Source organism: Xenopus tropicalis, chromosome 5 (assembly GCF_000004195.4).
Source record: "Xenopus tropicalis strain Nigerian chromosome 5, UCB_Xtro_10.0, whole genome shotgun sequence".
NCBI classification, from domain to species: Eukaryota; Metazoa; Chordata; class Amphibia; order Anura; family Pipidae; genus Xenopus; species Xenopus tropicalis.
The window spans coordinates 78,376,999-78,502,065 of NC_030681.2; the positions used below are offsets into that span (position 1 = coordinate 78,376,999).

The following is a 125,067-nucleotide window of genomic DNA, read 5'->3' on the forward strand; positions in this document are numbered from 1 at the left end:
TCAGCCATGAAAACACAAACTTTTTTAAATACAAGATTATCAAGTTTCAGAAACAATACATAATTTATAATTGATTTTTCTGGTTGGCCAGAAGTTTCCCTTTTCCTGTAGAAAAGCTTTGAGTTTTTGATTGTTTCCAGACCTCACCACAGTAATTTTATCTATAGTAGTGGCTATGCACTATATGCCAATGGTCAGCACCACTCCTTAGCACAGGAAATTTTAAATTACGTCCTTAATTTAAAAAAATGCAGGCCATATGCATTACGTACAGCAGTGGCTGTGGCAGATAATTAACAGGTATGGGGTTTACTGATAAGGGATCTTTTCATAATTTCTGTAATATAGATCACTATACCTTTAGTCTTCTAAAAAGTCATTGAGATAAACATTAAATAAACCCAATAGGATTGTTTTGCCACCAACATGGATCCATGTAGCTTAGTTAGATATGAATTACAAGGTACTGTTTTATTTAATCATTCTTAAAAATCTCAATAATTTGATTAAAATGGAGTCTAAGGGAAATGGCCCTCTGTGAATTGGAGTTCTGGATAATTGGTTTCTGGATAACAGATCCCATATGTGTACCTCAAGTCAAGATCAAGCTGTATGTTAGGGGTCTGGTCATTTTAAAAATTACAACTCTTAAATCCAAAGGGGACACTTAAGAGCTGCATGCTGAGCCACATCTCATTGAAAATGCTGACTTCATATACAGTTTACTGTGGGAGCACTGACCCATCAGCTGTATCTCAGAATCTGCTCAATCTAGAACCAGAAACCTGGTTGAGCCACAGGAGGCTGCCAAGGTTTAGTCTTGAAATGAATGGTAATAACTTTGATCTCCATGTTTGCCTTCCTTGGCTCACACCTGTAATTTAAGTGCCATTGCAGGACATTACCCAAATAAGGACTTATTTAAATCTCTCTCTTTCTTCTACTGATGATGGAACACTAAAGCCTATTCCTTTGGTCTAGTATCTGAGTATTGAAGTAAGTGTGGTTCCTGCCTTGCCCTTACCCTCTTGTGGCTCTCCTGAAACTCTGTGCATCTTGTTCTACCTGCCTCCTGCCCAGAATTGTGCCTGTCTATGGATTGCTACCAGCACTACTGGTACTACCAGCCACATGCCATGACTGCTAGCCTGTTATATGGCCTGCACCCAGTATATCTGCTGTTCATTGTCATTTTCATTAAATCATTGAGCTGAAACCTCCTAATGTTTCCAGTTTTGATCATGCCGCTACCATGTATCCTTAAGGTTAAACAGAACATAGGCATGTGACTGACAGCAGAAGCCTGAGACATTTAAGCAGTAAAAAGCTGCTAATAATATGCCCAAAGAAAAAAAGTTTATTTTACTTCCTACTTCACTTTCACTTTGCACCCCCTTTAACATCTTAAACATTATATATAACCAGCAGCTTTATTTATTAAATGGTTAATAGACAAAACATTGTAAATATATGGTGTGTATTTAACATTTAAGGCTAATGCCAGACGAGGCGTAGGGCGTATATTTTCGGCAAGCATCTCGCGTTTTTATGTGTATTTCGGCTACATGTGCCTGCACCCGAGCGTATTCCATTCATTTGGGTGCAGGCACAAGAAGGAGGCGTAGGGCGGTATTTTCGGCAAGCGTTTTTCTGCTTGCCGAAAATATACGCTCTACGCCTCGTCTGGTGTTAGCCTTAAAGGAGATTTAAACTTTCCATAAAACAGTACACCTTGGGTGTAGTACTACATCTTGGGTGAAGACACACAGAGCTACTAGTAGCAGCTACTTTTTCATGGCTAATAAATGCCAGAAAATACCCTGCCATAGACAACACACACAGACATGGTTTACACTTCAGGTCCCATACACTAAGATACAAAGGTGAGAGGTGTAATTAAAGTGTTACAAACACACACACATTTTTGCAGTCAAGCAGGTTTGGGTGCTGCAAACACATGAAAGTTTAGCCTGCCTTCCTGATTATTAACTCTTCTAAAATGCAGAAATGCAAGAAGGCTGTTTGAGCAATCAAAGGATAATTGCAGCAATTTTGGCCAGATTAGCTGCACTTTATTTGCCTAAGATTAACACTCAGCGTGTTATAAACTGAAGTAGTTGCAGGAGTCACATTAACATTTTATTAACTGAAAAGCAGACTACTGGGGATCATCTCTATCCTAAGTATACAACATGTGCTACCCTAGGGTGGTTACTACTGGGGTACTACTTATAGTTTTTGGTAGAGTATTCTTACAGTCTTAAAGACTAGCTTATGCCCTTACTTAAATGCCCTGAAGGGAATCACCTGACAGACACCATAACTTAAGGTGCCCATACACTATAAGATCCGCTCGCTTGGCGATGTCGCCAAGCGAGCGGATCTTCACCCGATATCCCCACCTACGGGTGGGCGATATCGGGTAGCAAGTAGCTTAAAAAAAAATAATCCTATCGTTTGGCCCTGGGGCCAAATGATCGAATTACATTTGCGGCCATGGGGCAGTTGGTTCGGGAACTGCATCAACGAGCCGATGCGGTCCCCGATCTGACTGGATTTTCTAACCTGGCCGATCGAGATCTGGCAAGTTCAGCCCAGATATCGGTCGGCCAGGCCGCTCGGTTCTACCCATACACGGGGCGATTAGCTGCTGAATCGGTCCAAGGGACAGATATCGGCAGCTATAATCGGCCCGTGTATGCGGACCTTTAGTTGTCTAAGCTATTACTGTTTCTACTCTTGGTGAACACCCAAATAAAAGGTAGGTTCTACAACCCATATTTTGTATGATGCAGGTTCTTATATTGTTGGACTGGTGCTCTTACTGGGGGCCCAAACTGCCAGTGCCAGTTAGTTCCAGTTATTTCCTACAGCAGTTGTTCATATCTTCATAATTTTGGTGAAAGAAATGGATGAGGAGTAAAAACAACCAGATTATAAAAATTTACCCCACAAAACGTAATTCCATGTATCTGAAAAAGTTTTTTTAAAAGAGCCTAATAATTGGCTATGTAAATATAAGTATATCTGGTAGTAAGTGCTACTGCTAGACTATCAGTTAGGGCAACATAAGAAAGAATTTCAAATACTGAAAGAACTGTAAAATGTGGATAGAAACATGATAATTACAGCTCTCAATGAGATTAAATTAGATAAAGACTTCATTGTAGAAGGCTTATTAGATTCTTTCAAGCTAGAATATAAGTCTATAGCTTTGCCAGTGGCAGTTAGAAGATGTTTGTAGTTATGGTAATGGGAAGCAGATGCTCCTTCTCAGCACAACATTTGAAGGGGACATGCTATTGGTAGTAATCTGGACTCAGAGTGCTTTTTGTGCTTAAGAAAGAAAGCAGGAAGCCATCTTTATACAGCACTCAGTTTCTCTTTTGAGTAGGCATCACAAGTGATCTAATAATCAAAATCCAGCATGGAAAAGCGGACACGATAACCTCCCTGTGCAATAAAAGAAGAAATGTTGCTACAAGTAAATCCAAAGTAAATGAAGGGAGTCCAGCGGCTCAAAGTAGGAGGAAGACTTCAATTCTTCAAGGCTTTTGGTCTCAATCCATTCAAGATTCTTCAACTATTCAATAAAATAACAATAATCCCTTGTCAAAAACTGTTCAGAAACTCCAGCAAACCTTTCCTTGGAAGCTAGAGGCCTAGAGAAAAAGTTCTATCTTCAAAGAACTTTGATAAACAAAACAATAAAGAAAGTTCCTAAAGAAAGGTGAGGGAAGAGGTCTACTGTCTATCTTCTTTTACTACATAATCCAAGGTCTATGCCCCCAACTTTTCAGTTTATCCTTCTTACACCTGTAAGTGGTAGCTTTGATTCACTTCATAGAGGTTACAGATCTGAGAGGCACCAGAAGAATAGAGGTTCTTTCTCTACCAGTAGTCTACTGTTAAATAACCCGGTTGATGGAATTTCAGTCACTTTTTTCTCATCCTATATGAAAAAGACAGCACAGACAGTTGCAGCCCTACTTCATCATTGCATGTTTCTATATACTAATTCAGAGCAGAGAGAATTCTATAGAAAGAAGAGTGCAGTTAACTTGCGTTTTTTGTATTTATGAAAGCCATTGCATATTTTTTTGGCTTCCTTAATAATCTGTAAAAACCAACAGATGAAGTTTCACATGCTGTGTCCCCATCACAAATCCACAGAACAAAACTGACTGGGAACTAAATGGGTTATATTCTAGTTCCATGAATAAGCTGTGTGTATTTATCTACTTTCATCAGGTATTTGCAATACACTCAAAGGCACACCTGAAAATTGGCAACTCATACTGACATTTCTTCTTTTATTAGGTACATTTCAAGGTCTGAACATGTTTTACAAGCCAAGATAGAGATGTATTTGATAAGCAGTCCTAGGAGGACGTCTAGTGGCCAGTTTTGAGAAAGACATTTTTCTTGAAACAAGATTTTTTTAAACAATATCTGTGCTAATAATGTAGGACATTGTAAAAATTCCTAATTTTTTTCAATTGCCTCCAACCCCCAGACTCTTTCTGCAGAATCTGGACAATGGGAGCAGGTTGTATGAGATATTGGAAATGTAGTTCAACAGTAGCTAGTGTGGCACAATATGCAGTTCATGACAGATTGAAATGTGAGAAATATGAACATGGCAGGTAGTTCTATGGATGCAAAAGCATATATCTAGTGTAAATCTGGGGAATGATAAGAATTATAGTTCAGTAACATGAAAGGGACAGTGGAGTTTACCTTTACAGTGCACAGAATCCATTCGTCACATGGCAGGGACCCACACTTTGGACATTACACAGCCACGAACGACTAATACAACCTTTCCCAACACGTGACCCTTATTCTTTTCTACTTCAGTCCAGCCACACTCTCCTGCATCTCCAGTTCAATCATGGATGTGGTGATGCTAGAGATGGGCAGGCACTTGTTTTCATGATCACAGTAGGGGGCTGGGACAGGGAAGGTTAGAAGGGATGGCAGCAAGTCAGACCACCATTTCCCCCAAACCTTCTGCATTAGTGGACCTTAACCAACCTAACCTGCTTGTCCTGTGGGTTCCAGGCCAACCCCTGCACAATTTTTGTACAGCCATATGGCTAACTACAGATCATAGAAGAGCCTGAAGTTATTACGGGGAGCACGCCAGAAGAGCGTACTGAAACACACCAAACACAACTTCAGTTGCCACTCTTGCATTTCATCAGGTTCCAGGACTAAGCTGAGCCCTAAAAGTTGCATGAGGTCAGGTGAGCTCCACTCAGGCGAGAAGCTCTTCCTATATCACCAGTTTTTATAAAGGATTTCAGCCTTGGGGCTTTCCCATTCCATAGAAGGGAAGTCCTACCCAAGGACCCAAGCTTGGGGTTGCTGCCACCTACAAATAAAATTGTAAATCACACTGCAGCTTTTGCATTATTTCCAAAATGGACACCACTTTGCATCCTTGTTATTGCATTACCTAGAAGTTGAGTTGGATGCAACTTAGCACGTATCTGAAATTTACACAGGAATTCTGGGGGTAAACACTGTATGGTGGGTTGAAAACATGACAATTGGTATCCAAATTTACACTTTGCAGATATTGTTGGATTTAAAATTACCATTCATGTGATCAGCCCAGTTCTAACTGCATCCTGCTTTCTGTTTTTTATGTATGTCCAATGTATAAACCCACTTATTGTACAACATTGCAAAATATGTTGCTGCTTTATAAATACATGTTAAAAATATATATTCATTTGTTATAGGCACAGCTTGCCAAGACCAAATTTCAGGGCTCACATGGGTTACTAAAGTGAAAGTGTTTTTACTTGTATTAATATATTCATCACATGTGTATGTATTGATCATGTTTTTATATGATTAGAATGGCTTTGTTTGTTAAATAAATAATACAGCAGTATTAAAAGGTAGGTGAAACTAGCAATAGTCACATCAGTCTATTTGTCTGGCTTTCTGTCTATAGCAAAGCAACAGTGCATGCTCTTATACATCTCAAAACATTTTAGCAGGAAATAGTGGTCAGAAAAAAAGTGTTTAAAAAAAAAAATAAAGCTTACTAAAGCTGGCCATACATGCCTAGATTTCCAGGCAGTTTGGCCAACATCAACTGTACTATTCAATCATTTGGGCATGCGTGTCCATTTGAGGGGTTGTTCTAACAAATAATCCTGATGCTTTAAGAGGTATCCTATCATTTTTTTAAAATGTTATTATTACCTTATTATTACTACAGGTATGGGATCCCTTATCTGGAAAGTTATCAAGAAAGTTCCGAATTACGGAAAGGCCATCTCTCATAGACTCCATTATAAGCAAATAATTGCAATTTAAATTTTTTTTTTTCTTTGTAATAATAAAACAGTACCTGTACTTGATCCCAACTAAGATATAATTACCCCTTATTGGGGGCAGAACAGCCCTATTGGGTTTATTTAATGGTTAAATGATTCCCTTTTCTCTGTAATAATAAAACAGTACCTGTACTTGATCCCAACTAAAATATAATTAATCCTTATTGGAGGCAAAACAAGCCTATTGGGTTTATTTAATGTTTAAATAATCTTTTAGTAGACTTAAAATATGCAGATCCAAATTATGGAAAGATCCCTTATCCTATATCTGTACCTTGCGCATACATGGGGAGAATTTACAAACTCCTTGTAATCCCATGCTGGAAATGGATCTCATGTCCCCAGAACTGTAAGGCTGTAAACACTTATTACCTCAGCGACACTGTGTGGGAATGTAAACTTTTTTGTATTAAAACCTCTGTGAAAAACATCTATCTTCTCTTCCTTTTTTTTCCTGCGGCAGATTTGTAATTTACACTTTCAAACACTTGGTGGCACTAAATGTATGATAATAAGAAACAATGGCAAAATCAGAGGAGGAACAAAATATGGAAATGGACTTAAAATGCCCCCAAAAAATGGATTAAAAAAAAAAAAAAAAGGCAAAGTATGTTAAACATATACACACACTCTGTACAAAGTACAATGGGCCAAATTCAATTCAATGAGAAAAATGCATCTTCTAATTCAATTCCATTTAATTCAATTCTATTGAATTTCTTTATGGTATAAACCATGAAATAAGTTTTTTCTTATAGAATCAAATCTGGGCCAATAATTGGTAATATTTATTGCATTATGCAGAACCGGTAGCCCACAGAGCACGAAATTTCCTCCTTACTCCAGATTTGTGCTAAATCTTTTAGATACTTATGTTAAAGGTCCATCTAGTTACCCATGTGCTATATACATCACATAATTATGACATATGATTATGAGTTCCAAAACCTATTATAATTGCTTTCAGTGTACAATAATCCATCAACTGATAATATTACATGAGAACCAAGACTATTGGAAAAAAAAATTGTTGAGAATCGCCAGTTTATGTCCACAATTATGCTGCAATTTTAAGAAAAAGTGGCACTTTGCAATCGTTAAAAACTGCACTTTGCTTACTGCACTTGTGGACAGAAATGAGGCCTAATGTCTGCTGGGAGCAATGATCTGTAAAAAGAGTGCTGGCTCATGTTTCATGTTAAGTACCTTGCTCCATTGTGCGCAATGATCCATATACATTGGCGATTAGGAGCCAGCTGAAACATTTGGATATAGTATTTTGAGTCAAATCTGCATCCAAACCCCCTACTGCTGCTCCCATCAGCAATGTTATGCTCTGCCCACTTGCTTGGATTTTCAACCAATTACTTGTGCATTGTAGCACTTTAAATTTAAAAGGAATACTGTTAAGGGAAAACTTTTTTTTAATAATAATAAAAAAAAAAAAGCACTTCAGTTAATAGAGCTTCTCCAGCAGAATCCTGCATTGAAATCTGTTTTTCAAAAACACAAATGTTTTAATATTTAATTTTGAAATTTCAACATGGGGCTAGCCATATTCTTCATTTCCCAGGGTGCCACAGCCATGTGACCTGTGCTCTGATACACTTCAGTCACACTGCAAATTGGAGTGATATCACCCCCCTCCATTTCCCCAGCAGCCAATCAGCAAAACAATGGGAAGGTAGCAAGATAGCTGCTCCCAGTAGATATCAGAATAGCACTCAATAGTAAGAAATCCAAGTCCGGCTTGGGACTCCTCCATAGTTACACAGGGTTGAAAAAAGACCAGAGTCCATCAAGTTCAACCCTTCCAAGTAAACCCAGCACACAACCTATACTTACCAATCTATACACTCACATACATAAACTATATATACAACTGCTAATAATAAGGGGCACATTTCCTAAGCCACAAACGATTTTTTCTACACTTGCACAACATTTTCGACGCTTGCGCGACTTTTTCGTATTTTTAGCACGAAAAAATCATATCGATTTTGCCGCTGTTTACAATTGTTCGGTACAAAAATTTAGTGACTTTTGGATCGCCACTAATACGATTTTTTCGGAAGCATTTTCGTCATATTTGCGATCTTCAGGAATTTTGTTTCCAATCCGAATTTTTAAGTAGATATTAAGTGTAGATATTAGTATCACAATAGCCTTGGATATTCTGATTGTTCAAGAACTCATCCAGGCCCCTCTTAAAGGCATTAACAGAATCTGCCATTACAACATCACTAAAAAGTGCATTCCCCAACCTCACTTCCAATAGGAAGCAAAATATTAAGAAAGCAAAAAAGATACAAGCATAAGAAAAGTTCTGTCTTTTTGTCCCACACTTCTTCCTGTTACAGTTAGAGCACATGTTTTTATTGAAAAATTGGGATATATATATATTATTATATATAGCAAGACAATAAGCTGCACACGCCAGGACTTAGCAAAAAAAACAATAGATTTATTAAAGAAAAAAAAAAAAAAAAAAAAAAAATATATATATATACACATATAGGATTTTTTCAAATAAATTTTTTCACTAATCGCTAAGTCCTTGTGCGTGCGGCTCTCTGTATATATTATATATATATATATATATATATATATATATATATATATGTGTGTGTATATATATCAGTTTGGTAAGATTCTTTAAAGGGCACTTGATATGATATAAAGTACACTCTGTTGGCAAAGTACTATATCTTTATCCTGCTAATATTGTAGCAACAGCTCCACCCGCTGGTCTGTTTTGGATTGATCTGGTGTGCAGAACATGTCAGAAAATGTTAAAGGAACAGTAACACCAAAAAATGAAAGTGTTATAAAGTAATTGAAATATAATGTACTGTTGCCCAGCACTGGTAAAACTGGGGTGTTTGCGTCAGGAACACTACTATAGTTTATATAAATAAGCTGCTGTGTAGCCATGGGGGCAGCCATTCAAGCTGGAAAAAAGGCACAGGATACATAGCAGATAACAGATAAGACACCATTGTATTCTACAGGGTTTATCTGTTAGCTGCTATATAACCTGTGTTCTTTTGAATGGCTGCCCCCATGGCTACACACCAGGGTTTATATAAACTATAGTAGTGTTTCTGAAGCAAACACAAAACTTTTACCAGTGCAGGGCAGCAGTACATTGTAGTTTAATTTCTTTAAAATATATACATTTTTTGGTGTTACTGTTCCTTTAAGTTTCTGACGTATTTCCTAAAAAGAGCTACATCTGCACAGTCCTCTTCTTTTTTCTGACATGTTTCCCTGACTATGACAAATTCAGGTGGCAGGAAAATGGTGGAAAATGTTGTATTAAAAGTGGCAGAACCCAGGTCTAATCTGCTTTTTCCACAGTAACACATTTTTCCGCCACCATTTTGTGACAAGTGTGATTAGGTGTTCACATGAAATCACTGCACAGCTTTTCTACATGTGATTTTATAACAGACATAGTTGAAAGGAAAGTCACAAAAATGAAACCTTGGCAAACAATTGGGCAACACAGCCCCTTGTAAAATGCAGTATGATTTTCACTCAATACCCCCTGATGCTCTGCTTTAGATACACTTTTATTTAGGCTTGCACCCCCCATATAGTTGCCTCTGTCAGATGAGCTTGGGTGTTTGGAATATCTCCATTCCGATATACAAAACTGTGTAGACTCTGGAGCACTGGTTGAAGCCGGATGTGACATAAGCCAACTTTTGGGGAAAAGGTGAGTTATTGTAGCACTTCACAGACAATAGTGTATAACCCTCACCCCCCAGAGACATGAATATTATAGGCCCATTTTGCTAATTAAATGTGACATGAAACTATTTGCAAAAATATCAGCCACTAGATTACATACAATCAGATGGAATGTAATCCATATGGTCCAGACTGGCTTTATGGCCAAAAGCAAAAAAAAAGTTGTGCTCACTACAAAATTTTAAACCATTAGGCGGGGGCAGGGTCGGACTGGGGGGTGCAGGGCCCACCGGGGCTCCCGCCCCAGGGGCCCTGCAGGTGCCCCAGCCGCGTCCCCTAACCCCCCCCAGGGGCCCCCCTACCCCCCCCCCGACATCCTCCCCGAGCGCGTATAAATTGAACGCGTCGGGGAGGAACAGTCAGTAGGGGGAGCGCCGGCAAAGGTCGGACTGGGCCGCTGGGGCCCACCGGGATTTTTCCCGGTGTCCCGGCGGCCCAGTCCGACCCTGGGCGGGGGTGCAATTTTGTGACCACAAAATTTATATAGGCATAAAGAGGTCCTCTGCATATCCATTATCAATATATATATATAGGACATTAAGACATTCTGTGCATTAAGCTACCAAGCAATTGATTGTCCATATATTGCAATACACTTTAAGCTGGTCAACTACATCAGACATCCCCGGTCTGGCCAGTGCGACACTCACTTATCTGATTCATTAAGAATTCTACTGCTTCATTATACATTCTACAATGGGACTTAGTTTTACCTGCAACTTGATTGCTTCCAAGGTTAAAACCCCCAAATGGTTGCCCTTTTATTGGCTCATTGGGATCACCTGACTGTAGCTGAAAAAGGTGGGAGGTGAGACCAGGGATGACTTTGATGTAGGTGGCCAGCTTGAGGTGTTTTACAAAATATGGAGTCTCGAGAATTGCTTTAAGACAAATAAGGCAATAACCAGCTGGAACCAGCTGTTTCCCCCTTGGGATGCTTCTTGAAAAAGCTGCTCAATGACTTCCTCCCCAAGCAAAAATGTTTATTTGGCATGTGGATACCACAATAAATCTGAAGCAATATGGTGGTCATGGCTGGACCAAGCATCTCCAGCACACATGCTTTATTTATTAAATTAGGAATGACCTTACTCTTCCCTGGGCTCACCTTAGGCTCCTCCCTCTTTATCTCTTTCCCCCTCTGCTATTGTTTTTGAGTACAGTGAAGCAATTAGAATGTCTGTAGTTCATATTCTCTTAATTATATGTAGGGACCCATAGGGTTTAGCACTCCTATGGCTTTAATCCCCTACTATCTCTTTATATTATTGTTACTGGGTAGAATCCCATGTATTTAGCTGGCACTATGCCTTACACTTTATTGGTCGATAAAGGTAGTACACTCCCCCTACAGACTGATATAGTGTTTAGCAGGAGGGTGTGACTTCCTCTTTGGCTGCCAGTCTGCTCCCTAGTGCACCACTCCATTGAGCCTGGGTGCAGGAAACAGGCCCCAGTAAAGCCATACCATCTAAATAAAGTCGGGGACAGGGCCCCGTAACTGAGGTAAAGTAAGAACAGGTTAAATAATATCATAGCACTCTCTAGGAGAGTGAGTAGTCTCCTAACAGGCTTACTGGCCTTAGATTAGGGACACAGAAGTGCCAGGGACATAGGCCAGCAATTAACCCTGCCCAACCTCTTGATGAGAAGGGATAAACCGGAAGGCACCATACAACAACATCCTCCAGTAGTTTCTCCCATATAGCGGAGGCCCATCCTGATGCATGAGAGTCGCATGTAACCAATGCTCTATTACTAGCCTGGTTTTGGTCACCATATAGCCAAAATAGTGTTACATATATATAATAAATATATATAGTTAATAATCTACCTCCCTATTGTACAATATAAGCTTATTATAAGTCACCAAGGAGTCACATGACCTAAGGCAGAGTGCTTTTATACAGGTCATGGAACTTCAAGGTGACTTTTTGAAAAGAGGGTACATTATCAGTAATAATAACAATGATATACTACAACTATAAATACTATACTTATACATGTTATCTAAAATCACAAACAGTTTTACTGTACAAATGGCTTCGGTACCAATACAACTGACACTGGCACTGATTGTTGCTGATTTATTTTTACTTGTATTTACAGGAGAAATAGAATTGTTTGTTCTTTTATATAACATCAGGAAGTAGGTTTGGCAGATTAAATAAATACACAGCAATTCATAATGTATATAGTGAAACAAAGCACCATCATTTGATCACCAAAATGATTGAGAAGGTTGATGGCAAGTGCAAATTCTGGATTTTATTGCATTTCAGCTCTTTGCTTTAAGGGCCATGGCAGACGAGGAGATTAGTCGCCCGCTACAAATCTACCTTGTCGTGGGCGACTAATCTCCCCAATATATGCCTCCCACCGACTTGAATGTAAATCACCGGTGGGATGGCAAATGCGGTGCTGCGATTTCCCGAAATGACGGAAGTTGCCTTGAGAGGAAATTGCGGCGCCACATATGTCATCCCAAGCATTTCCTGCATTTAAAGGAGATAAATGGGCGCTAACCCTATTAAACATATGTTGCGCTAATAAATAATAATATGATATATATAATACAATTCAGTGTGTGCAATCCAGCATACCATATTGTCTGACAGGACAATACTAATACTTTGTATTTCTGACAATGCATCATTTATTAGCCTCCATTTTCTCCTACAATGACTGTATCTGAACCTGGCCGAGGACTTCATTTTGCTGCTTGGTGGTGGTGGTAAAAAACCCACTACTTGCTTTAATTTGAGGATGAAAAAATATGGCACTTAGCACCAAAGTAACACGTATGCATTAAAAGTATCGCTGTGCCATGTTAGATATACAGTATATACATACATAGCTTTAAATATACACATTGTTGCATAGTGAGAACATTTTGAGGCTTTTTATATAGCAGTTAGCAACGCATCTACAAAAATAAACAAGCAATTGTTATAGGTGTAGGATCCCTTATCCAGAAACCCATTATCAAGAAATCTCTGAATTACAGGAAGCCCATCTCCCATTATAAGGAAATAATTCTTATTTTTAAAAATGATCTCCTTTTTTCCCTGTAGTAATAAAACAGTACCTTGTACTTGAGTCCATCTTTATAACAAAACCATTCTATTGGGTTTAATTCATGTTTAAATGATTTTTTAAAGTGTTAGGTATGGAGATCAGAAAGATGCCTTATCTGGAAATTCCAGATAATAGATCCTAAACCTGTATACAAAGACATTTCTTTCAGTAAATAATACATTCTGCATAGTATGAGGACCATCTCTGGTATACAAAGGTTTAGTAAACGTTTCCTTGATTAAAACTATTGATGCACATGGGGTACAGTATCTCGTACAATATAAATGTGGTTGTAAAATAGAAAATATAAGTAGTAACCTTAGGGTAACATAAACACTAATATATATGTGATATGGTTTTTGTTCTTTGTGACTTCTTGTCATACATTCACAATGTTCAATTATAAAGCATAATATTCCCCAAATTCAAATGTTAAAAGTTGAATAGAAATCACCTCAGTGACCCATGGCCTCTACAGAAACATTCAGTCTGTGCTTTTTCTTTGTGCTAATGTACGAAATCAAGTAAAAATGTAAACAAATCTGATCAATGACATGCCTATTTAGCCAATTAATTTCTTCCCTCTCCCACCTTCTCTGTGCATTTAAGACAATGCACTGATTTATTAAAATGTTATATTTGATTGGACACATATATTTGAGAATGCTCCATACAGGGGCTTACACAGCCAGAGCAAACCTTGCAGCAGATATTACAACACGCTGGTTTATTTCCTGTATTGCACACCTGTAAACTATACAAGTATGGCATCTGTTATCCAGAATGCTCAGGACCTATGGTTTTCTGAAAAAGGGGTCTTTACATAATTTAGTTCGACATACCTTAAGTCTAGTAAATAAATAAACCCAATAGGTTTGTTTTGCACCCAATAAGGATTTCATTTTAGTTAAGATTAAGTACAAGGTACGGTTTTATTATTACATAGAAATATAAAAAATGAGTCTTATTGGAGATGGCCTCCAGAGATTTCTGGATACTGGGTTTCCAGATAACGGATCCCATACCTGTATAAAGAAATGTGAGACTAGTGGCCTTACCTGCCAAATACAGACTATTCCCTTTTTTGTTTTTGCTTTTTACAGGTTTTGGGGAGAGACGGATTAAATAAATGGTTTCTGAGTTCTCTGTTTATGAACAATGTGGCAATACTAATCCATTTACAGAATATGGAGAGTTTAAAATCGAAAAAAACCTAAAAGCTGCACATTGTAGAGATAAAGCAAATATTATTTAGACATTTTGCTCAGATCATCACCATGCCCACCCATACCCCTAATGTATGTTACACTGTGTGTAATAATAAAGTTCCATATGTAAAATCAAATTGACTAAAAACCAAATGAGCCAATAAAGGGAATTAGAATGTTTTGAGCAGAGAAGGACCAACCATGAAATCATAGTACAGTATGATGAATGCAAGTAGCCTGGCGTACAAGTAAATGATCACTGACGTTTCAACCATTTAATACTAGTAATATGGGAAGCACTTGCGTCTGCCAACTGCAGGCTGAATACCCACACTAAAGAGCTTTCAGGCAGCAACAGTCTTGTCCTGGATCAGAGCTTTTAGGTGCTGACTATCTTCTGGGAGTGTTGCCACAGTGGGAAAATTAGGCACAGGTAAAGCACCAGCAATCTGCCCTATGTGCCACAGGCCTCAAAGCTAAAATGGAACAAAAAGCAGTCAAGCACGTGCTCCTACTTTCGAATGAGCTTAAGGCTTGCAGTCTCTGGCTCTGCTATTGTGCTCAGTAGATTTGAATTGATCCTGGATTGGTCCTGAGATATGAGTGCAAAATGAAACACGAGAGGTACACTTCTTATTAATAAAATGCCTTTTCTATGAGATGTGTCTATCTGTCAGTCTCTCACTATATCGGACTTCTGTCTCCATCTCTCCAGTATTGTTCAGTCTGCATCTCTGTCAGTCGAGATAAGGTACGCTGGAACGCAAATACCTCCTCCTCCCCAGTAAATATAGAGAGGCCCCCAGATAACTCCTGTAAAGAAAGAAATCTACAAATCAGAAAAGCTGCCATACATTGTTTCCTGGATACATTGGGCTCATTTATCAACACCTGGCAAATCTGCACCTGGGCAGTAACCCTTGGCAACCAATCATATTTAATTCTATTGTTCTACCTGCAGCTGGCTGAGCAAACCTAATCATTAATTGGTTGCTATGGTTACTACCCATGTGCACATTTGCCCAGTGTTGCTAAATGAACCTAATTATACCTATTTTAACAGGACTTTTATTGTAAGGTCCTTGCATCAGTGTGATGGTTGCACTTGTAGTGCAGTAGTCAAAGTAGTAGTGGTGCAGGAGTCTGTGGGACTAGGCAAAGAAGGGGCAAGAGACATTAACATTACAAAAAGTAGGAAATTTGTACAGGTATAGGACCCATTATCCAGAATGCTTGGGACCAAAAGTATTCCGGATAAGGGGTCTTTCCGTTATTTGGATCTTCATAACTTAAGTCTACTAAAAAATCAATAAAACACTATACTTAATAGAATTATTCTGAATCCAATAAGGATTAATTATAACTTAGTTGGGATCAAATACAAAGCACTGTTTTATTTTTACAGAGAAAAAAGAAATCAATTTTTAAAAATCTGAATAATTTGATTAAAATTGACTCTATGGGAGACGGGCTCCATAATTCAGAGCTGTCTGGATATTGGGTTTCCGGATAACGGATCCCATTTCTGTAGTATCAATTTAAAGAACTGGCATTCCCCTGCCCCATTTGAAGGATCATGGGGAACCCCATTTAAGACACATTAAAATACACAACCTCCTTCCACTATCTATTAACTGTTTGATTCAGAAGGTAAAAACCAAAACAATCATTGGGGGTCCTAAAGTGTGGGGAAATTAAATACCTGGGTCTCAACAGCACAGGCAACCCACACTCTCAATAAGCATTATCAACCCTCAAATTTAGTTGACAACAAGTTAAGAATGATTTCACTGATTTCAATGATTTCTCTGTGTACTGAAACAGATTTAAGCACATTTCTGGAATACCTCATTCAGGCCCAGATCATCCAGCAGAATTTTGCTTTCTTCTTCTACTTTAGGAACTTTCTGAAGAAATAAACTCTGCAAAGGCCTGTCAGCAGAGCAGACAACCCGAACCTAGGAATATAAGAAGATGAAAAAAAAGACATATTGCCTATTGCAGGGGTCCCCAACCTTTTATACATGTGATCCACAGTCAAATGTAAAAGAACTGGGAAGTAACATAAGCATAAAAAATTCCTGCAGGTGCCAAATATGGCCCGTAATTGAGTATATGAGCCCTCTGGCTGCTGCTGACTTAATGATGTAACATAACAGCTATTGACTCCAGCACTGCCACTGCATATATACAAATTAACATGCATGCTTATTAACCACATGTTCAATTGCTTTCATAGAGACAATTTATTATTTTGCCTTGGCCCAAGACATACAAAATAAGTGGGTTACTTTGACATGATCTTTCCTTATAAACAAGCTGACTCCACGTAATAATGCTGTTGATCTTATTTTGAGGTTTTCTTAAGGATCATTGCAATTGGCAAAATATACTGAATTGTGCATTTTGGATAGCATTTATTGTCTCTTAATTGATAACATCATGTCACACAGATTCCATTCCCCTGTGGAGCATCTGCTGAAAATGTCTCCATAAAAGAGAATATAATTGTACATTTCTGAATTGCAGATGTCCACCCATGTTTGCAATGGCCAATTCTCTGTTAATTACACAACTATGCGTTTCTTGATATATCACAATAGGCACTCTTTGTTTTCCTTGACAATAAAACTCAGCTTATCTGGAACTGAACAATAAAGGTCACAAAGACGATCAGAAGCATTAAAGAGAGTCGCCAGGCAGCACACACAGCAGGTTTCCCCAAAGAATATGAAATTATATTCCTTACAGAATTATTCTGAGAGATGCATTCTGTATAAATTATATAATAACTATATAGAATGCAACTTCTTGTACATCTTAGTGGGAACAATATGACCGTGCTTCTCCTCTAAAGGGGTTCAGCGGCTTCTATTGAACTAACAGGCTGAACTGTATTGTTTCTATGCATGCTTGTATGCAGCCAGCAATGCTACTAATGAATGTGAAGATCAGATGACTATACTCCAATCAGTCCATAGGGTGCATACCATTTGCAGCAACAAAACCTTGGTGCTAGTACCAAAATAATGCACTGGAACAAGGACAGCACTCCTAGGATTTAAAGAATTGTGAGGAAAATGTAAATGCAAAAATATAATAGTTTATTACTCGATGTTTAAGTCTCACCTGGAGTGAAAAAATATATTAATTTACAGCAGAGCTTGAAAGTTTGTGAACCCTTTAAAATGTTCTATATTTTTATATGGATGTGACATAAAACATCATCTGATTTTCAAACAAGTCCTACATTAGAATAAAGTGAATGTTCTAGAATAACCAAGTCAATATCCTGACCCTAATCCAATTGAAATGTTGTGGAAAGACCCAAATTGAGTGGTTCATATAAGGAAACCCACTAACATCCATGACCTGAAGCTGTTCTGTATGGAGGAATGGGCTAAAATTTACAGAACTGATCAACAGTTACCGCAAACGTTTAGTTGCAGTCATTGCGGCACAAGGGGGTGACACCAAATACTGAGAGCACCATTCATTAACTTTTGCCAGACGCATTGTGTTATTGGACCATTTTTTTTCTTCAATAAATATACGACCAAATATAATAATAATTTTTGTTTCACTTGTTTCTTCATCTACGTTTAGATGATGATTTAGGTCAAATTTATATAAAAGTATAGGGAATTTTGATGGGTTCACAAACTTTCAAGAACCACTGTATATCTCTATCTATCTATCTACATGCAAAACTGGGTGGAACAGTGTACAGGTGCACTGGTATTCAGTTTGCTGCTACAAACACTTCAAAAAGAAAAGAAATCCCATTAGTTTGAAAAGTTACTTGTACACAGATGCAATGTTTTAAAGGAGCCATTTCATATCACCTTCATATTCAGTTATATGATTCATCTTTCTTCAATCTATGTAATCTTGCAGAAAAAAAACGATTTGAATGCATTTTACCTGCTAAAATCGTTTTTATATCAGAGCTGCAGAGAGATCTTCACTCCTCTGAAGCTAAACTGAAATGAGAGATGGGAGTGTCTCTTCATTCTCCCACAGGAAATGGTCACAGCACTGACTGACAGGCTGAACTGTGCTGTAGCAGGGAAAACCCCTCCCACCTCCCTGCCTGTGTATCTGTTACCAGTCTGCACATAGCTGTCCTGTGCTGCTGCCTGATCTTTACAAGTTGCAGGGAGTTGTTGCAGGAGAAAATACCAAAAAACAGCCAGTTTAGGTGTCAAAGTACAAGTTGCAGGGAGTTGTTGCAGGGGAAAATACCAAAAAACAGCCAGTTTAGGTGTCAAAGTACAAGTTGCAGGGAGTTGTTGCAGGGGAAAATACCAAAAAACAGCCAGTTTAGGTGTCAAAGTACAAGTTGCAGGGAGTTGTTGCAGGGGAAAATACCAAAAAACAGCCAGTTTAGGTGTCAAAGTACAAGTTGCAGGGAGTTGTTGCAGGGGAAAATACCAAAAAACGGCCAGTTTAGGTATCAAAGTACAAGTTGCAGGGAGTTGTTGCAGGAGAAAATACCAAAAAACGGCCAGTTTAGGTGTCAAAGTACAAGTTGCAGGGAGTTGTTGCAGGGGAAAATACCAAAAAACAGCCAGTTTAGGTGTCAAAGTACAAGTTGCAGGGAGTTGTTGCAGGAGAAAATACCAAAAAACGGCCAGTTTAGGTGTCAAAGTACAAGTTGCAGGGAGTTGTTGCAGGGGAAAATACCAAAAAACGGCCAGTTTAGGTGTCAAAGTACAAGTTGCAGGGAGTTGTTGCAGGGGAAAATACCAAAAAACGGCCAGTTTAGGTGTCAAAGTACAAGTTGCAGGGAGTTGTTGCAGGAGAAAATACCAAAAAACAGCCAGTTTAGGTGTCAAAGTACAAGTTGCAGGGAGTTGTTGCAGGGGAAAATACCAAAAAACAGCCAGTTTAGGTGTCAAAGTACAAGTTGCAGGGAGTTGTTGCAGGAGAAAATACCAAAAAACGGCCAGTTTAGGTGTCAAAGTACAAGTTGCAGGGAGTTGTTGCAGGAGAAAATACCAAAAAACAGCCAGTTTAGGTGTCAAAGTACAAGTTGCAGGGAGTTGTTGCAGGGGAAAATACCAAAAAACGGCCAGTTTAGGTGTCAAAGTACAAGTTGCAGGGAGTTGTTGCAGGAGAAAATACCAAAAAACAGCCAGTTTAGGTGTCAAAGTACAAGTTGCAGGGAGTTGTTGCAGGGGAAAATACCAAAAAACAGCCAGTTTAGGTGTCAAAGTACAAGTTGCAGGGAGTTGTTGCAGGAGAAAATACCAAAAAACGGCCAGTTTAGGTGTCAAAGTACAAGTTGCAGGGAGTTGTTGCAGGGGAAAATACCAAAAAACGGCCAGTTTAGGTATCAAAGTACAAGTTGCAGGGAGTTGTTGCAGGAGAAAATACAAAAAAACAGCCAGTTTAGGTATCAAAGTACAAGTTGCAGGGAGTTGTTGCAGGAGAAAATACAAAAAAAACCCCAGTTTAGGTATCAAAGTACAAGTTGCAGGGAGTTGTTGCAGGAGAAAATACAAAAAAACCCAGTTTAGGTATCAAAGTACAAGTTGCAGGGAGTTGTTGCAGGAGAAAATACAAAAAAAAACCCAGTTTAGGTATCAAAGTACAAGTTGCAGGGAGTTGTTGCAGGAGAAAATACCAAAAAACGGCCAGTTTAGGTGTCAAAGTACAAGTTGCAGGGAGTTGTTGCAGGAGAAAATACAAAAAAACCCAGTTTAGGTGTCAAAGTACAAGTTGCAGGGAGTTGTTGCAGGAGAAAATACAAAAAACAGCCAGTTTAGGTGTCAAAGTACAAGTTGCAGGGAGTTGTTGCAGGAGAAAATACAAAAAAAAACCCAGTTTAGGTATCAAAGTACAAGTTGCAGGGAGTTGTTGCAGGAGAAAATACAAAAAAAACCCCAGTTTAGGTATCAAAGTACAAGTTGCAGGGAGTTGTTGCAGGAGAAAATACAAAAAAAAACCCAGTTTGGGTATCAAAGTACAAGTTGCAGGGAGTTGTTGCAGGAGAAAATACAAAAAAAACCCAGTTTAGGTATCAAAGTACAAGTTGCAGGGAGTTGTTGCAGGAGAAAATACAAAAAAAACCCAGTTTAGGTATCAAAGTACAAGTTGCAGGGAGTTGTTGCAGGAGAAAATACAAAAAAAAACCCAGTTTAGGTATCAAAGTACAAGTTGCAGGGAGTTGTTGCAGGAGAAAATACAAAAAAAAACCAGTTTAGTTATCAAAGTACAAGTTGCAGGGAGTTGTTGCAGGAGAAAATACAAAAAAAACCCAGTTTAGGTGTCAAAGTACAAGTTGCAGGGAGTTGTTGCAGGAGAAAATACAAAAAAAACCCAGTTTAGGTGTCAAAGTACAAGTTGCAGGGAGTTGTTGCAGGAGAAAATACAAAAAAAAAAACAGTTTAGGTGTCAAAGTACAAGTTGCAGGGAGTTGTTGCAGGAGAAAATACAAAAAAAAACCAGTTTAGTTATCAAAGTACAAGTTGCAGGGAGTTGTTGCAGGAGAAAATACAAAAAAAACCCAGTTTAGGTGTCAAAGTACAAGTTGCAGGGAGTTGTTGCAGGAGAAAATACAAAAAAAACCCAGTTTAGGTGTCAAAGTACAAGTTGCAGGGAGTTGTTGCAGGAGAAAATACAAAAAAAAAAACAGTTTAGGTGTCAAAGTACAAGTTGCAGGGAGTTGTTGCAGGAGAAAATACAAAAAAAAAACAGTTTAGGTGTCAAAGTACAAGTTGCAGGGAGTTGTTGCAGGAGAAAATACAAAAAAAAAAGTTTAGGTGTCAAAGTACAAGTTGCAGGGAGTTGTTGCAGGAGAAAATACAAAAAAAAAACAGTTTAGGTATCAAAGTACAAGTTGCAGGGAATTGCATGTAAAAACAAACACATTTCTTTTCATTAGGTACAGTCTATAGAATAGACTCCTTTAGCATGAAAAACGTTTTTTTTGGCAAAATATTATTTTTCAATAAAGAGATTTAAGAGGCTTACTTACAAGGATCGAGTCACAGACGCTGCCAGCCAAGTGAACAGCTTTTCAGGAAGGCTGGGCGGGGCTGGGAGCAGAACAAGAGAGAAGGACCCCAGCATGACTGACGTGGGCGGGGAAATGACATCACCAAAGTCCCCGCCCACATCTCACGCCCACTCCTCTCTCATTGGCTGCAGCGTGTCTATGGGAAAGAAGCTAGGGCCGGCGGCCCGAGCTGAAGATAGAGACATGCTTCTGGCAGGAAGCCCTGTGGATGGGAGGGGCTGCAGTGTTTCAGCAGGGATTTAACAGCCTTCTTGAAGAGTAAGTAGAAAATAAACTTTATTGTATTCAATTTTTCTGTGTTAGATGCTTTTTAAGATAAAGTGAAAATTTATTGTATATGTCTCCTTTAAAGCTCGGGTCCCTTTAAAATTCCAGGCTGGAGAGTACTAGAAAAGTAGGAGACAATACCTGGGTGCCAGAAGTTAAATAAATTGTATAAAAGCAAAAATGTCAGTACTCTCAGGGTTTGCACAAAAAGAAGTATAGACTTGATCAATGCAGAAGGTGAAGTTTATTTATATAGGGTAAATAAACTTCACCTTCTACATTGATCAAGTCTTTACTTATTTTTGTGCAAACCCTGAGAATGCACAGTTCTTACTCAAAAAAACCTGGAACATTTATTGTCAGGCTAACGTTTCGTTTGTCTCCACAGCCTTTCTCAAAGTGAACAAGCATGGCAGCAAACCCACATTTAAACCCAAAATGGCGCCAAAGTGCAGTCAGTGACGTCACACACCACCTTAAAGTCAGTGGAAATGCATTAAAGACCCGATCGTGTTCCCGTGCAGGGAATAAGTGGTGGCGCTTAAAAAGCAATAATGGCATGCGGTTCAATGCGATGTCTCCATTAATCACAGTGGCACCCATGAATACCTTAAGCCAGTTCAGCGATCCCACATATACCATAGACCCACTATTATAAGAGTGGCACATTAAACATTGAGAAGATCGGGTTATCATATTGGAAGCCAGTTTTTACAGGAACGCTATGCTTACTTTTGTGGTACTGCATGTAGAATTATTGCGTGTGTATTTGTTGCCTACAGCACAGGTCATTACAGGGGAAAAAATAAGGAACTAGTGTCTTTCAGCACTTCACCATTGCCCTCCTTCAGTTGAAATGTGTGTTTTAAATCAGGACTTAATAGTACAAAGGACAGAAATAATGCTCCACGGTTTTGACAATTTTTCTTTATTAAGGATCCTTGCAACACATACCGTACAGATAGCAACATATTGTTCTCCGCTTGCCTTATGGAATTGCAAGTAATATACGTGCGACGTGTAACTATCTATATCCCACTAATAATTTACTGCTGTAATGCTTGATAGTCTGTTGCTGTATGGTTGCGTTCTGTTAGAGACTTGCTAGATACTTTGTATCTCTGTGGCTCAGTTTCGTTTTCTTTTTCGTTTTTTCTTTCCTTTATGCTACATGATCCTGTCTGTTCTCTCTTTACACTTATTTCCTTATTTTTCCCCTGTAATGACCTGTGCTGTAGGCAACAAATATACACGCAATAATTCTACATGCAATACCACAATAGTAAGCAATAGCGTTCCTGTAAAAACTGGCTTCCAATATGATAACCCGACCTTCTCAATGTTTGAATGTGCCACTCTTATAATAGTGGGTCTATGGTATATGTGGGATCGCTGAACTGGCTTAAGGTATTCATGGGTGCCACTGTGATTAATGGAGACATCGCATTGAACCGCATGCCATTATTGCTTTTTAAGCGCCACCACTTATTCCCTGCACGGGAACACGATCGGTTCTTTAATGCATTTCCACCGGCTTTAAAGGAACAGTAACACCAAAAGATGAAAGTGTATAAAAGTAACAAAAATATAATGTGCTGCTGCCCTGCCCTGATAAAAGTTGTGTGTTTACTTCAGAAAGTCTACTATAATTTATATAAATAAGCTGCTATGTAGCCATGGAGGCAGCCATTCAAAGGAGAAAAGGCACATAGCAGATAACAGATAAAACACTATTGTATTCTACAGAACTTATCTGTTATCTGCTATGTAACCTGTGCCTTTTCTCCTTTTTTCCATCTTGAATGGCTGCCCCCATGGCTACACAGCAGCTTATTATATAAATTATAGTAGTGTTACTGTAGCAAACACACCAGTTTTACCAGTGCAGGGCAACAGTGCATTATATTTTTATTACTTTAAAGCTCTTTCATTTCTTGGTGTTACTGTTCCTTTAAGGTGGTTAGATCGTGTAAGAAAGACCTCACTTGTGCATGTTCCACCCCTTACAACTTAACCGCTATTTTGCTTCTATGCTGTGAACACGGAGGTCCGGAACCGGCTCTTTGGCGTCCTGGTAACCATAGCAACCCGCATATACGGAGGCTTGCTTTGAGCGCGGAGGTTTGCATAGTCGCATTGGCACAGTAACTGCTCTGATTTGCCCTAAGTTTGAGCTGAATTTACTTTATTCACTCTCCCTTGCTTGCCTATACTGGATTCCTCATATCGTCGTTGGTACACATAACGGCGTGTGATGGTTGCAGTTCAGCGAGACAGGTTACCCTTTACTTTCCCTTCTCTCCTGTACATACTTCTTTTTTGTGTATATTGATTTCACTTTCGTTTTATTATGCATACAATAATTTTCGTTATATTCTTTCTTTATTTTTTATTTGTGACTGCAATTGATTTACTGGTCTGTTTTTTGCACGTTTGGTGGGTAATGACATTTAATTACATTGTGTGACGTCACTGACTGCACTTTGGCGCCATTTTGGGTTTAAATGTGGGTTTGCTGCCATGCTTGTTCACTTTGAGAAAGGCTGTGGAGACAAGCCAAAACGTTAGCCTGACACAATAAATGTTCCAGTTTTTTCGACTAAGACCTGTGAGTGCGGCATCTGTTCTATTTTTGCATCATACTATTTGGTATACTGCACCCAGGCATTCTTCATCAATATATCACGTGAGTGCCTGCTTTTTCATTGCTTTATATATATATATATATATATATATATATATATATATATATACTTAACTTAGTTCAGCTTTCAAATCAGCTACTTAAACCAATATACTGAATCTATGTGCAGGTAATGTGAGTACAAATGCAATGTAAAGACAAACCTTGTGATCATAAAAAGCATCAATAAGAGTAATGAAACGTCGAGCCTGAGACCTCTGTGTCATGTCCAGATGTGGAATTCTTCGGATAAAAACGGTGTCAAAATTTTTACACATTTCCAGATAGTCACTGGCGCCCAGAGGCTACAAAATAGAAACAAAGACATTACCAACCAAGTTTCTTTTCCTTATGCGAGTAGGAAAAAAAAGCAAAAGAAGTAAATCAGGCTATTTTCATGCAAATTTAAAATGTGTAATAAGAACCAATAAAAAAATGGGATTGAGCTCTGTATCCACATGGGTGTAGGTATGGTATAAAGCAGTCTACTACAGATCAGAACCTCATTAAACTCAATTCTACAACTATATCTCTATCCCAAAGTCTATGCCTTTGTTTTTCTGTTTGTTTGGGTCGACAGCCCCAGTGAGGAACAGCAAGCACATTTTTAAATTTACCGAATAAATGAACTGATTAACCCATGGATGGGGAATGTTTGGCCACCATACTTATACTTGTCAGCTTTAGACTGTCATATCCAGTGCTTAAGATGATAGAGCAAGGATTATTAATCTATGGGAACCTAAAAATGGGTGGGTCTCAATGATCTGGTTTCATTCTGTGTTTTTTCACAAGAAAACCAATCCAACACCAGACCTAATTAGCGTGTAAAGAGAAAAAAAACTAAGAAACCTTGCTCTAGGTGTATTACCTTATTTTTATTTTTTTAATTCTAAGCAAATTTCCACAAGGCATTTTGTTCTTAACTGAAAAATTATTGGTGAACTTTGTATAAAGTACTTACGAAAAATGCTTTAGCTCCTAGTTGTTGCTCTGTGCTGCAACCAAATACAACTGCAAAAATCCAAAAATAGGAAAAAAAAGCTCCAGCAGATTAACTGCAAAACATTTATTATGGGTAGTGGTAACACCCATAATAAATTGTGTTACCACTACCCATAATAAATGTTTTGCAGTTAATCTGCTGGAGCTTTTTTTTCCTATTTTTGGATTTTTGCATTTTGTTCTTAGTATTTCTGATACATGCCCTGCTTCTGCCACAGGCAATGCTTTTATGAACCCCAAAGTACTTAGTATCTTTCAGAAAGGAGGAAATCATAAGACTGATGATTCCAAGTTATAAAGTGAATAATGTAGTTCTATGACCATATAAAACACAAGGCCAAGGTCAAGGAATTCTGAGGTGACTTATAATATCCTCATATTTTATAAAAGTGGGTACATAATTTATTATAATACACAAGTTTCAATAAGTCTCATGAAAGAAATTAAGTCACTGAGCACCGATGATAAATGATGACATCACCAAGATGACATATAGTTACATAGTTACATAGGGTTGAAAAAAGACCAGTGTCCATCAAGTTCAACCCATCCAAGTAAACCCAGCACACCTAACCCACACCTACCAATCTATACACTCACATACATAAACTATAAATACAACCACTAGTACTAACTGTAGATATTAGTATCACAATAGCCTTGGATATTCTGATTGATCAAGAACTCATCCAGGCCCCTCTTAAAGGCATTAACAGAATCTGCCATTACCACATCACTAGGAAGGGCATTCCACAACCTCACTGCCCTCACCGTGAAAAACCACCTACGCTGCTTCAAATGGAAGCTCCTTTCCTCTAATCTAAAGGGGTGACCTCTGGTGCGTTGATTGCTTTTATGGGAAAAAAGAACATCCCCCAACTGCCTATAATCCCCTCTAATGTACTTGTACAGAGTAATCATGTCCCCTCTCAAGCGCCTCTTTTCCAGAGAAAACAACCCCAACCTCGACAGTCTCACCTCATAGTTTAAATCTTCCATCCCCTTTACCAGTTTAGTTACACGTCTCTGCACTTTCTCCAGCTCATTAATATCCTTCTTAAGGACTGGAGCCCAAAACTGCACTGCATACTCAAGGTGAGGCCTTACCAGGGACCTATAAAGGGGCAAAATTATGTTCTCATCCCTTGAGTCAATGCCCTTTTTTATACAAGACAGCACTTTATTTGCTTTAGTAGCCACAGAATGACACTGCCTGGAATTAGACAACTTGTGATCTACAAAAACCCCCAGATCCTTCTCCATTAAGGAAACCCCCAACACACTACCATTCAGTAGATAGTTTGCGTTTATATTATTTCTACCAAAGTGCATAACTTTGCACTTATCAACATTGAACCTCATTTTCCAGTTTGCTGCCCAGTTATCTAATTTTGTCAAATCGCTCTGCAAAGCGGCAGCATCCTGCATGGAACTTATAGTTTTGCACAATTTAGTGTCATCAGCAAAAATAGACACAGTACTGTCTATGCCCACCTCCAGGTCATTAATAAACAAGTTAAACAGCAAAGGCCCAAGGACTGACCCCTGCGGTACTCCACTAACCACACTGGTCCAATTAGAAAATGTTCCATTTACAACCACTCTTTGTACTCTATCCTTCAGCCAGTTCTCTATCCAATTACAAATATTATGTTCTAGGCCAATATTCCTTAATTTGATCATTAACCTTCTGTGAGGTACTGTATCAAACGCTTTAGCAAAGTCCAAGTAGATGACATCAACTGCCATTCCAGCATCAAGGTTCCTGCTCAACTCCTCATAAAAGGCGACTAAATTAGTCTGGCAAGATCTGTTACGCATAAAACCATGCTGGCACAAACTAATAGTATTGTGAACTGCAATGTATTCAAGTACCCTATCCCTTATTACCCCTTCCAAAAGTTTTCCTACTACTGATGTCAGACTAACAGGCCTATAGTTTTCAGGCTGAGAACGGGATCCCTTTTTAAATAACGGCACCACATTAGCAATCCGCCAGTCTCTTGGCACCATGCCAGACCACAATGAATCCTGAAAAATTAAGTGAAGAGGCTTGGCAATCACAGCGCTCAGCTCATTTAATACCCTGGGATGAATCCCATCCGGCCCTGGACCTTTGTTTACCTTTACATGTTCAAGTCTCTTTTGAATTTCCTCCTGAGTGACCCACGCGTCCGTAGCTAAATTACTAGCACTGGGCATATTACAAGGGAAGCCTTCATTATCTGGCTCCTCAGATGTATAGACAGATGAAAAATAAGAGTTCAAAATTTCAGCTTTTTCCCCGTTTTCATCAACCAACGTACCCCCCCGTGATAATAAAGTTCCCACCCCTTCTTGCTTCATTTTTTTACTATTCACATAATTAAAAAATAATTTTGGATTCTTTTTACTCCTAGCTGCAATATACCTTTCCATCTCTATTTTAGCTTGCCTGATAGCTTTTTTGCATGCTTTATTTGCTTCCTTGTACCTGATGAAAGTTTCCGCTGTCCCAGCTAACTTGAGTGCCCTAAAAGCACGTTTTTTCTTACCAACCTCGACAATAACACTTTTATTCAGCCATAAAGGTTTTGCTTTGCGATGCCTCTCCTTGCTTACAAGGGGGATATACTGTTGTGTATACCTACAAAGCAATGTTTTAAAGATGTTCCATTTTCCTTCTGTGTCTAACCCCATGAAAAGCCTTTCCCAGTTGACACATTGCAGAGATGCCCTTATACTGGCAAAGTCTGCACGTCTAAAATTGAGCGTTTTAGTTACTCCCTTATAGCGCTGTCTCTGCAGCATTATCTCAAAGGAGACCATGTTGTGATCACTGTTCCCCAAATGCTCACCCACACAAATGTTAGAGATAAGTTCAGCATTATTAGAAATCACCAGGTCCAAAATAGAGTCATTCCTAGTGGGTTCTTGAACCGCCTGAAATAAAAAGTTGTCATTTAGCATATTTACAAACCTACTAGCTCTTTCTGACTTAGCCACCCCATTACTCCAGTCAATGTCCGGATAATTAAAGTCCCCCATAACAACAACTTGACCCAGTTTTGAAGCCTCCTCCATTTGCAACAATAGCTGGGCCTCATCCCCCTCATCTATACGGGGTGGTTTATAGCATACACCAATGATCATTTTCTTTGTGACCTTCAGCCCTACTGAAATTTCTACCCAAAGAGATTCCACGTTTTCATTGGTAATGTCTTTATTACATGGCTTTAAGTCTGACTTTACGTAAAGACAAACCCCTCCACCCTTTTTAATCTCTCTGTCCCTCCTAAAAAGCGTATACCCATTTAAATTCGCAGCCCAGTCGCATTTATCATCCCACCAGGTCTCAGTGATACCTATTAAATCATAATTTTCAATACATGCAATAGCTTGCAGCTCCCCTAATTTACCCGACAAGCTACGCGCATTAGCCAGCATGCAGCGGAGATTATTACTTCTCCCTCTGATGTTTACATTAGCTAAGGGAGAATTAGAGCTAAGGCAATTATGAGACTGCTTTCCTTGTAACGGAAGCTCCTTATCTGATAAACTATATGCCCCCCTCACTCCTCCCCCACAACCCTTTGCTAGTCCCCCTACCCCGTCTACACTAATTTTCCCATGGAATTCTAGCTCACCCACCCCCCCCCTTGTCTAGTTTAAACACTCCTCCAACCTCTTAACCATTCTCTCCCCTAGCACAGCAGACCCCCTTCCATTGAGGTGCAATCCGTCAGGGCTGTATAGATTGTACCCCAAGGAAAAGTCAGCCCAGTGCTCTAGGAACCCAAACCCTTCCTTCCTACACCAAGACTTTAGCCACGCATTTAGCTCCCTAAGCTCCCGCTGTCTCCCTAAACTTGCACGTGGCACCGGCAAAATTTCTGAAAAAATAACATTGGAGGACCTTTGCCTAATCTTAGAGCCTAGATCCCTGAACTCACTCTTTAAAGTCCCCCACCTACCGTTCATTTTGTCGTTAGTACCGATATGTACCAAGACAGCCGGGTCATGCCCAGCCCCTCCCAATAATGTGTCAACCCGATCAACCACATGCCGAACCCTGGCACCAGGAAGACAGCAAACTGTCCGGTTGAAGCGATCCGCTTGACAGATTACCCTATCCACTTTCCTAATGATCGAATCCCCTATAACCACCATCTGTTTAGGCCTAGCTCTGCTCTCCTCCCCACCACTACTAGTGAAACTGGTCTCCCGGCTGTTAGAGAGATCAGCCTCACCTAGAACCGCCAATCCAGAGTTCACACTCCCATCTTCTTCACACAATCTGGCAAATCTGTTGGGATGCGCAAACCCTGGAGCAGCCTCCCTTTTCCTTTTCCCCACACTAGATTTTCTAACTGTCACCCAGCTTACTGCCCTATCATCCTTTTGCTGCTCCCCTCCCCCCCTACTATCTGACCCCACTAGTTCTTGTTCAGTTAACAAGAGACCCCTCTCAAGATTGTTGATTGAACGCAGTGTTGCAACGTGTTCCTCTAGGACTCTAACGCGAGCCTCTAAAGTGGCAATTCGCTCACATCCACAACAGAGGTATGCACTTTGGAACTGTTGTTCCACAACTGCATACATGTGGCAGGCTGTGCACTGTGTCAGACCTTCAATGTTGCTACAACTCATCCTCCCAGTTACAAGAACAGTTAAACAAAAGTAGGTGTAAGGACTTGTAGTAAATACCTTGTTTTACCTTGTTTTTAACTCCCTTAGTGTTTAACTCCCTGAGTTTATAACTCCACTTACAGAGCCCCCACTAACTCCCTGAGTTTATAACTCCACTTACAGAGTCCCCACTAACTCCCTGAGTTTATAACTCCACTTACAGAGTCCCCACTTAAAGAGCAATCACTTACAGAGCACCTACCACCAGAGCAAGCTCCACTGGAGTGCCTGTGGTTCTATTTATGCAGTCTGTAAAGGTGAACTAATCAAACCCCACCCTCCTCAAGCTGAGGGTAATTACAAGGGAATGTAACCTGCTGTAAGCCTATGGATCCCACAAACTTTGTAAATTAGCTCCAAAAACAACAATTACTTATGAAAAAAATAAATAAAACCCAACAGTAAAAAAACACAATGGTTTTGATAAAGTTAGTAAAGAATACTTATCCCTTTTTAGTTGAAATGAAAGCAAGTTGATTCAACCAGCCACCAGCCTGTTAGTAAGCAGCTCACTGGACTGCCTGTGGTTCTATTTATGCAGTCTGTAAAGGTGAACTAATCAAACCCCACCCTCCTCAAGCTGAGGGTAATTACAAGGGAATGTAACCTGCTGTAAGCCTATGGATCCCACAAACTTTGTAAATTAGCTCCAAAAACAACAATTACTTATGAAAAAAATAAATAAAACCCAACAGTAAAAAAACACAATGGTTTTGATAAAGTTAGTAAAGAATACTTATCCCTTTTTAGTTGAAATGAAAGCAAGTTGATTCAACCAGCCACCAGCCTGTTAGTAACTTCTGTGGTGCTGAGGGACGGAATCTCTCTAGAATACATAGTGGAGGGCCGCTAATGGAAGCCAGTTTTGACCACTCCCTTTTTTCCACTTCAAACCACACCCATGTTATCACAAGACCATGCCCACATTAATAGTGGTAGCGCAGCAAAAACCCAACTGCTTGGTGCTCACTGCAGGGATATCAACCATCATTCATATGTGAAAGAATTATATTGTGTCATATTAAGTCACATCCTTACATTCATATGCCTCCTCCTCCCCTGTGGATAGCACAGCAACCCCCATCACATAATTACACACTATAGGGACCATTTAATGGCTATTTCCAACTGCTAACAAACTCCCAGAACAAACCCCTGTCAGGTTCACCTCCCACAGGCAGCATAGAGCAGGCAGAGTATGGCACATACAGGCAGCATAGGACAGGCAGAGTATGGCACACACAGGCAGTACTCAGCCTGCCCTATGCTGCCCCTGTGTGCCATAATCTACCTGCCCTACCTTGCTGTGTGGGCCATCCTCTGTCTGCCCTATGCTGCCAGTGTGTGCCATACTCTGCCTGACCTATGCTGTCTGTGTGTGCCATACTCTGCCTGCCCTATGCTGCCTGTGTGTGCCATACTCTGCCTGCCCTATGCTGCCTGTGTGTGCCATACTCTGCCTGACCTACGCCACCTGTGTATGCCATACTCTACCTGCCCTATGCTGCCTGTGTGTGCCATACTCTGCCTGCCCTATGCTGCCTGTGTGTGCCATACTCTGCCTGACCTATGCTGCCTGTGTATGCCATACACAGTACATACAGTGACACAATGCTGGCACTGTTCCCGAGGTGTGAAAAGGTAAATAATGTGACTGCTTACAGTCTAAGTCTGAGGTGTAAATAATGCAGGTGGTGAACAATGCAGAGATTAAAGGGTGTGAACAGTAAAGGGGATTACATGTTTAAACAATACAGGGGAATTACAGTCTGAATCTGAGGTGTGAACCATGCAGAGGGCCAGTTAATCTCAGTACTGATACCATTTAAATCTTACACAAGGGTAAGCCATCAAAGCAGCCAGACAGGTGGGGGGCCACACAGAGGGGGGTCGCGGGCCACCAGTTGGACAGCACTGATTTACAGGATATTCATGGCTTTTGTGTATTATAATAAAATACACACGTTCTACAGCATTTTGTACCAGTAGAGATGTAAGTAAACAACTGAAATTTATACAAACAAGGTATGTAGGGATTGTTTGTTTTTTTTTAAATGTGCCTGAGTTTAAAAGAGAAACAAATAATACTAACATGTTAAAAGGGTGCTATAATCAGAAATGAAGGGCAGTTAGTTAAATAAAAATGTGTTTAGTTAAAAATGTCCTTCATTATGGTTTAATTCCTGATGCATCTGTCTGTCACAAAGAAAGCTGAACCCTGTATACTGTAAATATGCCTCTAAGAACAACTCTGTTATCTGTTAATTTCCCAGAACATTTCCCGCACAACCAGGTAGAGTATCACCTACTCTTAGTTAGGAATTTCTGTTGGTAAGTGTGTGTGTAATGCGCTGCTTTCTTTGCTTTATTATAATGAAAAGACAATTACAGTGCTTCTTTCCGGTGTCACTGCTACTTTAACTGAAACTACTGGTTTTTAGTACAATCTATATTTTGACATATTCTACCAATGGAATCTCAAGAGTCATATATATATATATTAAACACAAATATTATTTCTCAGAATTGATTTAACCAGTGGCTTGCATTCAGATCTCTAAAAACTGTTGACCTGGCTACACTGAGATCCTTCCTCAGTTCTGACAATAACAGAATGGCTAAATAAAATCTAATTTATAGGTGTGAGGGGCTTACAGTGGATACCTCTGAATGTGGAAACAGCAGAAAAGAGCTTTGCTTGTGCTTCTGCTTGTACAAGTGTAGGTGAGGGAAAGCTTTCAATCCATCTATTTCTGCATTCATCATATATCTGGAATGTATGGAGTTAATGAAGTGCTCATTGACCATTTTTACAGTCATTATACCGGCATGTCTGGGGTTAATATACTGATTATACTTTTTCCATAGTAATCATACTGGCACATCTGGGGTTACAATGCCCATTATCTATTTTACTTAGTGATTATACTGGCTCTTTTGTGGTTAATAGGCTTGTTATCCATTTTCTGTAGTAATACTGGCAGGTCTGGGGTATGTTTTAATAAAATGAGAGGGTTCACAAATTGAATGTGCCCAAAAAAGCTTTTGCAGTGCTGTCCACAGCAGATTTTCATGGTTTATACTCTTTACTTAACACCCCCCTAGTTATACAATTATGTAAGGTGTGAGCAACTGGGCTTTGTCAATAAATTGGTTTCTAACAAACTTGGCACCTAGTTATTGTATAAAGGCTTAACACTCTTAAAGGTATCTGATCCCCCACTGCTGTAAGTGATTAGTATGAAAGAGGGAAGTAGAGGTATGGGATCTATTATCTGGAATGCTTGGGACATGGGGCTTTAAGGATAAAGGATCTTTCTGCAATTTGGATAACCATACCTTGGGGCTACTAAAAAAAAAAAGCCTTAAAACATTAAGGGGGCATTTATTAACCCACAACTTTTTTGAGTCAGGGTTTTGACAGCAAAAAAACTGCAAACTGCGAATTAGCAGTGGGAAAAAAGTTGCAACTTTTTTAAGATTTATTTTGGATTTTGGAAAACTCTCCACCTAAAGGCTGTCTAGGTCATGTAGAAGTCAGTGGCAGATGTCCCTTCCCTTCTCTGGAAAGTTTTTGTTTACTTTGAATTTTTTACATTTCTGATGTTGGTTATTGTGCGATAATTCAAAAAAGGTTGTGCTCATTGTGAGACAAGTCAAAAACGGTGCACTTTTCATTACTTTTCTAAATGTTTTCCAGCATGTGCTTTTTAGCTTTGCAATTTTTGATAAATATCTGACATTTGTGGAAGAGAGTTTATTTGTAGTTTCAAAACAAATAAAATGAGATAAATGTGAGTTTTAGTAAACATGCCCCTAAATAAATCCAATATGATTGTTTTGCTGCCACAAAGATCACACAAACAGCAGTGTGCTTCATCAGACACGGCATGGAAGCAGGTATGGACTGGGCTTCAAAATAAGCTCTGGAATTTCAAGTACACAAAGGCACAACCAGCCCCCACCAGACCAATAAACAGTGACTGTCTATGGCATCTTACATCAGCCCCTCTGGCATTTGCCAGAACCCACAGATTACCGGTCCAGGCTTGCATGGCAGTAACCTGTAAAGGTCAGTGAGCGATAAGCCTACTGACTGGGATGGAAGATGCTGTTGGCTATTCTGAATACATTAATCCTACATGTACATAGCATCTACATAGCAAATAATTCACTCTACCATTTAAAATGTTATTCTTGAACCAACAAATGCATTTTTTTTCAGTTGTAATATTGGTGTGTAGGCACCTTCTCAGTGCATTGTGTCTGAGCTTTCAGAAGGAGCCAGCACTACACATTAGAACTGCTTTCAGATAACCTATTATTTCTCCTACTCCCATGTAACTGGAGGAGTTCCAAGCTGGACTTGGATCTCTTACTATTAAGTGCTATTCTGATATCTACTGGGAGGTGCTATCTTGCTACCTTTCCATTGTTCTGCTGATTGGCTGCTGGGAGGGGGGTGATATCTCTCCAACTTGCAGCTCAGCAGTAAAGAGTGACTGAAGTTTATCAGAGCACAAGTCACATGGCACTCTGGGAAATTAAGAATATGGCTAGCCCCATGTAAAAATTTCAAAATGAAAAAAAAATCTGTATTTTTGAAAAACAGATTTCAATGCAGGATTCTGCTGGAGAAGCTCTATTAACTGATGTGTTTTGAAAAAAAACATGTTTTACCATGACAGTATTCCTTTAAAGAAAATGTCACATCATTACAGACATAATTTTCAAATGTAAAAAATGAAAGTAGGTTTTTCATAAAAGACATTTTTTGTTTTCAATAGAAGAAAAAACAAAACACTACATTGTTTGATCAAAATCAAATGAGGGTCAACTTGTTTTTAGTTTGTTGGGTACTTACACGGTCACACAGTTCCTCAAATGTACAGTCGGCAATAGATCCACAGGCTTTATGCAGCTTCAGCTCCCTGCCCTGTAGTTTCAGGATCCGTGGTCTTGTTACTATGGGAACCGGAACAAAAGCTTAGTCTTGTCTAGATAATTACCCTAAAATTCAGCCCTTACAGCGAGGAAATACATAGCTTGATGAATAATAGCACATGATTCAACACATAAATTAGACAAAATGCTGATACAATGACTGCCACTTGAGGATGGCATCAACCCATATACAGCAATGGAACTTATTAATTGGTCAGTGGAGATTGGGCATTGTGTTTTAAATATGTTCCCATTCAGGAGAAATTAACTTACGTACCATCATTTTGTTTCTGAGCCAGCTCATCAAACAACTTATCCATGACAGCCTCCACATCAGCTTCACTTGTGCTACAGTGAAAAGAATAAAAGAATGTCAAATTAATAACACTTCAGTCCAACGTTAAACAGCTGTCTGTGTCTGGTTAGCTTTTTGCCCATATACCCTCACGCATCTACGTTAAGAAATGAACATGATGTAAAGGTCTAAACACAAACACCGCATGTGGAATATACTTCACAACAGGAACGATTAACTCCCAGGTAGATGAAACGGCCGCATTTGCATATCATGAAAAGTCTGTAATTTAGTCCGTTTCTAGTTCTGAGACAACACTGCCAATGCCATACTTGCTATTCATTGGGGTACTGCTGACATTCCCATTTAAGCAAAAGAAAAATCAACAGTGCTTTACAGATGTATGCTATTTTATTCTAATGCTGACCAACTGCAAGGGCAAGTGCTGCTCTGCTACTTTGAGTTAAATCACAAATTCCCAAGTGCCTAAAATAATGTAACATTTTCATATTGCAGCTAAATGTGCAGCTATGTTGTTATAGTGACTTCTGTTAAAAGACAATGGTGAAATATATGGACATAACTGGAGAAAAAAAGTTGTTAAGGCAAAAAATACAAGAAAAGCAAAGGGGTAGCAGAGGAGTAGGCAAGACAAGAGACAAACGTGAAACTATAGCACAAAGATTCACACAATATTTCTATAATCACTTTAGGAGGCGCCCAACAAAATGCTGGACAGGAACCTTGAATTGTAGAAGTACAAAACCACTTTAAGGCACAATCGTGTCCCCTGTGCTTAAAGGAGAAGGAAAGGTAAAAACTAAGTAAGCTTTATCAGAAAGGTCTATGTAAATACAGGCAAAAGCACCCACAAAAACGCTGCACTGAACCAAAAGAAACACAGGATTTTCTTGTCTCCTTTTATGTAAAAAGAGTCTGTGCAGCTCTCTCCTCTCCCCCCCCCCATCCCATAAGAATTCATAAAACTCACTCCCCCCCACCCTTAGGAATGTGTAATCTGAGCTATAACGGCTAGAGCTGCACACAGGAAGCTATGTAGACCAAGCTAAAATGGCAGCTGCAATCAGAGACAGCTTCTACGGCCTTTTACACAGGTATTTCTGCAGGATAAGTATAATGTTCTAGGTGGCACTAATGTGGCGAATCTATTGGCAGTAAAATGCCAAAATGACTCTTCTTTTCCTTTAAAACCATTGCCTTGTGCCCCCTGAAGCTTCTTAATGTAGCCATACACGTTCAGTTTTAATTTTCTTCCGACATATTGGTCGTATGTTTAAATGCAACATTCTGTAACATTCAGACAAACACAAATCAGAGGATTTTCTGGCAGACACCAAACATATGAAAGTGACTTCCATTGTAGGTCCCCCAAGGATATCATCCCATATGCAATGCATGCGCAGATTTTATTGTTAGGCAACCGAAATCTTCTAACCTGATCAATTGACTAAACGACCGATTGCCATGGTACGAAACTTATCAGGACGAGAATTTGGAGCCCACGCATGGTTGGAAAATTGTACAAAACTAGGTTTTAGTACTTCCCTATGCAAGCACCAAAGTCAATAAAATAATATAGTAAATTACATTTCTTAAAACAAGTCTACTTGAGAAACATTTATGTTTTGAAAGTAGACCAATTATTAGACACAATTATTATTAAACCAGTAAGCATTTAAGGTAATGTAAACTTACAGGAAATAGACTTTATCAGCAGCAGAGAGAACTCTCTTTCGGTAGTCTATTCCAGAGTCCAGCTGAACAGTACTGCAATAATTCTGCAAGAGAACAAAAGTTTTGAAAATTAAACTTTATTGCCTAAATGTGTGCAAAGCAAAAAAGTCAGTAAGGTATGCAATCTCTTATCCAAAATCCGATTTCCAGAAAGCTCCACATTATAGGAAGGCCGTCTCCCATAGCTTTGATTTTCAGCAAATAACATTTATGAAAAAGCTTTCCTTTTTCTCTGTAATAATAAAACAGTACCTTGTACTTGATAGTAACTAAGCTGCTTGAATCCATATTGGTGGCAAAACAATCCTACTGGGTTTATTTAATATTTAAATGATTTTTAGCAGACAAAGTGATCCGAATTACAGAACAATCCAATATCCAGAAACCCCCAGGTCCCAAACATTTTGCCTAACAAATTCTATACTTGTATAACTTGTAAGGCCAGTATTCATAGGTTTTGACAGGCAAATAGGCTGCAGTGTGTTCCAGTGTAGTTTAAGGCATGCCCAGTTAAGTCCTGCGAGGACCCAATTTTTAAAACCAGCCTGCAACCATGACCCGAAACCTGCTTGGACCAGCTATCTGACAGGACCCACAACTGCCTTATCCACAACGTGATCCGTGACCTGCTGACCACCATTAAACAGGAAGTGCTGTTGCTGTAAACTGAAAAGTCATCATCAGAAGTAAGAGTAAGAGGGTAGAATAAACCATTTAAAAAATGTTTAAGGGGTAAAATAGAGATAATATAAGAAATCTAGATAAGACTCACGATCTGTCCCGCAGACCCCACAACCCCAATATTACCCACAACCCTCAGGGTACCCACTTTTATAAACAAAACAAATATCCAAAAAATTAAATGCATGTTCATTGCAGCATGTTTAGGCTATCTGCCCATTTGCAGAAAGAGCAGGAAATCGCCACAGACTCACCAGAACGGATTACTGCTACATGCCAGGCTCTGCAGGCATCCATTGGGTACGTAGTCTTAAACGGTGTTCCCAGCCATAACAAACATAACAATGAAGAAGAGATGACCACTGCTCCAATGGATAGATTCAAAACATAATTTTTATTGTAGACTGCATAAAATCATTACAGCATTAGAAGCCTAATGTGTTTTGGGCACTCCTGCCCTTAATCGTAGGTTTATAAACATTTACATTTTTAGTTTATCCATTTTCGCAGCTGTCATCTCTTCTCTATTTTAATATCTGCCCATTTGCTCTTAGGCAAAAATAAATAAATAAAAGGTGACATTATACCAATGAGTAAGCTTCTGTATCCTGTATTAAGTCTAATGTATGACCATGAGGTTTTAAAGAGGTATACCATACCTCCCACAATTTAGAAAATGGAACGAGAAAAACAAATGTGGAATTTTGACCACACCCATTTTTGTGACCACAACCCCTAAATACTACTCCCATGTGACTAAATTTGCTAAAAAAGCTAAAATTGCCTCTTAAACTGCAAGTCTCAGTTCCCTCAAGAGACCTGTTTAGCTTATTAGTAACAATTGTATCTCAGTGCAGGTGTGGCTTTTTAAAGTGATACTGACATGAAAAAAATACTTTTGAAAATATTAATGTACATAAAAAGGTACCTATAGGTCCTGTTGATCATTTTTCACTGACAGGGTTGCTTTTGTAAGTAATTGTTACTTGAAGTTCCTAAACCTGACTGTTTTACCAACCTGACTGTCCCTTCCCAGCTTGTCAGTTATAGCTTCTAATGCTAACAGACTCCTTCTGCACAAATATGGCAACCCCCTCATAGAGGAACAGATGGGTAATGTAAAAGGGCAAATACATTTAAGGCAAAATTATAAAGCTCATGCAAATACAATATTATGATATATTTAAAAACAGTTTAATTTATGGTGTCAGTATCACTAACTTTCTGGACTCTTTGCCAAAAGCCCACTTATTTAAATATTTAATTAAATGTGAGAAACAATGTTTCTAAGTGCAGGTGACCCTCGTTAAGATTTCTGGGCTCTCAGCCCAAAGCTACTTTTGAATTAAATATGAGAAACAAAGTGCAGCTGAAGCTTGTTAACTTTCTGGGCTCTCTGCCAAAAGCTACTTTTAATAAAATGTGTATCTTTTTCAGCATTTAGTGCAGGAGATCAAAGGGAAATGAGGGACTTTTCAGTAAGAATCTGGACTGTGGTCAAAAAAGGAACTGTCCCGCGATAATCGGGGCAGTTAGGAGCTATGGGACACTGGAATGGATCATCACAAGTTACTCTTTACTAGAAGGACCTAGTAATCTGATGAAACCTCATATAAAATAAAATTGAAAAGTTAACCATAGTGTGAGACTGTGATAGGGACTACAATTTATTCTCCACTGGGGAAGGGATTGATTGTTATTGTTATGTATACATGACTTATGTTTGCAAAACATTACTACACAAAATTCTCATTTAAAGACTTCTAAGCAAGGGCATATCCTGGGGGTAAGCCAGAAATTGACACCTAAGGTTACTGTATTTCTTGAGAACTTCACATTTGTTTAGTCTTCTAGTTCCTCACCAACTGTTCTCAACTTTTCTACTCTTATGGGCATATTTAAAAAAGACAAAGTGAAAATTTAGAAAATCCCCCGCAGCATTGCCAATTTACTAACAGAAAAGTATGACAAGAAACTTCTCCAGGTTCAGGCTGGCAAACTGTCATTATAAATATATAAAGAGCAGCCACTTTTGCATCTCATGATCTACATCATTGCCTCCATGCTAATATTCCAAATCGGTCGTTTGTGAATTTTGTCAGATACAGTCGTATGGAGACACTTCACAATTTAGAATTTTTTTAGTCCATCTTTCACTCCACTAGGACTATGCTCCCTGCAACCTCCTCCTCTAAACTCTAAACCTTGCACTTTAGCCCGACTGCTATAGATTCATCCCCTCCCTTATTCATCGCCCAGCTGCATATCCTCTTATGCCCTTAGGCGTATTGTTCCTACACCTTTTCAACTCCTGCCCAGAGCCCCATGTGTCTCCCTAAGCAATTATCCTGCTCTTCTTCCACCGAGTTGATGCCACAGAATTTTGTTAATACATATAGGCATACTATAATGTTTGCCCATTGTGTTTTACTTAGAATATGATGTATGTGTATCATTTTTAAACATCTTTGATGATATGAGAACATTGATAGTGGCACCAGGAGCAAACAGTAATGTAACATTTCAAAATATAAACACAATAAAGTAAGCCCCTCTGTTACATAATACTGTGAGCATTTTGAAAAGAAAACAAATTTGTTGTTTGACATTTAAGGGTTTTGTGTCAAGCCATTCATCAAGTTTAAAACTATCTTTTGTCAATAATGTCAGTAAATCATGATAAGAATTGTGCATGACCTCCAAGATAATTTGCAATCATTCAAAAGCAAAATGCTCAAAATTCTGATTTTTTTCTCTATCATCAGATTAATAAACGACAGTTCTTCTAACAGACAGTTTTATGAATCAGCAGTAATTGCGTTCTGATATAGAGAGAATAGTAAAGCACCGCTCGCTATCATTTCATCAACCTTTCTCACCTTCATGCAAGTATTAAGTGTAAATAGTTCTCATAGAATAGAGAAGCAGTGCGTCTCAGGGTACCTTGTACAGCACCACAAATAAATATCTATGTGGCATATACCTAAAGCTTGATTACCCATAATTATCCTATTTACAGTAGTATTAGAAAGCTTCCATATATAATTCATATCAACTCCAATAAAAAAGGATTGTAAGCAGCATTTTTAAAGAGGCTGTGCAAGCTAGTGTTATAAACATCAAATATGATTTTACCATGAGTCATTATGGTAAACTGGTAAACTGAGCTCAAACTTAAATTTGCATATTATAACAGCAGTAATCCTAAATATAACATAACAAATTTATTAAGAAATTATTTTTCTTTAAATTGTTGATGTTGTTTAAATCTTACATTCTGTTTATCTGTGTCTCTCAGATTCTCAAGACAAAATTTTCCAAATATTCCTCAAATCACAAACAGGATACCCAATTTGGTCCATCCCTAAGGGTACTGGCACATGTGGAGATAAGTCACCCCCAATAAATCTTCACTACCACGGGCAGCTAATCTACCCAAAATGCTTTCTCACCAGCAATAAAGTGAATTGGAGTTGGGAGTACATACGCAGTGAATTATTTTTCCAAAGTCGCCACTTGAGGAAACTTTGGAAATTTAAGTGCTGCATATGTTTTCACAGCGGCGATAGGCATTAGCACTGGTTGAAAAGGATTTTGGGGAGATTAGTCACCCATGGTAGTGAAGATTTATCAAAGTCAACGAATCTCCCTGTGTGCTAGTCAGTACCCTTAGAACAGGGATCCCCAACCTCTTATACCCGTGAGCCACATTCAAATGGAAAATGTTTTGGAGAGCAACACAAGCATGAAAAAGCTCCTGGAGGCATCAATGAGAGCTATAATTGCCTATTTGATAGCCCCTATCTTGACTGGAATCCTACAGAAGGCTCTGTTTGGCGATTACACTGGGTTTTTATGCAATCAAAGCTTGTCTCCTAACCAGAAATTCCAAAATAAGCACCTGCTTTGAGGCCCTGGGAGCAACATCCAAAGGGCTGGCGAGCAACATGTGGCTCACAAGCCACTGGTTGGGGATCACTACCTTAGAGACATCGGGGCTCATTTATGAAAAAAGCAAAGGAGCTCCATATATTAGAAGCCCCACAACTCCTTGACATGCATTTTTAACTGGGGGCTACTGCTACAGATAATTTATTTGGTATACAGGATGCTATATGTCACCAAAGGTATAGCAGATGTAAAGCTTGCCCCTCCTTATTCTTAATGCAACCTGTTATGGAGCTGCTACTGGGGAGCAAAACCCTGCAGCGAGAAGCTGTTCAAAGTACTCAGGTAATGGAAATCATATGGTTATAAAGGATACAGAAAAAGCTAATGTACTTAATCAGTTGTTTTCTTCAGTGTATACAATAGAGGGGACAGAGTTCCAAGACCCACCTGATAGGGGTACAAATAGATTTGCTAGTCATTGGTTGACACAAGATATGGTACATACAGGATTATTTATGTAAAGAAGGCACCTGGGCCAGATGGAGAACACATTCAGGTAATTAGAGAGCTTTGTTTAGCTTTAGCCAGACATCTACTTTCATCTAATATGGTACCTATGGATTGGAGGAAAGCTGATGTAAATATTTCATACAATATGAAATATTTAAAAGCGATTACAATCTCAGCCTGGCAACTACAGGCCAGTAAGTCTGACATCTGTGGTGGGCAAGTTATTTAAATATTTAGGGGATAGCATTCAAAATTATGCTCAGGAAAACAGCATTATGAGCAACATGGCTTTATGAAGAACAGGTTGTCAGACAAATTTAATTGCTTTCTATGATTTATCTTTGCTGCTTTCAGCTCCTTATGTTTCTAGTGCCCTTTTTATTTTTGTTGTTCTGAAAGGCACAAACTCATGGGTGAGAAGAGTAAAAAGGACTCAGATAAGTCTAGCACTGTATTTTGGTCCAGTGCAGCTCTAGTCACCAGACCTCAGTACACCCCATCAGCGCATGTGCAAATTTGTCAAACAGATCATAAACTGATAAAATGAGAAAAATGGTATAACAAACAATTTAGTGCCTTCTTGCATCCAGCTATGTTCATGTAATACAATCACCTATTAGATTTTATGACCAACTAAGAAAACACACATAGAAGGAAAAGTAAACAAAGTAAATAAAAAATAAATAAAATGAAATAAACCTACTAAATAAAGACATATCACATACCACAATTATATCAGAGATATAGTAATGGCCACCTGACATACCTATTACCATGGCTACACATATGGCCCCACAGACTTGGCTGGAATCTATACTACCTATGGCTAGCACTGCTACCAAGGATATTTTTCTTAGATTAGTGTTGCCAATACAGTTCCAGCAACAGCTCAGTTACAGTGGGTAAATTCATAAATAAAACACACAAATAAATTATAAGCTTCAGTATAGAATCCAACATCTTTTTGGGCATTAGACCATCAGATCTAACCTCACTAATTCCTCAGTCAGATGTTTGGCACTTTTTCTTTAGGTGAATTTATGTTTATTTTACCTATTTTTATGTTATAGATGTACTTGAATTTGCATATTTCACTAATTAATAGCATTCCTATTCTGGCACTTACCAGCTTGAAACTGCAAAGGACATCTAGTTATTGGGATCACTGAGCCCAGCAACCAAATAATACTTTGCCTGTGAGATTTAAATTTTTTCAAAGTTATATAAAAAATGAAAAAGAACTGTGTATGGGTGAATACATAAACATACAGTGTTGGACTGGGGTATACAGGGCCCACCAAAGGCTGCCTTTTCAGGGGGCCCCACACCCAAAGAAAGCGCCAATGCTTTGGATCGGGTCTGGGCCAGCAGGGCCCAGCAGGTTTTTTCCTGTGTCCCACCGGTCCAGTCCAAAAACAGCATACAATCTGAAAAATTTGATTCTTAAATTTACTTTTTACAATAACGGATTTGAGGAAATCTATACATGAGATAGTTTGTAAAAAATGTGAGATCTAATAAACTTAAATGCATCTAATTACTCTGTGTAGATATTAGGCTCTCTCCCTAACCACAAAAATTGCACACTAAGGTTCATGATGTTGAACAGATTTGGGAACCATTTAGTCTCCGTGTACCACTGAAGAAGGAAAAACCACTGCCTTTATACTGCTAAAACACAATGACTCCAAATACATCAAAGAATTTACTCAGCAAGCTGGTTTTTCTTCCAAAATTATTCAAGCTGAGGGCAAAGGGACAACAATTCATACACACTAATTACATCTAATTATCTCTTTCCTTGTACAGCCTTTCTGGACAGAAAGACTTTCTCACAGCCTTTGCATGCCCCGACCATCCTGCTTAACATTGCATTATTTCAATAGCTATGCATCCCTACACATTCACAACAGGAGGTTTGCCCAGGTAAATAAATTACACTGCCTCAAAATTTTGATTATTGTAAAAGGAAATAGTTGAGTACATTTTTCATTGCCTGTGGAGCTCCACCTGGTTCTAATTGTGCTTAATACTATTATTGAATTGTCTCCTTCATCTTTTTCCACATGATCTCAATGAGATGTTTATTGGATTAAATGCCCTATGAGGACCACCTTGGGCTTCTGATAAAGAATTTAAAAGCCCATCCAATGGACTTGGGATCTATTCTTTTAAGTGACTGAAATACAGAAGACTAGGCGGGAAACAGAACATGTTCTAATTAAACTAAATGTCCCACGGTGCAGTAAAAATATTTTGCTGATGTTTTTTTTAGTAGCAGTGACACATACAAAGAAGCAAATTAAAAGACCGGCTATGTTTAAGAACAAATTAGCCCTTTGAAAAAGAATTTGAGAATTTGTTCTTTTTTTTTTTATTTTAAAATCACATTGGGTTGGTTTTTTTATTTTTTTTGTTTTGTTTTGCAGATAAGAGGAATTTGTATTTAATGTCCATGTGCTATACAATTTACAATTTTTATTTATCATTTAATTCATTCAATTATAAAACAAAGGGCATGTGTGAAAAATGTTGATACATTCTCAAGAGCAAGTGTCCCATAATAACCAAGCAGAGATTCACTGTCGTTACTTTGCACACAGTAGCACGAACAAACTGGCTGATTGGTTGCTCACATTATTAATACAATAAGATCCACTGTATTGTTTAATGCTGTTTGTTAAGGTAATACTGTCATGGGACATCCGGTAATAGAGCTTCTCCAGCAGAATCCTGCATTGAAATTCGTTTTTCAAAATTGCAAAAATATTTTTTTTTTATATTTAATTTTGAAATTTCACATGGGGCTAGCCATATTCTTAATTTCCCACGGTGCCACAGCCATGTGACTTGTGCTCTGATAAACTTCAGACACATATTACTGCTGCCCTGGAAGTTGGAGTGATATCACCCCCCCCCTCCCAAAAGCCGATCAGCAGAACAATGGGAAGGTAGCAAGATAGCAGCTCCCAGTAGATATCAGAATAGCACTCAATACAAAGAAATCCAAGTCCGGCTTGGGACTCCTCCAGTTACATGGGAGCAGGAGAAACAATAGATTATCAGAAAGCAGTTCTAATGTGTAGTGCTGGCTCCTTCTCAGACTCAGGCACAATGCACTGAGATGGCGCCTACACACCAATATTACAGCTAAAAAATACATTTGTTGGTTCAAAAATAAAGCTTTAAATGGTAGAGTGAATTGTTAGCTATGTAAACAGTGTAATTTGGAAATAAGTACACAAAAAAAATCATGACAGTATCCCTTTAATTTGCTTAAAGGGAATCAAACCAAAAATATTAATTGATGGAAACTTACTCTGGCTGCTTCTCAGAGTACTTTTGCAATTTACATTAATTTACTATTTTTAACACTTTCTGAGATATTGGATAAAAGTTTTACCCACATATGTAATAAAAGGCACGACGTTTGTCCAGATGCAGTAACCCATAACAAGCAATAAAATGTCCTCCTCTTGATTGGATGCTATTGGTAAATAGGCCTGTATTAAGTTTTACAGTTTTTATTAGAAAACAAACCTAAGGTTAACTGACTATACTGGAAGTGCATATAAAGTGCATAGAAAGCAGGGTCGCCAAAATTCTCTTGTTTAAAGACACCTGTTGAGCCATAAGCCTAGTAGTAGCAGCAATCTAAAACTTAAACTTTTAATATTTCACAAACCACTAAAAATATAAAATTAAAAAAGTGCTCAAAGGATTACTCTTTTTACATCAATTTTTTTGGGGGGGTTTAGCTCCCCTTTGTGTTCTAATGGAGTGTGGTCATGGAGAGCATAGCCAAAAGCAGAAAACACTAGGCAAATCAGCAAAGAACAACCCCAAAGTTTGCTCATAATCTGCAAAAAGCTTTAAAAGAAGGCATTTCTGGGTACTGAATAAAAAAAATAAGGGAAAAACAACTCCTTCAAGAGGTAGTTCACCTTTACGTTAACCTTTAGTATGCTACAGAATTGCTCATTCTCACCATCTTTCCAGTTGGTCTTTATTTTTTATAGTTTATGAATTGCTTTCCTCTTATGACTTTTAAATGGGGGTCAACTATTAGTTTGAGAGGCAATTTTATTTTCATTGTTACTTTTTATGACTTATCATTCTATTCAGGCCCTCTCCTATTTATATTCAAGTCTTTTATTTAAACTTCTCCCTGGTTGCTAGGGTAATCTGCACCCTAGCAACCAGAAAGCTGTTAAATACCAGACAGAAAAGCAGCTGAACAAAAAACTAAATAATTCAATAAACACAAGTAATGAAAAATTAAGACAATTGCAAATTGTCTTAGAATACCACTCTCTACATGTTAGTAAAAGTTAATTTAAAAGTGAACAACCCCTTTAATGCAGGTCTCTGTATATATATTTCACTTAAACAGCCCATATTAAAATAATACACATATTAAGAAAATAGTAAATGAAATGTTTTTTTATGTGTCTTGGTATTACCCAAGAATAGCAACCAATCAGATCTTTGCTATTGTTTTCTAACTTGTAGGTGACCGCTCAGATCTAATTGCTGAGTGGTTGCTATGGACAACATCACCGGTGATATTGGCTTGCACACTTTAATCAGGATGCCCCTAAGAGTACGCTCAGGTCTAGTTGGTGCCACCACATGTAAAAGAAATACTAGGACCATGAAGCTTAATGGAGAATAACAGTAACTACACCTTGAGCATTTGCCTGGGTAATATGGAGAAATCTTATGTAAATGATGGGGTGTAATATGAAAAAGACATTTTAACAACAGGATGTGACATTGCAGTGTCATTAGCTATCACCGGTTACAGTACACAGAATTACAGAATAAATTTATCGAAAAAGTGGAAAAGCATATATGTTTTGATTTTTGTGCTGTGTGTGTACTACAGAAATAGGGTGCATTTCAAAAACATTAGTACAGAAACCAAGGCACTGAATGGTGGCCCACTCATTATCAAGAGAGAAGGGTTACCTTAAATGTATCTATTGACTTCCCATGCATAAATATATTTTGGCTAAAAAAAAATTGGCATACGCCAATTAAATAGAACTTTTCTCATCATTTTCACAATTATTATTAGCAATATTTATATACGTCCCTTGAATATTTTTGCCAATTAAATTTTTGTTTGCCTTCAGTTACTTGGAAGATATTCAGAAGTTGTGTAAGATGTGGGCCTTTAAATTTGAGCCCCGCTTATAGTGAATATAGTACAAAGTAAGTCTTTCTAAAAGTAATTTACCAATGGCTTCACTAACCTTTAGCACAGCAATAAATGGCACAAAGTTTGCCCTCTGAAGTCCATTTTTATAGAGGTCTGTAAGAGAAAAGATGTATTAGTTAAGTTGCTTAGTATTATTAGTAGTAAAACTAATTTTGTCATAAAAATGTGGTCAACTAGCTGACGGTTATATCATGGGGAGCCATTTTGCACTAAACCACCTCCATTTTCATGTAGAATTATACAAACACTTTTTTGTGTTGACAGACATAAAAAAATGCAATTCTTAAAACAGGTTAAGCAGCATATTTTTTTTTGAAAAATTATACCCTAGTAGTATCCCCTACTCTTTGTACAATAAATAAATCATTCTTGTTAGTTCTCCTTTGTTTAAAGGGGTTCTCCACCCAGCTTTTGTATAATGAATAAAAATAAAATTCTAAGTAACTTGTCTTTATACATCCATTAAACTCTTTTAATGGTTTTAAACTTATTTGTATATGTCATTGCCTTCTAAAGTTGTTGTCTGGCTGTTTATATTCAGTGCAACTCCTGCAGCCACAACAGAGAACAACTGACTGCTACATTGTTTCAAGAGTCCCAATTAGAGAACAAAAACAGGATGAACAAATACTAAATGTATTTACCAATAAAAACAATGTATATTGGACAGATAGAACTACATTCTTCCGTTATGCAATACTTTCCCATCAAGTTAATTTATGTTCAGAAGCTTACAATATTTTTCTCTTTCTTTGCTTTGCTTGACCATAGCTTAGAATGTAAGGTAGCTTCTTTTCCAAACAACATTTTTAGTGTTTTTAGACATAAATACGATATTCCCCCTGTATAAAACTTTTTCAGTCATCCAGATGAATGCCTACCAAGACATCACTATTAAAGCAATAAAAAAAGGAGTCACACACAACAAAATCTCAAATTTTTTAACATATATATTTTAAGCTGTAGAATGGTAATGTTTTGTGGGGACAAGACTCGCTGTCAGATAGCTTGCATCTCCTTAATTTAAAGAGCAGCATGAAGCTGTCATTGTGTTGTTATTTTCCTAAGATAAAAGCAGCAGCACACAATAGGAGAACCCTGGCAATTCCTTGCCATTGATTTTATTAGTATGTAGCCGTCATCATAATGTCCCTGTTCCATTGCCTCAAAGTGTATCTAAGCCCAATTAAAAGAATATATACATTTTTTATACCACAAACAAAAACATCACAAAACAAATAGGATGCAAACAATAAAAACAAGCAATTTAAAACTGCTTTCAGCATACCGCACATAACACAACTTAAAATATTCATAATAGAAAATTAATGGTTAGATTTACAGAGAAAATTACAATACACGCCTGACATGCAATGACTATATAACTTTGTTGAAATTAAACAAAGCATGCTAAAATAAAACCACAAAGAGAAAATAGTACAGCGGACAATGGGAAACACTGTTTCTCATAAGGAACAACAAAGGCAGGAACACAATACAGGTACCTTTAATTAATGGTTACTTTGCCTGTTAAAAATATTGTTATGCTTTACCAAACACACTATATAATTGACTTTTACACAGAAGTGCTGTTAGTGTAACTGCTCATAGTAAATAAAGGCAAGATTTTTAAAAATAACTTTAAATCCTAGAGTACAATAAAAAATATATTTAGCAATTTGGCAAAAGGTAACTAAACGCACTATACATAAGCAGGTTGTCATTGCTAGTGTGTGCCATAGGTAGAATGTTTCCCCTGCTCTTTTAAAGGAAGCAGTGATAGGGCTTTAACTTGTATACAAAATCCTGGCCTATGAATATCTTTTTGGATTCTCACTCAGTTGCTTAGAAGAGTCCATTGTTGTTGCGTGACAGACCAATTTCTAAGGAGATTTTACTAAGCTCTGCAGTTGTTACTGTTTACATTGTTTAATGCCTTTTAATACAAAATACAACCCATTATAATTATTAATTTCCTGTAAGCAATCACTGTATATTTCATTCATTGAGAAAAATTTAAAGAAGAAATTCAACCTCCTGCAAAAGCATTCACAAATGTAGGTCATGGTGCCTTTTATTAAATGAATTTATTCTGAATAAGAACACTTACTCTATGAGACACTTAGGTAACAAGACTATATTGATTAAGATGAAGAAGGTTTTTCCCTCCTATTTAAATATAATGATAATTAGCATGGTAATGAAGTATACCGTTCTTTTCCAATCTTCCATTAAGAACATGTTATTTGAATGGTTTTAAAAATCATTCTTTCAACACAAAGTATTCAAAAAGATTAGACATGCCATGTTTTCATACAGCACCATCGAAAATCCTATTACTTAATGAACACTTATAAAGACCACGGCTCACCATATGTTAACTTTCACTTCGTTAAGGGTGTTTTCTAAACCACAACAGCTAAATACTGTCAGATAAGACAAAGTGTTTGGGCTCTAAAATAACAGCATCACTTAAAAAAAAAAAAACTAGCAATCTATGAAACTATGTATATCTTGATTTGGCTTTTACTATGATGTAGGATATTAATATTTTGAGATGGTTAAAGGAAATAATGTACCTTTCTTTTCTATCTATATCCAACGTAAAATCATAATGGGATAAGTAACACCTGGGAAAAAACAGATTCATTCTGTGACTAGATTTTTATAATAATCACATTTATAGTTATAAAGTAGTTAAGGCTGAAAAAAGTTCAACCTTTTACATCCAAGTAAATCCTGTAGTCACATGACCTAGAGCAGTGCTGTCCAACTGGCGGCCCCCCTCTGTGTGGCCCCCCACCTGTCTGGCTGCTTTGATGGCTTACCTTTGTGTAAGCTTTAAATGGTATCAGTACTGGCCTCCTGCATGGTTAACACTTCAGATTCAGGCTGTAAACCCCCTGTATTGTTTAAAATGTAATCCCCTGTACTGTTCACACCTTTTAATCCCTGCATTGTTCACCCCCTGCAGTGTTCACACCTCAGGCTCAGGCTGTAATCACCCACATTGTTCACCTGTTCACACCTCAGACAGACTGTAGGAGCAGTAGAAACCCACAAATAAACCCTACACACTATAAAAAGAACATATACTGTGGTGGTACTGCAATTAAAAAGTATTTTAATATATAGTTATTGTGCAGACTGTAGGAGCAGTGCCAGCATTGTGTCACTGTAGGCTGCCTGTGTGTGCCATACACACAGGCAGCATAGGGCAGGCAGAGTATGGCACACACAGGCAGGGTAGGGCAGGCAGAGTATGGCACACACAGGCAGGATAGGGCAGGCAGAGTATGGCACACACCAACAGGGTAGGGCAGGCAGAGTATGGCACACACCGACAGGGTAGGGCAGGCAGAGTATGGCAAACACAGGCAGGGTAGGGAAGGCAGAGTATGGCACACACAGGCAGGGTAGGGCAGGCAGAGTATGGCACACACAGGCAGGATAGGGCAGGCAGAGTATGGCACACACCGACAGGGTAGGGAAGGCAGAGTATGGCAAACACAGGCAGCATAGGGCAGGCAGAGTATGGCACACACAGGCAGCATAGGGCAGGTAGAGTATGGCACACACAGGCAGGGTAGGGAAGGCAGAGTATGGCACACACAGGCAGGGTAGGGCAGGCAGAGTATGGCAAACACAGACAGGGTAGGGCAGACAGAGTATGGCACACACAGGCAGCATAGGGCAGGCAGAGTATGGCACACAGGCAGCATAGGATAGGTAGAGTATGGCACACACAGGCAGGGTAGGGAAGGCAGAGTATGGCACACACAGGCAAGGTAGGGCAGGCAGAGTATGGCACACACAGGCAGGGTAGGGCAAGAAGAGTATGGCACACACAGGCAGGATAGGGCAGGCAGAGTATGGCACACAGGCAGCATAGGATAGGTAGAGTATGGCACACACAGGCAGGGTAGGGAAGGCAGAGTATGGCACACACAGGCAGGGTAGGGAAGGCCGAGTATGGCACACACAGGCAGGGTAGGGCAGGCAGAGTATGGCACACACAGGCAGGGTAGGGCAGGCAGAGTATGGCACACACAGGCAGGGTAGGGCAAGAAGAGTATGGCACACACAGGCAGGATAGGGCAGGCAGAGTATGGCACACAGGCAGCATAGGATAGGTAGAGTATGGCACACACAGGCAGGGTAGGGAAGGCAGAGTATGGCACACACAGGCAGGGTAGGGAAGGCCGAGTATGGCACACACAGGCAGGGTAGGGCAGGCAGAGTATGGCACACACAGGCAGGATAGGGCAGGCAGATTATGGCAGGTTTTTTTTGCTGTACTACCACCATTAATATGGCTATGGTCATGCAATAACATGGGTGTGGTTTCAAGTGGGTGTGGTTTTAAAAAGGGGAGTGGTCAAAACTAGCTTCCATTATCTGCCCTCCACCATGGAGGCCGGAAAAATTCCGGCCCTCGGTACCACAGAAGTTGGACAGCACTGACCTAGAGGAATTTTGAAAAAAATATCAAAATCTGTCTCTAGTTTGCCTTATTAGGGCAATTAGTTAAGTGACTGAAAAAAATATTTTTGCCTATTGCTATGGGATTTGATAGCTCAGACCCGTTATTCATTTGGTGTCGGTCTAATATATCATATTAAAATGCTATAGACAATGATAAATAATTGTAAAATGTTACATTTATGCAAACCCAATTGACAGCAGTCAAAGGCTTAAAATAAAAATTCTGATGGCCAATTCTTTCCACGAACTTATATATGGCCACCAGTCACCTGAAAGAATATTACGCTTAACTTCCCTGAGATCTAAAAGTTTTCATCATATATCAAATATTTAGGCCAGTGCAAATCCATTAGGTTTCTTTTATATTTGCTAAGTTGATAAGCCAGTGTAACTTCCATTTAACCTGCACTTCAGATCTTTTACCATTTTCTAAAGCCTGGTAAACACTGTATATGATATAAAGAGGCAATCCTGCACATGAATATATATATATATATATATATTCTGTAAAGTTTCACATTGTGAGATTGTGGACCAGGACTGGAAGAATTATTAATTATCAATATATTTTTACTTGTTCCCCATTTTATAATTTTTCCTGCCTAAGAGTAGAAGAACCATGACAATTTTTAGCACATTTTTGAAACTTTCTCTCACTCTCTCAGTGATGTCATGTTCCACAGATCTTAACAAAATTATATTAATCTTTTAAAAAATCAACAAGAGATAAAGGTTTGAAAATGGAAATCATGACAAACTATGGTATTTTTGATGTATTAAATTTGCCTTGAACATCTCAGAATGTTTATACTCAGCCTTACAGGTAGAAATAATTAAAGCACATGTAAAACATGGGTTAATCAGAATCACACCATACCAGTACTACTACTATGAAAAATAGGAAAATTAAAGGTAATATAAAGTTGTACACATGAGATCAAGCCAATCACCTTTTTGCAGCAGATTACCAATTATTCATGACAATGGCACAATATTGTACATATGCTAATTCTGGCAGATAAATGACGCTGTCCCATGTGTCCCTAAGCTGCAAAAAAAGTAATGTACTGAGTCCTGAAAAAATGTATCTTAGAAAGGAAGACATTTTTCAGCAAAGTTTTATAATAACAGAACTGATCTGCCCAATGGAAGACATGAACCATCGTCACCAAAGAAACAATCTGATGTTTGCTTTTAACCCTTTCCCTGCCAACAACGTAAGTACTACATTGTTTTAAAAAAATCAGTTAAGTGCCAACAACGTAGTACCTACGTTATTGGTACCTAAGCGATTCTCTCTGCACTGGCGGCAAAAGCTGCCGGTGCAGAGAGACAGATGTACCCCCAACCCGCTCGGCAACGAGTCGAGGGGGTTGGGGGGCCAGCCCTGAGATTCGATTGTCGCAGGATGCAATCGCATCACGTCTGCTGCTTGTACTGCTTCCTGCTTCCCCCCAGCGCCGCCTCCCACCTACTTCCTGCCGAGGACTGCAGCCAGAAGGACCAGGTAAGCGATCCGTGCTTCAGGACAGATTTTATTTTCATGTATACACACTTTTACACACACTTATATACATTTAAACACACATACAGCACACAATTTAGCACAGGTTTTTTTTTTTCCACTGTGCACACTTATATACACTCATATACACACTTGCACACTGTCAAACAACTTTTACATGTGCATATGTATACACAAACTCACAAAAACGTTAAAAATTTTTTTTTTCATTTCACTACTTTGTTTTTTTCCCTAAAAACTGTTTATTTTGACAGCGTGGCTATTGGATCAGATATTTTGACCACTAATTACGCCGTCATGTGACTTATTTTGTTGTTTCATTGATTTGCACAATTTTTGTGGTTTTATTGCATTTTTATGCCTGTGTTAGTGTTCCTGATCTGTTTTTAGCATAGCTTTGCCATGTGTAACTTTGGTGTAGAAAACTTACTTTACCTATTTTGAATTCATCAGAATGTGTACTTTCCAAAAATATATGGTTTTCTGGGGGTCTCTGTATGCTCATGCTACATTTCTGCATCTTCTACCCCTCATAAAACTGCCATGTGTTTATGAATTAGGTAAATGTAAGCCATAAAATTAGTGTGCACAAGGTATATTTGGGGGGTCTATAAGTGCCATGTGCTTTGATACACCTGTGTACAGTGGGCATCAAACTGTTCAGCAGACCTCTTGGGTTCATATTTAGGGTGTTTTGTCTTGGTACCTAATGCTATGTGGGAGATAAGATGCTGCAAAGTGGAAGCTTTGAGGGGATTTTTGGAAATGTCATCAAAATTGCCAACTTTAGGAAAGCTTTGCGGCTTGGTACTTTGGAGTAGAAAGACATGGGTACCAATTTTAGATTTGGGGGAATGTGGTGGGGAATGCTGGAAGTGCTATCTTAGCAACTGAAAGGTCACAGGTCACATTAGTGATGGCCAGGACATTAACACTGGCATCACAGTCCATTCAACTTAATTTATTAGTTATTAGGGATGCGCAAAATTTATGATTTTTTGATTTGGCCCAAAATGCAAACCCTCCATAAAAGATCTGGCCATATACCAAACTGCATCCAAACCCTAATTTGCATGTTAAAATTTGAGAAGAATGAAATAATAGCATGTGTGTAGAAGCGTGAACAAAAAAAATGTTGTATTCAGTTGCTGTACATTTGTGCATTTTGTTGAACATTTATGGACAAATATAGTGAATGTAACAATACTGGATAGGCTAAGTGGACATCCAACTACTGTACTGATCATTAAGATTAATTAAATTAAAGCCTGGTATTACCTTCTGGAGGCCTGTTGGAAGTTGCCACCACGACAACTCCATTTAGAAATAGATTCTCAAACAGTTGTTTCAGGATCATGGCATCAGCGATGTCTGTTACCTGTAATGCATTAAGAGCTGCTATGTCACATTGCTGTGGTAAACTACAAACAACAAAAATGCACACAATAGCACACTGATTTTTTTTTACCATATTTACTATCATATATTGTGGCAATGATGCCAGTTAGAAAAGACTGACATTAGTCAGTCAAATTATGTCCTATCAAATGTCTGTAAAGGATTTAATTAAAGGGCTTTTGTAAAAGGGATAGAGTTTTAACTCTTTTTCCTTTAGTGCCAGATTACGCAGGAAATGAGCGGCGCCTAAACATTACATTTAAAACCCAATCTAGAAAAAAAAAATAGAAATATACAGAGAAGAAAATGGCTAACCCAGCCTTTCAGAGATACAATAGCTTTATAGACAAATGGCAAAATGAAAAAACAAAACAAAACTACTACTAATATAATAGGAAGGGGGCTGGCAAAACAAAATGGGCTCCTCTCATTCCAACTTGAGAATAGTCTTTTTTTCCAAACAGGACACACAATAGGTAGCCATTGGCTGTGAACATCTAAATCCATGTTACCGAGTGACCTTGGCTACAGGCAGAACGGTCTGCTACTGACATTGACATTCTAATTCTGATGAATGGGGGCAGCTTTCCACAGATATGGCTATTTTGACTGCCACTGTCCTACAACAAAGGGCAGTAGAATGCTTCTACATTGCCATTAGTTTTAAGAAAAATTTCACCTTTAAATGGCATCAGTAATTGAGCAATTTTGTAATGTATTGTTCTGAATTATGGTGTCAATAACAACGGCAAAATGATAAAGCAGATTGATAATGCAGTGTGTGTGTGTGTGTATGCAATAGATTAGAGGTAACAAAAAGAAGTGACAGTAGCACAAAACCATTATATCCATAGCAAGCTGCCACTACAGTTATCAGCTAAATGCAATGTTCAATGTAAAATGTCACACTTTGTTGACTCCTGATCTTGCCCATCCCCGCACCATGCTCTTTTTAGCATAAGGTCAATTTAGGTCAATTTTCATATGTTTGATGTATACACACATCTACTGTACAGCAGTATATGCTTGCACTTGAGAAATATGCGTTAATAATGTTGATAAAATATTGCTACTGGGACATGAGCATATATATTAAGATGGATCTTGCAGTTTATTATTTTGGCTTGTGTATAGCCCAGGGGCTTCAAGTGTATAACTGCAAACATATTTTTTTTTTACAAAAAATGATGAAAGGATGATCAAACAACTCTGTGTACTGATGTATGAACTCACAGATTTACAAAGACTCACTGGTGTAGTCCACCAAAGTAAACCATGCTAGACCTGGTCAACCTACTGCTCTGGTCTATAATTAGCAATGGAAACTGGGGGCTCAAGGGTTCCCTCAACAATGAACTGATCCAATAGTCTTTCTCCAATAAGCTATTAGAATATCCTGCTCTTTATGTCAGTAGTCAGATAAGCTGGCCATCAACACACTCCACAATGCCTCTGACCACCCAATTGCGGAGGCTAGAGACTGTATATGACTACTGAGTTTTGTCATCTTTTGCTGAATCCATCATCCCAAGCTGCAGCACTTCTATCTATATGGACTGTGAATTATGACTAAGTGCTCTATCAATAAATATATTTCGCTTCTTTTTCCCCTATGATTTTGGGATGTAATATTTGCAGTATTCATGACCAGTGAAGTTTATTCCAAACTCCTGAATATTTGAATGCTATTCACATGATTTGATTTAAAATGGATTTCGAAATTTAGAAATACAGGAATTATTTAAAGTGTAAAACCATTACTTTTTACATGCAGGCAACAGACTTGCCTCCGATTCATGAAATTGTTAATGAGATTGTTTTTATTCTTTGTGAATTTTTCTGTAATAATTATGCATATGGTATATAGTGTAATATATTGAACTGATTATATACCACAATGTCAATTATGACTTCAGCTTTAAATTGCTTTTCACATTATCTTGGTGACCATAAGAAATAAAAATGTATATATTTTGAGCATAAAAATAGTGAGTGCATATATAGGTATTTTGTCTTGTGACAATTTTATTACATGGATAATAAATTAAACATAAAATAGACTAAAAAATGGGCAACCAATGGGCCAGTTGGGTTATAACTGACATCAAACTATGTTCCAATAAAATTATTTTTTGAAATGCAATTCTAAAAAGTCAGCAGTGTAACTAAGCTTTTTTTTTAAAATGCAATTCTAAAAAGTCAGCAGTGTAACTAAGCTAACTAGCAAACGCCTAGTATGCATGCTTGTTCACATAAAAACCAAATCTGCTACACTTCAAATGTTTCATTACATCTATCCACCACTAATCTCGGCAGCTTTTATTGTAGGAATTCAAGTGCCAGATATACACGATCAGAACAAACATTAAGGTGATCCAGTTAATTAGAGCTAGCATAATGAACAAAACAAAACACAAAAAGCATGAATGTATTATACATGCCTATTATCCTTTTGTTAGAAATGCTGTGAGAGGAAGCAATGCAGGGTTATAGCACTTTACAGCAGAGGACAAGTAGCTGACTAGAGTGGAATCAAATGATATGGATACTATTATAGGCCAACTGAACAACACAATTCAGCAGATGGCCCATCACAAAAACAAGCAGTTTCATGGTGCTAGATAGCCTTATTCCCACTGTCTCAAATAATTATACAGTCACTTTTCTCATGAACCTTAACCTGTAACCTCTGCAGAAATATTTAAGACAATAGCTAACAAAACAAAGGCCCACTTCAAACAGCTCTGAGCTCTATGTTTTGTTCATTACCTAATGGTGTTTTAGGACTATCGTCCCTTGCCAATTTAAGGAGTCCATTTATATCTTTGTTTCATTTTCATTATATTTCCTCTTTTTCTGTTTTAGCTCTGAACAACTACAAAATATCAAATTTGGGCAACCATGTAACTGTGATCTAACTATGATCGCATTTAAAAGGTGCACCCAATTGAAGTCTATTCATTATTATTGGGGGAATGGCTGTAATATACAATGTAAAAGCAGTCAAATTAAACCCATTACACATAATTCTCTCCCTCAATTTTTTTTCAACTCACACATCAACACAAAAGTCAAATACACAAGAATGTATCCCCCACGTGCTCCTGGGTAGAACAACAACAAGTCTAGGAAACTTCTAAACATGTGGTGATGTTAAACTTCATGGACTCAGCGCCTTCTCAGGGGTCATAGCCGCCTGAGGCGGCGAAGTTGATGCCACCCCCCTTCAACTCATCGCTTGTGCAGAAAGCCGAAATTCCAATTTAAAAATCAGAATTTCAGCTCTTTAAGTTACCAGGAGCAGCTCTTTGAGCCCTTGGTATCTTGCCAGAAGCTGCTGCCTGTGGTGAGTTTCTCAACTAGCCTCATGGAAGCAGCGCTCCTGCAGGAAAAGGAAAATATGGCATATTTACGCTCCTAATAATAAAATACATGAGACAAACAGGGCCCTAGTTGGTGAATCCTAAAGAATCAAAGCATATAGGGGAATTCAAAAACCGCGCATAAAGAGACACACATAGTGGATTATCATTCATGATGAACTTGTTAAATTTGACATTTTGCATTCTATGTCTTCTTAACATAAAAACATATACAATACAACTATGCATGCATTAACTGTAGGCAATAACTGTGTAGGTGCTTTTACTGCAGAGATAAGAGTGGGACAGAAAGAAATCATAAGGCCATGTAAACCTTGGAGAGGTAAAGGTACATTTCCAAGATAGAGATACAGAATCAAAACAGTTGTGTTCAAGACACTCCTGTTCGTCTGTCAACTCTCACAGTATAAATGAATGACAAGTGTCGTACTGAACTAGGGTTGCCACCTATTCTGGGGAAAAAATACTGGCCTTTCTATATTTTTATGTTTTTTCCTATTAGTGACATTGGCATTTAGCAACATTGTTACCACCTGCGTTGCAGCCCTTTTTTTTTTTAAATAGAAGATGACTGTATATACGAGGGGTCCTCGTTCATGGTCCCTCAGACTGCTGAGGGGCCGGACTATAGTCCTCAAACTACAGCCCCCCCCGCCCTGCTGTGTCCTCAAACTACGGCCCACTCCCGACGCCTGCTCCCCGCTACTGCGTCCTCCCTCTCCCTGCTGTGTCCTCCCGCTACCCACTGTGTCCTCACTCTCCCTGCTGCGTTTTCACGTCACATCATTGTGATAAAGCAAACAGGTAGTAGCCAGGGGTGAGGACAAGCAGGGGCTGAGTAAATTACCCTGGGGGGGCCATAGTTTGAAGATCCCTGGTATATACAAAGCCCTGTAAATGGAGTTTTTTTGAGTGTTTGGCACACGGGGGAGATTAGTCGCCCGCGATAAAACTCCCTGTTCGCGGGCGACTAATCTCCCCGAGTTGCCTACCCCTGCCATCCCACCGGCGAACATGTAAGTCGCCGGCGGGATGGCAGACGCGGCGGCGCGATTTCGCGCAAATCGCCGAAAAAGACTCGCAAGTCTTTTTCGGCGATTCCCTGAAATTGCCCCGCCACGTCTGCCATCCCGCCGGCGACTTACATGTTCGCCGGTGGGATGGCAGGGGTAGGCAACTCGGGGAGATTAGTCGCCCGCGAACAGGGAGTTTTATCGCGGGCGACTAATCTCCCCCGTGTGCCAGAGCCCTAAAAACTAAAAGTCTGTCTGAAATGTAATTACTCCATTAAAGGGAAGTATCAGTTATTAGGGAAGTACATTTAAATGTAATGATTATACAGTTAAACCAACATTGCTGATGTTTTTACAATCAAGCAGCAAAAACAGACTTTGGTGTTATCTTGAAACCCTACTAAAATAAGAGGCTTGACTGAAGAAACAAATGCTTGCAGGAGGGCATATGAGACTAACTTCAAGTAATTGCCCTGTAATTGAGTCACATTAATCTTCTATCCCATTTAATATAGTGATAATGATTTCTCTTAACAAAAGCCAAACATTATTTCTCAACCACTGTTTGGAAAGCTCTATAATAACATTTGAATTATGTGACAAAAGAAAATATACTAAACTTGGATAAAAACAGATACTGAATAGACGGGGCAATAATGTAGTGTTTTGATGGTATAACATTCTGATGCCTTTTGCGGTAGCAGAATAAATTGATTTGTGAAAGCTATCTAATTAATCTAGCAAGAGTCACTTGATGCGTGTGGTTGCCAATTTCCACTCTTTTGATCTAGTCTCCTTACTTATGCAGTAAAATTACGCTTCTGTTCCAGAACAGAAGTAGTAAGTGAAAAACAATGGGCAATGTATTCTTCTAACAGTCTTTTTTTTTTTTTTAGTACCCCACATTCATTATACAGTAGAACAAAAGAGAAGGCTACAAATTACCACTAATGGCAGTCTGCTAATGAAGAGAATGGAGAAATTTCATTAGCATTTAAGAGGAAGGATTTATTATGACCTAGAGTTGCTTTCTATTATGACTCACTTAAGCAAGAGGGGGGAAAAAAAGGAGAAAAAGAAAAATCTCATAGCTAATTTACATGTGTAAGTGCCTGAGACACTGTCATCTGCTGATTGGTACAGAGCCATATAATGAATGACAAATATAAGCATATACAACTAGCAATTAGTATTAGTACAAAAGATATGTATTCCAAAATCTGTCTCTCAGGATATGTTACAGGTATATGTACAGTTTGCAAATAACAAATTGGTACTCTTAGTTAAGGCAGGACAATAACTAACTGATATCTCACAGTTAATAAACTCCCAGCATCCTTAGTTAGGTATTCTCACATTACAGTTTGCTCCTCCCTAACATAAGATTAGAACATCTTTCACTGACTACACAGCCTCAACATATGACCAAGGTAAATTATGGTTATGGACAGAGCAAATGCTAGAGGTCCAAGTTATAGGAGTTGTTGTACACAAAATATTTTAATACTTAGCTAAGGCTGTTAGTGGTACACTGCAGGCCCTTCCCTTTTCAGGTTATATATTAATATTATATATGTGAATCTGGAAAAAGATGGCTAATATTAAAAAATTGTGACTTTATAATGGTTAATCTAGAATTTATTTCATAAATTCAGTGGTAAGTATACAGTAGACTATATCATAGTAATAGACTAGGAATATTAGCTGACAATGTGTAACAGACTTCGGTTCCAAGCAGTAGTTAAAAGGCAAATAAAATGTTGACCTACATTAAGGTACAGGTGTAACAGATCATTTTAAATTAATTGCTTATTCTCACAGAGTTGGAAACAATTATTGGGTGGTCTCCATGGGATTACCTCATTTACATACTCTTTAGGGTGCGCTCTCCAATTAAATAAGTACATTGACACAGTGTTGCCTAAAAAGATCTTTTTATCACATCATTGAAATAGACTATATAGAATAGTCAGTGCCCTTGGCTTTTATTTTTTTTTAGAAATTCTATCAAATCTTCATTTGAAATATTTATAAAGTAAAATATATGTAAGGAACACAAAATATATTTTATTGGGTTAGTTCACCTGTGAGTAGATTTTTAGTATGTTATATAATCTCCTATTATTTGCAACTTTTAATTGAAATTTTAAATGAATTTTGAATTCATTATTTTTTCGTTATAGTTTTTAATTATTTGCCTCCCATTTCTGTCACTTTCCAATTTTCAAACGTCAGTCAAAACTACTGATCAGTGAGGCTAAAATGTAATTGTTACTTTTTATTAAATATTGTCCTATTCAGGCCCTCTCCTATTCATATTCCAGTCAAACTACTGACTGGTTGCTGGGATAAATTAGACCCTAGCAACCAGATAGCTGCTAAGAGTTGCCTCTATTATCAAGACCTAATCAGAAGGATATAAACTTATAAAAAACAAATGGAAATTTCAATTGCCTTTATGTTACAAATATAAAACTCATTTTCTTTAAAGGGATACCCTCATCCGAATAATATGTGTTTGTTTGTGCTGAAAACAAGATATAAAAGCAGATTTACCAAATATAGATCTGGGAATCATGCAGGTTTTTTGATTTCCAGCCATTCACAGGCCATTCAGTCTGTGAAGCTGTGTAATAAATGAATACATACCTGAAACTCATCAAAACACAGAAGGCAGGCTTCATCACTTATTTCTTCAGCTATTGGCGCAATTGGATCATAGGCTTTGGCCATAAATCCTGCCTTCCTCTTTGGTAAATTTCTCTTGAGACGATGTATTCCTACATTAGATACAATAACTAATTATACTGCTGCCAAAAAGACTGGCATACCTGTATTTTTGTGTGAATATACTGAAATTATTACAGATGAGTATGAGGACTGAAGTTAAGAAATAAAAATATTTCTACATTTTGGTACCAGAAAGGGTGATATTAACATATATATCCGTTATACAGTCTCTAGAAAGCCGGCACTCACGTTTAGAAGTCACAGAATGCCCGGGTGCAGTGTTGAAAATTCAGGAAACATGTCAAAAGTAGAATACCGCACTCACAGGACTTAGTAGAAGATAATGAAGATTTATTGTTCACAGCATACAACTGACGTTTCGGCTGTATCCACAGCCTTTATCACTTTGATAAAGGCTGTGGATACAGCCGAAACGTCAGTAGAAGATAATGAAGATTTATTGTTCACAGCATACAACTAAGTCCTGTGAGTGCGGTATTCTACTTTTAACATATATATCTGTGTATATATGTATATATATATATATATATATAGAATCCATAGGGTAGGCACTCACGATTTTCAAAGTTAAACTTGCCTGGGTGCAGTCCTCATGTATATGTACAAAAATCTTTCGAAAGTAGGCCGCTCCACACAGGACTTATTTTTTTATACAAAAAATTTTATTTGTAGAATATAACAATTACTCATATAGTAATTGTTATATTCTACAAATAAAATTTTCTGTTCACCATAAGTCCTGTGTGGAGCGGCCTACTTTCGAAAGATTTTTATATATATAAAGAACCATGGAGGAGCACTCCCTAACTACTTCCCACACTCCTAACTAATGTAGCAACTTGCCTGGGTGCTGGTAAATATGTTAAATAGAAGAGCATAATACCGCACTCAATGGGAATATACTTGTGAAAAAACAAAAAAAAAAATTTCGATAAAGTATTTCAGTTGTGTGCAGTACTATGCTTTTATATAAGTTAAGTATTAAGCAATTAAGTATAGATTTCTTTTAAAGGATTAGTATACCCTAAATGTTCCCATCATTCGGAAAAGGGTGTGAAAAGCCCCAGGGTGAGTGCTATTTGCAGCACTGTTCCGATAGTCAGTCCTCTACATAAGGTCATACAATACCCTTTAATTGCTTAGATACACCCATTTCTGGCCTCTTGCAATTATGCTGATTCTAGATACTGATATTTGGAACCATCTGTACCTATCCCAATGTTTTTATAGTAAACCTGCAAGATTGATACAAAAGACTGTCATGACATGCTGGTATCTTGAGTTTATTCTTATGCCACTCTATGAAGATTGTTGCTGTGCTAAATTTACTTAAAAATGAAAAGATTTTTTAAATCTCTCTAGCAATACACACTGTTACTTTAGAATTCACTTGTTTTATTTAAGAGTCTCGGGGGGGAGGGGATGGTCCTATCCAATACATTATCACACATAGCCACCCTCAACTGCCCTCCATCGGGACCCTTCACCTCCCTTCCTGCACAGTCTATTGCATAAAAACTGTCCTTATTAGAAAACCTGAGATAAAATATGCAGATCAGTGACACAAAGATCACAAGTGCCATCTTTAGTCTAAGGTTGCCACTATTTCTGGAAAAAATATACAGGCCTTTCTATATTTTTGCCTTTTTCCCTATAAATAACATTGGCATCAAGCACAATTTTCACGGGCCAGGTGGCAACCCTACTTTAGTCCCTTCTGATCCTCTTTGTGTCTCTTCACTGTGCATGCTCCTACAGGCTCTGTGTCAGCAAAGAGACATAATGGTTAAAGGGGATATATACCATAAATTTTTACAATGCACTAAACCATGTAAAATAATGTAAAATAGAAGGAAGTGCTTTTATTTGAATATCTTTGGGTTCAAATATGTCCATAACTGCGTGAAAACTGTGCTCTACCCAGACCTTATGCCAGCTTCCGGTTTAGACTCTTCAGTATATGGGCCAGGGCGGCAGGCCCTCATAGACTTCAATGACACAACCTCACCTACATAAAGTGAAGTGAATATTCATAGAGTGGGTGGGGCTTAGCGATGTCATCTACTCGCTCCTCTCCCCCACCCCCCTCCCCACTGGCAGCAGCACAAGCAGAGACACAGAAGGAGGGAGGGGTTTTCCCTGCTGCTGCTGAGTAAAGCCTGTCAGTCAGTGCTGTAACCACTTACTGTGGGAGACTGAAGCGACACTCCCATGTCTCATTTGGCTCTGGCTTCAGACTGGAGACCTTGTGTATGTAGCTGTTTGTGTAAATGGCAGTTTTAGGAGGTAAAATGCTTTCAAAACATCTTTCTTTCTGCATCATTTCACATTTTGAGGGAGGATGAATATTATAACTGAATATGAACTTTATATAAAATGTCTCCTTTAAGCTTAGCTCCGGACAGGAGGTTAGGAGAAAAAATATGTTTCTCCAGCAGAGTGTATAGCTAGAGAAGTTTTTATAGACACCAGCAGTGCCATTTCTTTACTGGCTGCTAGACTGGAGTTTGTGTTTAGTAACCTGAGCTTGCTCACTTAGCCAAAAGCCAAAGTAAATTCCTAAGTGAGGGGGCTGAGTGAATTAGAGGAGAAGAAGAACAAATCACAAGTGATTAAGAGGATGCTGCAGCCTTATAATTACTCTTTTAACAACCAGAGGGCAGGTATTTAAATATTTCACTGATTACATTTTTTGTGGGGGGGGTTTACGTGTCATTTAATGATACATGAATTATGTTTTCCTTTAAGGGGTTGTTTGTCTTTAAATAAACATTTAGTACAGTTTGTAAATGGTTTATATTTTTTATTATTTGTAGTTTTTAAATTATTTAGCATTTTCAGCAGTTATCTGGTTACTAGGGTGCGAATAGAAAAATAAGTAATAAAAAGTAACAGTAAAATTATAGCTTCTTGGTTGCTGGGGTTAGTGACTCTTATTAAAATCCTAAAAGAGCCAAAAGAAGGCAAACAAAAAAAATATAAAATGAAAATACTAATAGTTAACTTAAAGTTCTAAAGTTTAGGGCAATGCAATGAGACTCGAAGCAAATTCTGAACTGCTCCCTATCATTGAAAGGTCATTGGTTCTGTTTGTGCAATTAAAGTCCATCATGGTGTTCAGTCTTTCTTCCATAAGGCTCATGTTACATGAGGCATACTCTCTGCTAGAGTGTTTTTTTGAGCTGGTGAAGTGACCAAACCTATCAATGCGGCATGTCACTGAATTGATATAATCCAGCCTATAAATACTAGAAAACACTTAAAAGGTTACAGTGACAAGGGTGTTTTCAGCCAAAGTCCATGTTACTAGGTGATTCTCTGCTGGTTGTGCTAACAAGGAATATGCATTGTGTGCCATGTGGCTTACAATTACTGTATCTGAGCAGTGGTAAACATTTTAAAAAATAAACATTTTAAAAAACAAAATCACATTACTAATAAGCACTTACTTGCATGTACATCAAGCATAAAACCATGGAAATGTACTCGCTTTTTCTGTTCAACTTCAACATGATCAAAAAACATGTCCATTACCATAGTCTTTCCTGTACCTACAAAATATAAGAGTTGTTTGCTATTGATTTTATGTTTTTATGACACTTTTATCAAGCAATATAAAAAAATCACTTTAACAAAATATAGACTTTTCTCTTTACTTTATTACAGGTATAGGTATGGAACCTGTTATCCAAAATGTAAGGGACCCGGGGTTTTCTGGATTAGGGATTTTTTATGTAATTTGGATCTCCATACCTTAAGTCTCCTAAAAATCATTTAAACATTTTGGGGCACATATATTATTACATCACCAGTGATGTTGCCCACAACAACCAATCAGAAATTAGATTTGAACAGTCATCTACAAGTTAGAAAACAAAAGCAAAGACCTGATTGGTTGCTATGGACAACATCACCAGTGATTTTGGCTTGCACACTACAATAAATATGCCTCTGAATAAATCCAATAGGATTGTAGCTAAGTTACCATAAAGTACAAGGGAGATTTTCAGTAATCCAGAACTTTCTGGATAATGGGTTTCTGGATAACGGATCGCATACCTGTACAGGCTGCTTAAGTTTGACAGCAAAATAGAGACCACATTGGTGTGGACAATCATTTGGGCACAAAAGAGCTTCTGCAAAATATGAAAAGTAGTAAGCATTTATACCTACACTATACAGCCTTCAACTACATTCTGCACTTTTAAAGGGGACCTGTCACCCAGACATAAAAAGCTGTATAATAAAAGTACTTTTAAAATGAAACATGAAACTTAAATTATTTTTTTTATTAACTTATCCATTTCTGTTTTAAAAGGTATTTTAAGATCTCAGCTGTCACAGAGGCAGGGCTGGCAAGTCCTTTTTACTTTACAATCTGAACTAGATGTCACTGTACACATTCTTCCTCAATGCCTATAATTGTGTAGCCTGTGCATGGACTTTAGGTTCAATTTCTGGCACATAGCAACAAGATTATGGGCTGGTGTAAAGCTTGCCTTAATAATAGTGCCCATAAAATGGCACCTGCCTGCTTGCTATGATTGTGGAGTCCAAGACTGAAGGAAAACAAGATTTATATAATTTATATAGTGTAAGTAAAGTTAGGTTATTTTGCTTGAGAAACACAAAAGAAAACAAATTGTAATTAATGCTTAGGTTGACAGGTCCCCTTTAATCAAGAGGCACATTCACTAAGCTAATATTGACAGAAAAAATGCCTCTATAAAATAATGTTTTTCTTTGGCTGTCAAACAGTACTCTTGTGTGCGCCTGTGCTGCTTTTGGCTTGCTCTGTATACATTGTTAAAAGAGCTTAACTGATCCTTGCACCTGTCAGTTTTAAGCAAAGTTCTTTGCATTGTCCTGTTGACTATTGTATATTAGGCTGATGCCACACCAGGCGTAGGGCTGATTTTTTCGGCAAGCGCAAAAACGCTTGCCGAAAAAATCAGCCCTACGCCTGGTGTGGCATCAGCCTTACATATGGGTGCACTAAAGTTTCTATTCATCCTTAAATTTTTTCCCCTTGGGATTAGTCCATCTTAGTAGCAAATGTAGGGATTCTAGAAAACGGTTAGATTTTCTAATGTAGTATAGACTGTATATTTTATTTAATGACTGTACTCATCTGTTAAATAAAATTTCTTTGCAGCTGAAATCATCACCTGCAAATGGTTTAGACCCTGTTTCCAACCCAGCCTTGCCAAGCCCAGCTACTTCTAGGCATTCAATAACTAAAAATAGTATTGTCTGAACAGAGATATTTGAGAAGTATGCCCTGCCATGTTTTATATAGCAAGGCAGGCATGTACAGAATAGCCCTTTTGATGGTCATTTAAGTATACTGGACAGTCTAACCAGCTATGTGTAGGTGCTACAAGTAAACACAAAATTAGAGGGGGCAATATTTAAGTATCATAAAGCTTATGTATTTGTGCAGAGTCCTTCACTGTAATGAATATAACATTTAAAAAGGTAGTTCACCTTCAAATTAACTTTAAGCATGAGGTAGTCTTTTTTTTGCAGTTTTTTTAATTATTCAGTTTTCTGACCAGCAGCTTTCCATTTAGGAATTTTTACAGTGCGCTGGTTGCTAGGGTACACTTTACTCTAGGAACCAGGCAATGGTTTAAATAAAAGACTAGAATATGAATAGAAGAGGGTCTGAACAGCAACATAAGTAATAAAGAGTAACCATAACAATAGAATTGTAGTTTCATTTACTGTGGCCCCCAATTAAGAAAATGGGAAATAAATTAAAAAACTGGCTTCCCATTAAGCGGGAAATATTTTTTTAAAGAGATTGGTTACCATTAAACACAAAAATTAACAATTACAAAAAAAGTTCCCCTTTAAAGTTTGACCTACATATTTCACATTTTTCATGAAACTTCCCATTACAGATAATTTTTCACCTTCTTTTAAAACTTACCAACATCTCCAAAGACATAGAGTCCTTTTTGAGTCTTTCTTTTTGCAAAAAGCTGGAATATAAAGGAAACATTAATAAACTAATTGCATATAAAATTTAACAAGACTAGCTTTTAACACCAAGATGAAGAAAGAGAGCCATACATAAAGCAGTGCATTTTTGACAACCCTGCTCTATCAGAAACAAAAAAGAATAGATGACACATTTTATTTATTTTTTTGTCAAGGTCTTAAAGGAACAGTAACACCAAAAAATGAAAATGTATAAAAGTAATTACAATATAATGTACTGTTGTCCTGCATTGCTACAACTACTATAGTTTATATAAGTTAGCTGCTGTGTAGCCATGGGGGCAGCCATTCAAAGGAGAAAAAGCACAGGTTACTTAGCAGATAACAGATAAATCCCTATTATATGGGGCTTATCTACTAGTTATCTGCTATGTAACCTGTGCCTTTTCTCCTTTTTTCCAGCTTGAATGGCTGCCCCCATGGCTACACAGCAGCTTATTTATATAGTAGCTTTTCTGTAGCAAAAACACCAGTTTTTTGCAGAGCAACAGCACATTATATTTTAATTACTTTAAAACACTTTAATTTTTTGATGTTACTGTTCCTTTAAGGTCCCCATACACGGGCCGATTATAGCTGCGGATATCGGTCCCTTGGACCGATTCGGCAGCTTATCGGCCCGTGTAGGGCAGAACCGAGGGGCCTGGCCGACCGATATCTGGCCTGAAATTGGCTAGATATCGATCGGCCAGGTTAGAAAATCCAGTCGGATCGGGGACTGCATCGGCTCATTGATGCGGGCCCCGAACCGACTGCCCCATTTCCGCGTGCAGAATTCGATCGTTTGGCCCCAGGGCGAGCGGATCTGCCCGTGTATGGCCAGCTTTAGAGGCCAGGTCAAAGCGGGACAGGATGCTATTTGAGGCCTGTTTGTTTTATTTTTTGAATGTAATGCTGTACAGTAGGGCTGTTATTTTGATTGGTGGAACCAAAAGATGTAGGTGTTTCATCAAACGTAAGCTCACAGCAACCCTGAGGCCATATTCTATTAAACCATAAATTAGCCATTTTTTCCTAACCCAAAAGTTTATTTTTTTAAAATAAAGAAAAGTTTTTTGTTCCATTTAGCAAAGCTGTACATTGCTCCCCCCCCCCCCCCCCCACTTTCTAAAAAAAAAAAAAAAATGTGTTCATTTTGTTTGTTATGAAGCATTTTTGGGTTTGTACTAAATGGTTTACTTTGAAAATAATTTATTTTTCCTTCAAAAGTATTGTGCCTAACAAGTAATTTTTCATTACAACTAATACAAACCTGTTTACCCAAAACAGATCATTCCTGCCAGACAATGAACTAAACATTTAGAGAAGGTTAAGAATGCCATTTTCGGAATATAATTTTCTTTTAAGAGGCTGTTGTGGTCATTAGCTTTTGGTTCTTGTATTGGCAACAAATGTTCTCTGTTATATGAATCCTTGATTAGCCTTCATCCTATTTTTCATGTACTTGTATATCAAAGATCCTGTTAAAAGCTGGCTAAAGACTCAAATCATATTAATACTATAAAAACTCAGATGAAAAACGTCAAAAACAATGTAAGCCAACAGAATGACATGCATTAGAATGTATTATAAGGATCCATGGTTAGATATTAATATGTCTTGCGATTGTATAGGTCTCTGAAGAGAACACTACAACAGAAGATGATAATAATGAAAACAATGTCTCATTTGGGACTATGTAATTACTAAGCAACTTCACATCTGAGTAGATATGTTTATGAAACAGTATTCAACCTGGAACACTAATTAATTGAAAAGGGTAAGACAATAAAAATCATCAAGAAATTATGTCCATTTTGGATTACTGCATCTGGATATAATACTGACACATTATGCCTGCTCATACTACTATAGATATTTATATTCATAAGGACTTTCACTGTGAAGCACCATTAATTGTTTTTTTTTCAATAAGTGTTCATAGTGTTTGGGTATCCAGGTGCCTTAAACTGAGTTTAGAATTCCAATTTACTTATTTATAGAAAAAGTTCTGGTTTATGGAAATACTTTCAGTAAAATAATTTTACAGACATTATTATTTTAAAATTCAGAAGCAGTAAAATACAAAGCAGTCATCCAAATCTTAGTTAGAACCTCTGCTATAAAAAAGTGCCAAAAAAAAGAAGAAAGAAAAACCTGCAAAACATTTAGATCAACCAGTACATAATTATTTATGTTCATTTGTGAAAAGGTGAATGCAACATCAGGGTACTGGTGGTTTATATATATATATATCTATGTTAGAATGTGTCAGATGTGAAATTATAAATGTTAAGCTGGCATAGCTGGTTCTTAATGTGTAACATCTGTTTCAGTCTGCAGCTGTACACATTGTGTTGCTAATGCTATTGCTTTTTTTAGGTGTTTGGTTTCCAGAACGCTATGATTTTCCAACTATTCTTGTTTTGTGATTATATGAAACCATGGGTTACAATTCATTTTAAGCAGAACACATATTCAGTACTATTTATCTCTTGGGCACAAGTATTTGTGTGTATATAAGTTTAAATTGTTTTTATTTCTCCTTTTTACTTCAGTACTAGCTTTTTAAAGAAACAACTTCTAAAATGAATCTACTAAGTATAGTAAGGAAGTTAAAGTTTGCAATCAAACTAGGACTGACTGTAGTGATTATAAATATATAAACTTTTTTGGACCCCAAGAGGCACACAATATCATATTATACATAGAGAGGACACCATAGGCGGAGGGTGACTTTTTTGTTTGGGGAGGCTAAAGACGGGCCATACAGAGACTGACCTACAGCTAATGTGAGACTTAGTGGATTCGCTGCTGGTGTAAAAAATTAACCTCCCAACTACCTCTTGTGGTTCCCACTGACTCCCGGGGATACTGCGCAAAAGTGTGGGTGGGAGGGCTTTTTACCCTAAAATGCTTAGGATGTAAAAGTATTCATACGTGCACTTCTGTGAGGGGTTCTCCATCCATTTGTGTTTGGGATCAGTTAGCTTAAAGGGGTAGGTCACCTTTAAATTCCCTTTTAATATAATGTAGACATTGATATTTTAAGACAATTTGCAATTGGTCCTCTTTTCTTTTTAATGGTTTTTCAAATATTTAGCTTTTTGTCCAGCAGCTTTCCATTTGGTATTTCAGCAGCTATCTGGTTGCTAGGGTCTTATTTATCCTAGCAACCAGGTAGTGGTTTAAACAAGAGATGGGAATATGAATAGTTAAGGGGCCTGCATGGAAAAATAAGTAATAGAAAATTACAGTAATAATGAAATTGTAGCCTTGCAGAGCAATACTTTTTGGTTGCCGGGGTCAGTGACCCCGATTTAAAAGCTGGAAAGAGGCAGAAGAGAAAGGCAAATTATTCAAGAACTATAAAAAAATTAATTCCTAGCAAAGTTGCTAGGAATAGGCCATTCTATAACATACTAAAAGTTAACTTAAAAGTGAACCTCCCCTTTAGATGTGTTTAAGTTAGTTTTATAGAGAGAGAGGCAGTGGGTACTGACATCCCAGGCACATTATATACAGTGAGACGTAGTCTGTATTTACAAAACCAGCACATAACACGCCATGAGAAGCAGTTAACTAGAAATGAACAAAAAATGACAAAAGTAAAAAACAAAATAGTAAGTGCAAAAAACAACAAATATATAAAAGCACAATGAGCTTTTTCGGGGGAAAGAGTTAACTTACCATCCATCTGTCAGGGATAGGGATATTATAAATGTCAGGTCAGGCAAAAAACAATTTTCAACTAGTGATTCAGCCTTTAAAACTGTATAGTACCTGTGTATAGTACCTGTGTATAGTACCTGCGTAGAGTACCTGCGTAGAGTACCTGTGGGAGTGGGATGAAATCTGCAGCAAAAGTTGAGAATTGGTTCTCAAGTAAAGTTACAGCTGCAGATTCTTCTTTTAAGTCTTCATTTCTGCACTGCCTTCATTTTGCAAAATCTCCTGATCCCTGTGTGAATCTGTGCTTTGATTGTCAAGAAAGCTGTGCTCTGATTGGAGAATCCACAAGAAGAAAGATCCAGTCGGAGCACAGCAGAACCGGAAGTTGCAGGAACAGAAGAGTTGCAGGACAGTGCAGAAACGGAGTGAGGTTTTTTTTGTTTTTTTAAGGTGCCAAGCAGGTTTGGGGAGGCTTAGCCTCCCCTAGCCTTATTGAAAATCCGCCTATGGAGGACACCTATCAAAGTTCCACTGGAATTTTAGTATTTAGTACTTTCCTTTATGTTAAAGGGATGGATCACCTATAAGTTAACTTTTAGAATTTTATAGAATGTCCTATTCCTAGCAACTTTTTAACTGGTCTACATCATTTATTTTTTTTGGTTTTTGAATTATTTGCCTTCTTCTTCTAACTCTGCAGCTTTCAGATAGGGGTCACTGACCCCAGCAACCAAAAAAACAATTTCTCTGTTTACAGTTATATTGTTAATTTGTATAACTTTTTTTCTATTCAGATACTTTCCAAATCATATTTCAGTCTCTTCCTGGTTGCTAAGGTAATTTAAACCCTAGCAACAAGATAGCTGCTGAAATTCCAAACAGGAGAGCTGCTGAACAAAAATTTAAATATTTAAAAAACTACAAATAATAAAAAAAGGATGACCAATTGCAAATTATCTCAGAATATTACTTTCTACATCATACTAAAAGTTAACTCAAAGGGTAAAAAGATTCTCTTTTATCTTATTTCCTCCACAAGCCTAACAGAGATTTTCTCAATCTGTATAAAATCTTCTTCCTAGCTCAATGATTATCTTCTTAAAGAATCTTAAAGAATCAGGGACAAATGATTCTAGATGTAATACAGAGTATAATTATTTCCTTAAAAAGCCCTAGCATTATATCACTCACCACAAGGAACACTTCTGCATTAAAGTAGAGCACTTCATTGCCTGAGAACATTTTCTTAAGAATTAAAGGCTTCAACTGCCCATATAATGAAAATTGCAGCCATTCTATAAAACTTCCCAAAATCTAACTTTACCTAAAGTTTGCTGTAAAAGAAAATAGTAATCAAATCTTGTACAATCTTTTACACCAATAGCATTAAAATGACCCTGAGAGGGACAAGCATTTATATGCTGTAATGCAGACCTTTCATAGGCATTGTCTATAAAGCCTTATGGTAGTCATACATAGAATAATCTTACAGTTATCAAAATTAAATGTTCCCTACCTTTTGGCTTACTACCAATGTTTCAGCTATATTGGAAGATCTTTTGGGCAGGGGCCTCTTTACTTTTCAGTTGTATTTTTGTATGTATTCAATATGGTCAACGTTTAAACTCCTTTATTGTACTGTGCTGTGTGATATGTTGGCTCTTCAAAATGATGTGATAACTCGCCCAGAAGCCACATCACAGATGAACCTGTAAATCTAATAAGAGTGACTGCAATCCAAAAGAAACTCAATATAGCCCTGAAACTGCCCCCTAGGGCCATACCTCTCTAAATGAATGGCCATACAGCCAGTAATAAGAATCCCTTTATCAGATGACAGGGCAGGGATTCTGTGTATGCCACAATTATGTGTGCAGCTCTGCATATAATCAGCACTGCACAAAAAGTAAATAATAAACTTTGTGAGTATGCTGTGTATTCAAACTACAACGACTCCAGTCTGCCACTGCTGAATGATGGCCAAGTTTAAAAAAATAAATAAAACAAAAAACACTGCATTTCACTGCTTGTTTATTACCAGCTATAATTATTTTATTATTAACATTTATTTATAAAGCGCCAACATATTCCACAGCGCTGAGGTAGCTGCACAAATGTCAACTGTGTGGTTTACAGCATACCGGTAATTCATTTTAATACGGAATTAAATGGGTTCAGATATATCAGTCATTTTCAGTAATGCAGGAGCAGAATGAACACACATATCAAAGGGGTGGTAGACATATGAGATCCCTTATAAGGAAACCTGTTATCCAGAAAGCTCTAAATTCTTATTGGTGAGAAAAAAATCCTATTAGGTTTATTTAATGTTTAAGGCTGAAGGTACATGGAGAGTCGGCTCTGTTACTCCCAGCCTGCATTTTTATCTGCAGGCTGAGAGAAGCGGATCTGCTCCATTGATCTGTGCTTAAAAGTACAGCTGCAGGCACACAAAGTGGAGAAGAGATGGCCCAAAAACACAAAAGCAGGCTTTTTGGGGCAAACCTCTGCTCCACAGCACGTGCCTGCATACAAGCTGGAGCTGTACTTGCAGATCAATAAAGCTGGGGAAGAGAGCGGATCCACTTCTCTCAGAAGAAGCAGGCTTAGAGCAACTGAGCCAATGCTCTGTGTGCCCTGGCCCTAAATGATTTTAGCAGAATTAGTTTTTGTGACCTAATTTATAAAAAGATCCCTTATCTGGAAACCCCCAGTTATATTTAATAGAAAGCAATTTGTTTTGAAGTGTAACAATTTTAAATAAATACATTAATTTAAGGAAAGCTGGGGTGGAAATCACAGAAAAATAGTTTGAATCAACCTGTGTACCAACGCCGTAAAAAGTCTTTAAAGGAGAAGGAAAGGCTAATAAAGAGTTAATCTCAAGCTGCAGGCATACCTTCAGTTGTCTCAATAGTGCCCTTAAATCTCCCCATATTTCACCTGTTCAGATGATCAGAAGCCAAACAGGAAGAAAAAAAACACTGAGCTGTGTAAATAAAGTTCCCATAATGCCTCACTCCTGCACAGACACCCAGACCAAGTGAACATGCTCAGTTAGTTAGACTGTGAGTCAGCTTCCTGCTGATTGGCTCAAATCCACAAGGGGGGGGAGTGAGTTCTTAGCATTCTTGAGGGAGGGGCCAACAGGAGAGGGGAGAAAGCAGAGAGCTGCCTGTCTCTGGCACAGGAATTACAGACACAAGAAATCTTTTGACAGAGAAGTCAGTGCAGCATTTCTGTGAGTGCTTATGGCTGTATTTACATAGACCTTTCTGATAAAGCTTATTTAGTTTTTACCTTTCTTTCTCCTTTAAGACAAACACATAGCATATAAAGTAAGAGACCACGTTTGGGGGATGGGTACTGAAACAACAAGAATGACAACTGCTAAAATGCAAAAATTATGGCGGGGCAGGTAAGGGGGTATGAAGGAATGGAGGAATGTTACTGGCCAGCCAAAATTCCTGCAAATGCACAAACAAACTGATTAAGAGACATTTCCTTGACCCATGAAGTGAGGAAATGATTTTCTGCAACTGCATTCATTTTAAAAATGAGGGGGGTTTTCTATTACAAGGCCTTTGTGTTTAAATAATTCTTTGTTAATGTCAATAACCACAAGCGAGCATTAAGGCTCATGCCACACGCGGCGTAGGACTGATTTTTTCGGCAAGCGGAAAAACGATTGCCGAAAATTCAGCCCTACGCCTGCTACTTGTGCCTGCACCCGAATGAATGGGATACGCTCGGGTGCAGGCACATGTAGCCGATATACGCATGAAAACGCGAGAGAATGCAAAGTCTCGCGTTTTCATGCGTATATCGGCTACATGTGCCTGCACCCGAACGTATCCCATTCATTTGGGTGCAGGCACAAGTAGCAGGCGTAGGGCTGAATTTTCGACAGGCGCTTTTCCGCTTGCCGAAAATTTCAGCCCTACGCCTCGTGTGGCATCAGCCTAAAAACATACAGCTAAATATACAAGATATATAGTAGCCAAGGGAAAAACATACTATGACCAATCTAATAAGATGAAGTGCTACTTGAGATGTTCATTATCACAACACAAATCAATGACTTTTGCACACTGTAATGACTAATAACAACAACATAAAACACTGCACATACAAGTGGCTTTAAAACTTTACCTTAGACAAGACACCTTTAGAGTCTTTTCTGTATCCCTTTAGGTTTTCATGAAGAGTCTGCAAATGCTGCATTACTCTCCGTTGATGGTCATCTTTCCTCAGTGAAGCTTCCTTTACAAGATAATCATAGTGATGTAATGGTCCTGTACATTTCTGTAAGGCTTTCGCTTGAGTGTTTATGTCACAAATGGGAGCAGAAGTTTCAGCTACTTGGCTAATGAAAGCTGAAAAACAGTCAGCATATATAGAATTTAGTCATGTATTTACTTTTGGGTTAACAGGTTATGACATCATTCGCACATCTAAGAAATAATAAAAGACAAAACCACGTACATACAGAACCCAGGCAAAGAAATCTATTTTAAAGATTTGGTTTACTATAAGGGCGTGACATACCGGGAGATTAGTCAGCGCGCAACAAATCTTCGTTGTCGCATGCGACTAATCTCCCCACAATGCCATCCCACCGGCTAGATTGTAAATCGCCAGTGGGATGGCATACAAGGCGCGATTTGCAGAGGTCACTGAAGTTTCCACTTAAGGCGACTTTGGCAAACCGCGGTGCCGCGTATGCCATCCCACCGGCAATTTACATTCTAGCTGGTGGGATGGCATTGTGGGGAGATTAGTCGCAGCCCTAAGAATCCATCTTAAAGGGGACCTTTCCAAATCCTTTTCTATCATGGTAGTTGAGCAAAATAAACTTTACTTACACTATATAAATTATTTAATTTTTTTCCCTTCAGTCCCGGAATTTCCATCACAGCTAGCAGGCAGGCACCATTGTGAACAGTGTGAACACTTATTAAAGCAAACTTTGTATCACCCCAAAATGTTATGCATTTGCCATTTAGGTGATCTAGGAAGTGCTTACTGGAAAGTTAAAGTAATTGTAATTAAAAATCTAAGCGACGATCAGGCATAGAGGCGGGGCAGGAAGATTTTTAAATACATTTCTAACAGGTATGGATTATTTAATTAAAAAACTATTTTGGTTTCATGTTTAATTTTTTTTTTTTTTAATTTTTTAACTTTTTTATTGAAAATGATAATTGTATAACAATTTCGTCACCGTTGTGTAGTATTACATTTGGTACATCAATAAACTGTTCATTTGTTAACTATACATATTTGTTATGTTTCATTCTTTAAATGGGGAAGGGGGCGTGGGGAAGAAGGGAAAAGGTAAGGGAGGGGGGTGAGGGGTGGGCAAGTCGGGATCTTGCTTTTTCAGGGTCCCGGCTTGCTGGGGAGTGAAAGGTGGAAAACAAAACTTGGAACGGTGGGGAAAAAACTGGTGTTATAACAAAACATTATATCAGATTGATCCTGTTGGGAAGCTTCTGTATTCTTCTCACCGAGATCCGGGTGCTACCTATAGGTTTTCTTTACTCATATGTCTCTTGGGACTTTTCAGTAGATTTCCCCCATCATACAAGTTTCCTTCTATCTTATATGAGAAGTGAGGGCATGGTTCAGCTAAGAGAGGTAGAATATTGTAGCCATGGAGCCCATATTTTTTGAAACTGTTCTTGCCTATCTGTGAGAATACTAGTTAATTTTTCGTTAACTAGTATCCAGTTAATCTTATTTTTTAATTGTGGTATGGGCACAAGTGGGGATTTTCACGCTTTGGCTATGGTTAATTTAGCTCATGTTTAACTTTTAAAGGCCTTTTATTATTCAGCTTTTATGTGTGGGTGACAAGTCCCCTATAAATCATCCCCCCCGATATACAATATGAGTACCTGTACACGAATTGTGCCAACATACATCAAAAAATAGGATACATTTACTTTCTATTGTGATGCCTTTAATATCCTAATTTATTTTGCAAAGTACCAGGTCCTGTTGCATAATTTGCTTTCCATAAATGTAACAAGGACCAGACTGTTAAGGCACGTAGCAGCAAAAACACCACAATATTACTGCACAAAGGCCACAGACACATTCAGTATTTAAAGGGATATTTGAAGGGGTCCTGAAACCAAATATAAAATATTGCCTAATGAAAGAAAATATAATTATCAGCAACTTTACAGTATATTAATATATTGATTTTGAATGTTGAAGTAGTGTCTGTCTTTCATCTGTTATTCTTTGCATTCACTGCTGGTTCTCACTAGAAATAAAGTAGCAGAGGCAAGCTCTCTACCAAGAACTCCAGTTCCAACAATGCCTTGCATACTTCTTCATAGTCCCATTATCAAACTTGCTTATTTGTATGGAATATATATTGGAATGTAGCTTAGCATTACCTCAAAAATGAAGTTGACCTTAAAATGATATTTTAGTATAGACAGACAGTATAATAAGCAACTTTTCAACTGCCCATTATTTATTTTGTTTGGTTTAGAAATTATTAGTGTTTATATTCAGACTCTATCAATCTGATAGCATTTGATCTGATTCTGTTGGTTTCTATTCTTATCTTTTATTAGAACCACTGCCCTAAATACATTTCTCTGCATTTAAACAGTATCAGATATACATCAGTGCAGGCAGAACTACTATTCTCATACTGGTGACAACCTATGATGTGAGTAGTATAGTGCCCATTCAAGTTAAAGCGAATACAAACCGAATCTGAATTTGCATGCGCATATTAGGTTCTGGAAGGGTTTAAGCGTGCACAGCGAAAAATGTTCAACTACCGTGTCTACATGACAAAAAGTAATTTAATTTTAAGGATTCGGTTCAGCCAGGAGCATGGATTCTGGATTCGGTGCATCCCTGCTAAACTTCTCCAAATGCCAACAGCGATAATGTAAACCTCCAACGTGTGCATCACTTTGGCTTTCCAAAGCCGCTTTAAAGGAGAAAGAAAGGCAAAGTCACTTGGGGGTGCCAAAATGTTAGGCACCCCCAAGTGACTTTAATCGCTTACCCTGTACCCCGGGCTGGTAGCAGCGATCGCTTCCTCCTTCCGGGTTCCCTGCGCGCGCATGCGCAGTAGAGTGAAAAGCCGAACTTTAACAGAAAAGTCGGCTTTTAACTCTACTGCGCATGCGCCGACCGCTGGCATTTTCAGAAAGGAAGGAGGAAGGAGGAAGCGCTGCGCTCCAGGTACCCCGGGCTGGTGCTGTTTTCTCCGTACAGGGGCACCAGCCCGGGGTACAAGGTAAGCGATTAAAGTCACTTGGGGGTGCCTAACATTTTGGCACCCCCAAGTGACTTTGCCTTTCCTTGTCCTTTAAAGGAACAGTAACACCAAAAAAAAAGTGTTTTAAAGTAATTAAAACATAATGTACTGTTGCTCTGCACAGGTAAAAGTTGTGAGTTTGCTACAGAAACCCTACTATAGTTTATATAAACAAAGCTCCTGTGTAGCCATGGGGGCAGCCATTCAAACTGGAAAAAAGGAGAAAAGGCACAGTTTACACAAAAGATAACAGATAAGCTCTGTAGAAAACAATGGCATTTTATCTGTTATCTGCTATGTAACCTGTGCCTCTCCTTTTTTTCCAGTTTGAATGGCTACACAGCAGCTTTGTTTATATAAACTATAGTAGCGTTTCTGAAGTAAACACACCAGTTGTACCAGTTCAGGGCAACAGTACATTATATTGTAATTACTTTTATACACTTTCAGTTTTAAAGGAGAAGGAAAGGTAAAAACTACGTAAGCTCAGAAAGGTGTATGTAAATACAGCCATAAGCACTTGCAGTAATGCTGCACTGAGTCCTCCATCAAAAGAAACACAGGATTTCCTGTCTCTTTTTTTGTAAATATGATGTTCCAGTGTCTAACTTCCTCTCTCAGAAACATTCTTAATTCCTCTGGCCAGAGTCTGCACAGTTCTCTCCTCTCTCCTGCTCCCTCTCCCAAGAGAATGCTAATAACTTGCTCCCCCCTCCCTTAGGAATGTGTGAACTCAGCTCTAACAGCTAGACTGCAGGCAGGAAGCTACTTAAAACGGCAGCTGCTATCTTAAGCAAACGGAGAAAGCTTCTAAAGCGGTTTACTCAGGTATGGTAATGGTTTCTGCAGAATAAATATATTGTTCTAGGTGTCAATAATATGGCAAATCATTTGGCAGTAAAATGCCAAAATGACTTTCCTTCTCCTTTAAGTGTTACTGTTCCTTTAAAGAAGGAAAGACTTTTTGGCATTTTATTGCCAACAGATTAGCCACAATAGTGCAAGCACAAACGCTATATTTATTCGGCAGAAAGCTTTACCATACCCGAGTAAAAAGCCCTAGAAGCTCCCTCTGTTAAAGATAGCAGCTGCCATTTTAGCTTTAGCTTCTGTGCTGCAGCTCTAGCTGCTGGTAGCTCAGATTACACACACTTGGAAGGGGAAGCAAATTCTTATGGGAGGGGAGGGGGAGAGGAAGAGAGTAGCAAACTGTGCTGGCTCGTGCCAAGCCCTAAAAGATTTTTCTGTGAGCAGAAAGAACACGTACTCAAAAGAGGACAAGAAATTGTGTGTTTTTTTTGAAAGTGCAGCTTTTCTGTGAATGTTTATGGCTGTATTTACATAAACAGCAATCCTATAACACCTGTATGTACAAAGTATCATACGGTCTGTTGTTAAAATACACAACTAGGCAAGGACCTCCTTCTTCTGGTCTTTTTAAAACGTATCTCTTAATCTTTAATGTAACTGTATTTTGTATCTAGTATAGTAATAACACGCGGTTTGCCCTATTTTACTGTTCTGCTGTACAGCACTGAATATATAAGTATCCCTATATAAATAAAAATATACATACCTATCTCACCCATCAACACAAGTACAGTGTATATTATATTTTTTGGAGCATTTTCCTACATCAGGAGCCAGTGAATAAATAAGGTTAAATAGCCTGACAGACTTAAATGTTGTTTTAACGCATTAATAGGTCAGAGTCGTTTCTTATTTTTTTTTTTGGAGAGTCTGAGTTAGTGCTGTTAAGCAGCAGCAGCTGATACTTGAATTTCAATTTTATTACGATTTTCTACAAAGCCCTTTTGTTGTTTATTGAGTTTTGCCTGGCCAGCTCATTTGGTCTCATTAAAGTGATACTGACAGTCATCCCTTTTCGTCAGTGTTGACCTGAATTCATCCCTGTCCTGATGGGCTGGTGTGCGTACGAAGAGCTAAGTGGTCAGGGTAAATAAAGAACTGCTGTACGTAACGTGTAATGTGGCTGGTAACGTAAAGGTAGCCTGCTTCAAATGAAGCAGAGGGGCCAGTTGTGGTCCTGTCACATTTTATTCTTGCGAAAATAAACATTCACGTTGAGATGGTTTTTAAAAATCCGTACGATTTCCAGGTTACATACTCTGTATACGCTATTATACCAGTCCCTGTAGTTACACTTTGGTTCTTTCCCACCGCCTCTCTTTTTGGCTGCCACTGCCTACCTAATGAGCTTCCCAATCCTGACAGAAGTCCCTTTCCATTTTGAATCTCTGACTAACCTTTCCCTGCATTCCACGCCCGGGATATTTTATGATTTCCAAACGTCCCCCACCGCACATCGTCAAGCAGCCCCCTCGTCCGACAATAACTAGGTACCCTCCATAGCAAACGAATAGAAACCAAGGGCGAACCGGCACCCGCCATCTTTGTAGAGGCAATTTCAAATAACTTTATTTAGAGCAAACATGATAACAGCGTGGCAGCCTAGTGTCCACATCAACTAAACGACAGAAGTTTGTGTCTTTCGCTGCCGAAGTTTCCAGTCTATGTAGATGTAATATTCTTTTTAATAAACCACTGGGTGTATTATAATTTCATTTACATACTTTGTTCTAAATGGTATTGATTTGTAATGTTTAAAAGGGCGATATACACCTCAGTTTGAAAAATAATATATAAAAGTCAATATAGAATAGTAATTCTTGGATTTTGATTTTACTCTAACAAAATGATACCCTCTTTTTAATTTACACAGCACAAAGCCTAAAGTTATGTTGGGATTTGTGTTTTGAGATTCGTGCAGCAATTTTTAACCTGTAGGTCTAGACTGGGAGTTTATTAAGTTAAGTACTCCAGCCGATTGAAGCATTGAGTCGCTTCCATTTCTGCATAACTGGCAGATTTAGGGGCACATTCATTACAGTACGACAGGTCCGAATACAAAAAAAGCATTTACGTTAATTTGTGCGACTTTTTCGTACTTTGCAACAATTTGTGCGACAAAATCGTATTTGTCGCAACGAGTACGAAAGTTTCAAATTTATTCAAGCTTCGGTATCATGACTTTCCTTGGGCCAGGTTGGAGCTGGAGAGTGTCATTGAGTCCTATGGGAGGCTTCCAAAATCATGCACTGAAGGTTCAAGGTCAGAAAGGTTTTCCCACCGTTTACGATCGTTGGGATACAAAAATTTAGTGACTATCGGATCGCCATATGCAAACGTTTGTTTTAATACAAAAATTTCAGATCGTAAGTACGAAATCTTCGTATTCAAACAAGCTGAATTTTTGTGTCTTTTGCAAACATCAGAAACCATCGGATTTTGTGATTTGGATTCATACTTTAATTCATCTGGCCACTAGTGTCTAAAGGTGCCATACATAGGCTGATTTTAGCTGCTGATTTGGCTCCTTCAGTTTGAGTTGGCATTTTATCTGCCTGTGTATGGGACACTTCGACTGGCCTACTTAACCAATATCAGGCCAAATATCAGATATCAATAGGACAGATTTAAAAATTTAATTGGAGCAATGGCTGCATCAGCTTGTTAATGCGGTCCTAGCACCAGTGGCCTGTATCCCTGTCATTGTGAGCCTATCAGTCCAATATCGCCCACCTCAAGGTGGGCATACTGGGAAAGGATCCCCAACACGGGCATCCGCAAAAAAAATTTCAGGGGCGGTAAAGTCATAAAGCAAAAACAACATGGACCTATATACAATACCTAGGTGCCAAGTTTGTAAAAAAAACAATTTATTGGGAAAGACCTTAAATAATTTTATAACTAGGGGGGTTGTTTAAGGGCAGTGGCATACGGGGAGATTAGTCGCTGGGGATAAATCTTTACTATTGTGGGCAACCAAACCCCCCCCGACATGCCATCCCACTAGCAAGAATGTAAATCGGCAGTGGCATGGTATACGCAACGCTTTGGTCGCCCCAAGTTGCCTCGCAAGGAAACTTAGGAAAACCGAAGCAGCATGTATGCCATCCCAACAGTGATTTACATTCTTGCTGATGGGATGGCATGTCGGGGAGATTAGTCGCCGTAAAATTTAAGATTTATCGAAGGTGACTAATCTCCCTGTGTGCCACTGCCCTAAGAGTATATACCATAAAAATCTGCCATGCGCGGTGCTGAAAATGTTTTGGGCTGCATGTAGTTTGTGACCACACCCATAAATGTCACACCCATTTTAACCACAACCACAAAAGACCCAGTATAATCCCTAAATAAAATAGAGAATGGGCATTTTAACCCCAAATGTGCCAGTATAATTACTATGGAAAATGGACGTTCTGCATATAAACCCCGGAATTAATATGGAAAATAGATAATCTGCATATTAACCCAAAACGTGCCAGTATAATGAATGTAGAAATGGCCAATGAGAACTCCATTAGCATTAATTCCAGTACAGAAATGGAAATGGATAGACTGATAGCATTGCCTCACCTGCATTTGCACAAGCAGAGTCCCAACACCAAAGTTCTTCTTTCCTGATGCTATTGCAGCTTGTCTCTCTTCCTCTGCCTGGCTTGCATAAAAATTCCAAGATGGTTGTGCTTTCCACAGTGGAATATTCAAATAGGTCATACTTAGAAGCCTATCTGTGACAGTTACAACTGGTGATCCCTTCAACCCTTTTTGGTAGAGCAATGGACTATAAAGGATAGCAACTCCAGAGGGCACTGGTTTAGTTCTGGCTTGTTGGTGACCCCTTCCTTTTTTTTCCCCCTGGATGCAAAAATAATGCCTCACTGGCCAATATAATTAATGCTTAATGTTATCAATAGGGAGTATAAGAAAGGCCGGTATTTTTTTCCAGAAATGTTGACAGCCCTAGCCCTTACAGGTGTCTGTATCCACATTTACCCTGTGCTGGTACATCTACTAAATGCAGGCTGCAGGGCTGCTGTGATTGCATGTAACTTAAATAACAATCAGGGCATTTCTAGCTTGATTTTCTAGACGTATCCCCGAATTTCTGTTTAAAGGAGAAGGAAAGGTAAAAACTTAGTAAGCTTTATCAGAAAGGTGTATGTAAATACAGCCATAAGAACTTCCAGTAATGCTGCACTGAGTCCTCTATCAAGAGAAACACAAGATTTTTTGTTTCCTTTTTTGTAAACACTTCCTCCCTTCATTCCAAGGGCCAGTCTGCGCAGCTCTCTCCTCTCCCCCTTCTCCTGCTCCCCCCTGCCTTAATGATTCATAAACACGCAGCACTCCCCCCTCCCTTAGGAATGTGTGATCTGAGCTATAACGCCTAGACTGCAAACAGGAAGCTATGAAGACCAACCTAAAATGGCAGCTACAATCAGAGAAAGCTTCTAGGGCTCTTTACTCAGGTATGATAAAGTTTTCTGCAGAATAAATATAGTGGTCTAGGTGGCACTAATGTGGCAAATCTATTGGCAGTAAAATGCCAAAATTCATTCTTCTTTAAGTAGAGAGTATAAACCATAAAAAAACTGCCGCATGCAGCGCTGTGAAATCCTTTGGCCCCATACACTTTGTAACCATACTCATTTTATCAAAACATACCCCAGATGTTCCAGTATAATTACTACAGAAAATGCATAACAAGCATAATAACCACAAAGAGCCAATATAATTACTATATAAAATAAATAATGGCTATTTAAACCTCAGGTGTGAACAAAGTGTAGCTAAGCAAGATGTTTTTTTAAACTGTAGTAATTAGTTGGAATAAGAAAATCAAAGGAGTGCAGAACTGTTTCTCTGGACACATATAGTCTCCAAACTTACATCAAGATACTCATGGGATAGCCACACAGTTACTTTTTTTTTCCTTAAAAGTATACTGTTTATGCAACATTGTGATCATTTGGCCATGTATTTCCCCCAGTTGCCACTTACTACATCAGATGTAGGAAAACATAGAAAACAGAGGCATAGCAATAGACACCCAGCAACTGATTTGACCATATGGATTTCTAGTTATGCCACTGCTAATATGGTATGGATTCTGATGGCAATTAGTCAGGTAATTGTGTGTAACTGATTGCAAGTGCTGGTGACCTACTGTCTTTGTGTGCTAGTTCCAGTGCAGTCCATCAGTGCAGTCCATCATCGCTCCAGTGGAGGCCACTGTTGTACTATTTGTACAGGTTTCTGCCCTTTTCTAGTTGTCCTTCGGTGATTGCTGTGAAGTACAACTTTTATTAGCCCCATCCTTGAAGTTAATTTGAAATTTCCTTCAAGTCATCCTATTCATTCAGCTCCTAGGGTCTCAGTTATCACCACTTGGTAAAACTTGACATAGCCTTCTATATACCACAATTTATTTTGTGCACTAGAAGAATTCTTGTTCATAATTTTCTGCATTTGTCCTTCCTGCATTTTATTCACACTAGGGAGCAAGGATAAGTACACGTGAGCAGTGCTGAGTACCATGACTCCATAGAGCAGAATTGTGTTCTTACGATCTAAACATGTATCAAATGTGATACATTTGTTAGTTTATTTTCCTCACTGGCAATACAAGTAATATTTGGGGAGCACTCACCGGAACGGTTCCACGATCATAGAGTCCCGTGCTGTCACGTCTGGATGCGCCCCAGGTCCGGCCGTAGGTCAGAGTAAAAGAGTATATATAAAGACGGAGCACTCCAGGACCTCTTTTCAATAAAAAATAATCTTTATTCACGTGTCCATAAAAGCATCTTTATTGTACTACAACTCTAGCCTAACGTGTTTCATGGTGTCTCGCCACTTCTTCAGAAGCTACAACCTTAAGGTAGCTTCTGAAGAAGTGGCGAGACGCCATGAAACGCGTTAGGCTCGAGTTGTAGTTCAACAAAGATGCTTTTATGGACACGTGAATAAAGATTATTTTTTATTGAAAAGAGGTCCTGGAGTGCTCCGTCTTTATACTCTTTTATTTTCCTCACTGTCAGAAAAATGTTTGTGGCAGATAGGAAAATTTAGATAAATAGAAATAGTATCAAACCTTGATATTTGATAATTCAGCCTTTAGTGTCTCAATCAATTTGCTTAGTCCTTACTTGCTTTAACTACTTACAAATCTGCTAACCATAAGATATATAAAGGACAAAGCTAATACTGAACTGATTGGAGGGATAATGTCTTCCAAAGTATGTAGATAGGGAAAATATCAGGGGGCCCAAGGACCTAGCAATAAAACACCCTTTTAATAACAATGTGAAAAAATACTTTGTAATAGTGGCAGATACATCAATTGGCATATAAATAAAAAGTAATGTGCCTGAGATTAGATTTAGGAAAGATGAATTAAGAATAATTAGAGCTACATTTCAGTCTTCCTGGATTTATCTTTCTAGCACTTTAGCTTTCTGAAAAACCTTTAGGGTAAGAACCCACGGAGCTTTTGAGTCGCCCGCGATAGATCTCTGCTATCGTGGCTGACAAACCACTCTAAAAAAGCTTTCCAACGGCAATAATAGGAGTCGCCGGTGGACAGCCCTTTACATTGCTTCTTTTTCCAAAGTGCAAGGTTGACTGCAGGAGGAAACTTTGCGCAACTTCAGATTACCAAAGCGTTGGAAAGGGCTTTCCACCAGCGACTCCTATTGTTGCCGGTGGAAAGCTTTTTTGGAGCAGTGATAGCAGAGATCTATTGTGGGTGACTCAACCACTCCGTGGGTTCTTACTCTTAAAGCTTAACTACATGGGAGCCTTTGCAGGATGGTCAGATTGACATAACGCATCCATAACGTACAAGTCAGAAGTAGTTTCATGGGTCAAAATATAGTGGGACTAAAAAATCTGATGTGTAATCTACATCAGATTACATTTTCTCTCACTGAAATATATTGACTGTCAGATGCAGATGCAGGAATACAACTTGCATTACAGCTGTGGGGATCAGATTCTGTAGGATCCTACAAAATCTTGTGCTATTGTGTGGTGTTGCAAGACAAGATTTTGTGGGTAACATTTTGCCCTTAGGTTTAGGTAATAAAGAAAATAAAAGTAAAAAATAAAGGTTTGCTTGACTTGTGAATAAATAGTTTATATTGTTTATAAAAACTAGTTCACTATTTATACACACCATTGCACATCACTAGTTACTTCTACATATGTAATATTATATGAGCTTAAATATGGTAAACAAAAAAGTCTAATGACAGTATCCCTTCACTTCCTTTCTCATTTGCACAGGCTACAGGTTTTTAAAGGAATAATTAGTAAGTTAGAAAAAGGCTACTGATTTATGATAAATAGGATTCTTTTGACAACATTTACACCCCGTAATTGTAAAGTTCTCTTGCCATTTTTTTACCTATAATACAGCATTTTCTCCAAAATTCAAGTGTACCCAGGGTCAAAAGGCGGAAATGCATTAGACGCATATACATTTTGGCAGACTGTTGTCAAGGGCCTAGTCAAATTTTGAGGAGTGTACGAATTTGCGTAACTTATGAAAAAAACATATGTTACTTAATGTAAAAATAGATGAAAGTTGAAAGCTTATGGAACTTACATAACTTATCTAGGAACTTAGTGTAATGTACAAGCATGACCGGGCAGGCAGCAGTATAAGGTTTAAACTTACCCCACTGGCCTCCAATGAAATACCTGATTTAATGAACTATTTATATTAACTACTTATTATAGAGTAACATCAGCTGTTTTTTTTTATTGTATTCTGTATACTTAATTACATAATAAGTCTTAAACAAAGAAAAAAACATATACAGCAGCAACTTATCCTTTATACTTATAGTTCCACTGGACTCCCTATAGTTCCTGGGACACAAGCAGTTGCAGGATCTGCTTCCTCTATAGTTACACCTCTACTTTTCAGTAAAATGATTTGTGAGTTTGTATCATAGTAGCTGTGATTACATCAAGTTAGCAAAACCTACATAACTGCTAGTTGATGTTTGAAAATGTTGGTACCATGCACATGTAGGGGGCCCCAAGATTTCTGATGGCAGCCTGTTAATAGACAGAAGACAGGATGGACTGTAGTGCAGAGGGCTCAACAATATAAAAGTGAAAGGAGTGCCTGTTTATGCAACAACTTTGGGGAATTTGCACAACTGCAACTGCACTTGCAGTAGTATATGACCCCTTATCAGGAAGGAAATAGGATTTAAATATATTCCCTAAGGGCAGTGGCCTACAGGGAGAATAGTCGCCCACGGTTAAATCTCGTATACCTTGGGCAACTAATCTCCTCGGAATTCCTGCCTACCGCCAGTAAAGTGAATTGCTGGTGAGAAGGCATACACGTTTAAGTCGCACAATGTTTCCACCACTTTTTCTGTTGGTGAAAAAACAACATTTTCAGTTGATCACAAGGTGCAGTGCTAGATGCGAAAACTTAATTTTTGAAGGTTTCTACTAGGTAAGATATTAAACATATAATTATACTGCATCAAATAATGCATCATGCATGAAAAATGTTTGAAAAACCTGTGCTCCAGATTTCTTACTTTCTTATTTTTACATCCATGCAATATTTTTATATGTGTTCTTGGAAATCTAAAATAATTATAATGATTTGGCTACCTCATCCAAAGTTTTAAACTGTCTACTTCATTTCAACAGTGTTTTTAAGCCCATATTTTCACCATAATTGATGGTTTAACCTTTTTTCCCACCACACCCCCATAAGCAGCACATCTCCCAAACATACCAAAATTCTGCCCAACCATTTTTATTTCCATGTGTTGCATTTCCGATTGTGCTAACTACCCCAACGTTATGCTGACTGCACACAACCCTATTCAAACTCTCATGCGATCACAACAAATATCAGAAAACCAGGCTATGAAGTAAAGGAAGGGTGACTTGCACGCTTGTAAGAAAGAGGTGACCTTCACAAATCCCTTGCTATTTGGAAAGTTAATGACTGAACTGGTTAATAAACAATATCCATAGTATTACTTTGTCTGAGGACTATGTACTTCAGTTGAAATCTTCACTGCTTGCGCAGCTATTCAAAGAACTAGTTATAATTTCAGACTGAAACTAGTACAACAAACAACGCTCTGCATGATGGCTAAAGTACTGTAGCTTAGAGATTATTAGTACTTTGCTCACATCAGCACCTGTGCCTATTTAGCAATGAATTTTAATACAGTTTTGAGTGATTTGAATAAGCTTCTCTTAAATGCCTTACAATTGTTGGTGTATTTTTAGAAACACAAACATGGAAATAAACAACTTCAGTAAAAATGATTTAAATAACAAATAACTTTTCTTTATAAGGAGCCCGTCTCCTTGAGAACAATGAGCTAGCAAGGAGACATTTTTTCTACTTCTACTGTTAAAGCAGTTTACAATATGGAAGGGTGAGATGTCATGAATAATTAAAGTAAATCACAGTGTAATCTTCCATGAAAACATCTGATTTCTGAAACTGTCTGAGTTTTTCTTATCACATCTTCTGATTAACAATGCAAACTATGGTGTGACATTCAAGATTGTAGCCAAATCGGCTCACTTTCTGTTCTTGCTCAGTCATTACATAAATAATTCTGAAAGTGAATATTGAGACATGGTTATGCATTACATTATCTTAAAAAGAAAGAGAGGCCCAGCTTGCCTTTTTTGAAGAACTGGATATTTTAATTATGGAGTTCAGGGACAGATAACAGACAGAAGAGAAATACTGAGCTGAAAATAAAACTAAGTCACATTTACAAGGTCGAGCATATTGCCGTTGTTTAAACATTTTCTTGAAAGGTCAGGGGTATAATCATCATGATATGCTTTTGTCTTTTTACTAGCTCCTATATTGTAAACCTTGCCTTAAAGGGGACCTGTCACCCTAAGAAATAACTCCAAATTATTTTCTATATTGTTAGTTGAGCAAAATAAACTTTACTTACTCTATATAAATAATATAAATCTTGTTTCATTCCGTCGTGGAATCACTCAGTCAAAGCAAGCAGGCAGGCACCATTTTGTGGACACTGTTATGAAGACAAGCTTTGTATCATGCCAAAATCTTGTTTATGTGCCAGAATGGGGGACCTGATGCCTCTGCCCATGCACTGGCTATACAATTAGATGATGAGGAAGGAGGGGGAACATGAGATGTGCAGTGACATCTAGGAAGTGCTGAATGGAAAGCTAAAGTTATTGTCTGCCCCGCCTCTATGCCTAAGGCATAGAGGCGGGGCAAGCAATATATGATTGACAGCTGGGATTTTTAAATGCCTTTATAATGGGGTTGGATGTGTTAATATAAAAATGAATTTGGGTTTCATGTTTAACTTGAAAAGGACTTTTATTATACAGCTTTTTATGTCGGGGTGACAGGTCCACTTTAAATGAGTAGTACATTCCCTTATTTAATGAGTTCAGTCAATAGGGCTTGTGACAAACATACTTTTTGGCTATTGTTTTAAGCTGGCCATACACGCACCCATAATATTGTACGAAACCTCTTTTCGGTGCGTGTATGGCAAGTCGGCGAGTCAACCGATATCGCATGAGGCTGCTGATATCGTCGACTCGCCGATCGGCCAGGTTAAAAGATTTTGATCGGGCGCCATAGAAGGCGCCTGAGCAAAATCTGCCTTCAGGGCTGAATCGGCAAAAGGAGGTAGAAATCCTATTGTTTCTACCTCCTTATCTGCCGTTTCAGCCCTGAACATTAGTGGCGGATTTAACGATCTTTCGTGCGACTGATGGTGTGGCCACCTTTAATCATGAAAGGATACAGGGATAAAAGTAATTTACAATGACAAGCACAGTGGGCAAAGAGCAATTTCAAATATAATTTACCATGTTTTAACCCCTCTGCAGCATTATTTTCCCATAATTCCAGTGTAATTGTAGGCATGAAAGCCAGTTGCAGTTGTGGGTTATGTGTTCAAATGTGTAATCAAATCATGCCTGCACATTTTGATGCAAAATGACATCTTCATTTAATTCCCTTATTGAGGCAGTCCACCGTGGGTACCCTGGAGCTACTGCCACCTTTGACGTGGGTTCCCCAAGGTGCATTTGTGTATGATTTGCAACAGGAGACAGGGCCAACGCATCAGCTCAGTGCAATTATGTGGATGTGCAAAGACCAGCTTTGTATGCAAGCTTTTTTAATGAATGCTGTCAATTTTGTGCAACGACTGTGTCCATATTTTGTACAACCTAAACTGTGGTTTAGGTTCTAAGTTACCCCTGTTGCCTGGTAGACCATATGTACTATTTAACCTGAGATACGTAAAATGCTCCTTGTAGGGCAAAAAATGCTTTCCTGTAGAACCTACATTGCATGTAACCCTATTAAAAGGGGAACTAAAATCTTGCCAAATTTTCAGTTTCTTATCTGTACTACAAACTAATACATTTTGTAGTACAGAATTTTGTTATCAGCTCTGACCACCATTTTGGTAAAAGGCTTGACCCACAGTCAAATGCAGTTTGCTTGTTGCCACCTAATCAGAATTCATCCAGATGTTAAAAGGCCCCTATAATATAGGCACAGAATGCAAAAACAGATGCAAAGTTGCACATGCTGCTGATATGCACAGCTTTTTTCAGTCCCTGAATGAAGTGCTTGTGCCCACCAGCACTGTCTACGTGGGGGTGGGATATGACTAACCTTTTCTCTTTGTATAATTCAGGAGGCGCCGAGCATAAAATAACAAATGCAAGGTTCCCTTGTGCTGTGCTTTTTCACCATAAGGCACATATTTCAGCTTTTAAATACCAGTGGGTAGTTTATGGGCTCTAAAGAATAAGTTTAGCATTGTTGCCAATAGTACGGTGCATGCATAAATAAAAATCCTGCTTATTGTGACACATGCCAATTGCACACTACAGCATTTAAAAGGGAGGGTTGCAAGCAGTGTTGTCATCCCCTTGACTGATTTCAATTATTTTCCCGGAGTGACTGCAAGCAGGCCAGAAACATAGAAAGTAAGAAAATAGCAGTGTATGGTTTACAGGTGTGAGATTACTTAAGATCTGGGGTTTTCCCGCATAAGTGGTATTTTTATAATTTGTATCACCATACCTTAGGGCTAATAAAATTATTGAAACAGTAAATAAACCCAATAGGATTATTTTGCCTTCAATATGAATTCATGCAGCTTAGTTAGGAATAAGTACAGGGCACTTAGTACAGACAAAACAGCAATAATTTTAAATAATTACTATTTGTTTAAAATGGATTTGTGAGAGATGGCTTTCAAGTAACTTGGAGTCTTCCGTATAATAGGTTTCCGGAAAGGGAATCCCTTACCTTACTGTGTTTATTGTGCTGCAGTGAACAATGGCAAATGGCTGGGCTGGTCAAATACTTTATTAGTATTCTTTCTAAGACATTCATTGCTTCCCCTATTAAAGACATTTATCTAGACTGTACAATCTACTTTCTAAACCCTTGCCTGAACATCTTCCCTTAAAATTCAGTGCTCAATGGGAAATGCTAATGGGCAATAAAGTGGAGAAAGCAATAGAAACCCAAACTTATGTCAAATACAAGAACAGGTTTATACAGCTGTATGTTCTCTATAGAGTCTGCTATACTAGGCACAATCTTAATAAAATTTACTCTGAAGTTTCATCCATATGCTTTTGCAGTAACACTGATACTGGAATACTTATACTTAGTTTGTGGTTCTGTCCCTCACTACTGGCATATATAAGACTATAATACTAGCCCATCTTTCCCTGCTGCAGGACCAACATGTGCTCCATGACTACTGCTAGCCTGTGTTTAACAGTGCTGTATCCATAAGGGGATGGTTGGGAGGGGCATGTATGCCTCCCCTACCATGACACATCGTGGGTGTAAGCAGCATGAGTTGATAAGTGCAGTCAGAACCCAGGCAGAACTGCTCTCTGAACCACTAAGGGGTGTGCTTTTGCCATCTACACCATCCTGAATTCAGCAGCCCTGCTTTTATGAGGGGCGAAAGGGCATATAGGTACCCCCCTCCTACCCCCATAACTTGCACATCATTAAGATATGCAAGTTAGGGAGCAGTGATGGATGAAGTCCTTAACAGGGCTTGTACAGACCTATAGTAGGCTGTAAGGCTGGCCTGCATCTATGGATACTGCACTCTGCACTTCATCAAAGATAATTTTATCCAGTGTGAAGTGTAGAGAGGAGCGCTGCCCTGCTTTAAGATGGATGTAAGGCACATGCTTTTCAGCACTTTTAACTTCCTATATTACTGTAATTGCTAGCACAGCTCCAGGCCAGGGGGTTATTTACACTAAACTGGGAAGACAAAACCAATAAAAGTGGCTCAACATAATTATAGAATTATAAGACAGTGAAAACTGACCTTAATTAAAAAGAAAAATTGGGCAAAATGTCAACTGAGGTATGATAAACTGCCTCATTAAAATAATATATTTATTCCTTCTAACTAAAACTACTTTTTGTTACTGAGTACAGTGCTATAATACTATATTACCCTGTACCCAAAGCTTATTGATAATGTACTATGTATAACTGTTCTTTTCTGCCATTCTTGTACCATATGCTACTGCTTTACACATAATATTGAATAATATTGACCAAAGGGTACCATTATCAATGGCTGCCCTCATTTTATCATCCCTCCCTAGGTGAATTTTGCCCCCATTTTTAATTCCCAGTTGACAATAGTGTTTTCCCAATAAATGTATGGGATTCCGTATCTAAAAAGTCCTGAATTACGGGATGGCCATTTACAATAAAGTCCATATTAAGCAAATAATTCTAATTTGTAAAAATGATTCATTTTTTTGCTGTAATAAGAAAACCTTGTACATGTTGATAACCAAGCTACATAATTCCATATCTGCCATTTGTTTAGCTGTAATGGAGCAATGTTGTTTCATCACTCCACTACCTAAGCATATACTGTAGTTAAAGGGACATTATACCCTATTATTCTAAATAAGGTTTACATCTACTTCAATACCAATATTGCTTTGATGAGGCAACCTTGTCCACATACTCTTAATTAAAAGTGCCTGACATAACAGTACCCTTGTTTACTCAGGGAGAAAGGCCATGAAAACAACTATTGTTTTCTTAATCCTTAGCAACTTGGAATAATGCCAGCTTCAGTAACTAAACAATATTTACTAATTAACTTATTACCTTCAGTAGACAGGATGAAGTAAAGCCTGTTATAAAGTTAAGCCAGGCCATTTTCCCTAACCGATCCATCAGACTCCTGAAATACTCCCCCTTCTCTAATAAATGTTGCCTGAAATGCAGAGTATTACATTGGGGTTATGTTCTGTGTCAGTTTCCTCTGCTGTGATTGTCAAAGTGAAGCATGCATACTAAATACTGACCTGATCCTGGGATTAGGGTTGAAACCTGGAATTCAGGCCCAAAGGTTGTTATGGGCTAAAATGCAGAGGATTAAGTTATCAACAGTAGTTGGTTGCTGATGTGGTCTAGGCTGGAAGGCTGGAATTGTGGTAGCCACTTAATTTTTTTTTTCTTTTATGTACAGTTTGATTCATGCTGTTTCTTTGCCTTTAACCACAGTAGCAGTTCATTTGGCATGTATTTGATGCTGGTTTGAATTGCTTCATTGTACAGTAAGAAATACAGACCAGAGTCGCTCTAATATTAAAGGGGTTGCTCACCTTAAAATTAACTTTTAGTATGATGTATAGAGTAATATTCTGAGACAATTTGTAATTGGTCTTCATTTTTTATAATTTGTGTTTTTTTAATAATTTAGCCTTTTTGTGCAGCAACTCTTTAGTTTAGAATTTCAGTTGCTATGGTGTAAAACACCCTAGTAACCAGGCAGCAGGGCCGGAACTAGGGGTAGGCAGAAGAGGCACCCACCTAGGGCGCAATGATTGAGGGGTTCTACTTTGTCATTGCCTCCACCGCTAATGATTAGCGGTGGAGGCAATGACTGATGGAATCGCACCGCCCCCCTGCACCTCCTCCTGTGCTTTGGGGGAGGTGGGCGGAGTTGGCCGACCGGGTTGACTAGGGTGCCCGGTCGGCTTGGCCCGCCCCTGCCAGGCAGTAGTTTAAATGAGAGACTGGAATATAAATAGGAGAGGACCTAAATAGAATGCTTAGTAATAAAAAGTAGGGTTGCACCGAATCGAGGATTCTGTTTGGGATACGGCCAAGGTTCAGCCCTTTTCAGCAGGATTCGGATTCAGCCGAATCTGTGCCTCTGGCCAAACCAAATTAAAATCATTAAAATCATGTAACTTTTTGTCACATAAACACAGAAGCCGAAAATTTTTTACTGCACACTTTGTGCAGGGTTTTCTTTAACCCTTCCTTATCCTAATTTACATATGCAAATTAGGATTTAGTTTGGTATTCGGCCACTTGTTTTGCAAAGGATTTGGGGTTCGGCTGGATCCTAAAATAGTGGATTCAGTGCATCCCTAATAGTAACCATAACAATAAAATTATAGGCTTCCGGGGGTCAGTGACTCCCATTTGAATGCTGGAAAGAGGCAGAAGAAGAAGGCAAATAATTAAAAAACTATACAGGTATGGGATCCATTATCCAACTCAAAGTTCCAACTTACGGAAAGGCTGTCTTCCATAGACTCCATTATAAGCTGATAAACAGGCCTACTGGGTTTATTTAATATTTAAATTATTTTTTAGCAGACATGGGGGCTGATTTACTAATCCACGAATCCGAATGGGAAAAATTCGGATTGGAAGCAAACATTTTGCAACTTTGTCGTATGTTTTGCGATTTTTTCGTCGCTGTTACAATTTTTTCATAAATTGTCGCGATTTTTTCGTAGCCGTTACGACTTGCGCGAATTGTCGTGACTTTTTCATAGCCGTTACGATTTGCTCGTATATTGTCGCGACTTTTTCGTATTGAGCGCTCGTAAACGGCGGGCAAAACTTTCAGACTTTGCATGATTTTGGAAGCCTCTTATAGGACTCAATGGCACTCTGCAGCTCCAACCTGGCCCAAGAAAAGTCACGATACTGAAGCTTGAATGAATCCGAAACTTTCGTACCCGGCACGAAGGCTACGAAAAAGTTGCGACAATTCGCGCAAGTCGTAACGCTACGAAAAAGTCGCAACAATTTACGAAAAAGTCGTAACGGCTACGAAAAAGTTGCGACAATTTACGAAAAAATCACAAAATACCGATCATTAAGAAAAAAACGCATTCAGACGCTTTTCGGACGTTCGTGGATTAGTAAATGTGCCCCTTAAGGTATGGAGATCCAAAAAGATCCCTTATCGGAAAACCCCAGGTCCTGAGCATTCTGGTTAATAGGTCCCATACCTGTACAAAATAAAAAATGAAGATCAATTAAAAACTTGCTAAAAATTGGTCATACTATAACACACTAAAAGTTAACTTAAAGCTGAACTATCCCTTTAAGTGCCAGTTAATCACAATAATCTGGCTGTATGCAGGCCTGTTGTTTGTGATAACAGAAATAGCTGTCAGTATTCATAGATAACTCCAAATGCAAGGAAATGCTAGAAAAACTCTGCCAATGAGCTGTCTGGTATTTTTTTCTTACATACTGGGTGAAAATACCTCAGACCAAATTCAGTTTTGTGATATAGATGATTCATTTTGCTCTTGCATACTGCTTGGTAAATCCTGTAATAGGATTAATCTACTAAAATAAGCAGAGCACTGGGTGCAAATATTTAATTACGCCTATAAAAATCCCATGCATGAATCATTTATGTCTAATTGCACCCATTTCTGCTAGCTCGGTGTGGCATTTAGTAACTTTGCACTCCTCTAATGGACCCCAGTGTTTCAGTGGTACATGCAAGGTAAATAAATATGGAACCATTGCCACTTTTGCCAATTGCAAATCCTAGAGAAAAAGAATTTGGTGGTGATAGGCATTTGTATCAGGGAATGGGCTGGTGACAGGGTAGAGTTATGGTACTATGGAATGGCCTATGAAGTCGGGGGTGTTACTGGAACAATATTAGTCCGGGTTTCACAATGCTGAAACCTGGAAGGAAGTTTTCATTTGGACTGCCACTAGAAAAACTGGGCTCTCTGGTTTTAAACAGGACAGGTGGCAACCATAATTATTGTACACCAACATTCTCCACCAAGATGAATACACCATAAAGAATAAATTGGTATGGCCTTGGGATGAAATCTAAGGCTAATGCCAGATGAGGTGTAGGGTGGATATTTTCGGCAAGTGGAAAAGCGCTTGCCGAAAATACCGCCCTACGCCTCCTTACATGTGCCTGCACCCGAATTAATGGAATACGCTCGAGTGCAGGCACATGTAGCCGAAATACGGATAAAACGCAAGACTTTCAAACTCTCGTGTTTTTATGCATATTTCCGCTACATGTGCCTGCATCCGAGTATATTACATTCATTCGGGTTCAGGCACAAATAGGAGGGCAGAATTTTTGGCAAGCGTTTTTCCGTTTGCCGAAAATATCCACCCTACACCTCGTCTGGCATTAACCTATTTATGATTAAGTTGGTGAGGGGTGCAAACCCATGATATATCTCCTTTACAAAGATAATATACTAATATTCTGTACTGTTGAAGAAGAGGTTCTGCTAATTTTTTGTTACATCATCATCATCATTACATTTATGTTGTGGTTTACTGAAAACTTTTCAAAATATATTTAACAGAGCTTGACTTAGATAAGTGTTAGTCAGTGTTAGGGCAATGACACATGGGACATTTTGTCCCTTTTTATGTCTATAGAAATCACAAGTGGGGAAACATACAAGTCGTTTCAGATTTCTGAAGAAGCCCAAAGTTGCCACACGAGGAAACCAGAAGCAGCGTGTATATGTTCCCCCCCAGCAATTTACATTATTGTTGGTAGGAAAGGATTTTCCGTAGCTTTTGGTAGTGCAGATTTACTGCTGGCGACTTTTTTCTTAATGTGCCATCCAGTGCAGGGCTAAGCTGGCCAGGTACCCTAGGCAAACTGGTTGACTTGGCCAGAAACCACAACACCCATGTGTGCATGCACACATGCGTAAGTGAGCACACATATCGTGTGCACACAGGGGACGGGGTTGCTGGGGCTGCTGCCGGGGGGTACTGCAGTGGGGGGGAAAGGGCCCGGAACTAGTGGTAGGTGAAAGAAGAGGTATCTGCCTAGTGCCCCCCCACTGTTGTGCCCTAGGCGGGTACCTCTTCTGCCTGCCCCTACTTCTGGCCCTGGTGCCATCACACTAACTGTTATGTAACCCTGCAAGCCATTATATTACACCATATTGCATAACTGCGATGAATGAGTCTCAGATTAGCATAGCCTAATATCCTTTAAATGGATCTAGGGCAGGGACGGAACTAGGGGTAGGCAGAAGAGGCAACTGCCTAGGGTGCAATGATTAGGGGATGCCAGACAGGAGCCACTCCTGCCTGCTTGTCATTGTCCCCGCGGATTGCCGTTACGCTGTGGGGACAATGACCCCCCCCGCGCGATTGGCGGAACTGCGCATGCGAAGCACATGTGAGGGCTGGAAGGCTCTGGGACGAGGTGATCCGCCCCTGATCTAGGGTGACACAATCACCCCATGAGCCATTGCCTTTAACACAGTTTATGCTTACACCAGCAGCTGATAAGTGTGTACATATTGTTTCTACACAAAGTCAGGCCATGTGTTACACAAGGAGGGTCATTTATAAAATTTGCGCAGCGTGGAATTATTTGCACGGTGAACATACTTGGCCTGCCCATGTTTATATTTATAAAGCTGGACAAGACTGGTGCATTTAATGTGGAAACATTATTGTGATTTTTTTTGCAGTGCAAGTATCTGCAAAAGCTTTCTAAATATGCTTTATTCGCAAACTGTGAATATTTATGTGCACTCTCTGTGTCTGTGTTAGGTGTTATGTTTGGTGGTAGAAAAATAGTTGCTATACTGACTTTGCAAATTTTTATATTTGCAATTTGAAAACTGCTGTTATAATTGTGCACAATAAACACACAAAAGGCATGCTTAAGGTGCCCATACACTATAAGATCCGCTCGCTTGGTGATGTCGCCAAGCGAGCGGATCTTCACCCGATATCCCCACCTACGGGTAGCCGATATTGGGTAGCAAGTAACTTAAAAAAAAAAAAATCTGATCGTTTGGCCCTGGGGCCAAACAGTCGGATTACATTTGTGGTTATGGGGCAGTCAGTTCGGAGACCACATCAACGAGCCGATGCGGTCCCCAATCCGACCGGATTTTCTAACCTGGCCGATCGAGATCTGGCCAATTTCAGGCCAGATATATGTCGGCCAGGCCGCTCTGTTCTGCCCATACACGGGCAGATTAGCTGCCGAATCGGTCCAAGGGACCCATATCGGCAGCTATAGTCGGCCCGTGTATGGGGACCTTTACACAAACCCCAATCCAAATTTGCAAATGTTTGCATGCAATTCGCAGAAAAGGAATCACAGACACAACAGTGCAAAATATAAGGATTTAGAGAAAAACATGTGCAAAACAACCATTTGCGGAAAAAAAATGCGCTGCAGTTTATAAATAATCCCCAAAAGTGTTAAGAGAAAATTAAGAGAGCACATTAAAAGCAGCTTCACTAGCATAAAAATGCACAACTCCTGCGCAATTTATAACTCTTCTGACAGGAGATCCCCCTAATAACGCAAGAAACTGACCGAATAAAAAAACAAACTTTAATGTTGTTAAACCCTTGCAGATCGCTGTTCTTTATTTTATTAACAGATTCAAATCGTCCATAGAATTCACCAATTGGAAAACTCCCCTGAAAGCGGTCTTAAGAATATTCCACACCAAATTCTCCCACACCCACTTCCATTTCCATTCCCTCCAACAAATTCCACCGATCTGTTCCTGGGATTTTCCCTATGTGAGATACAGAGCGGCCACTCCCCCCGCTAAGCCCCGCCCCTTCTGAACTTGACTCGTCTGCGCAGCAGCGCGCGTGCCTCGGTGTCACCTGACTCCTGCTTTCTGCTGCCGCCACTTCCGGCACCCACTCACATAGTGTGGAAAAGTCGCCTGGATTTAGGGACCCGATTCTACTCTTTCCTACTCTCCATCTCTTAATCCCGGTAACATGGCGGATACAGTTGCGGACACTCGCCGGCTGTTGAGCAAACCACAGAATCTAAATGATGCCTACGGACCCCCTAGCAACTTCCTTGAGATTGATGTGAGCAACCCGCAGACTATCGGGGTTGGCAGGGGCAGGTACACTACTTATGAGGTCCGCCTGAAGGTGAGAGTGCAGTTAGTACGCACAGTCGTTTTTTTGACCTGTTGAGCTGCTGTAGAACGTTTTGCTAAGTCTGAGTGTTGGAGTTGAACTACATCTGTAGGAGATCCTATAGACCAGTGCTATTTAGAAATAGGTAAAATTGGGAAATGATTCACACTGTTAGGGGCATTACAGTTGTTAAACATGTCTAGTCTATGCTTTAAGGGTATATGCTTCAATATAAAGTTTTATAGGGAAATCTGAGTTGTAACAGGAAGTACCGACAGCAAAATCTGTAGGCACCCCTTAGCCCACCATCACTCCCACTAATTGGAAATAATCAGTTTTTCGTTGATATATAGTAATGAGCGAATCTGTCCTGTTTCGCTTTGCAGAAAAACTTAAGCGTTGTTTTTTTCGCAGTGAATTTTTGCGAAACAATCCGCCAATGGCGAAATGTGGAAATTCGTTGCAAATCCATGTCTGGCGGAAAAGTTTGCTCATTACTACTGCTATAGTAACAGTAAAGCTGTGTAGAACTGAGATAATGATCTGCCGATCGCAATCCACCAGTCGATCCCCCATGGACTGCGTCTGAGCCTTGAAATGCGGAAGTGCTGCGCTTTTATTGGGTATGCGTATGTACGTGGGGAGTAGCCAAAGTCGATCACGGCGCAGAAAAGTCTGGGCACCCCGCAGTGGACTTTCTTTGTTAGCTCTTGGTGGATTGGCAGGAATTGTGTTGTAGAATTTTAAGGGAAAGTCAGCAAGCCAGGCTGGCCATTTCTGTTTTTGTTCTCCAGACTGTACTGGAGAAGTGCTTTAATAACCTAACATGCTGTTTTTATAAAGCTGGACTATGGATTTAGTTAACCACAACTTAAGGTAGTGATTCACCAATGATTTAATCATACATTCCAACAGTTAAATATTAATAGCTGGTTAATTTAGGCCATTCCCCAATCCACCCTGGTTTTCTCCAGACACCTCCTGAACCATCCTAAACCCCACAGACTTCTCGTGAGCCCCATCTCACTTTGGATCAGGGATTTGAGACTTAAGCTGGCCATACACGCACCGATAATATCGTACAAAACCTTGTTTCGTACGATATTCGATGCGTGTATGGCAAGTCGGCGAGTCGACCGACATCGCAGGAAGCTGCTGATATCGGTCGACTCGCCAATCGGGCCAGTTAAAAGATTTTGATCGGGTGCCATAGAAGGCGCCTGACCAAAATCTGCCTTCAGCGCTGAATCGGCAGAAGGAGGTAGAAATCCTATTGTTTCTACCTCCTTATCTGCCGTTTCAGCCCTGAACGGTTTGTGGCTGATTGTATCGGTCGCACAAAAGATCGCAAATCGCCACGTGTGTGGCCACCTTTAAGGTGAGGAAGAAGATAGGCGCATGGTGCTCCTGCAGTTGTATGCTGGTGCAGTTTTTGGGTGTCTCGGGTAATTGATTATAATTACTGGGGATTGCCTAATATTTTGGCACCTCCTAGATATTATCCCTTTCCTTCGCCTATAACAAATGCATGGCTCAGAAATTGGAATACATAAAGCTGAACCAATAGTCAAAAGCATTTCTAAATGTTTGTGGGTTACTTTAAATTACTTTAAAAGGCATATAAGTTTCAGGTGCTGCAGGTATTACACACCTTAACAGGTCTGGGTGGGTGTAACAGTACCTAGTGGTCTAGGATGGCGGCAGGGACGCCCACCTCTTTGTCTTTGGGAGTAGCCCTCTGTTACTCGGGTGCCGCCAGGACTTAATGTGAGAGAATCGGGGCAATTGTTCTGGGCAGGCTTGGGAACCTAGAGTTTAAGCAGAGTTTGGGAGAGGAGACGAAGGTGGAACAGGCCAAGGTCAAAACCGAGCAACGAGGTACAGAATCGAGATCCAGAAGGTTTAGTTAGAAAACCGGCGACAATCGGTGGAGTCGAGGTTAGGCAAGGGTCAAAACACAAAGGACAAGCAGAAATAAGCACACCCAGAAACCAGGAAGCAGAACCGAAATTGGGCGACAAAATTATGCGCAGACACCTTTCATATTTGAATTTTGTGCCGCGTGCAATGACGGCATGCGTTGCGCCAAGTTTCAAAGGATGCACGCAGACTTTATGAAGATGTGGGCGTTCCCCGGCGCCCCCCTAGACCACCAGGTACTGTTACAATACCTATACCTAACACAGTACATCTGACCCACATTTTTAGCCCAAGGTTTTGCTGTTGAGCAGGCCTGATTACAGAATACAAGGTAGCTGCCAGTATACCATGTATACCATGTTCAGTAGGTGACATCATGTCTTGGGCTGATTGGCTTTGAGCAAAATTACACTTTATTTTGTTCTTATCTTTTATTAAAGGAGAAGGAAAGGCTATATCACTTGGGGGTGGGGTGGGGGAGGGCCTAACATCCCCCCCCCCCAGTAATTTAGTCATTCCTTCTTCCTTTATTATAGTTCCTAAAGTGCCATCCTATTCAAAGCTTATTGTACAGCGCTGCAGAATATGTTGGCGCTTTATAAATAAATGTTAATTTTAATTTATTGCATTGTTGTCTGCCCAGTGGAGATAACACTCTAAAGGTGGCCACACACGTGGCGATCTGCGATCTTTTGTGCGACCATCGGTCACACGAAAGATCGTCAGATCCGCCACTAACCTTCAGGGCTGAAACAGGCAGATAAGGAGGTAGAAACAATAGGATTTCTACCTCCTTCTGCCGATTCAGCGCTGAAGGCAGATTTTGGTCAGGCGCCTTCTATGGCGCCCGATCAAAATCTTTTAACTGGCCCGATCGGTGAGTTGTCCGATATCAGCAGCTTCCTGCGATATCGGTCGACTTGCCATACACGCACTGAATATCGTACGAAACGAGGTTTCGTATGATATTATCGGTGCGTGTATGGCCAGCTTGAAGGGCCCTCCTGACCAGCACACATTCTCCCTCCCATAAAAGACCACTGTTAATCTGGAATCAATAATTAAGATTTAACATTGGTGACAGACATCTGCTCGTGAATAAGAATATATGCAGACAATATTATAAGTGTTTATTTGGGGGGGAATATTTACGCTGCACTTTACACCATTTACCCACTTTTTGATATTAAGTATTCAAAGAATTCACATGCATGTACAGTAGTCACAGTTTTTGCACTGAATTGAAAAGAGGAATAGTGGGCACAATCACAAGTATATACTTACATCTTATTGCAGCATAATTTCTACGCTTTACTGTGACTCACACTATCCTTAAGATGTGACATCATCAAAACTTCACAATTCTTCATTATATCATCTTGCACATAAGAAATATCACAGAGAAGGTCTGAATTTTTTTTTTTTTTTCTGGCATTTATCATTTTGTTACTGGAATTTTCTTGAAGGCAAAAATGGCCAAGATTCCCGTAGACTTAAATGTTAAAGGAACTCATCAGATTTCAATAACTCTTGAGTATATATTTCTATTCAAATAATTGCTGATGTTTCCTTTGAATATATCTTGGCAGGTTTGAGCTTCCAAATGTTTTCTTTGAAAGAATGCGCGCATAAATATCTAAAAATCTTGATCTACGACAGAAAAGCAACAATTTTTTTCAACTAAGATTTTTAGTTTCCTCTTTACCTTGATAAATTGGCCCTTACATTATAATTGTTTTCATCTAATTGGCTGATCTCCCCATCATATGACCAAAAGTACACATTATTATAACAATAAAATGTACAAACAATAATAAACATGTTTGAAAGTTGCTTAGCATTACATTTTCCTTCATTATGTTTTGGATGAAGGACCCCTTAGAGTTAGGCATGCACCAAATCCATCATATTTGGTTTTGTCAAAATACCAAATTATCGGCAAAATATTTGTGATATAAAGGCACCAGGCCAAGTGCTTTTATATAGTCAATAATATATCCCTTTTTATAAAACATAAGGATAAGGCTAAAACCAAGGAGTTCCAAGACCAAAAACCAAGTGCTTTTATACAGGTCCTGAAACTTCGAAGTGACTCCTCATTATACAACAGGAGCACATTATTTGTTATAATACACAAGTTTAATTGAGTCATGTGCCAAATGGCATCACTAAGCAATGATTATAACTGATGACATCAGTAAGGACTGTTTATAAGGGTATCATTTACAAGATTTTCATGGCTCTTATGTATTATACATATATGTTGAACTCTGTGGGCCCTCTACATGCTCCTGGCCTGTCCTGCTACAAGCTTGAAACAGAATGTCATTCCCTCTTATAGAGCCTGACATTTTCTCTAATCTTTCAGTGCAGCTGTATTAAGTGCTTTTAATCACTACCCTAATGGTAGTGGGTGGGGCTCCTCAGCAATTAAACCATTCCACTACTCCAAAAATGAGAACTATTTTCATCTCTGTTAGGCCCTAAATTGGATGTATGTATATTAGGTTAAGAGGGATAGGGAAGAAGCAAATACAACTAATCTTGCCACCAAACTGAGCTAGTTTGTTTTCAGCAGTAGTAATTCTATATACTGGTCCTGCTCCATTTTTTTAAATATTAATTATTGTTAATAAACATGTAAAAGGCACAGGTTCACACTTGACCTGATGTATGAAAGAAAGAAAACAATATATAAATAATTTAATAGAGAGGCAGTATGTTCATCCCATGTCTTCCAGGAATTGTAAATGTTGATTTTCTCCTAAGTTGAGTTAAATGTTTTTGGTTTTTTTTTCATTATTACTGTTTTTAGTTAATTAATTGATAACATCTATTATACAAGTATGGGATCTCTGGAAACCAGTTATCTGTAAAGCTTCAAAGGACGGCCATCTCCTATAGACTTCATTTAAAACATTAAATTTTTCACAAATTATTTCCTTTTACTCTGTAATAATAAAACAGTACCTTGTATTTGATGGTAATTAAGCTACATAAATCTGTACTGGTGGCAAAAAAAACCTATTGGGTTTATTTAATGTTTAAATAAATTTTAGCAGAGTTAGCAGTTATTGAACATCCAAATTACAGAAAGATCTCTTATACAGAAAAGCCCAGGTCCCGACCATTCTGGATAATGGATCCTGTGCCAAACCTTTTGATCTTATTGGTAATCAGGTCTGTGCAGGTCTGGAATAAAATACAGACAATACTGAAACGAGCACACAACACTATATAAAAGCTGGGAAAAAACTGCACTCAATAGCACTCACAGTTTGTTGCCTTTGAGAAGGGTCACAGGTAGTGACCAAACAACTAGGCTACCTTGACTATCAATAAAAATATTTTCTTTGTCCTGTTGGGTACTAAGTGCATCTATTTGCCTGGCTGAAGCAGAATTTACAGAAGCACAGCACTGCACCCAATGTGTATTTATTACAGATATGAGATCAGTTATCCAGAAGCTCTGAATTACGGGATTTAATTAATGTTTACATTATTATTAGTAGACTAAAGGTATGGAGATCAAAATTATGGAAAAAGCCCTTATCTGGACAACCCCAGGTCCCAGCATTCTGGATAACGGGTCCCATTCCTGTATCAACTGTACTCTTATCTATATACCTATACCTATAATATGTAAGTTTATAGTGGCCTTAGAGTATTATGTACTTCAACTATTTTATGCTTTCCATTTCTTCTATATACTTCTTTCTGCACCTTTCTCTGGTCCCTTATTCTTATATTTCATTTTAATTAGCTCTGCAACCCTCCCCCCCAACGCTATGTTCCTTCACTTGGCAGACTTGAGTAGTATTACAGGTTAATATAAAAGAGAAACCCCTCTCTTTTGGCACTGATAAAAGAAAAATATAGGGACTACCCACCACTTTTATAGTGGTACCAGGAAAATTGCATGCACAATGATTGACACACAAATGTACAAATATAAGGGTCAAATGGTGCAGCAACTAATAATTAGGAAGCGGAAAAGTATTTTAATTTGGCAAAGAAGCATTAGAGAGAATGCAGTGCACATAAAAACGCCATGCAAATTTTGGCCATGCCCATGAATGTCACAACACACTTTAAAATCATTAAATTGTCACATGTTGCACATCTTTTTGTATTTTGTTTTGTCATGTTTATGCAGTCACAATCGGCAATACTGGCAACAATAGACACACTCACACACACTGAGATACACATACATACACACAATCAGACGCACACATACATTTTAAAGAAGCCAGTAAAACAGCAGATCATTATATCAACATTAATAAACACACAAACCAGAGCTCTGTAGCCTGTGCCGTTCAGTCATACATTCTTCATGCTGAATGCTCACAAGAGTTGCTAGAAGTGGGCTGCTGTGTTAAGGAAGTGGGGCGGGGCAAAGGCTGTATGACCCTCCTTGTGCCTTATTTTTGTCATCTCTGTGCCTCTTCCCGCTGCTGCCCATTAAACTACCCAGTGCTATCTTAAGTTTTACTACTGGAATTCCTCCAAGTTTGGGAAGGCAGTATTAGTATTTCAGTGGCTTGAAAAGATTCTGATTGCTACCAGCGACTCTGCTTCTGGTAAAGTAAGCAGCCGAACCACCAATGCTGCTTTTCCAATGATGAGAAGACAGCAGGACTTTGCTGAATTAGTCAGGGAACAGGGAAGCAATGCAAGCCACTGAGTTACTGATCAAAGCCAACCAATAAGAGGGAGAGGGAGACAGACCTGTTATTCAAATAAACCCGACCCCAACCTCCGAGCTGGCCAGAGGCCAGGTAGGAGTGAAGCAGCTACAGTATAATAACCACTGTAATAACTGGGACTGTATAAAATGTTCAATGCATTGTATTTAGAGACTTCATAACGTGATGTGATAAATTAATTTCAGTACTTTCATGATAGTTCCCCTTTAATTGGCCAGATCTTGTCTGATGGACTACCTTGATTTAAGGGAAGGCAATTTTTAGGATGCATTGACTGTGAATTAAGGCGCATTCTTTCTTGCATGCAACCAGTATATAATGTCAAGATTTCTCATTTAAGGGTTTGATATCAATGTTAGTTCTAAACATGTTTTAAATTATTATTTCAGTTTGTTTTCTGAGTAACAAAAGGCCAAGGGTTTTTGCTCTCCAGCATTTCCAATTTAATTTTGCACTGGGAGCTCCTTGAGCTGAAGCCCAGAGAGTGCATGTTGCTTCATGTACTCCACCTCTTCTGTTTGTTTTCCCAAGCTCACTTCTGATGCTCACAGCATTGAGATGTCCTTTTGAAAGTTAATTGGATATTAACATAAGCAGTAAACAGTAAGCCAAAGTGAATGGTTTCTTTTTAAACTTTCGAACAACTATTTTAATGGAAATGTAAACCCAGCTGTATCAAGGCTACTGTGGCCTCCTTGAAATGACAGCATAAAAGTAGGCACCATAGCAACAAGGCAGCTTTATGTTTATGTCTATGACTAGTAAGGCAGGATGAAAGAAGCCCTGCACTATTATTCATTATGTTTGGCTTCTAAAAAGCATCTAGCGACAACATAAAGTGCCACTTGACTTTTTTTTTTTAATTTTTAGTATCTTTACCCTCTTTCCCTTTATGTGTTCATTTATGGGTGGGGGACAATACCTGTTAGGGTCTGCAAATATTCATATATGTAAAAATCAGTTATAGGCCCGTGCATTTGAGCCTGTCTCTCTTATATATAACAAGGTTTGGGGATTTTTTTTTTTTTTTTTAAACAAAATAATGGTTCTTTCTCTACTAATGAAAAAATTTCTGTGAGGATTTGGGTATATTCAACAACAAAGGAAAGAAAGCCTAACAAGGCTCCTCGCGTAGAGTACGTTTTTTAATGACTCCTCAAACTCCAATACTAAGTGCTCCATTGTTTCATCTCTCGGGTTTCCCACATGAAGGAAAGTTAGGGATCTTGTGTTTAAAAGTTTTAATGCTAAATCACTAAATCTCAACAAAGAATCAGGCTAGTAGAAAATGGTGCACTTATTTGTTTTGGGCTTCTGTACTAGTCCAAGACCACCATGGTACGGCAGTGAAAATTTGTACCTCCAAAGATGGCCCCAGTATCTTCCCATCTTTTTTTGTTGATTATTGACACATGCTTTGTGCTGCGGTCAGCTCCTCAGCTTAGGGACCAACTCACAATTTACTGCATACAATGTAAAATTCAAAATAAAAGGCTGTTTAGTAATAAATTCAGATTCACATGACTAGGTCAAATAGACACCAGTACATATTTATGACAAACATAACATAATTTTTTCTAATGGTCTGATGATTTCTCAATGATCCCTAAAGTTAGATTCTCAACAGTAGCCCAGAGCACTCAGAATATGTATAGTGATGATTTAAAGGCACAGATCATTTCAGTTACTGGGCTGCTGATGCCTGGACATCTACAGTGAGGTCCATATATGAGATACATCATTCTTAACCTTTATTTCCTCCATTAACCAGATCTACGGTGCAACTAAAACAAATTAAACCGCTCATAGCGCATAATATTTATTCATTGTGCACATAATTTATTTAATGTACATTAAAACATATGTAAATGCTTTTCAAAAATATATTTTGTTAGAGTCTAGGGGATAGTGAAAAAATGTCAGATGTTAGTCATACAAATACTTCAGAGACACACTGGTAGCTAAGAAAGAAGTCCATGAATGGTTAATATTTTATTGGGTTTTCCCCAAGTGGCAATTTGCAAAAGCAGGCTTTTCATTGCGATTAAGCCGAATCACAGTGAGTAATGTACTTGTGACGATAACAATGTTGGCAAAGGACAAGGCACTTTCAAGGAGATTTCTTGTCTGCTGTAGTGATTTTTTTTTTTTTTTTTTTTTAACGGGCAGCAAATCTGTGTCATTGCCCTCAGGGCAGTAGAATGCAAGGCATTTTGCCACTACTTGGGCAGTGATCAAAATGTATTCTACCCACCACAGATCACTTCATTGACCAATGTAGAAAATGTCTCATATTGGCCTACAGTGCTTGAAATGCCCACTTTTATACATTTTTGGGCAAAGTAACACCCAAGCAGGTAACTGGAGTTTCCTGACAATGGGAAGTAAGCTGCTACCAAGCTGCTACCTCTTTCTTCACTCATCTATCTTTTGGATCCCAGGGTCGGCGCATGTGCAGTAGATTGAAAAAGCAGGATTGCTCAGTTGCATGCACCCCGAGCCAGTGCAGTTTTGGGCAAATAGGAGCACCGGCCTGGAGTATCGGGCAAGGGTTTACAATTATTGGGGGATGCCAAACTTTTGGCACCCCCCCACCTTTCCTTTTCAAGCTGCATTCATTGATCCCTGTGTGTTCTAAGTGTCTGACTTTGAAAGAAAGTACAGGTATGGGATCACTTAATCGGAAACTCATTATCCAAAAAGTTCTGAATTATGGAAAGACCATCTCCCATAGACTTCATTTTAATCAAATAATTCAGATTTTTAAAATTGATTTTCTTTTTCTCTGTAATAACAAAACAGTGCCTTGTACTTGATCTCAACTAAGATACAGGTATGGGACCTGTTATCCAGAATTCTTGGGACCTGGGGTTTTCTGGATAAGGGATCTTTCCGTAATTTGGATCTCCATAACTTATGTCTGCTAAAAATCATTTAAACTTTAAATAAACTCCAATAAGGATTAATTATATCTTAGTTGGGATCAAGTACAATGTTCTGTTCTATTATTACAAAGAAAAAGGAAATCATTTTTAAAAATTAGAATTATTTGCTTATAATGGAGTCTATGGGAGATGGCCTTGACATAATTTGGAACTTTCTGGATAAGGGGTTTCCGCATAAGGGATCCCATACCTGTATAATTATTCCTTATTAGATGCAAAACAACCCTATTGGATTTATTAAGGTATCAAGATCTAAATTACGGAAAGACCCCTTATCAGTAAAACCCTTGGTCCTGAGCATTCTGGATAACGGGTCCTATACCTGTAGCAGAAGTAAGTTCTCCTTCTGGTCTGGATTCTTGTACATTGTTGCAGGAATCAGAAACAGACAGACTAATACTGCTTTATAGCAGTTACATTTGCAGATTACTAAATATTGGAATTATTTGATGTTTTGTGTCATTAAGTACACACATAAATTATAAAGAAATAAATTAAGTATAAATATACAGAGGTTAAGTATGATGTAAAAACAGTTTTTTTGGTGGGTATCCCTTTAACCATACACTTTGAACAAAGTAAGATGCTCTCTGGTTGTGCCTTTTATTTATGTATTTAATATATAGAAAAACTTTTTTAAACTTGCTTATGCTGAACACCTAGATGATCTTCATTGTAACTGTAGTCACCCTCATGAGAAACATGCACCTGCTTATTTTTCTGCCATTATACTTTTTTTTTTTTTTTTACTTTTTTTTCTCAGCTGTTTTTCAGCCATTAAAATTAATAAATTCCTCAGGCAGACCTCTGGCCTGATGATAATTATTTCTTTTTTTTTTTTTTTTCTTTCTGGGACCTAGAAGATTCTTTGCATAGGTCCCAGGCACTCATTTTGCTGCTCTGGACCATGGTGGGCTTAAGCAGCATTTCCCAGCAAAGGTACGTTTTACGCCTTAAAACCGTGCTGCACTAGCCATGCAGGTGATATATTTTTTACTCCCTTTATTATGTCAAAAGTTCAGAATGAGAAAACAGAAGGTAAATTGAGATGAACTGGCACTTTTACCTCTGTCATTGTACCTGTAAACTTGATATGTTATTTCAGAGATTAACTTTATAGACTTCCGTACTCAGTGTATGAAAATCTATCTAAAAACTTTTCACAAGCTTGATCTTTACAGGATCACTAGAAGAGAGCAGTTAATCCCCTTTGTAAAGTAATTTGAGAGTTGGGAATTGAACATGCAAAATATCACCTGTAGAAAACCCTGAAATTTAAAGACTTTCTGTCGATAACATGGTCCTCTAACATTGAGTATTAAGAGTTGAAGCCAGGTAAAAAGCCAATAGATGTGTAAACTGAGAGATTTGATACCTTGCTTATTTCAGATTCCCCATTCTGTGGTGTTGGTGACCTCTCCTAATCTATTGAATACTCTTTATTTAGAGACCTAGCTGATTAAATGCAAGTTTGACTTTAATCTTAAACAACTGGTTCCTTCATTGTAATTAATCATTAGTCATCTCCGCAATTAAGAATGGGGTTACCGGGTAAACAATGTCCTTTTGTAGTGTAACCCTATGTGAGATTGTTTGACATGCTTTTTAAAAGTGAATTTAAAAAAAAATAAAAAGTGAGACATCATTAATTGCATTATAAAGTACATTTCCAACAGAACAGGATATTAATGGACAAGGAAAGTCTATAGTAAGGGGGTATATTTTTTCATCCCCCCTTGTGCAGTAGTTGGGTGGTGTTGACACATTACTGCCCACATGCACAATTCTGTTTGGTCAGTGTGGTGTTTTTGCTCATGCACCCAGTTTACGACAGTGACTTTCAGCCTAAACTGGGTGCATGTTACAGCACCACCATCAGGTCAGATGGTTTTATATAGAAGAAACGGGTTATCTGTGAAAAAGGTAAGTAACTGGGATTGTGGCAGGAACTGTTACATTTCCATCAGTAAAAAGGCTTCACATTCCTTTCTTGCAGTATAAAGACAAAAGACAGTTGACTGTCAGACCTTGTTACATACACAAGTGTTGATTTTCAGAAATCCTGACTTATCCTTGAATCTGTTTTAGGGTTAAAAATTATAGTACGTGCTGATTGTTTGCTTCCTCCTTTATTGAACAATTTTTGCATGACAGTTTGTATTGTGCATAAAGGTGCAAAGTTGCTCTGAGACATATAATTAGCATAAGCACAACTTTTTGACAATAGACAGTGGTGCAAGCAAAGATGCGAGAGTTTTTTTACAGAAATGCCCTGGGCATTTGTTTTTCCTTCACTGTGAAACCTGTTCAGGAAGGACATCTTTATCTTTTTTCGGTACAGTTTGCCAAAGTTAGTGTGCAGATCTGGGCATTCCATACTAAAGACCCCTTTTCTATTAGCAGTCCAGTGTATAGATTTTTGACCTAAGTGAGTGGTGTAATTGCAGTTTACCAGAACTTTGGCCTGGTAGGCTGTTTCAACATTTGCTTTGTCATTGCTTGTATGTAATAACTTTGCATCAACAATGATGATTATGGTAAACTTGTCAAACATGAGCTCAGTGAATAGAACATTTTTGTTATTTCTGGCACTAAACAAGAATGTGAAGCCAATTTAACTTATAGTACTTATGTCATTTCCTGTCCTGCAGAACCCCAAAGGAGCTAATTACCAATCCATTAAGAAGCCCCTAGTAATGAGCTGCTCAAAGGCTGCTGTTTAGATAAGGAAGGGGTTTATTTGTTCAAAGGTAGATCGGGAGCTCTGAACAAATTGCCCTGTTTATAAAGGAAGAAAGGAGTAAGGTCAGTGAAACAGCCCAACTTTCAAATTAGTGCTTTATAATGGCTAATAAATAGGAAAGTGTAGATTTTTTTAAATATTAAACAATATAATACATTGGAATACCTTGCCAATATAAGCGGGTCTTAAAGGGGCCCTGCCTGAATATATAGTTCCCATGTCGTGATATGCAGTGTTGCACTGGCCCACAAGGATATCGGGAAAACTCCTGGTGGGCCCACCTACTCATCCAACCATTTGCCTTGTATGCCTATACCATAGCCATTACTCAATTCTGTATAAGAATAAATTATGAAATAATTAAGAGACCAAAGAAAGTGAGTGAACACAGAAGGGGAGAGTGGGCCTAAGGTCTAAGGTTTTCTGGTGGGCCTGTGGCACCCCAGTCTGATACTGACTGTATGGTATTAAACTTTTATTTGTACGTGAATGATGGCGTAATTACATTGATATTCAAGCCTGTTCCCAAAAAAGTTTCTCTGTGTAAAAGATAAATAAAAATACAATGGGAGGATTTGCAAATCATTAAGTAAACCTTTTATTTTCCATCTCTAAAGACTCTATTGCCCAGAATAACATACCTTTCTCTCTCTACTCAGTCTCATGTAGATTCTGTATTTCAAGCAGCTCAACATCAGCTCTCTAAGTTACATCCTAGTCTTGTGCAAAGCTCTGCCCACTTGTTTTTTTTTAAGCTCTTTTTTCTCTTTCTGACTGTGGTCAAAGAGATGTCTATTGCACATACTTGCTGTCTCTGCTCCATTGGAAATCAAACAGGCATTCGCAGTATACACCTCTTCACAGTCGGAGCGAGAGAGTTTAGAAAAGAGGGGCGGAGCTTCACGCTAGACTAAGAAGTAGCAGAGAGCTGCTTGTGGTACAGAATCTACACGAGACTGAGTGCAGGGAGAAAAGTATGTTATTCTGGGAGCTATCCTTTAAACCCACATATTTAATTGCTACTTCAGATCTGAACATCAAAAGGCTTATTTACAAATACAGGTCATAGCTCATTGCCATGTTTTTTCCAACAATTCCAGATGTGGGAGTGCAGTAAGTTGGGCCCTACTTTTTTATGAATCGCTGGCAATTTACAGCTTACATTATTAGAGAGCAAGTTGTGTCTCCTCCGGCACACCAGTATGTGTGGTGTTAATAATGTTTGCATGAATTTGCTTGCTAGTCATTTGCTACTGTAGACATGCACTGGGGTTCATTTATCAAATTAGCACATTTGAACCAACTGATGACAACCAATCAGATGTTTGGTTTCATTGTTGTACCTGCAGCTGGTTGAAAAATGCTAATCTCTTATTGGTTGCTATGGGTTGCTGCCTAGGTGCAAACTTGTCCAGTGTTCATTAATGACCTACCTTTGTGGGAACCCTGGAATTAACACCGCCTGCAGGTTGGTGGGAATTCCAGGGTTCCCTTGCGAGAGAGCATGCACTTGCGCACAATTCACAGAGCTGACTGAGTGGTGCATTGGCACTCCAGAAAAGAGCACACAAGTGCAAGGAACATATTTATTTTTTATTAAGTGTCCTTTAAGAATTGCATCATTTTTACCCCACCATAGTTGCATTTGTGAGTGAGCCTTTGTTTCTTTCATACAACCATTTTAAAATCCAGGCTTGTATCCTTTTTATATACATATATATACTTGTGTTTATATGCTAAGACTTATGCTGAAGACCTAATATAAGGTCCCTTTTGTGTTTTTATCTTTTCAGACAAATCTTCCAATTTTTAAGCTGAAGGAGTCTTGTGTTAGAAGACGATACAGTGATTTTGAATGGCTAAAAAGTGAGCTTGAAAGAGAAAGCAAGGTAATAGTCTTACAAAAACACAAAAATTGAAGCATAATAACCCTTTAATAGTACAGCTTTACCAAAATGTAAATTTTCTTGAATCCCTTTTATGTAATCTAGATACAACGACTGCCAAGAGGCAATCGCTTTATTTAGTTCTGGTTTCCATGTTTGTGTCAATGTGTGGGACCCCTAGAGCTCCCAACCTCGTACTCCCAAGATTGTAAAGTGTACAATGTGTAGCAGTCTGAACCATTAGGATTATGACACAGAAGGAGATATTAGTCTCCCATGGTTAAATGTGGGCGACTGCGGGTGACAAATCTTCCCAGAATGCTTTTCTACCAGCCATATAGTCAATCAGTGGTAAGGAAATTTCGGCAACTTTGGAAAACCAAGCATCGCAGTATGTTTTCCCACTCACTTTATTACTGCTGGTGAAATACTCTAGGGAGGTTTGTAGCCCATGGTAGCCCAGATGTAACCATCTCCTCGTGTGCCATAAACCTTACTACTTAGGTTGTAAGTTTTACGCTTTGTGGCAGTTAAGTGGTCAAAACACCCAGAATATATTTATTATCAAAGTAATATATTAACAGTTCATTTCTTGCTGTCTGGCTTATAGGTGGTAGTACCTCCTTTACCCGGAAAAGCTTTCTTTCGGCAACTTCCATTTAGAGGAGATGAAGGAATATATGATGACTCTTTCATAGAGGAAAGGAAGCAAGGCCTCGAACAATTTATAAACAAGTAAGTGGGTTTGTGTTTAGTATCATAGACTGTATTATTTTATTACAAATTATTCTATTCACATATAGAGATTTACAGCGGGTCGGTGTGAGATGATAATGTGCAGCTCCCTGCCAGCAACAGAAGAGTTGAAACAAGCTTGTCTTTTTGTTGACCTTCTATTTGTTTTTCAAAGTAATGTATGCAAATTGCCTCTGAGATTGATAGCACTGAAACAAATGGTTAGATCCTAAACTGTAGATGTTCCTGGTTTCAGTGTATGCACCATTGCTGGAATGATCTACAATGGAAGTATAATCATTCTACTTTGATTGCAGATTGTGTTCTTATCTCTACTGGGTAGTGTTTAATAAACTTCCAACACCCTAAGAATAGGTGTTTTTTTTTTTTTTTACACAGATTCTGCATATTTTTTTAAAATTTTTACATATTCATGCACAGGTTTGAATCTGTGTGTGTTGTTATACAGCAAACCTCAGAATCAGTAATAATGCATGGAAGTTAAACCTATACATAGTAACTATATTCTAAGGGTATAAGATATTTTGCAAATAATGTAGTACCCATCTAAATATTTTTAAATAAAGATTGATCAGTGTATGTGTCATATATACGCATATATACATACACATATACATACATACATACAGTCATGGCCAAAATTCTTGGCACCCCAGAAATTTACAGAAAACTATTGCAGTAACACATGTTTTGCTATACACATGTTTATTCCCTTTGTGTGTATTGGAACAGAACAAAAAAGGCAGGAAAAAAAATGTCACACAAAACTTCAAAAATGGGCTGGACAAAATTATTGGCACCCGTAACTTAATATTTGGTTGCACACCCTTTGGAAAAAATAACTGAAATCAGTCGCTTCTTATAACCATCAATAAGCTTCTTACACCTCTCACCGGGAATTTTGGACCACTCTTCCTCTGCAAACTGCTCCAGGTCTCTCTTATTGGAAGGGCACCTTTTCCCAACAGCAATTTTAAGATCTCTCCACAGATGTTCAATGGGATTTAGATCTGGACTCATTGCTGGCCACTTCAGAACTTTCCAGCGCTTTGTTGCCATCCATTTCTGTGTGCTTTTTGACATATGTTTGGGGTCATTGTCCTGCTGGAAGACCCAAGATCTCTGACGCAAACCCAGCTTTCTGACACTGGGCTCTACAGTGTGACCCAAAATCCTTTGGTAATCCTCAGATTTCATGATGCCTTGCACACATTCAAGACACCCAGTGCCAGAGGCAGCAAAACAACCCCAAAACATCATTGAACCTCCACCATATTTTCACCGTTTTCAGTAAACAGTAGAATGAAGTGCTTTACCAAAAAGCTCTATCTTGGTCTCATCTGTCCACAAGACGTTTTCCCAGAAGGATTGTGGCTTACTCAAGTACATTTTGGCAAACTGTAGTCTTGCTTTTTTATGTCTCTGTGTCAGCAGTGGGGTCCTCCTGGGTCTCCTGCCATAGCATTTCATTTCATTTAAATGTCGACAGATAGTTGGCGCTGACACTGATGCTCCCTGAGCCTGCAGGACAGCTTGATTTCTTTGGAAATTTTTGGGGCTGCTTATCCACCATCTGGACTATCCTGCGTTGTAACCTTTCATCAAGATTTGCTACAGTGCCATGGGTTGCAAACTTCTTGATAATGTTGCGCACTGTGGACAAAGGCAAATCTAGATCTCTGGAGATGGACTTGTAACCTTGAGATTGTTGATATTTTTCCACAATTTTGGTTCTCAAGTCCTCAGACAGTTCTCTTCTCCTCTTTCTGCTGTCCATGCTTAGTGTGGCACACACAGACACACAATGCAAAGACTAAGTGAACTTTTCTCCTTTTTATCTGCTTTTAGGTGTGATTTTTATATTGCCCACACCTGTTACTTGCCCAAGGTGAGTTTAAAGGAGGATCACATGTTTGAAACACAAAGGGAATAAACATGTGTATAGCAAAACGTGTTACTGCAATATTTTTCTGTGAGAAATACTTGATTTTCTGGAAAAATTTCTTGGATGCCAACAATTTTGGCCATGACTGTATATACATATATAATATACAAAAAATACAGCTCATCCCATGCAGACATTTTTCCTTCAGTGTGTGCAAAATTGGTTTTTAATTGTCTCTTGAAGCTTTATAATGGAGTGCTGGGGTAATGTTTTTAGTGTGTATGTGTATATATACATACATAGTGGAGGGATGTAATGACGTCCTGTAGTTGCTAAGCACCGGAACCTACACTATGGAGGAGCAGGGACTTTTAGCTTTTCTTGACTAACAGCTGAGGAACGGTAGACCCATCACAGACTGTTAGGCTGTTGGGGACAGTGACCGAAAGAGCAAAAAAAGTTTACTAAAGAATGACCAATTTTAAATTTAATAACATGATACCCATTGAGTGTTCTGTGTTTTCTCCTATACTTTAAACTTCTTAAAATGGATTGTGGGTTCAGAAACAGTACATGTTCAGTAGCCCTTTTTTGTGTCCTGATATCACATGGTGTGAAGTTAAGAGTTTGCAAAATGAAAAAAATATATAATTCTCAGCACCATATTATATATTTGTTACAAATTTACTTGAAAATGTTGTCCTTTTCTGTTCTCTGCACTCATTGCTGGAGACTATTGAAACAATGTAGTAGAAGCCAGCTCTTGTCCTGACAAAATGCCAGTTCCCACAATGCCTTGCATGCTTCTCAATAGATTGGTTAATGAGCTGGCTTTTGCTGCATTTTATAAACTTGCATACAACAGAAACAGTTTGAAATGGCATTTACATTTAACTTTAAAGCCCATTGAAAATGTAATTGTATACTGAAAATTAGCTTAGAATTATCCAAAAGAAATGGGGCACACACCCAAGGGACGCATGGAATTACAATCAAATTCACAATTTCATGCAAACTAACAAGGCTCAAAGATGGAACAGAACATTGACCCCATGGGAGCAAATTATATTAGAATCAAAAATGATCAATAAGCCATTTTCGAAAACCTATAGGTACCTATTAAATGCCATGCCCTTCTCAACCTGGTCATTCTGTAAAGCGTGGGATAAGGAGCTAGCCTCCAATATACCAGAAGAAGCATGGGAGAGAATCTTAAGCACTATGTATAAAACATCTAGAGCATCGAGAACAAATGAGGCAATTTATAAATTGGTAACACGGTGGCATTATACACCAACAAAATTGAATAAAATGTATCCCAACACCTCCGACTTATGCTGGAGATGCAACACACATAAAGGGAATCATACACATATCTGGCTGACATGCCCAAAAATACAAAAATACTGGACGGAAGTACTGAACACAATAAACGCAATCACGAAATTTAATATAGATATTGGTGACCCCGCGTTAATTCTACTCAACATCTATTTACGTAACAATGTCCCTATTTCAGATCCACTCACATTACATCTATTACAATCCGCTAAATCACTAATAACCAGAAAATGGAAATCAGTCGATCCCTCCCTCTTTACAGAATGGAAGATATCGGGCAAATGGAGGAAATAACCCTCATGATACATAATCAAAGCAATTACTACAGAAATATATGGACTCCCTGGTTAGATTATTTAAGATCCTTATGAAAAAACTACCACATGTCAGTCATTCAAAAGAAGCATTCTGGAACTAATGTTTATAAGGTTTAGTTAAACGAATATTTACCTGAAAATGTAGAAATAACTTGATGACAGCTTGCTTGAAATGTATAAGAAATGTCAAGACTACCATATGCAATGTTCCTTCCCCCCCTACCCCTCCCTTTTGCCTTCTGTATCCCTTCCCCATACCTGAAAAATTGCAAAATAAAGAATTATAAAAAAAAAAGAAAATTAGCTTAGAATTAAATTTCCTTTCATTAGGCAAAATGTCAGTTTTGTGATAAATCTCACTTAAAAACATGTTGTATATGTGTCCTAGGTATTTGACTTTGAATATTGCCCAGACCTGAAGAGATTCTTGTCCTCTGGAATTTATTGCTTGGTTGGATAAGTCTACTGAGATGGGGCACCATATTTGGCTGATAAGGAAAACAGCCAAGTAAGATAAATTATAGGAATGACTGTGTAGTAGATACAGGGCAATACCAATCCAGCTGTTTTTGTTGGCCCAGTGCAAAAGCAAAGAAGGGACTGCTTTACGGAACAGCATTGCAAGTAGGAAGTTTTGCCCCTGGGTAATTAAAGGAGTTCTGTCCAGGCCAAGTTATTTTAGTAGGGTCTGGATATCAATTGAATCTGCATATCAGTCGCCCAAACAAGCTTGAACACAGATTGATCACGTTGGTGTAAAATAAGGATCAACCGGTTAACCAGGGTATATAATAGGAAGGAAACTGGTCTGCGAAAGCGTGTATTTTCTGGCGCATTTCTGTTTCATGTAGCTGCACTCAGGCAAACGCTGTTCCTGTTAGTGCAGCTACACATAGGGCCTGCTTCCTTCTGTCTGTGTAAGCGGATCTGCTCCTATGCTTAGTGTGCCCTTGCCTTAGGCAAGATCATGCATTTCTGATCCAAAATCCATCTAGTACATAGTGGCAGGCAGGTGCATTTGGTGTCACCCGCTACAGACATGGTTTGTATTGTTTTCTCTTTAACAGAGTAAGTGGGATATTAGTCTAAAAGTTCATGTGAGGTTTTTGTTTACCAACATATTTTATAATACTGTACATGATTACAAGCCATGTAGAAGCAAAAACTTACTCCAAAAAAAGACAGTTTGATCAAAGCATCTTTCTTGTAAGATATCTATGTTTTTTTTTTTTTTGTCAAAATGTTTATTTTGTTTCGTATTTCTTGATTTTTTTGAAATAACATTGGTAAAGACAAACAGAACATCATTTTTGTATTTTGTTTCCTTCAGAGTTGCGGGACATCCATTGGCGCAGAATGAACGGTGCCTTCATATGTTTTTACAAGATGAAATATTAGACAAGAACTACACCCCATCCAAAATAAGACATGCCTAAGAACTGGAAAATGAACTGAAATACTATGACATTAAAACCTTATAAATTTACTGTCATCGGCATGTTACAATCTGCTATTATGAATGTAACATACTAATCGCCATCTTCTTTCTTTAAGTGTTGTTCTACAAACTGGTTCATTTGCAGATATTGTGACTGCTTGGTTGCCTGTACTGGACTGTAGTTAGTCTTGTTTTACACATTGAAAACCATATGTGTTGTTGATATTTTTTACAATGGCCGTATACAAAACTAAGATAATGATTGTCATAGCATTTTGAAAAGTATAGAAATTCTGTCAGGAAGCAGACAAAAGGGGTTATTTTACCCTGTCTATTTAAGGGATTCTGTCATGATTTTATGGTGTAGTTTCTTATTACTAGATTACACTGTTTACATAGCAAATTATTCACTCTACCATATACAATGGTATTCTTGAACCACCAAATGTGTTTTTAGCTGTAATATTGGTGTGTAGGCAGTCATCTCAGTGCATTATGCCCGAGTCTGAGCTTTTAGAAAGAGCCAGCACTTCACAATGCAACTGCTTTCAGTTAAGCTGTTTCTCCTACTTAGTGTAACTGACCAGACCAATGGCCATTTTACTATTGAGTGCTATTGTCATATTTACCACTGGATGGGGAATGGGAACATTTAATTTTTGCAATATAGGTGTCGGGAAGCTGATATCTTGTTACCTTTCCATTGCTCTAAAAAAAGACTGCTAGGAGGGAAAGGAAAGGGGGTGAAATCATTCCAGCTTGTGTGTGTGTGTGTATATATCTGTATCTCCTTTACTGTCCGAGCTAATTGAGGCCAATGGCACATGGGACAGTTTCCACAGTGTAGTTTAGCTGGCAGAAAAATGCACAAGTCACATGGCTGAGGGCACCTGGAAAACTAAGAATATGTCTAGCCCCCACATCAGATTATAAAAATAAATGTAAAAAAACGTTCTTTTGAAAACTGGATTTCAATACAGGATTCTGCTGGAGGAGCACTATTAACTGATACATTTTGTAAAAATAACATGTTTTCCTGTGACAGAATCCCTTTAAAGGAGTATTTTACAGTTTTAGGCAGTGTCCCATTTGACTTGCTTCCTTTCATTTTTTCTTTTTTTAAATCATATTTTGCATTAGTTAATGATTGGGGCCTTTTACAAAGCAATGGTTATACAATAAGTCTGTCCCTGCTGTTTTTCAATGGCATATTTAGAAAGATGTGTAAAATTTTATGCCAAAAAAACTGTGTAAATGGCCCATGTGTAAAGATCTGTATTTTGCAGTTATCGATAAAATAATGCCATATATCACAATCATGTAAATAATCTATTACACAGAGCAAGTCTGCATATTTATAAGTGTGTGTATTTTACTATTCTAAAGCCTAAAATGACTCCATTGTTTTACACCACTCTACACATGGCACAATGGGACAATACAGGATTCAAAGTATTTCTGAAGTAAACAGTGTAGATTGGTGTGTAATACGTTTTAACACTATGCACTGGTTTTAATGTGGCTTTTTCCAAAGTAATGCTTATTTTACATTAGATTTTTACCTTTGACTGGGCATTTGCATATCATCACCATGCAGCTTAATAAATGTGTAATTTTCACTTTTTTTGAGTCTAGGGTGTTTTAGTATACATTGTGTTCTAATATCACTTGTTTAATGTACACAGCTTTACAAATATGCCCCCAAGTCTTAAGGTCCCCATACACGGGCCGACTATAGCTGCCGATATCGGTCCCTTGGACCGATTCGGCAGCTAATCGGCCCGTGTATGGGGAGAGCAGAGCGGCCTGGCCGACCGATATCTGGCCTGAAATTGGCCAGATCTCGATCGGCCAGGTTAGAAAATCCGGTCGGATCGGGGACCGCATCGGCTCATTGATGCGGTCCCCGATCCGACTGCCCCATTGCCGCCCACATAATCCGATCGTTTGGCCCCAGGGTGGGCGATATCGGGGGAAGATCCGCTCGCTTGGCGACATCGCCAAGCGAGCGGATCTGCTTGTGTATGGCCACCTTAAAGGAGAAGGAAAGGCTAAGTCACTTGGGGGTGCCAAAATGTTAGGCACCCCCAAGTGACTTAGAGCGCCTACCTTGTACCCCGGGCTGGTGCCCCTGTACGGAGGGAACAGCACCAGCCCGGGGTAGCTGCCGGCGCTTCCTCCTTCCTCCTCGCTTGCGCGCGCATGCGCAGTAGAGTGAAAAGCCGACCTTAAACATTAAAGTCGGCTTTTCACTCTACTGCGCATGCGCCGGCCGGCGGATTTCGCCGGCAGCGCACAAAGGAAGGAGGAAGCGGTGTCTACAGGTGCCCCGGGCTGGTGCTGTTCCCTCCGTACAGGGGCACCAGCCCGGGGTACAAGGTAGGCGTTCTAAGTCACTTGGGGGTGCCTAACATTTTGGCACCCCCAAGTGACTTAGCCTTTCCTTCTCCTTTAAGCCTTCTTATAATCATAAGATCTTTGTTTGCAGATTATGTTACTGATAGGTGACCTAGTTTTTACCAAAATGTGTATCCAGGTAAAACAGAGCATATACAGTAATAGGCAGAGCAGTATTAACTGAGTTCTAATCAGTTGTTTGAGTGCTGCAAGCATCAACAATTTGTGGGATATACTGATAGTCCTACAGTGCTGAAGCAGTTGAAATACCTAATGACAGCCTTTGCCTTTGAGAGCTTTGATTTATCTGTAAATCCAGCAATGGCATATACCTGCCTTTCCTTTTATTCATATGGGAAAATTATAGTTCAATATATGCACAGTATTATAGTCGTATTGTTTCAGTTTGTACTGCTTTTATTTACAAAAGAAAAAAAAATCTTGAATGTTTTTAGTAATGTTATGATTGTATCCTCTATTACAGTGTAGAACTCCATCTGTGAAAGTACAGTTTCCTTCCTTAGCCCATGGAAGATACTACAAGGGTTCAGCAACAGCTAGAGAAACATAGGTCAGCCATTCTCAATTCCAGTAGCCTACCTGATTTAAGGGGTGTTCACCTTTTATTACAGTTTTGAAATATAAATGGATACACTATCTTAAATCATATTTGCAATTTGGTTTAATTGAATAAAAAAATGGATCATTTTCAAAATAGCTAGGCCTGTCCACATCATTTTGACATTACAAGCAGTGGAGTAAGGCGTTAAGGAAGTGCAGACAGATAGCTAATGCGCGTGCTTAATTAATTTGCAAATCTGTGATCTGGTTGCTGATGTGATTCAGCCAATCAGATCAATGAAAGAGTGTGCACAGTAGTGACTATTGCCTTCCCCAACCTTCAGTGTGACTCCCCCTGCAGGGCAGCAACAAGACTATGAATCAAAAACTTTACAGGTAGCTATTTTGAAAACAATCCATTTTTTTTTAATTAAGGAATATTGCAAATATGACTTAAATGACTGTATCTACTTATATATTTCCAAACTCTAATATAGGTGAACCACCCCTTTTATTGAGGGTGTTGAATGTACGATTAGTTGCTTTAGAATTGCATCTGTGGCTTTGGAGCTAGAATTCTGATATATGCGCTTGTATCACAGCAATAATTTGAGAGCCATGGTTGCAGCTCCATAATTCTTTTCTTTAACTGACATTTATTAGCTCACGGATTTTCCCAGTGACCCCTTTACAGTGTTTCAATATGGGATTAATTATGTTATTTTATCCATGATGTTTTGTTTTTACCCAGATGTTCTTAAATACCAGATAGGTAAGTTAAAACATAGGAACACTCACCCCCTTCCCCAGTCTGACCTGCCCAAATTTCAACCCTAACAGTCAGTTAACTATGCATGCTACGATTACAATCTTTCCCATGACCATTGGTCCCACTGGTTATCGTAGGATGATACACACATTTATTATAGTACTAAACATTCATACAATGATATCGGTGCATGTATGACCACCTTAACTCACCTGACCTAAAGGTGAACCCTTGGGTCAACTCTCACCCACATCACTAGTACACGTAGAATACTATGCGCATTTGGCTCCCTCTATTTTAGCTATCAGGTTTGAAATGTAAACAAGCTGATCAGAAGAGAGATAAATGTGCAGACTAGTTTCTTTAAATGCTGCTTGGGCCAGGCATTTAAACCCCTTTCTGGCCAAATGATTTGCTATGGCAAAATAATATTAGCAGCATAAAACTGCTAATAGGAAAAAATTAAGAAAATGTTAAGGTAGATTACAAAATGATTAGAAGATCACTCCGTGCAATTACATTCATTGTTTGTGGGGTTTTGTTCTTTAAATTCAGCTCTTATGTTTCTTAAACATGAGTTATTGCTATGTTTTTTTTTTAATTAAAAATAAAACCACATCATAGGTAGAAATTGTTTTCTATGTTTGGCTGCTAACTGTAACTAACCTCTACTGCTTCTTGTTATATCAACTCTTGGTCTTACGCTGCATACATTTATTATATAATCTGTTTTTTCTAATGTATAATAATGTCTAGACATGTATGGGGTAATGTAATAATGGGTGCAAGTACCCAATCAGTAGGTAGTGTGTAATTTGTTTCGTTTGAAAGTAAAAGTTTTGTTTTGACCTTGAGCAAACCACATTATTAAATTACCCCAGTAGATCTGCTTTTATGCTTGCAAGAAGACTTTATACTTAACATTATGGAGAAATTACTTTATAAAATATTAAACATTTATATAATTTGTGTAATATTTTACCTTTTTGAAATAAAATTGTAAGACTAAAAATCCCCAGTGCTTCTTTGTAATCTATCTTCATTCACGTATTTGAAACTAATTTACAGCCTTTTATTAGCTGATGCTAAGGATGCTAATATTACCTGCTGACACTCCTGAGTGTGTTTATCCATGTATGGGGCAAAACAGTGGCCTCTGATCAATATCTGATTCAGTCTCAGACAAATATTATTCAGAGGAATAGGTAAAGTTGCTGTGGAATGAGAACTGCATTTGTCTGTGGTTCTCTGTTGAGGAGTTTACTTGGTTCCCCACGTCAACTGATAATTTTTTCCCATTGCACTTTTGTGTATCCTATGGCATTATGGGGGATAACCCAAGAGCATCTATTGCTTTGCGTTGAACAAATTGTAGAACTACTTCCATTTTGGCATAGGCAGGTCCTTACACAAAGA

General features: G+C 38.5%; 2 protein-coding genes across 3 annotated transcripts; one reads left to right on the forward strand and one right to left on the reverse strand.

The window, feature by feature from the left end:
* Positions 1 to 14,115: 14,115 nt before the first annotated feature.
* Positions 14,116 to 81,281, reverse strand: afg1l (AFG1 like ATPase). Of its 2 annotated transcripts, XM_002937161.5 has the most exons (13): positions 81,119 to 81,281; positions 75,710 to 75,933; positions 67,836 to 67,887; positions 65,350 to 65,451; positions 61,799 to 61,929; positions 54,634 to 54,733; positions 47,380 to 47,438; positions 37,001 to 37,083; positions 35,267 to 35,337; positions 34,910 to 35,010; positions 24,537 to 24,677; positions 16,246 to 16,356; positions 14,116 to 15,211 (listed from the first exon to the last, which is right to left on the reverse strand). In XM_002937161.5, the coding sequence occupies exons 1-13, from the start codon at positions 81,261 to 81,263 to the stop codon at positions 15,083 to 15,085; spliced, it is 1,449 nt and encodes a 482-aa protein (XP_002937207.3). In that variant the 5' UTR covers positions 81,264 to 81,281; the 3' UTR covers positions 14,116 to 15,082. The 2 variants fall into 2 exon arrangements, with proteins under 2 accessions (XP_002937207.3, XP_012819010.2); XM_012963556.3 differs by lacking the exon at positions 16,246 to 16,356.
* An 18,429-nt stretch (positions 81,282 to 99,710) lies between these two features.
* On the forward strand, positions 99,711 to 121,533 carry snx3 (sorting nexin 3). Its single transcript, NM_203699.1, is given in 4 exon segments — positions 99,711 to 99,993; positions 114,095 to 114,190; positions 114,798 to 114,922; positions 119,817 to 121,533. Coding segments are annotated over 4 exon segments (489 nt in total). The 5' UTR covers positions 99,711 to 99,831; the 3' UTR covers positions 119,923 to 121,533.
* Positions 121,534 to 125,067: the final 3,534 nt, after the last annotated feature.

Coding starts and splice junctions, on each gene's coding strand:
- afg1l (XM_002937161.5), bottom strand. CDS start 81,263: ATGGCGGGTGCCGGTTCGCCCTTGGTTTCTATTCGTTTGCTATGGAGG. Junction 16,357..24,536: donor ATGCTTTTTATGATCACAAG/GTTTGTCTTTAC, acceptor TTATATTCCTAG/GTTCGGGTTGTCTGCTCTGC. Junction 15,212..16,245: donor ATGATCTGGGCCTGAATGAG/GTATTCCAGAAA, acceptor CTTTCTTTACAG/GAGTTATCTGGGGGCCTCTC.